At 39.4% G+C, this 144,179-nt stretch overlaps 2 protein-coding genes across 4 annotated transcripts; both read left to right on the top strand.

The window, feature by feature from the left end:
- The first annotated feature begins 32,190 nt into the window (after positions 1-32,190).
- LOC129777342 (developmental protein eyes absent) lies at positions 32,191-129,687 on the top strand. 3 transcript variants are annotated; one of them, XM_055783568.1, is made up of 8 exons: positions 32,191-32,923; positions 53,945-55,517; positions 72,338-72,384; positions 117,427-118,702; positions 118,764-118,959; positions 128,254-128,368; positions 128,434-128,678; positions 128,756-129,687. In XM_055783568.1, exons 2-8 carry the CDS (start codon positions 55,437-55,439, stop codon positions 128,935-128,937), a joined length of 2,142 nt encoding a protein of 713 aa, XP_055639543.1. In that variant the 5' UTR covers positions 32,191-32,923; positions 53,945-55,436; the 3' UTR covers positions 128,938-129,687. The 3 variants fall into 3 exon arrangements, with proteins under 3 accessions (XP_055639543.1, XP_055639542.1, XP_055639544.1); XM_055783567.1 differs by having other exon boundaries at positions 32,191-33,335; XM_055783569.1 differs by lacking the exon at positions 53,945-55,517 and having other exon boundaries at positions 32,191-33,335.
- An 11,021-nt stretch (positions 129,688-140,708) lies between these two features.
- LOC129776897 (cytochrome c oxidase subunit 4 isoform 1, mitochondrial-like) lies at positions 140,709-142,144 on the top strand. Its single transcript, XM_055782829.1, has 3 exons — positions 140,709-140,819; positions 141,270-141,493; positions 141,684-142,144. Exons 2-3 carry the CDS (start codon positions 141,287-141,289, stop codon positions 142,008-142,010), a joined length of 534 nt encoding a protein of 177 aa, XP_055638804.1. The 5' UTR covers positions 140,709-140,819; positions 141,270-141,286; the 3' UTR covers positions 142,011-142,144.
- Positions 142,145-144,179: the final 2,035 nt, after the last annotated feature.

Raw genomic sequence — 144,179 nt, 5'->3', positions numbered from 1 at the left:
TATTTTGCGATGAACAACAAAAATACCGCTTTTCATGGAAATTTGAAAAAACATTTGTAATTTATTGTGTTTTTCATTTTTTTTAAATTTATATATGTATTTTTAATTTTTTTTGGCAGACTTATCTCACTTCTTAACTAGGCGAACCTAGCCAGAATTTTCACCTGCCCCCGGGCTTCTGAATGCCAAAGGGGGACTAGGCTCTGCGGAATGCACGTATCTGCATGCTCGTGCTGTTTCAGTCCTGGCCGAGAAATTGTCGGACAATCGCGCAGGTGCTAAGGATGACCGACTTTTGGATGCCGGCCAATTCCTTCTCCATGTTCAACACCTTTAGCGCTTCCAGAAGTGTCTTCGGGACGATTCCAGTTCCAGAGAGAACGACTGGAACAATTCTTGGGACCTCCCTTAGCCCCCACAGTTCTTTGAGCTCCACGGCCAATGGTCGGTACTTGCAGATTTTGCGACCGTGGGTCTCCTCCAGATTCTGGTTCAGTGGAATAGCGACATCGATGATGGTGACTTTGCGGTCGCTCTTGTCGTAAACCATTATATCTGGGCGGTTGTGGTGGGTCGAGAGGTCGGTCAGAACAGTGCGATCCCAGTACAGCTTGAAACGGTCATTTTCCAGGACAGGTGCAGGCAGGTACCGGTAGTTTGGTACGTTGTCTTCCAGTAGAGCACATTGGAGCGCCAGTTGTCGATGAACAATACGGGCCACGTTGTGGCGCTCGGTGTAGGCTGCGTTGGCCAAAACGGGACAGCCTCCCATAATGTGCTCTATGTTTTCACCCGGTTGATGGCACATCCGGCAAATGTCATCAACGTCTTGATGCCAGACGTACCGCCTGCAGTTTCTCGTCGGCATTATCCTGTCCTGGATGGCTATCATGTCGGCTTCTACTACTGAAGAGAGTTCACCACGCGTTAGCCACAGATTAGATGCGGCCTTGTCGACGTGTGGCCGGTCCAGTTGATGGGGGTGGACACCATGCACTGCCTTCTGCTTCCAAGCTGCAATCTTCTCCTCCACTGTCTGCAGATTGCAGTTGAGTTGGTACTCCGCTTGCGCCAAGTGCAGAGCGCTGTATCCTCTGTCGGCGGCGCAGACAGCCCGGTATAGCGCGTTTTGGTTGGCGCGTTCTGCGAAGTACTCGCGCAGTTGTCGTACCTGGGCAACACACAGTGCAGATATGTCGACTATTCCAAGTCCCCCTTCTTTGCGTGGCAGTGAAACTCTCTCCAGTGCCGATTGAGGATGGTGCATTCCGGCCTCTTTAAATGCTTTCCTCATCCTCCTCTCAAGGTCCTCTAGGTCAATTTTGCTCCATTTGACTACACCAAAACTGAAGGTCAGCAGGGGAACCGCGAATGTGTTGATCGCGCGTACCTTGTTCCCCGCGTTGAGGAAAGTCCTCAGGACACAGTTCACTCGACTCAAGAACTTGTCTCGCAGCTCCGTCTTGATGTCGGAGTGGCGAATCCCGGTGAGCTGTCGGAATCCAAGATATTTATAGGATTCGCCACGAACCATGTCTCTTATGAACTCGCCGTCATAGACCTCGTAACCTCCGGATTCGGTAAGCTGCCCTTTCAGCAGATGGACACAGCGGCACTTGTCAAGGCCGAACTCCATGCAGATGTCCCTGCTTATGTCTTCGACAACCCGGATAGCTACACCTAGACGCTGACGTGAATCAGCGTAGACCTTGAGATCATCCATGTAGAAGATAAGGGTCACTTCTTCGTGGGCGCCGTCGCCATACCTTATTTTATAGCCATGACCGTTTCTATTGAGCGTCCTACTGAGGGGGTTCAGTGCCAGACAAAACCAAAGCGGGCTGAAAGAGTCGCCTTGGAATATCCCCCTCTTTATCTGCAGCGTTCTAGACTGCAACACATTTTCCCCATCACTGAGGTGCAGAGACGTACTCCACTGCCTCATCGCATGCTGCAGGAACCTAACGACGGCGGGATCAATTTTGTAGAGCTCCAATACCCGGACGAGAAACGAGTGAGGTATGGAGTCATAAGCCTTCCTGTAATCGATGTAGGCCATACTTAGGTTCCGCTGGTTATATACCGCCTGGCCGACTATGGCTGCGTCGATGATGGCCTGGTCTTTGCAGCCATGCGTATTTTTCCTGCATCCTTTCTGCTCTTCTGCGATGATGTGATGCTGTTCGCAGTGAGCAGAAACTTTGGCGGTAATTATGCTGCTCAGTATTTTGTACAGACTCGATAGGCACGTTATCGGTCTGTACTTTGATGGGTTCAATGTGTTGCTGTCTTTCGGGAGGAGGAAGGTGACGCCACGGGTGGCGAATTCAGGAAGGTTGTGTGGGTCACGTAGCACCTTGTTGAAGCACTCAGCTATCTTTGGATGTGCGACGATCAGCTTCTTGTGCCAAAAGTTCTGGACACCATCGGGGCCCGGTGCTGCCCAGTTCCTCAGGTACCGCGAGGCTTCGCGGACATCGTTCTCTCCGACGATGATAGCTGGCATCTCTCCAATTTCACCACAACTCTCCTCCTCCCGTCTTAACCACATTTGCCCGTCGCGATGTTCTACTGGGGTCTCCCAAATACCAGCCCAGAAGTTCGTCACATCGCTAATATCTGGCAAACCTTCGCGGTAGTCGGGCTTCTCGTCGCTAATGTGGTCGTAGAACGCTTTCTCGTTATCTCTGAACATCCGATTTTGTTCCTGGCGCTTTGCAGAGTCAGAGTAACGTTTCAGCCGTTTTGTAAGGACGCTCAATTGCTGTACCAGTGTGTCGAGTTTTTCCGTCAGCTGGTGAGCTCCCAGCTGGCGAAGTTCAGTAGGCCGCACGATCACAGCAACTTGGCGACATAATTTCACCGATCTGCTGCCTCTTTTGTACGCCATCAGTCTTCCAATTGCGGCGCGCTTGTTTAGGATCCGTTGCTCCAATCTCCTTCGCCATGGAGGCTCACGCCTTTCACGGAGATGTTGGAGCAGTCCGCCTCTTGGCCTAATACGGTATCCTAAACTTTTGGCGGTCGCCACAGCAGCACAGTAAACTTTCAGTTGCAGCTCCTCCATGTTCTCAGCATCAACCAAGTGCGTTCATGAGCTTTACTGCACTTGTCAGCCTGCGGGAATGCTGCAACTCCGGGATCCTGGGGCGCGACAAAGGGTCCGTGTCGCGGAACTGTGAGATCGCCTCGTCGTAATGGAAGACCAGATCGCGTAGTAGTTGTTGATCTGGCTGTGGATCTTCCGGCTCAGGGGGTTGTTGTACTGTGGCCTCCACTGGTGCTGATTCGCGTGCCCCACTCGCGAATGAATTGCTCAGCCGTTTGTGAGTCGTTTTTTTTAATTAATTTTTTTTTAATTTTATTTTTTAATTATATTTTATTTTATTTTATACTATATATGTCATGTAGAAATTTTATAAAATGAGTCCAAGATGGTAAAATTATTTTTGACAAACTTTGTAGAGCAGCTTTTTTGTTTTTTTTTTTTTGATTCATAACTTGTGCTAGAAATGATTGTTAACATGCCAAAATTCCAAGTTTCGAAAATTGAAAAATTCGATGTTGTACCTATTTTTTTAAATTTTCTACATGACTTCTATTTTATATGAAAAATTAAAAAAATATGTATTTTAGATATTGCAAATTAAAGTTTTTTTTTTAAATAAAATTAAAGTACTATTTTTTTTTCTCAGTGTATATTTTATCACGTTTGGACATCAATACTCTATAACTCTTTCTAAGACACTATTTCGGTAGGATTCATAGTTTTTGAGATATAAATTATCAAAGATTTCTCTTACTAAAATCGATACGCCCTTTAAAAAAGTTACACATGGGTCAAAAAATTCCCAAATGCTGAGGAAAACTCACATTTCTTCCAACCCAAACGGAATACACATTTTTATTAGAATCAAAATTACTCAGATTTTGTTATTTGTCGATTTCATTTGGATTTGCTATAAGGTACATCGGGGCAAGTTGAAATCCGGGTAAGTTAAAACGGAATTCATAACTTTTACTAGGAATGATGGATTGATGCGATAAAAATATAAATAGTAAACATTATCTTTCAACCCACCTTATGACAGCCATTACCAGAATATTGAAATGCTTTAACGCAATCAGCGCCTTGGTTAACTTTTCCTTGTTCCGTGAAATCAAAACAAACATTTTTGCGCGCTGACTCAATCGGTCCGAAAACGCTGATTTTTTCAAAAATATCATCATAATTGCACGTCAGATAATCAAATAGGGATAATAAAGTGTATTGGTTTTGAAAACTAAACTGAAAAATCTTTTTCCGTATAGTTTTGAGCATTTAAACTCACCCCATGTTTTTTCAGCCCTGGGATAAGTTGAAATGTGCACCCGTGGCCGAGTGGTTAGCATCATAACTAACATGCCGGGTGTTCGGGTTCGATTCCCGTTCTGGTCGGGGGAATTTTTCGTCAAAGAAATTTCCTCCGACTTGCACTGTGATCACGCGTATTCTAGAGCTTGCCACTCAGAATGCATTCAAGGCGTGTTATTTGGCATAGAAATCTCAACTAAGTACTAATAAAAATTACGCAAGTAATACTACGTTGAGACGGCGAAGTTCCTCTAGGAACGTTAGTGCCATTGAAGAAGAAGAAGAAGATAAGTTGAAACCAGTGAAAACCAACTATTTTTTAAACATTGCTGCAGATTCCGGACTTTATTTGTCGGTAATTGCTGTACAAATGAATGACGATAGATTTAAAAAAATAAGAATCATTCATATTTCGCTCCTCAGTATGTTCTACATAATTTATGAATACACAGACATGGTACAAGTAAAATCTGTTAATTTTGCAACTAGGGTTCGTTCAAATATTACGTAACGCATTTTTCACTATTTTAGACTCCCTTTTCTCTACATAACATGTAACAAATGGTCATTTGCATAAAAATGTTTAGATCTAGTTGTGTTTATTTCTGAACAAGTTTCCTCAAGCCATCCCCTCCCCCCTATTTTGAATGCGTTACGTAATACAGGTCGGACTCGATTATCCGGAGTATTGATTTTTTTTCACTCCGGATAATCGAATCCTCCGGATTATCGAATCAAAAAAAAAAAGGATTTTTCTTTCGGTAAACGTAATATAATTAAGATTTGCACTTATTTATTAACTATTTTATTATTTATTACGTAATACAGGTCGGACTCGATTATCCGGAGTATTGTTTTTTTTTCACTCCGGATAATCAAATCCTCCGGATTATCGAATCATAAAAAAACGATTTTTCTTTCGGTAAACGTAATATAATTAAGATTTGCACTTATTTATCAAACGGTTTTACCTGGTTTGAACCCGTTTATATGTTTGTGACTTTGTGATGTGTGTTTGTGACACATGAGATTTTCGTATTTTCCTTCTTCGAGTGGTCGTTAGTTCGCGTTTACATAATCACATCACTTATCTCAGTGAATGCGGATTCTTACTTCTCCTCACTAACAACTATCCCTTCCATGATAATCGCAAGGGAGCCACGCCATAGAGGCGACCAACCTGGCTGCGAATACATATCATACAAACATTTCTTTCCCCTCCCCTGACTGAAAGGACGTGGACGGTGTTGGTTTTGACTATTCAAATCTCGAATCACAGATACTTGCACAATGAGACTATTTTGCTATTCCCAAGCGTCATTCCGTGTGTTCTTTGTTCAATTTAGATGGTCCAGATCAAGAAATGAAGAAAAATTAGTTCTACGAGAATACTAATGGACTTTTAAACGATGCTGGACTTCGACTTCCTGACTAATACGTAAATTAAATTGTATACATATTTTCAACGATATTTTTTCACCATAACTGAATTGTTTTGCTAAATTCTTTTTTTTTGTAAATCCTGTTGATCCAGTGATTATTTTTTTTCCTTTGGTTTCATTTACAAAACACAACAGTTATGAATACTCAAAATTTCTAATTATTCTTTTCGAACCAATACAATTGGAGCTACAAATCACGCTAATTAATATATTCTCTGTAAGAATGCTGTATCACAATCCAAAAAACAATAAGTGTGGACCAGTGGCGTAGTGTGTTATTATATTTCATCTTTCAATTGAGGTAAACACACCTTTCAATTGAGGTAAACAGTAGTTGCTTCTGTCCGTACATTAATAAAACCAATAACCTCTCTCTGATTTTCGAAAAATTGAAACACCCAGCACCACATCACATCAATACCTTTTTGATAATTCGCTACGCATACCTGGGCGCATCTCCATGCAATGCAAAACAGATGCATGGAGCCAATACAGAGAGGCGGAGGGGCGCCGAAAAAGGGTCGCGAATGGCCGTACGATGTTTTACAGTTAAAGCCTGTTTCAGTTAGAATTTGATCGCATAATGTAGGACATTTCTCAGCATAGAAATAACGTACAAAAAGGGAAGGATGCTATTTTGTAGGTTTATCAACTTTAAGGTTATAAAACATGAAAATTATTCGTCATCTGTTCGGATGAATTTTCGAATTTTTCGTTTGATACCACCCATCATATTCTGCACAGTACTGCTGGTAACTGTTTTTGCTATCTTCTTGGAAAAGTTGTGCAAATGGTTCTGCCACATTTCTTCAATTTGCCTTTGATATTGTCCAATATCTCTCGAAAATCCGAACAATTTGGTGGATTGATAGTTTTTCAATGAAGTCGATTTTGTTCTCCTTATACCACTTGATGCCATCCCGGCTGTGGTGGCAGCTTATCAAGTCAGGCCAGAACTTCACTGGACCATTGTCTGATAGAATGAATGGCAAAGTCCTGTTCTGAAGACACTCCTCCTTGTAATTGTTGCCCCATCTCTCAAACGCTTCAAAACGGATAAATAATATTCTTGGTTGACTGTCTAGCCCGGTGGAAGGTGCTCATAGTGCACTACGCGTTAACAATCGAAGAAAACAGTCAACATCACCTTCACTTTTGAGTGGATTTGACGCGATTTTTTCTCGTCTTCGAAGCGCTACTCGGACGATTCTTGCTTTGTTTCTATGTCAAATTCATAGACCCATGTCTCGTCGCCCGTAATTATCCGTTTCAAGAAGGTTGGATCACTTTGGGCTTGAGAAATCATCTCTTCAGCAACTGTCTGTTGATGGTGTTTTTGCACGAAATTCAGGTCCTTCGGAACGACCGAAAACAATATGCTGTGCCGTTCCATATGCAATGTCAAATTCACTAAACATCTCTCTTAAACTGATATGACGATTTTCAAGCACCACTTCTTTCACATTCTTCAAGATTTTGGAAATTTGAGGAATTTTGCAATCTTTCCTCTCGACCACGTCGGGTTCTCAATGTGATTGTGTGATTTTTTTTTCGCCTTTCGCGTTCCATCGTCCATAACTTTGGATGTATCCTTCAATCTTGACGAATTCTGTACTACCGAATAAACAAACCACCCGGATCAAAACGCTGTCAATAGTTTCTCGATGTGACAACTAGGGGCGTTGAAGTGAATAAAAATAAGCGACCAAATTCTAACTGAAACACACTTTATTTCTTAAGCTACATTACAAGAACTTCTAAATAATGTCTGTGTTATTGAAAGGCAATTTTCGTGCTGGAATGATTTACACTAAAGTAAAAATGGCACAGACCGCGCATCGTGCGAACACAGCTACAGCAATCGTAAATTGATTGAAAATTATCTGCGTTTTAAAATGAACCAAGACTGACCCAATGGCTTGGAAATTTTTTCGATCCAAAATGAATCGCTAGCAGATCTTGATTTGAATGCAATTGAGAATCAATTTTCTTCAGTTAAAGCACGCAAGGCAAAGATTTGACTAGAGAAGCGAAGCTTTCCGACCCTTCGAAATACGGATAAACTGCTCAAAGTGAACTTTGGTATAAGTGGGTAGCTTTCTCAAAATATCAGAAACTCAAAGTTAGTGGAAAAATCGAAAAAAGTGTTTTTTTTGGGGTGCCATTTTCATAGTTTGCCGGGGGCGCTGTCTACCCTCACTACGTCTTTGGTGTGGACTACTATTGAGACTAAAGAATAACAAGTTTCATATTTTTCTAAAATTGGCCCCCAATAAATGTTATAGATTAAAGGATGAATAACCTTTGTTATCCAAATACCGTAAAGTGTTGAAATCTACAGATCTTCTTCAATGGCACTAACGTTCCTAGAGGAACTTCGCCGTCTCAACGTAGTATTACTTGCGTCATTTTTATTAGTACTTAGTTAAGATTTCTATGCCAAATAACACGCCTTGAATGCATTCTGAGTGGCAAGCTCTAGAATACGCGTGACCACAGTGCAAGTCGGAGGCAATTTCTTTGACGAAAAATTCCCCCGACCAGAACGGGAATCGAACCCGAACACCCGGCATGTTAGTTATGACGCTAACCACTCGGCCACGGGTGCACAAATCTACAGATATATTCCCGAAATCATAAATTCCATATTAACAGAATTCAAATTCAGCTGCAGATTATATCACGGTAAGTTTCCTTTTTTTCCTTCCTCTGCCAAACATCAAGCAAAGCGATTTTTTCGAGACAAGCACTGCAAACATCGTTGTCATCCAACCGTCGCATCTAGCTTCCGGCGCCACACAGCATCACAATCTCTGCCGATGTATAGGTGCTCAAAGAATCACCAGGCAAGAGCAGATCCTCTCTCCACTTGTAGCGGGCAACACCAGCAAACAACATCATTAATCATAACACATCTTCAGCACCAACTTCACTGCTTCTCTTCCGCCGTAAAGCGCACAGTTTGTGGTAAAGTTTGGCAGAGGCAACAGACCGCCTCCCGATTGTTTCACTGTGTGTGAGAATATCACCGGCGGCGACTGCGGACTCATGGATTTACCTGTGTGTGCTGCTGCTGCTGCTTCTGCGGCAACTGTCTTCGGTTCTGTGTGAGTGTGTAATATTTTCTCTTGTCTATCCCAACTCGTTTTCGGCACCCTCCACACAGCATCGAGCGATGCGTGACGATGGGCGTGGTTTCGTGTTTTAGGTTGGTGTGTTTGTGAGCAGCTACGAACCACTAACACTCTATCCAATTTTCCACTAATTTTCCCGATTTAGGAAAAAAGAAATATAACTTCTCCTCGATATGTTCGAGGATGAGTTTATTATGCTTTTCATCAGTGCTTCTAGAGCCCGGCAGTACTGCTGGGAGTGTTGCGGCAGCCAGGAGCTGAGGTGTGAAGAAAAAATAAATTGAATTTTGTAAGTCGCTCTTCCTCCGCTGAATTTGTGTGTGGGGAATTAGGAAGAATGATGGTCCTACTATTGCTGTTTACGAATTGGGTGGTTCGAATGTGGAAGGTGTGGTGCCCAAACACATAACGTCACCCAGTATTCGATTCGATAGCTCGCTATGTAGGTGGATATACAACAGAGGTCGAAATGAATCAAATTAAATTTGCGTGATGGGAAAAAACACGTTGATGCTGGTTGGGATGTATTGGAAAATACATAGGAAGTTATTTGGTATCAGAAAGAAATTAATTTTTCTTCCCCTGCCATGAGTAGTCTTTTTTGATCAGCATACGAATTATTCTAGATTTCCATTATTCCTAAAAAGGGTTTTCAGCTTCCCGAGCTTTTGTTTTTTGCCAATGCGTTCGTTGTTTGTGATACAAAGTTAGAATAATATTTAGTGTTCACTTGGATTTTTTGAAACAATAAGGTGAAGATATTTTACACAAATGATTTTTTGTGTGTTTCACGAAAAAGCGTTAATTTTATAAAAATACACTTCGAGTATCTGACACATATTAAGCATACACTGCGTTTCACAACTATAGAACCACTTATTTTTTCTGAGTTTCCAGAGATATGTAAAAAGTCGGTTGAATTCAAGTATATAGTGTAGGATATAACAACTATCTTCATTCAAAAGACTGGCCATTTGAACTTTATTGTTGTGTTCAGGCGCGAAACATTCAAAAAACTTAAATTCCAGTGTTTCATAACTATAGAACCAAATGGAAAAACTCTCGCTCAAATAACCCATTCGGAGTGGTTTGGACTAAGTTGCGCCATGTTGTAGTGTGTATTTCATTCTACGCAGAGGATACTGCTCGTTTAAGCTCTTCAAATCACTCATACTACTTGTAAGCTGCATCTTCTATTCGTACGAAAAGTACGATAAGTTCCTCCTCGTAAGTTCTTGATAGGGTTTTGATCGATAGGGTGAACAAGCTGATCAGTCAAGAATCTGAAGACACTATTCAGTAAACCCTGCCGTGACATTCCGGATTTTATAAATTGATGCCAAATTACCGAACAGTCTTAAATTCCGAACACTTCATTTTTAAATATAAATTTACTAAACTTTTATGTTATAAATAATTGAATAATGAAAACACAGACATTCTTTGAGGTATAGGCTTCATTTTGACATCATTTACAGGTATCAATATAGCCTATAATTGCGTTAGCAAATTCCGTAAAAAACAAGCATCGTTCATTTTTCATTTTTTGTATTTGTTTCAACTATTTTGATTGCTGTTTTCATGTTAAGTGCAAGAGAATGTAAGAACCTACAAGAACTGGGAGAAAAAAAATTATAGGAGGTTGTGTCCAAGATACGACCGCATTGTTGACGTAGAACAACGCTGTTATTTTTTATAAGTCGTTTGTTTATACCATCGGATATTATTCTACAATGCTGTGAAGTTTTAGAAACAACTGCTTAGTAGAATAATCTCTGAAATGGTTTGAAATGGTTGACGATAATTGATTGCCCTCGCAAAACAATACACTAGGTGATCGCATGTCGCAATTTATTTCATGTCAATGCATTGAAAAATTACCTCGAACGCTATTCCGGTGGCCTTTTTCGCAATTGTCATAAACTCGGCTACAGTCGATTATATACATGTTGCACCAGCATCATTATTCCACATCTCATAACTACATCAATATATCTTTGGCACCGCATAGAAACAACAACAATGACAACACTTGCAAGTATCAAATATCATGTTATAGAATTAATGAAAAATGTTTATATATACTTGTAACAATACAGATAGGAGTTTTGCTCCTTTAAACTTATGTAACTGAGCCTGTAAAAATAAACGATTTATTAAAAAAAAATATCATGTTACATGTTATTTAGTATCACCTCAAAGCAATCGCACCTCTAGGCATCGTTCGTACAACGTAAACCAAGCGCCAAACAAGCGTTCGCCATAGCATGCATACAGAGCCATACATTGGTGGCTTGAAACTACTAGGAATATAAACACTTCGCATCATTTTGCGCTATTCTCAAAAGATACGCTCCTTTTAATATTACTGGCCTCGAAAAAAAGCATTACTTTCTCATGCTCGAGAGAAGCGTAGCTGTCACCCTTAGTGGAGGAAGTTTTGCTACTGGCAAGCGAAACCTAATCACATACAAAATTCCGGAACGACATTTGCTTTCTTGGTGACTAAACAAGCGAAATAAACTCTTTTTGTTAATAACAACCTCGAAAACAGTAGCAATACTTCATTATGATCAATATTAGTGCAAATGCAATCCTAGTTGAAGGCAGTTTTGCGACTGGCACGCGAACCCAAATAACTTATAACATTCCAGTAAGACATTCAAAATACTTGGTATTCCCCAAATTATTTTTTGGCGCACAATATTAACGCCTGCTTCGCCATAACGTCAGTTTAATGAATTGATGCATTCTCAAAGGCACCAACGAACCCTTATGATGACGGAAAACAGACAATGTTAACTGCTTGGAAAAAACAGAAAGTGGGTTATATCTATGGTATAACCGCAATGGTGACGTAGGATTATCGTTGATTCAGTGATCCTTTGTTTGAAGTTGAATCTGAATCCATTCTGAATGAATGAATAAATGAAAATTTGGAGGACTTCGAAAACGAGAGCGTTACGTTGGAGGTACAAGGTTTTATGCATCCAATATTGGATACGACAATATTCTACTGATGGGGAAGAATAATCTTCAGAAGCTATCCTGTTAATTGCGATTGATTGCAAAATCACAAAACCAAATGTATTTGGTCACAGTGTTACATGGATAGAAAACATTCAAATAAACTCTTTCACATGAATGTATTTTTAAATTCCCAGAGGAACTGGCAGATTATTTTCAGTAACGATTAGATATTTCCACATTTTCCTCGATACTGGAAGTCCACCAGTGGTTAATGCTAATTCGATAACCATCTGTTAATAGCACTTGATTGAAACATATTTGGTCACAGTGTTACATGGATAGAAAACATTCAAATAAACTCTTTCACATGAATGTATTTTTAAATTCCCAGAGGAACTGGCAGATTATTTTCCGGATCTTTCTCGATGCTGAATGGCATCCAAACAGAAAGAATTCCGTGCGTGTATGTGTGTGTGTGTAGCGGCTGCTTCGATGGTCACCTTCTCTTCTCCTGAAGGATCGGCTTCTCTGTGCTCCCTTACAGTTTCAGGGCAGATCTCGATCCTTCTCCGTCCAGCATCCTCAGCAACGATGTTGTCTTGTCGATGTCCTCACGAAAAATGAATGCGTCTCACCACCAGAATATCGCTTAAGTATGCTTTTTGTGCGTGATTGAATAGAGAGAAGGCGTGTTTTACGATGGCAATTTGGAAGGCAAACTAGAGGGGAATGAACTCTCTGAGCTCGGAATTTTCGGCGACTGATGGGGAAGAATAATCTTCAGAAGCTAACCTGTTAATTGCGATTGATTGAAAAATCACAAAACCAAATGTATTTGGTCACAGTGTTACATGGATAGAAAACATTCAAATAAACTCTTTCACATGAATGTATTTTTAAATTCCCAGAGGAACTGGCAGATTATTTTCCGGATCTTTCTCGATGCTGAATGGCATCCAAACGGAAAGAATTCCGCGCTTCACCACAACAGCGACAACATGCTCCAATCGCTGTTCAATTAGAACTGAGTGGATTTCCGAGCGGCGCTCGCTTATATACCAATTGGTGATTTCAATAGCCTGTTTTGAAAGCAACTTTAAGACTATTGAAACAAGTTTTTGGATCAAAAAGTAACAAGTATAGAACACGTAGAACTTTTATCTTTCGAATGAAGTGTTTATCATACCATTTCGTTCAGTTGTTTAGGAGCTATTAACACTCAAAATCTCGGTCTCCGGCGTAACGCTTTCGTTTTCGAAACATTGATTTTACACCCTGGTATAGAAAAGAAAGACGTAGTCCTACGTCAAAAGTAACAAGTATAGAACGCGTAGACATTTTATTTCATACCATTTCGTTCAGTTGCTTAGGAGCTATTAACGCTCAAAATCTCGGTCTCCGGCGTAACGCTTTCGTTTTCGAAACTTTGATTTTACACCCCGGTATAGAAATGAAAGACGTAGTCCTACGTCAAAAACTGAATTATGCCACACAGCTTGTACTCTGCTGTAGCACCCATCGATGCGAATTCGCTGATGAGTTTTTCAAGAGCGACCGCCTTCACCACCTGCGGGGGGAGCTTGATTTTGGTTGCTGTCTGGGTAACAGCGTTTACATTTTCGACCGACGCGCCGAAATCGCCTACTTCGCTGTTGTTTGATGCGGTGTCACACTCACGAAGGCTCGGTTCAGTGCGAGCGCTTTTCACTGCATCAACATCGCGTGCATCATTGAATGACGCTTGCCTCGAAATTTTATTGCCTCTGGCAATGCGTTCGTTTTTTGCAGGGCTCGAGCCTGCCTTCCTCTTCTTCTTGCTCATCACACACTACGTGAAACGTCCAATTTACGACACGGAAAGAAAATCACACGATACGAATAACGCGAAAAACGAACAGAAAAGCCAAACGATGATATCCAAGTTGGATTATCACTGGTGGGGTCCAATCTTAGATCGAAGCAAAAGCAAAGTGAAAACATTCAAATAAACTCTTTCACATGAATGTGAAAAGCAACAGTCCGATGCCGAATGAAAGTTTGCCTTTTCTTTCTTTCTTTGTTTTTAAGAGGCTTTAAACTTTGCAGTTCATTCGCCTCTATAGTTTGCCTCAGCGAGATCCACTGTTTATACTCTTGGCAAGTATTCCCCTTCATTCTTCTACTTTTCCTTTGTTCACGGAGACTTTAAATCCTACGATTTCCCCTCCGTTGGTCGTCGATAGGTTGCTCGTTATTGGCATCTCTGTTCGGGAAAGCACACAAATGAACAGAACAAATGTATGGGAAAATGGAAACGCTTAAAGTTTTCATGAATTTTAACCATTTAAAAACCAGGGGATTCTAATGTATAGCATATTAAATAAATCTTACGGAATTTCCGATTCGTTTAGTATGTAAATCGCCAAAATCCGTTCGCGGCAAAAATAGTTATTAACGTTAACTTTATTTCATAAAAACGTGACCTGTTTTCTGATTTGGCACCCTTAATGAAAGACGTAGTTCTACGTCAAAAAAGTCATTTATGCAGAAATCTTCATTGAAAGTAATATTGAAGTAGTGTTCGGAATATGAATCAAATTTCTACGCATGATTCAAATTCCGAACACTTCATTTTCAAATGTAAATTCACTGAACTTTAATGTTATAAATAATTGAATAATCAAAAGCCTGAAATTCTTTGGGTTATAGCCTTCATTTTAAAATCATTTACAGGTATCGATACAGCCTATCTCTCTATATATAAAAATGTTCTGTTCGTTTGTGTACGCGTCGAAAACTCGAAAAGTACGGAACCAATTAGGCGGAAAGTTGAACACAATATACAATCCACTTCAAGGAGGGTTGTTACGGCAAAAAAATTTAGAAATGATTTTATATATGACCAGAGTGCGTTTCTGAAATTGAGCTTCTAATGAGAATCGACTATTCAGTAATGAATATGTGTTCTATATGATGGAAACATCTTTTTTCCACGTGTTTGACAAATTCATGAACTGAAATTGAAATTAAAAATTAAAAATTAGTGTACGGAATATGAATCAAGTTTCTACGCATGATTCAAATTGGGAATACTTCATTTTTCAATGTGAATTTACTGAACTTCAATGTTATAAATAATTTAATAATCAAAACCTTGACATTATTTTGGCTATAGACTTCATTTTAACATCATTTACAGGTATTGATACCGATATAGCGCCCTTGGTCCCGAAACCATGTAAACTATGAAAAACAAATACAATTACCTTACCATACCTCGCTATACGGCCGCTCTTTATACGGCATTTCGCTATAACGGTCCTCTTCAATTAAGGCATGTTTTCGATTTACGGTCTAAATGTTTCGCTATAACGGCAAAAAAACTATTTTCAACGGCGATATACAACTGATTCTTTATACGGCTTTTCGCTTTGCGGCCAAGTTTCGTGGAACGTATCTAGGCCGTAAAGCGAGGAATGGGTGTAATCGTATACTTTATTCAACAATGTATTAGTTCACATTTTTTTATAAACGAATTTCAATGTCTAGTTAACCTGCTCACGAATCTAGACGGTGCTTCTATGAATAATAGATAACGGTACTCAGTATAAACAAAAGTTAACACCCATACTTGGGAAAAGGTTTAATGCAAAACATCATGTATTGCAGCACTATGTAGATGTATAGAGAAAGGGTTGTTTTGTTGGTTCAAGTAGAAAGATGGAAGACTTTCTACGATACATGTTGTCTAAAACCAGGACTGCATGTTGGGGACAGTTTCGGAAGATATCACACGAAGAAGAATTATAAAAAAAGTAGAAGGGTCTGAGCCTAGGGGCACGGACGGAAGTTTTACGTAGGGCTGTGATTGCTCAGAACACTTGGTTATTTTAAATGTAATTCTTTTTTTTTCACTTTTGTTCAGAAATATGTTAGTTTAACTCTTTTGAAACTCTAAATAGTAGCCCTAAATTTAAGAGATGAACCAGCCTACGGCTGAAAGTCTCCATAATAAAAAAAAAAACAAAAAAGTAGCCCTGAAAAGGGCCGTTTGTTGTATGTACTCTTAACCTTCGAACTGTTTGTATCGAACAAAGAAAGACAATAAGCTTCTGGCAGGTAGTTCAACTGTCTAAATGAAAATGATTAATGAATATCAGTGGGACACATAACAGGATGAAATGGTAGATGAAGTATATGTGAAGACTGCAAAAAAAAATATATCGTCATTGATTACATTGAATATGAAATTTATCGAGAAGAAACGAAAAAACAAGTTGAAAATGATCACGATTTCATGATGTTTTGAGGAAAAAAAATCACAGGAAGGTTGTGTCCGAGACACGACCGCATAGTTGACGTAGGATTCCGTTAGGCTATCTGTTGATTTCGAATATGTTTGAAGAATTACATCGTTGAACTCTTTGATAATGCCGCTTTGTTTGGTTGTTGGGTATTGTTTGTTCACTCCACCAGTGTATACCGAGTGATGATGACAGAAGGATGGTAAACAGTCATTGGATGGTGCGTTTCAGATAAATACAGAAGTGGAACGAGATATGATGAAAACCACCCTCTGTGATCTTAGACGAGATGCCTCCTTTGTTATGTATGGATGAAATAAAGAAAAAAAAAACTCACCAATGTGTTGTAAGATAATCACCAATACCGAACACAATTATCAATTTTTCTCATCAGTAAAAATATGTTACTTTAATAAAAGGAAAACATATTTGAAATAAAAAAGATAATTTTCTTTAATAACTTTTGGACTAACAGCACCTAATAATTTATGTAGAGCATATGGGAAATCACTTTTTCTAATATTTCTTCACTTTTCCACTTCCATTTACACTTGTGCTAATTTTTTCATAATACACGATCGGTCATTGATATGAAATTTCACAAAGCAACCAACGTTAAAGTTCCAAATTTAAAATTTATTTGCTCGAATTAATCGTATCACTCACCTTACTTGCAATATAAAAATGCCCCCGACTTGTATATATTCGATTTCCCCTGAGCACCTTGGTTTTGATGTCTCTGTTAGGGAACACATCTCGGTGGAAACAAAAACTCCCCCAACTTTCATGTATTTGCAATGCCGATTTCCCCCAGGCAGCTTGGTTTTGATGTCTCTGTTAGGGACCCGCCGCATGTGTCGTCAATTTCGACCAAATAGAAGTGGGTATTTCCGTCAGGATAGGGGTTGAGATTTTTCAATTGTTTGATAGTTAGTTTCATGACATATATTATTTTCTTCAATATAAAAAATTGTTATGGAGTGCCGAAATCGATTGACGCAAAAATTTCATCAATCCACCATGAAATGACTGAGCAATAAGCGTTTGAAATTGGACAATGTTCACGATGTGCTCGATTTTCGATTTTCAATTTGTACCCTAATATGTTCCCGAAAGACGTAATCCTACGTCAATACACATGAAATCATGAAGTTGCATTTTTTTTAATGGATAGCTTTGTTATTGTGATTTCTTTCCATTGTCTTATTCTTGTTATTAGGCATCGGGAACAGTAGCTTTTTCGGTGAAATAATGTTTGTTTGCAAACTATCACAATCAAGTCGTATTGGTTCTACTACTCAATCTATCATAGAAGGAATTAAGTCATTGAGAATTATGAATATAAGTCATGAAGAATATTAACATTTCATTTCGTTTCATTTTTGTGATGCGATGTAATGCCGATCTCAATAAGTCTTCGCATGATAATCGCTGCTTCTTCCTAATTAATGAACGATCACTGTATGGGTGACACTTTCCTCGTTACTTTGATGAAATCCTGCATGAAGTTTGAGTGATGCATGAAATCTTGCATCTGATTACTTTAACATCTTGCTAATTTGTTAGATAGAACGCATGAATTGTACGCAATTTTGTGTTGCATACAACATTCATGGGAACGAAGTTGGAAGAAAGAATGCATAATACATGATTTACCTTCGCATCCGATCGCAAAACATACCTCTTTTGTTTGTTAAATTACTCACTTGTTTTATTACTTCCACTGTTGATGTCTCAGGCAAAAAAATGCTGGATAAATTTATCGTTTAATGGTATATATTATAACATATATCGTAAGAACGATTCTGCGTAATATGAATTTGAAAACTCTTAATAAACGTTACATTTTTTGTAGAGTGACCCCTCTATATAGAAATCAAAGACGCAGTCCTACGTCAAAAATTTCGATGCATTCTAAAATAATATTCAAAGTGGTAAACAAGCAGATTGCATAATATAATTGCGTAGTTCTACGTTGAAAACTACGCAATTATATTAGGCTGTCAAAAAAGTCCTGCGGTATTTCCGCGAGGTGTCGTTGTAAGCGCGTAGTTCTAGTTGTATTCATTGTATCGAGTCATACTATAGCTTGTTGGAAAGGTATTTTTGCTATAATATAGTCCTTGACAGTGTTTTGTTTGGTTAAGTCGTTCGTGAGTTATAGTGTCGCAAATATGGAGCAAAATAAAGAGAAAATCCGACATATTTTACAGTACTACTATGACAAAGGCAAAAATGCATCTCAAGCTGCCAATAAAATTTGTGCAGTTTATGGACCCGATACAGTTTCCATTTCCACCGCACAACGATGGTTTCAAAGTTTTCGTTCTGGTGTAGAGGTCGTCGAAGATGCGCCACGCTCCGGAAGGCCTGTCGTCGAAAATTGCGACAAAATCGCTGAATTAGCCGAGAAAGACCGGCATAGCAGCAGCCGTAGCATCGGCCAAGAGCTGGGGATAAGTCATCAAACCGTTATTAACCATTTGAAGAAGCTTGGATTCACAAAGAAGCTCGATGTATGGGTGCCACACACGTTGACGCAAAAAACATCTTTGACCGTATCGACGCATGTGAATCGCTGCTGAATCGCAACAAAATCGACCCGTTTCTAAGCGGATGGTGACTGGCGATGAAAAGTGGGTCACTTACGACAACGTGAAGCGCAAACGGTCGTGGTCGAAACCCACTGAAGTGGCTCAGACGGTGGCCAAGCCTTCATTAACGGCCAGGAAGGTTCTGCTGTGTGTTTGGTGGGATTGTCAAGAAATAATCTATTATGAGCTGCTTCCCTATGGCCAAACGCTCAATTCGGACCTGTACTGCCAACAAATGGACCGCTTGAAGGTAGCATTCATGAAGAAGAGGCCATCTTTGATAAACAGAGGCCGCATTGTCTTCCATCAGGACAACGCCAGGCCACACACTTCTTTGGTGACGCGCCAGAAGCTCCGGGAGCTCGGATGGGAGGTTCTTTTGCATCCACCGTATAGTCCGGACCTTGCACCAAGTTACTACCACCTGTTTTTGTCCATGGCGAACGAGCTAGGTAGTCAGAAGTTAGCCACAAAAGAGGCCTGTGAAAATTGGCTATCCGAGTTTTTTGCCAATAAGGAAGCGAGCTTCTATAACAGGGGTATTATGAAGTTGGCATCTCGTTGGGAACAAGTCATCGAACAAAACGGCGCATATTTGACTTGAAACAGATGATTGTAACTAATTTTATGAACAAATGAAAATTCAAGAAAAAATACCGCAGGACTTTTTTGACAGCCTAATATTATGCAATGTTGACGGTTGTGTCCCAGATACAACCCCTTACAATTTTTTTTGCCCATCAGTGTACTGTGTTCCGATGACTGGATTGTTCATTGGAAAAAGTGTATGGTTTCAGAAAGGGCTTATTACGAAGGTATAAATTTAAATGATAAATAAAACGTTTTGATTAAAATCACAATTCCCGGTATATTTTTGAAAGAATATGTGGAAAAATAGGAATGCTTCCAATTTTCGCCATTTTCGCCAAACAATTTACGAATAGGGAAATCGTAATTGTTGGAGATCTTACATTACATTTTAAGAAAAATTGAGCAACAAATTTGAATTGTATATAAACTTGAATCCCACTACAATGGCTTTCATTATAATGAGCCAAAACATTTAGAGCTAGATTGAAATTTAAAAATCAGTGCTCCCAACCGATCGTTGCGCGGGAAGCCGACGGCGATCGAGATTGAGTAGAGGCCCATAGTTCAGTTCTGATCCAAACGTGATCGAATGAACTTATATATTTTCGAAAGTGAGGTTTTATTGAAAAGATTTTTGGACTCTGACGTTCCGGAGCACATACCAATTCTAATTCAATTGGCATACAAATCATTATAATCTGTTCTCAGCAAAAATGGTTAATGATGGTAAGCTTGTTTCATAAGAACGTGACATGTTTTCTGATTTGGCACCCTTGAAGATAGACTTAGTCTTATGTCAAAAAGTACCAATGTTCTATTAAAATAGGAATTTAAGTTTTTAATCGTTCCATTCTAACGACGATATTCCTAACGATGATACACTCCATCCGATATGAGACTAGCGGCTTATGCCTTCATGTTTCAAGTTGCATACAATTAAAATACGTCAACTAACATTTTCCAGAGAAAATCAAGGCTCTACTAGTTATTTAATATTGTAGATAACGTGAATGTTAACTCAGTTTCTTCATTTTAATATGTACACGCAAACTAGCGTTGGCAGAAAACATTTCATCTTCGGCAGAGAAAAATGCTTTTCCGTGTGCTGGCGGGTGAAATGAAAAAATCAAAGCACCTTTTTCAAAAGCTTTAAAATGTTTGTATGTATGGGAGCAAACATCTCTTTCTCTCAGACTGAACGTCAGCTTGGGATTGTACCCAAAAAAAAAGTCCAAACGCTGTCATCGGGGATCGAACCAAGGGCGGCTGGAATGCAATGCCGTTTTTTCAGGACCACGCTATTCACATAGCCACTGGTGCTGTTGAATAAAAGCGTGATAATATTATATCTTACTAGCTGACCCGGCAAACTTCATCCCGCCCAAAATTTGTTTTTTGTTATCAATACCTTCAAACATCCACAATTTCTCACTAAGCTCAAGTTAAGGACTCCAATAGCATAATTGTTCATTGATTGATCTTCAAATCGACCCCGTTGAATTTGCCTTTTACTAAAAAATTCCTAGTACTTCTACCAAAACTCATCATTATAATATCAGATTATTTTCAGACATAATTCTCGTTCAAGATTTTTCAACCACTTGCAAATAACATGTTTCTCCGTTACGTGGAATAAATGTTTGATACAGAAAATATGATAGAATAAAGACAGACCATTCCTCTCTTCTCCCCTTAGAGAGGGGGGAGGAGTGTCTATTCACCATAGAAACGTTTCGTGGCCCCTAAAATCTTCACATGCCAAATTTGGTTCCATTTCTTGATTAGTTTTCGAGTTATGCAGAAATTTGTTTTTCATTTGTATGACAGCCCACCTTAAGAGAGGGGGGAGGAGTATCTAACCACCCTAAAAACAATTATTGCATCCTAAACCCTTCACATGCCAAATTTGGTTTTGTTTGCTTGATTAATTCCCGAGTAATGCAGAAATTTGTGTTTCATTTGTATGACAGCCCCCCATTAGAGAGGGGGGTGAAGTTTCTAACCACAAAAGAAACATTTATTGCATCCTAAAACCTCCACATGCCAAATTTAGTTTCATTTGCTTGATTAATTCCCGAGTAATGCAGAACATTGTGTTCCATTTGTATGGCAGCATCCGCATACCCCCCCCCCCCCGCTTAGAGAGAAGGAGGGGTCTCAAACTATTATGAAAACCTTCCCCGGCCCCAGAAACCCCTACATACCATACCATACGATCGGTCCAATAGTTTTGGAGTCCATAAGAATCAGACAGACAGACAGACAGAAATTCATTATTATATATTATATATAGAAGATTATAAAATAAAATTGGAAGGTTTTTTCTAAGACTATAAAGGAAAGCATAAACGTGAATCTATATCCTTTTCGGTCTGAGCCATGTATGAGGCAAAGTATGCGAAAAGCTATAATGCGTGCTTATTTGCAAAGTGTGTTGTTTATCTCGTTCAAATTGCTCTTTATATATTTTATTGAAATGCTATACCAGTATGGGAGAGTAGCACATTTTCTGATATAAATTTTGGGTGTAGGTAGTATGAGAAATATCTTTCCGAGGACAGAGATATCTCGCCTTCTTCATAACGTTCAAATATACCCTCACATTTCGAGTTTCAAACAGTTAATAATATTATTAATCTGAATAAGACGAGTTATGGAATAATTAATCCTGGTTTCATATTTTCAAACAGAGTGCAAAACAAAACGCAGCTCCAGTGCAAACCAGCCGTATCATCAAATATCGTTTAACCAATAAACCAAACACTGCAAGCTACTGATAAAAAGCATATAAATCTTGTCCACATCATTACCCACGTATTTCTCCGCATCGATCGTGAATCATCAAATTCGACTAACAACGCACAATTCGATGTCTGTTGAGTCTCCCATGGGGCTGATAGAGTTGTCCCTTAGGTTCAGCTTGACAGCAACCGCCGATGGTCGTTTCATTCATGCTCCATCAATCAATAGCGTATTTTCAGCAAAACATCCTTCCATTGTTTACCAAACATTGATCACAAAAAGAAGCAATTCGCTTTTATTAGTTCATTCACGTTCGGCACTGCTTCTGCCATCGCATCGCCGCAGCAACTGCTTCTGTTCAATCGCGATGTTCGATCACTTCCAATCATCTGTAGAGTGGTTTGTTTTTGTTTCAGAAAAAAAAAGCGTAAACCACATTATGTTTTGCAATCGCTGTGAAAAATCCGACGGAGCTTCCACCGCCTGGTAGAATGGATCTTCACTCGGCATTAAACAACTTAATTTTAAACAGCCATTATTGTGCAAATTGGTTCGCATAAGTAACTGCCCTGCAATACTTGTTGAGGGTCGCCGTCCGCCGCAGTAGATTGTGATTTCCAATGGTCGATACTTTGGTGTGAAGCTGACGATGATGATGATGATGTTCGGGATACGGTTTCACAGCCGCGCAAAATGTGTGGGTGTTGTTATTGATAGTCCTCGGGTCCAGGAATTGCCCGCCGCCTTCTGCAGGTTCTGCACTATCAATGGTTAGCTGCAATTTTTTCCAATGAGATTTCAATTATCCGTAATGTAAACAAGCTGAAATCAACAGAGTTTGAATGAAGTAAGGGAGCACACGAAAAAAAATATCTGCCAACTGGCAAGCAAATTCAAAACAGCAAAACAAGTCTCGTGATGATATTTGCCACGTTCGTGAAGGAAACGAGACGTGCTAATCAGTTCGGTTCGGTTGATGGCAAATGGTGCTGTGAGCATATTGTTGTTATGAGTTTACGCTTCAATTTTTATGATCGCGTTTAATGCAGCACTTCTTAACGGACTGTTTATGCTTTACTCAGCCGCTAAGCCTTCCCGTTTTTCTTTCCTGTGGTGCTACTTCTTTATTTTTCGCTTATCCCCGGAGAGGAGCAATCTTTTACGATGCCTCCGATTTTTTAACAGCTCACTTTGTTTTTTTCTCGATATCATCATTTGTTTAGTGTTTTGGTTTCCCTGGAACTAAGTGCGCAGGAATGCCGCCGCGCTGAGAATACTTTTAAATCCAGTCCCAGATCATCACACCCAGGATGCATACGGATGGCGTTGTTTTGGTTTGTTGTTAGGCTTCTGCCGAAATGATTTTTGGTCCGCTGGGTGTGAACGAATGCCGCGTGATGTTAATGTTTCGTTTTATCACGGTCACAGTAGCGCCTAATGAACGATAATTCCTGGAAAGTTGGAAATCGTCAGTTGTGCTGAAAAGTTATGAACATTATTAACCCTCTACCGCCCGAGTTTTTTTATTTATCTAAAAAACCTACTCCACTTTTATCTCGAATTTCCGACTTTCAAAATAAAAATCTCCTAAATAGAAGAAAGCAGCCAGCATAAAAACAATGTGTATGTGTGATGGATGAAAATATTCTAAAGACGTTCTAGTGGGGGTGAACATTGAAAATAATGTCTGAATAATTTGAAAAGAGAACACGCGAAGCCGCGGGCTTGGGCTGTATAGGGTTAATGTTCACTCCCTTCAAACTCCCTTGCGCTTGATGATTTGTTTTTTTGTTGTTGCATGTAGCATTAAATTGAGCATGGTCTTGAGAATACTAGATAATTCGCCTTTTCATACTGTGTGCTATGTCCTTACAAGCATGATATATAATCGATTATTAGATCGGTTATATACAATATAATAATTAATTTATAAAGACAGAAATATACAGTTAATGAAGAGTTAATTACCTTAAGTATTTGCTATGGTGAGTGATGAGATTACGTGAACATAGTCATTTGGTTTTAACGAGAGCGATGAAAGCAATACACACAAGATATTTGAATAATCGACTACCGAAAAAAAGGTATTATAATTTTCAGCACTGCTAGTGTGCCAGAGGTTGAGTTTGAGCTTGGGTACACTGTCACTCCGTAGTTGCTCTCCAATCAGATGCGATATTCCGTTATTCATCGCACGTACTCTTTATCGACCTTCAATCACGACGGAGAAGAGATATTCTCTCGAAACCAGAGAAGGTTACTGAGAGAACTCCCCCAAATTTAATCGATCAGGCTACAAATTCCGTTATTCATCGCGTACGCTTTATAAAACTCCAAACGTGACGGCGGAGAGTTATCCATGGTGAACCTGAGAGAGTAATCAAAAGAACTCGTCAAAACCAACCGTCCCGGTGATATGTTCCGTTATTCATCGCAAGAACTCTGTGTCTAACTTCAATTACGACGGCGGAGAGTTATCTTTCTTTACGTGATTCGGGGCCCTTAGGGGTTTGGACCCTGTACCTCTCAATAGTTTCAAGTTCTTTATCGGACATGCTACTATAGAGATTCGTCATTCGCTGGCGGAGTTCAATTTTCGGGACTGGTATTGGTAGTTCCACTTTCAATTTATTTTTTACATCGATTCAGGCGATTTCATTGCATGTTTTAACTTATTTTGAGAAATGGCGTTCAAAGTTTCGATTGAAGCCATTGAATGCTTCTTATAATCAAAAATGTTCTTCTAATTTTTCTTTAACTGATGGCGAAAGGGAACAGCCACGGAATGTCAATTCAGGTGAATACAGCGATTGGCCCAGGATACCGTCAAAAATAGACACATGATCAGTGGCTTGTAAATCGGCATATTCTTGTTTGGAAGAGCTCAACTTTCGGGTCGAATTTGATGTATTCGGGCCATGCTCCAAAATTCTGAGACGATAATCTTCCGTTACCGTTTTACTTAGAGGAAAAAACACGGTACAGATAAATTTTTGCCGTAGTTTGAGTCCCGGGACATAACTTACTTCAATAAATATTCAAGTGAACTGTCCAACTGTGGATGTAGTTCCTGTCATATAAAAAATTTTGCGTCGTGAGCTTATTTTAACATCTTGCGAAGATATTTAACTTACAAAGAAACAGGTTCACATAGTAGCATAGTTTTAAAAGACCGTAGAACATGTCGATATCTGTACGTTGAATGTGCGATGTAAGATATTGAATTTCTGCTTCTATTTGAAGAAAACTGTGTGCAGTAGATGCGCATCGATTGCTTATCGACGCTTTTTCAACTAGAATACTCTACTGCCCATGTTTATATAGGAGACGTAAGCGACAAAATGAACAAAATCGACTTTTTCGCCGTTTTGCATTCTACGCAATGCAAACAAACATTTTTTGTTCGAAAACATTTGAGCAATTTTGAAAAAAACGTTTCCGAAAAATCAATGTTTGTCCGCATAACAGATGTGGTTCCATACTGCTTTCATACATCGTTGGAAAACGAACAATCTGAAGTATTATGTGCTATAAGCTATATCTACATTTGAATCACATTCTTTGTAGAGTCCAAACATGCCTGTCACGAAAGTGTCTTGCTACTTAGTGTTTCCTAATAGATGAATATAAGAAACCATTGCACAATGGTCCATGAGATGCATTTAAGTGTAAATTAGCATTTAAAGCTTGACAGTTGTTCTCTAGACAAAAACTGTCTTAGACAAAGTTGTTACGCACGATAGAGCGCTCGTTTTTTATGTTGTCAAAAATAGGGTGACAAAAATTGTCGATGAAATAGAAAATATAACTTTCTTATCTTTATAGATAGAGGTAAACAGTTCGACAATCTTGTAGCTCCAATTATTTGAGACATCTTTGTAGAACAAAGTTTTTCTCTATCTCTTGAAATAACCGATATAGCGCCTTTTTTCTAAATTACGTTAGGGTCACCATATAAAAAACTGACTTTTAGAGCTTACTAGTACAGACATTTTTCGATGCAGAACTTGTCAATATCTCAACTTTACTCAAAGTTATTGATATTTCTTTCCAAAAACATGCTCTTTTCATTTGTTTGTCATTATTTTTGGGGCAAACATAAAACATGTTTGTTGATGGAATTTGAAAGAACAGATTTCAGTCTATTTAATATGTGATTTTCAAAAGTATATAATTTTTTGTGTTTGGGTAAATTAAAATTGAAATCATGAGTTCTTGGATGAAAACCCATCAATTACTTTAAGCAGGATTAAGATATTGACATGTTCTGCATCGCAAAATGTTGGTATTGATAAGCTCTAAAAGTCGTACGAAGACCATTTTGATGTAGAATTTTAAATATAAAAGTTAAATCAGGAAAAACACGTTTTTCCATGGTCACCCTAATGCAATTTAGAAAAAAGCGTTAAATCGATTATTTTAAAAGATAGAGAAAAGCTTTGTTCTACAAAATTGTTCAGAATAACTGGGGCTACAATATTGTTGAACTATGTTTGGATAAGAAAGTTAGATTTTTCATTTCATCGACAATTTTGGTCACCCTATTTTTGATAACATAAAAATAAGCGCTCTATCATACGTATCAACTTTGTCTAATACAGTTTTTGTCTAATCAATGAATATCTTCCACGAAGTTGTTTTTAGCGCCTTCTATCTGAGTTGCATTAGGGTAACTATGGGTGTTTTTACTCTAATTTTGATATTTAAAATTCTACATCAAAATGGTCTTCGAACGACTTTTAGAGCTTATCAATACCAACATTTTGCGATGCAGAACATGTCAATATCTTAATCCTGCTCAAAGTTATTGATGGGTTTTCATCCAATAACTCATGATTTCAATTTTAATTTACTCAAACACAAAAAATAACATAGTTTTGAAAATCACATATTATATAGAGTGAAATCTGTTCTTTCAAATTCCGTCAACAAACTTTTTTTTCTGTTTGCCACAGAAAGAATGACAAACAAATGAAAAGAGTATGTTTTTTGGGAAGAAATATCAATAACTTTGAGTAAAGTTGAGATATTGACAAGTTCTGCATCGAAAAAAATATTCCAAATATAAAAGTTAGAACAAAAAAACAGTTTTTTTTCATGGTGACCCTAACGTAACTTAGAAAAAAGGCGCTATATTGGTTATTTCAAGAGATAGAGAAAAACTTTGTTCTACAAAGATGTATCAAATAATTGGAGCTACAACATTGTCGAACTATGTTTACCTCTATCTATAAAGATAAGAAAGTTAGATTTTTTATCTTATCGACAATTTTGGTCACCCTATTTTTGACAACATAAAAACGAGCGCTCTATCATGAGTAACAACTTTGTCTAAGACAGTTTTTGTGTAGAGAATAACTGTCGAGCTCCAAATACTAATTTCCACTTAAATGCATCTCCTGGACCATTGGCAATGTGGCTACGAAGACCCCCCAAGTTGTTGTTAGGGTAAATGATCTTGGTTTGTCCGATTTGGGGTGTTTTTACGCTACTAGTAAATGCAAATCGATTTTTCATCATGAAAATCACACATAATCGATACGAGTTTGGGTTTGTTGAAAAGCTCCAAGTCTCTACTTGCTAATACTATCATAAGGTGTTGAAATTATTCAAATTTTTATGTCTTTTAACGATTTTCCTTAAAGATGAATTATGATCATGGTTTGACGACCTCTGATCATGGTTTGCCCAAGAAATGATCATGGTTTGTCCGGTTTTAGAAATCACCATCCGAATTCACAAGTAGATTTTGCATTTATCATTGCTTGTTTGTGGAGGCGATCTGGCGTAGAGGTAACATCCATGCCTCTCACGCTGAAGGTCACGAGTTCAATTCTCACTCCTGACATTCTTCCAAAAAATGGAAGTAAAAGTAACGAACCAGCCAAATGAGTTGAAAATCACTATAATACAGATAAAAAAAAATCATTGCTTGAGTTTGCTGTCATCATATTGATTCATTCATAATTCATGCTTTTTGACGTAGGACTACGTTTTTCATTTCTATACCGGGGTGTAAAATCAAAGCTTCGAAAACGAAAGCGTTACGCCAGAGACCGAGATTTTGAGCGTTAATAGCTCCTAAGCAATCGAACTAAATGGTATTATAAACACTTCATTCGGAAGATAAAATGTCTACGCGTTATATACTTGGAACTTTTTCATCGAAAAAGTTGTTTCAATAGCCTTCAAATTGTTTTCAAAACAGGCGAGTGTCGCTCGGAAATCGACTCAGTTATAATTGAACAGCGATTGGAGCACGTTGTCGCTGTTGTGGTGAAGCTAACTTCGTTTATCTTGAAAGCGCTGATGAACGGTGTCACCAAGAGCCTGTTTGTGCACCTTAAGCCAGAAGGGAATCCATAAGGAGGAGAGTGGTTCCCCTCCCAAACGGTTCCCCTTGGAATTGAAAAATACATTCATACGAAAGAGTTCATTCTAATGTTTTCTATCCATATAACACTGCAACCAAATACATTTGGTTTTGTGATTTTTCTGTCAAGTGCAATGAACAGGCGGTTATCGAGTTAGCATTAACCACAGGTGGGCTTCGAGTATCGAGGAGAATCTGGAAAGATGTTATCGTTATCGTCAAGTGCAATTAGCAGGAAAGCTTCTGAAGATTATTCTTCCCCATAAGTAGGATATTTACGTATCCAATATTGTATGCGCGCGCGACGGAAAATGTTTCGCATCGCGAAAGTCATATAATTTTCAATCGATGATTGCTCAGTCGCTGAAGGTTTCAGTCTCAGAGAGTTAATTCGCCTCAAGTTTGCCTTCCAAATTGCCGTCGTAAACCACACCTTCTCTCGATTCAATCACGGACAAAAAGCATACTTGAGCGATACTCTGGTGGTGAAACGCATTAATTTTTCGTGAGGACATCGACAAGACAACATCGTTACTGAATGTGCTGAACGAACTGAACAAACTGGACGAGCTGGACAGTGAGGGATCGAGGGTTTCATTACCTGACCTGACCTGAAACACATTCAGTTTGTTTGGAACTGTGAGGAAGCGCAGAAAAGCCGATCCATCAGGAGGTGACCAAGAGAGTATCAGCATCGAAAAACATCGGAGACATTGGAGCAGCCGCCACACATACACATACACGCGCGGAACTATTTTCGTTTGGTTGCCATCCAGCGTCGAGAAGATTCCGGAAAGATGTTATCGTTGCTGAAAAATAATCTGCCAGTTCCCCTTGGAATTGAACAATAAAACATTCAAGCGATAGAGCTTGTTTTTATGTTTTCTATCCATATAATACTGCAACCAAATACATTTGGTTTTGAGATTTTTCAATCAAGTACAATTAACAGGTAGTTATCGAGTTACCATCAACCATTTGTGGGCTTCGAGTATCGAGGAGAATCTGGAAAGATGTTATCGTTGCTGAAAAATAATCTGCAGTTCCCTTGGAATTGAAAATAAAATTCAAGCGAAAGAGTTTATTATGTTTTCTAGCCATATATACATAACTTCCAGGACCCATACACAATCATGCTTTTATATATCACATACGTAAGGCCCATTCTGGAATACTGTAACATCGTTTGGAACCCGTATATGGTCGTACATGAAGAACGCATTGAGTCAGTCCAGAAACAGTTTCTCCTATTTGCACTCCGTAAGTTGAACTGGACATCATTTCCACTTCCTTCACATGAAGCACGCTGCATGCTCATAAACATCCAATCACCGAAGGAACGCCGTAAATTTGCAATGCTTTCTTTTGTTAATGATTTAATTTCGCAAGAGTACAATCAGCTGAATTACTAGAAAAAATAAATTTCTATGTACCTGGGCGTCAACTAAGAACACATAATTTGTTTCTAACCAAAACATCCAGAACAAATTATGCAAACAACGCTCGTATCCATCGCATGATGCGTATATACAACCAGTACTGCGAATTAATTGACACAACAATGAATAAAAAACAGCTAAAAAGAAACATGTACCGTAGAAATAATATTTAACTTAAGAAAACATTGTAACATTAATATATAAGTATGTAGTCTACATTTGTTTGACGAAAAATAATAAATAAATAAATAATACTGCGACCAAATACATTTGGTTTTGTGATTTTTCAATCAAGTGCGATCAACGTAAGACTACGTCTTTCGGCAATTTATTAGAGGTGCAATGAATCTTAAGAAGGAATTCCCGCTCTACGCAAATTGTTGAGTAAACGATGTTTGCTCAACAATATCTCAAACGAGAAATGGGTGTTGTGAGAAAGGATGAGCGAACGCAAAAATTATGTAGACTGATTTGATGCTTTATCGATTGGAAATGGAATACAATCACAGTACAAGCAATGTGTTATGAATTATACAACTTTCGTGTGATTGCTTCTTTTGTTGAATATTATGCCTTCAACGTAACACTCTCGTTCTCGAAGACCCCCAAATATTGATTTATTCATTCATTCAGAATTGATCCAGATGCAACTAAAAACAAATGATCACTAAATCAACGATAGTCCTACGTCACCCTTGCGGTTATACCACAGATATAACCCACCTCCTGTTTTTCAGAATATTACCTTTTCTTGGGCATTTTTAAAGTGTTACCCCCAACACACTCAACACAGAGAAACTTTATTTCACAATAAACAAACTGCGCCGCGCCAAGCCATAGAAATCATGCGGACAATATAACATCATTGATTTGGACAACTCATGATCAAAATTGAGTTCATCAAAATGCGTTAATTTAATGGTTTAGCTATGTAAAACTGATACAAATGGTGTGCAAACATTATGTTTACAATATTTGTAAGTGTTATAATCCAGAAAAGGTCTAAATACGTGCTAAATAATCATCTGGTGATCTATTAAAAGTTAGCTCGAATGAGAGGCGCATTGACACAAATAGAAGGTGTTTTTTTATATTCCTTTAAAACATGTGATTCCGTAAAAATATATTATAAAACTACTGTAAATCATGAAAAAGACAATTTTATTTATATGTTTTGAAACATTCAAATACCTTATTTGACACAAAAGCGCTGAATTAGAGTTTTCCAAAAAGTGGGCAAACCATGATCATATTTTTGACTGGACAAACCAAAATCATTTACCTTATACAGCAATAGAAACCAAAATTCGCAATACTTACGAATTGGTTGGTGTTCAGCTCAAGTATGTTCAAGAATTGAAACCGTTATCCCAACTTGTTAAATACATGTGAAAACTGTTTGCTTCATTACAAAATTGATATCATGTTTCAGTGGCATCAAGTCGATTAGCATACATTAAATCCCGTTCAGACGAAATTTGAAAAGGCATTGGAACTATTCGAAGCTATTCATATTACCTACTATGCGCTCCCCAGCATACGCAACGAACATTTGCCCACCCTTCGACGGGCGTCTTGGCGTAGGTTGGCAAGAAGCGCAGCATAAAAATGGAGTAGAATGCGAACACACATAACATCAACTTGCTCGACAACAACAACAATCAGTGCTGCCCTTTAAACCGGCTATTCTATTGTGTTGGCCCAAAATGTACCGCCAATAAATACGGAATGGAAACGAAATGCGCAACACCTTTCAGTTCCGAAGCCGTTGCAAAAGGAGCAAATAAAAAAAACGAACATCGAGCATCGAAAAGACCAACTCCTCTCTCTCTCACTCTTGCTCGCATCCATTTTCGTTGTGCGCGAATGCTGCTGCTACGCTATGTTGTTCTGCCAGCAAGAAGGCTTCTAGGGGCGGCCGAGGAAAGCCTCCCCTTTCATATGAACGACGACGACGACGATGTCTATTTTGCGCAGAACCACCTCGTCGTCTCGTCGTCATCGCCATGGTAGCGCTTGGTGTTAGTGATACAATACCACTAACACACACACACACAGTGCAAGAACTCGGAACGCGAGACATAACGAAACAGCATAGAATGAGCAATCCGGCCAGCAGCCAGCAGCCAATGCTAAATGTGGGAAGGAGGAAATGTTGCGCCTCTCCTCCTCTGCACACACGGTTGGGTTTCTAAGCGCGCACACACATCTGCATCAGCGAGGAGCACCGGAGCGGGAATTAGAGGGTACGGAGGAAAAAAATCTTCGACAATATTTTAGTTGTTATTTAACTCTCTCAAGGAGAGGACAGTCTTTTTGTTCGAGGGTTTTTTTTTGTTGTGTCATCCCGGGAAGACGAAAAGAAGGATCTGTATGGTGATCTTAAATGTGCGCGGAATAGAAAAAAAAGGATCTCGAGAAAAAAAAGTGAGAAAGAATTCCGGATAGATTTGTGTCAGGGGTTGGAAGAAGAAGGATAAGGCAAACTTTTCCCTTTTCGCGTGAAATATTCTTTGAATGGAACTGTGGGACACAAGGAGTGGAGTGTGCGACCAAGGGAAGAGGACCAGGACATTGGAATAATCCCAGCGCTTTTGGAAGTGAACAAAGGAGGAACGATTTCAATTCAGCAAAATCGAGGAAAAGATTCAAATTACAAGATATTTTCACCGTCGTGGAATTTTCGTCAGAGATTGCACCGATAGGGGAATGAAATAAGGAAAGCGAAATAGTTCAATAAATCTGAGCAAATTCCGTGAAAACAGTGCGAGGAAAGCCGGAAGAAAGCCGATCAAATAACAAGGTGTAAAAAGTGTTACTAAACTCGCGGATTAAGGTGAAAAGTCAGTGGTTCTACAAGCACCTCCAGGCGGAAGCAAGTTAAGCAATAGCTGAACTTTTTCCCAGAACAGTGTAAATAGTTGTTGTCCATCGGGAGGAAAGAAGCCTTACGAGGGGAAAACGTCGCGTGTGGAAAATAAGTACCAATTCTACGGAGGAGGTGAGAAAACTCGATTACTTATCAGAGCGAAACTACCGCTATAAATGTAAACAGTGATAAAACTATGCACTTCAACTACGGTAACCAGCCGAAGGAAAGGTTAAAGTCATAAGCGACACTAATTGATGCTCCTTCCAACCCATTTGAAAAGTGCTCGGGCTTTGGAGGAAAATCCCGACTAAGCCGCGGGAGCAATTACCACGGCTCGATTGTTTGCTCGAGCCAGGGTCTTCAAGAGGCAATGTGTGTGTGATTTAGCGGTTGCAACTTTGTTCAAGTAATCAGTGCTAAGTGGTTTTAGCCGACGGTGCACAAGGATTGAGGGCTTTGTTTACCAGTGCGTCGTCTCGTCCAATGGATTGCATTCATGTTGAACCTTGGCGTGGATAGCTGGGACGACTACAAGCAGACGGTATGTCTCCGATTTAAATCTTATTGGTGCTTCTTGAGTTAAGCTAGATAAAATTTGTTTTCAAATCGCTTGTTTGGCAATAGTGAATAGGACTCCATCCTGCCTCGAAGTTCATGCGGATGTTCTGTTTTCAGAACCCGATTTGTTCCAAACTTCTGACAGATTATTGGAATTATGAAAACCTACAAAATTATAAAAACACTGATTATTGTTCATTTATTTAAACCAAAATCATGGTTTTATGCAATATACTCTTCAATGAAATGTTACGTATCTAAACTTCAGACATGACCTTAATGTATCAAGGAGTAATAATGTTTAAGAAGTTTTTCGAGAAAAAAAAAAGCTGTAAACATATTTTTCATCTTAAAACCCATTTTAATTGATCTATCAAACAAGGAAACCGTTCGGCAATGTTTCGTGAACTTACAGTGTTTGAAGCCAAAGAAGTAAAAATTGATTATTGGAAATATGTTCTGACCTTCGACTTAAGGTCTTCATTGGGTTTTGTACAATGAATCGATCGGTTCTCTTGGACGCAGCATTCCAGTCTTGAAATTCGCCACCATCCTTTTTGAAGATTCGCTTGACGATAGCCCACAATCTCTCGATCGGACGAAGCTAGGGGCAGTTTGGCGGATTGAGGTCTTTCTCAACAAAATCAACATCAATATTCTCGATCCACTTTAGAGTGGTTTTGGCATAGTGGGCCGATGCCAAATCCGGCCAGAATGGTGGTGGGGTGCTATGCTTCTAGTAACCTTTCCTGCAAACACTCAGATTGGCACATATCGACATTTATTGTTTCTTTTGTGTAGAAGTTTAACGACTTCAATACACGTGAGCATATTGCCTGTCACATAAGCACTTTCTGCCATTTTTTCCCCCTGAATTCACTTCTCATGGTCGCTTACACCCTCGCCAATGACTGGGTGTAAAATTGTGTTCTGGGTCCTCTTTAACGTAAGTCTCATCATCCATCAGAATGCACGCATTGGATTTCTGCACAGTGTTCAGCACTTTGTTTTGACATTTTTTTGCTTTTTGTATGTCTTCAGGTTGTTCCACTTTTTGATCCACAGCACCATTTCAACCGTTGTCCTAGCTTTTTTTTCGCCGAATCACGTATCGACATCAATTTATTCCGATTGATGAGGTTGATTACTTTCCGGTCCAGATCGGGGTTGGAAGGTTCTGGTTTTCTTCCTCTTCCCGGTAAATCATCGAATGAATAGTGTTACCCGAACTTCTGGATGATAGGTCTCACACTTGCCGGATGAATTCCGAAACATTTTACCACTTTATTCATTGTAATACCCTTCTCTCGCATCCATTTGTCCAATACTTGAATTTTAGTCTCCTTTTTGATACGCGACATTTCGGAAGGAATGAAAAATTAACATGTAAACAAATCCTTGGTGAACTCTTGATGGATCAAGATACTAAATAGAGGTGAGCACAACTGCATTCGTTTGCAAATCAATTGATAGGGGCACTAAAAATGTGTATAGCTTATTGTAGATACACCCACTACTACTAATGTAGAGAAAGATTTTCGAATAAGTTCGTTTTTATTGTGAACTAAAACACACAAAAATGGCTGAAAATATATTAAAATTTAAAACCTATAAATTGGTGTCTGCATTTTACCTTTCAAGATAAGTTCATTGTGCGAAAGCCTAATCCTCGATTTTGCATCGATTTTTTGTGCATTGTGGCTGGGGTTTAATGACCCGTATAATATTGCTTTCCATCAACTCAACAGTTGCCGGTTTATTCGGATAGATGAGAGGCAATACATAATACCCCAAAACTAATATATTTGTCAAATCACTTAATTTAATAGGCAATTTACAGGTCCAAAACGAGAGGTTGAATGATCATCAAACTCACCTCTCAATTGGTCCATTATTTTGTGTGTTGTATGACAAGTAGCTTCGTCTTGTTGAAGTTACATATCTGTTAGATTCAATAGTAGTAATACAGACTAATAAGGCCATAATCATCAATCAAAAACGGGCTTGACAGTAACGTGGCGGTGGTTTTCAAATTTGAAAAAAAAACTAAAGGGTAGTATCGGGGACATAAGCGGAGAGACGAAGGACTGCATCAAGAGCTGACAATTTGAATAACTTTTTGAATATTCAAGTAGTTTTTCAATACCTTCTAGTAAAATTACATCTTCTTCGCTTCCAACAACTGCATTCCCAAAGTTATGATCCCAAATTATACTCTGCAGCACCTTTCGCAGAACGGCAACAGAAAATCTGAACCGAAACGGTTGTGCGGCGACGGCGACTTCAATCGCAGCATAACAGATTTTCATCTTCAGTTTTCGACCGAAGAAAACAGCTCTCACCGTAGTGAAAAAATCTTTTTCAAATCCGGTTAAAAATGTGATGCGCTTTGAAGCATCTTTTAACCCGGAAAAATGCTCTAGTTCGTGAAAATTGAATGATCGATCAGAAACAGTGAACCATGAACTCCTAAATTCATTAATGCTCTCTCCTGACAGTTTTCTTCTTCATGAAAATCAATAAATGATAAATTTTAAACTAGCTTTAATCAGCATTAACACATGGTGTTGGGTGCTAAAGTGAAACTAAAAACTGAAGAGGGGAGGTGTTGAATTATAGTGGTTTTAAAATTTAGCAGTTCATTTGTCTGTAGTCTTGAAAAAGTCAATTTTAAGCTTATCGAGATATGTTTATAGCTCATCGACATATTCGCATGTTTCAAATTTGCAGAAAAACCTAGTTGGGTGTTCATTTAGAAACTTTTATAAGTACAGATCTTGTAAGACGCTGTTTTAGATTAAAAACCAAGATCCGAATTACCTTTTTGAAAAGCTTGTACCATTACGAGGCACTCGCGCAAAAAGCTATAAAATTCCTTAGCACAGTTCCTGCACAGTTCAATTTTCGACAGGTGTATTGTGAATTGAAATAATCTGCCAACTTCTAGAACAACTACTTAATTCAGAAGCGTTCCTCAAGAGAGATTTCCTACTGAAATTCCAGTTAGTTTTAGTAGTACATGAAATCAAATTACCTTACTATATCCACATTGTAACATCAAAAAATTCAATGTTTTACATTACAAGACTGAAATGAATAAATAAATAAAGCTAGAAAACTTAACCTAAAGTATCTGTTTTGAGAGAGAGACTATTTTTGATGCTCTCTCCGCCGCCAACTGGTTGCCAGCTGCATGATTGCCGAATTGGTAGTGCTGAAACTATGGAACAAAATAAATTATATCTCTCATTCGATGTAACAGGATATGTGCGAAATCGACTCTTAAATCAGCGAACAGACATAGCAAACATATGCCATAGAACAGTCCCTTATTCTGTACAACAAACGCATATTTCATGACACATAATGCATCCAATGAGCGACGCGAGCAATCGGCACAGCATAAGTATTTCCAAATAAACACTTAGCTTTAACACATGGTGCTGGCTGATCACTGTCTAGAGTGGAACTAGTAATCGAAACCACAGAGCAAAACAATTTGTGCTTCTTGTTCGATGCAACGTGACTTGGACGAAATCAACTATACCAAGTAAGCTAACGCTCGAATTGAAGAATGTTATTTGTTGCATTGTGACCAAGCAAACCATTTGTCATGACAATGTCATGCGAAAATGCGAAAACAGAATAGAAACATACGGTATGAGGCATGATGTCGACGCCAACCTCTCTCAGTTTCTATTCTGTTTTCGCATTTTCGCATGACATTGTTCTGACAAATGGTTCGCTTGATTGTGACACAACGTGAGCGGCGAGAAAATTGGTAAAAACCTACCCATTTTATTCATTACATGTCTACTTGTTTTATTATTTCCACTATTTAGTACAGCGCGGACTCGATTATATAAAGTTTTTGATTTCTTTTCAATGTATATAATCGAATCTTAAATATAATCGAGTCAAAAAAAAATTGTTTTTCATTTGTTTTTTTTTGTATGTTCTTCTTCTTGGATGGCTCTAACGTTCCAGTGGAACTTTTGCCTTCTCAACGTAGCATTACTTGCGTCATTTTTATTAATAATACTTGAGATTTCTATGCCGAATAACACGCCTTAAATGTACTCTGGAGTGGCAAGCTCTAGAATATGCGTGACCACAGTGCAAGCCGGAAAAATTTTCTTTGACGAAAAATCCCCCGGCCAGAACGGGAATCGAACCCCCGGCATGATAGTGTGAGACGCTAACCACTCGGCCACGGGAGCACCTTTTTTGCATGTATTTTTCTTTTTTTAAAAATAAAAGAGAAATTTGATTTTTGATTCATCCCCTCAAAGTCAGAAAACACCTTTCTGATAGGAAAAAATAAATTTATCCAGATTCTCTCAGGAGGTGATTTTTCATCATATTTGATGAAAAAAATCCTCCTACGCATATGTTCGAATTTCAACAATGACAGAGTTATAGAACTTTTTTTTGTTTCGGATACTGTTACCTCAAACATGCTCTACATTGAAAAGTACGCTACTGAAGGCGATTCTGATTCTCTCATTTGAAAGATGAGAAAATTTAGTATAGGATATAGTAGTGTAACAACTAAATTAGTGGATTTTAATAACATTTTGGAAGTGGAAAACTCAAAAGTTAATAACTTTTGATGCGTTATCATTAATTTTATCCTAAAAAATTATGTTGAACTAGATTGTTTCTATAAATTAAATTGAAGTTCTTTAACCGCTCTACAATTTGTTCTTTGACGCCCAACTTCTATCTTTCTTAATTTGGCTGCAATATCGATATAAACAATTCCTGTGGAAAATACAAGCAAAATCATCAAAAATCACGATTTTTACCCCACTGTACATGTAATAGCCACTTAAACTTCACCTTAACGTTTCGTTTATTTTTACAGGATCAGTTACATAGGTTTAAAGAAGCCAAACTCCTCACTATATTTTCACTATTAACATGTTTTCTTAATTCTACGGTTAATGGAATAGGAAACCGATTACTCGCGGTCGACTCGAGTTTAGAAGGGTGACACATTCTCATTAGGAAAAGGATGGGATGTAAGGAGATTGTAACAATGTTCACACTCACACTCACACTCACATTCACATTCATACTCACACATCACACTGAATTCTTAAAACTATCTCAAATCTAATATATATTAACAATTTAACTTATTCTAATGTTAGTAAGAAGGGAACCGATAGCTCGCGAAGTACGAAAAGGAGGGGAAAATGGAGGGAAAAGGATGTAAGAACAATCACACTCGAAGATCGATATCTTTAAGGAAAACATATATTTGGGACATGTAGTCAAGGTCTAACCGAGCCAACACATCTCTCACCGGCACAGTGATTGGACATGAGTCGGGAGAAGGTCCCGACTCATTTCAGGAAATTTTGAAGCTCAAACCATTGAGATTGCTGAGTTTGCCCGCAACAAAATGACTCTCATTGGAATCCGTCGTTAAACATAACCTAGAGAGATTCAACCACGACCGAAACCGAAAATTGAAATCTTCATCGAATGGTTGAATAACGAAAATAAAGAATAGAAATTTAAATAAAAACATACCCGATTAATTAATTTGAAAAGAAAAAATCTTGTCCTATCCGTATTCTAAGCATTAGCTTCATAGCAACTTTATGTTCCCTCTTCAAGCGTTGACAGTTCTCCAGTTTTTGAATTGTTTCCTTTTTATGGTACCTTTTAATTCGTCACAATCATCACATCTTTTTATGTACCATGTCCTGGTAACTGGGTAAATCTCCATTACACCTCTATGAAGCATTTTTTTTACACTGTATATGCTTCCTGACTTTACTTGGAAATCATCAACATCGTCTAATTAATAATAACAATGCAATCAATCTTGAGATTTTTTCAGATTTTTGGAGAAAAAAACTACGATAAAATGACTTTATCAAACCAAAAACACAGATTTTCTTATGGCAACTTTAGCCCTCATATTGAAAGTTCAGACTTAGTCTTACGTCAAAAATACGGACAAGGATTAAACCAACTGTGCTTATTTCTGAATGAATTCGCAGTTCTTGTACTACCTGTGGCTACTCATCACAGCAAAGGCAACAATTTTGTTTGCCTAAGTCTGTGTTCAAAACACAGTTTTCACAGAGCATGAATTCTGGTAATGAAATAACTAACATTGACATGCATGATTCGTGAGAAACAAACCTCAAAAATCATCCTGTTTAATGTATAACTGGAAGGATATAAAACAGTGTCATCATTCAATCAGTGTAACATACCTACTGAAATTCATTTTTCGGTTCACATTTGAGCATATTTGAACGATTATTTGAAGAAGTGTAGTTGAAGATATTTGCACCTAAAATTATAAAGTATGATTAAAAGAAAGCCATGGTTAATAATTTTTTTCTCGCGTATCAAAAGTGTAATGGGGTTACGCTCGGTACTTTAGAACGATAATAATTTGTACTCAGCACTGCTCTTAGACTGGTTGTGATCACTTGATATGGTTTTGTTTCATATATTTTCTTCGATCAAGGAAAACGCGCAAGCCAGGCGGCTGAAAATGTGAACAGTGTTTATGGTTCTGATGCAGTAAGAGCCAATCTCGTGCAAAATCGTCTCATTTCTGAAACGGATGGTAACAGGTATTAACAACAACGGCAAGCAAAAACATTGAACTAGTCAGGATTAACGGATCCCAGCCTCTTCTCGAGTTCACTGGACAGTTCCTTACTGTTATCCAATCTAGCCGCAGCAATTTGATCTGTCACTAAGTGCCTCTTTTTTTGAACAGATGCTGATGCATTCAAATCATATATTACAACACGCTAAGTTACGAATACTTTTTATTTTCATGGATTAGGTCAAGTGTTCTCATAGTTCGTTTCCCTTAACTTCCAGATTTTATCGGGTCAAGTGTAAGTTCAATTGACGTCTTAATTTGAAATACAGTAAATCTTGAACACTGTATAAGTGTTCAAGTTTTATTGTTATTCTTTGCAACAAATTTAAATGTTATAATCTGTTTGTAAACAAATACAAATACAAATTTGTTTCAAAAATAAGTTGAACGGTTTCAGTGATGTGCTTCTATAATTAGAGGTCTCAAATAACAGTATTTTCAAAAAAAAAAACGGGATCGACAAAGATCATTCTTCCGAGATTCCTCAAATCCGTCCCATATTAATTCGCCAAACAACGATGTCATTACCGGACATTAATAATCCCAACCCGACGACATTCCACCAACATAACAAGTAAACCGCCTGATGGATCTGATGGCCGGCCGATGACGGATGATCTCTCCCCACGCTGACTGACCGCGGGAGGCTGTGACTAATCATTGTGTTGCGTATCTTCGCGTTTATATCTTGACGCCCAAACTAACTTCCTCTCCCTCACTTGAAACATTGTCCCCATCGAGGCCGAGTTTTAAATATTAATAATCATCGTCGTAGCCGCGCACTAGAGTGGCCGGCGGTTACGTTTTCCAGAGTCGCATATGCGATTCGGAGTTTTGATGATAATCAGCTGGAAATCAATTATTTGATGGTAATATCCTGCAACAGGTTCCAAGCTGTTCGTTAACGAAGACGTGAGAGACGGGATTATAACCTGTCCTCTTTCCGAGAGGGTCTTTGAGACGAACGCTCCAGAGAAGGAAATCAAAGGCAAACGCAAATCAAAGTTCCGGCGAAGTTGCGCATCGTTGAAACTCGCTGTCCGTGTCGCGCCTTTCGGAGAGCCGAGATGCTCTCCGCTGTATTTGGGAGACGAAGAAAAACAAAGATCACATACAGCGGTGGAAAAACATCCGCCGGTGACGGGATCGCCTCCAAGACAAAGTCGGATTGATGGCAAGGCTCATTCCAAGGATAAGCGGCAAACGAATTAGATTTTGACTGATTGGAATTTTGTCTGATTTGGAATTTCGTCGAAAAATAAGAATTTTTAATTCATGGATAAAAACATAAAATGGTTTAACTCAACAATGTTTTGAAGGTTATTTTTTCAACCTTACATCTAGTAGCTGTGCTATCTCCCAGTTAATTGAACGGAATATTCTGATTACAAATATTATTTATGGATGAACATCTCAATGACGTTTGCATTCTCGCTATTCGCTAAATTTTGTCATTATAATTTAAAATTATTATCATACAAAATGTACTCTACCACATAGATGACATATTTGATACGAAAAAGTGTATTTTCGTTCATAATTTTTATTTTGAATGCATTTTTATTCTATTAGAAAATCCCTTGCCATTTTTGTTTCACAGAAATGAAACACGAAGCTCAATGTGAATAACTTTCATAGGGGAACATCGTCTTCACAACATAATAATACTTCGTGTAATTCAATTAGTTTTAGGATTGAGGATGTCCAATCTTTATAATTTGAAACGAATCCTCAGCCCTCACGGAAGAAACACGAAACCATTTAATTATTGAAAAGATTTTAAGTTATGACGATTTTCAATTTTCAAATATTTTGATCGTTAATTGGAAATTTTACGTTTTCAGACAAATTGAATTTTCACCAGACCCTACCATACCATGATTCAGTAGAGCAGTTTAGTGAAATTCAACTCTTTCATCCAACTTTTGATTTGGGTACTTTTCGATTTGATATGTTACAAAATTGACCCTGCAACAAATGACGTGTTATTTTTTCCGCGAAGTTCTGTAACTACTTTTCAATTTTTTCCTTCAGGTCATGGCCGAAATGCAAATCGAAAAGGGCTGAAGAGTAATCGAAAATCACAGCAAAATAATTGAGTTGTACAGGTGACGTGGCGGACATTTGAAAGATATATTTATTTATATTAATATAATATTTATCTTAAATATGCTAATATTATATAATATATATATATATATATATATATATATATATATATATATATATATATATATATATATATATATATATATATATAATATTCAATAACACATAACCAAATAAATAAATGAATAAAAAAGAGTACCAAGGGGCGCAAACTGAAGCTTGACGTAGGACTGTGATTGTTCGGAAAAAATGTACAATGTACAATATCTATCCTCGTCTAGAAAACTAGATTTATAACCGTCATTGGACAGGCATGTAATATTCACAGAAAACCAAAATACAGGTGTTTCATAACTTCAGAATCTCTACAAAATTAATATTTTTTTTTTACTACAACAATTTCATTAATTTTTTTATTGTTAATTTTTGAACTTCAACTAGTTTATAATACATAGCTCCTCTTTCTTCTCAATCAGTAGATTATTTTTCTGTATCTTCTGGTGTACCTCAAGGTAGTCAGCTCAGAGCTTTCATATTTCTGATTTATTTGAAAGACATTCACTTCTCAATCAAATGCCAGAAGCTGCCTTACGCGGACGATTTTAAATTGTATTTTACCATAAACGATCGTACTGACGCAGTTTTCATACAACAACAGTTAGGCATATTTGCTGCTTGGTGTCACAACAATATGAAGATTTTGAACGCCTCTAGATGTTTTGTCATCAGTGTCTGTAAGAAGAAATCATTCACCTACTTTACATACTCTCTTCATGGCCAGACACTGAATCGGGAGGCTATTGTCAAGGATCTGGGAGTCATGCTTTCATGCATTCTCATCTTACCTTTAAACAGCATGTGTCATATACAGGGCCCGAAAACTTCGAAGGTGAAAAATGAGGACCGACTCTACTCTTAGCAGCTTTGCTTCGAACAGAACTGCTTCGGCAGTCGCCGCCAACAAAAAGTGATTTGACTAGAAAATGAATTGACTAGCGTTGACTAGCGAGGATGACTGGTGAACTAGTCCAGTCAGTGGTTATTTTAACTGACTCGACTAATGAATACAAATCTGCCTCTTCATTCAACTGACTTCAATCCACACTTCCATTCCCCCCTGACACTAATTCATACCCGCGTACGCAATATTATTTTTACGTCCATATAAAGAGGAACGAAAACATGATTTCTGATGCAAAAAAGAAGTTACCCCATCAATGGACGGTTTATTGTCTACCCATCGTGAAATCAAACCAAAGAACATCTATCAAGTATGCTATAAAGGTCCTCGCGTTATTATTATTTAGTATTAGGCGTGCAAAATAGCGCACACACAGCACGTTATTTTATACGTGTAAGTAATTTTCGTGTACGATACAAAAGAATCTAGCTCACCTGTAGCGTATGTCAAACCACATTGAATTCAAACATCGATGCATGCACATGTACATGGGAGCGAGAAAGAGAGGAACGAATTCGTTTTGGGAGAAGTCACTTCAAAATGCAATGAGAACAGATTGACTAGGAAGAATGAAATGATATATTCGAGTCGGTAGAGGGAGATAGCGACTAAACAACCGACTGACTGTTCAGTCGTTTTGGCGGAGAGACTGCGTGAAGAAGCCAAAAGTCATTACCAACTAAGGCTATAATCAGTCAGATAATCAGCTGACTATCCTCAGTTGACTATGACTATGCAGAGCCCTGGTCATATGTCGCCAGCGAAGTATCTTCTGTGATTGGATTCATATTTCGCTTTGCGAAAGATTTCAGAGACATTACATGTTTGAAAACCCTGTATTGTTCTCTAGTGCGCTCAATATTAGAATACTGCTCAGTAGTTTGGACGCCGTTTCACAATGATGCAGTCAATCGCATTGAGTCCATTCAGAGGAGATTCGTTCGCTTTGCGCTTCGAGGACTACCCTGGAGGGATCCTGTTAACCTTCCAAGTTTTGTCGGTTTGTTGAGCCTGCAACTCCTACGTTCGCGTCGTGACCTTTCCAAGGCAATGTTCATTAATGATCTCTTACGATCAGATCTAGATTGCGTTGCCATACTGCGACAGATGAACATAAACATAAGGCGATTACATTTACGTTCTCACCCATTTTTAAATATTCCGGCATCTCGGACGAACTATGGTGCGAACGAGCCAATGATCAGCATGTGCAAAATTTTTAACAAATGCTATCACAGGTTTGACTTCAACCTTCCTCGTGCTAGCCTTAAATATATGTTTTATGTTATTTTATCATCCTGGCCATTGAATGTGTTCCTTTAGTAATTGTATAAATGTTAGCATTATGAATAAGTTAGTTTAAGGAAATCCAACAGATACATGGTTTTATATGTTAGCTGTTGATACAAGAAATAAATGTAAATGTAAATGTAAAGAAGAATATTTTGTCGAATGTAGGGAAACTTTTCATTTGAAATGTCATTGTTTGATACAGAATAATTTACCTATGCTATTTTTGATCAAATAGCGGCCAACCGGAGATGTTGTAAATTCAGGTCGTTTATAAGTTATACAAGTTAGTCCCCCAATATCACTAGTGTTCCAACTTTAATCCAACGATCATGTGTTCACCGTGCACTGGAATGTTCTTTTCCGTTCCATCCCACACCTATGAATTAAACATAAATCATTATCGAGAACACATACGAATAAATACGTGCTCTGGTCGAGATGACATTCCTACTGACATCATCAACATGCATGCACGTTCGTTTGTGGGTGGTTAGATGCACGCGAATCGTTGCGCAATCATTCCGTCTAACAATACCAACAGTGCATCGACAAGTCTTGCGTTGATTGTTATGCTCCTTTGTTCTGCGCGGCGGCTATCGTGAAATGGCTCAAGTGACTTTTGTTATTTGTTCACGGCCCAGAATATGGGAAAATTTCTGTTTCCTCTAACTGTTCATTCATGTTGATAGTAAGCTATCTGAACCAGGCCTTTTTGAGAAAATTCCCCCAAATTATAAAAATCCCACTTTCAAAGCTGCGAGTCCTAAAACTAATGTGGAAGCTAATCCTATGGGTTTCACTATTTCAGGAGCACTTCTCTGATAAAAAAAAATTCAACTTAAATAGAATTTGGTTTAGATAGATTACCATAGATTACTATCAACACGAATGGACAGTTAGAAGGGCAACAAGGTACTTCAGAATAATTGACTGTTGTTTTTGTATCAAAAACAATTTGATAATTGGGTGATTTGGCATCAATTTATAGAATCTAGAAGGTCATGGCATGGTTCAATGAATAGGGGCTTCAGATTCTGGACTGGTCAACTTGTGTACCACATCAAAACCCTATCAGGGACTTATGAGGAGTGATCGAGCGAATAGTTGATGCAGCTTACAAGCAGTATGAGTAATTTGAAGAACTTAAACGAGCAGTATCCTCTGCGTAGAACGAGATACACACTACGACATGGCACAGCTTGGTTGTAAGTATCCCGAATGAGAACTAAAGATGACCTACGAATTAGAAACTTATCGTAATTCATGTTAAATTGACATTAAATTTGGAAAGAAGTGAAAGTTTTTCCATCTGGTTCTATAGTTATGAAACACTGGAATTTTAGTTTTTTGATTGTTTCGCGCCTGAACACAACAATAAAGTTGAAGTGGCCAGTCTTATAAATGAAGATAGTTATTGTATTCTACACTATATACTTCAATTCAACCGCCCTCTTACATATCTCAGGAAACTCAGAGAAAATTGAGTGGTTCTATAGTTGGGAAACGCAGCGCATAAATGACATGTAATGTCCCAAGCCTCACCTAGAGATACATATGTGTTCTAACAATTAACTTAATTGAACTTAATCCGTTTCGTTTCCACAGGATGGCTCAAGGTGCCATGAATAGTCGAGGGCGACAGCTCATTTTTTCTAAATCGTGAATTATCGACATTTTTGCACAACAAGTTCATTTTTTACTGCGTTGAAAAAGTCGATTTTCGTTGCAAATAAGTACCCTTTGCGGAAAGTTTAGATTTTTTGTTACCATTGGAATAAAAGTGCAGCTGAAGCTCATCGAATGCCTGTGGAAGTTTATGGTGAGTTTGCAACATCGGATAGATTTGGTTTGGTTTGGACGATTTAAAAGTGGTGATTTCAGTGTTAAAGACAATAAGCCGGATCAACCGAAAAAGTTTGAAGACTTAAGGCTGTCATAGAAAGTTCAGGTGGCAGCCTTTGGAATACTGTCCTGAGGCAGTACATTCGGCACGCCTGGCTTAAGCAATCTGTTTCGGTGGAATGAGGCGGATGAGAATTTTATTTGAATAACTATAAGTGTTCTTTCGCATCTATATATATTAGGCTGTCAAAAAAGTCCTGCGGTATTTCCGCGAGGTGTCGTTGTAAGCGTGTAGTTCTAGTTGTATTCATTGTATCGAGTCATACTATAGCATGTTGGAAAGGTGCGCTATAATATAGTCCTTGAAAGGCGCGCTATAATATAGTCCTTGACAGTGTTTTGTTTGGTTAAGTCGTTCGTGAGTTATAGTGTCGCAAATATGGAGCAAAATAAAGAGAAAATCCGACATATTTTACAGTACTACTATGACAAAGGCAAAAATGCATCTCAAGCTGCCAATAAAATTTGTGCAGTTCATGGACCCGATACAGTTTCCATTTCCACCGCACAACGATGGTTTCAACGTTTTCGTTCTGGTGTAGAGGTCGTCGAAGATGCGCCACGCTCCGGAATGCCTGTCGTCGAAAATTTCGACAAAATCGCTGAATTAGCCGAAAAAGACCGGGATAGTAGCAGCCGTAGCATCGGCCAAGATCTGGGGATAAGTCATCAAACCGTTATTAACCATTTGAAGAAGCTTGGATTCACAAAGAAGCTTGATGTATGGGTGTCACACACGTTGACGTAAAAAACATCTTTGACCGTATCGACGCATGTGAATCGCTGCTGAATCGTAACAAAATCGACCCGTTTCTGAAGCGGATGGTGACTGGCGATGAAAAGTGGGTCACTTACGACAACGTGGAGCGCAAACGGTCGTGGTCGAAACCCGCTGAAGCGGCTCAGACGGTGGCCAAGCCCTCATTAACGGCCAGGAAGGTTCTGCTGTGTGTTTGGTGGGATTGTCAAGGAATAATCTATTATGAGCTGCTTCCCTATGGCCAAACGCTCAATTCGGACCTGTACTGCCAACAACTGGACCGCTTGAAGGTAGCATTCATGAAGAAGAGGCCATCTTTGATAAACAGAGGCCGCATTATCTTCCATCAGGACAACGCCAGGCCACACACTTCTTTGGTGACGCGCCAGAAGCTCCGGGAGCTCGGATGGGAGGTTCTTTTGCATCCGCCGTATAGTCCGGACCTTGCACCAAGTGACTACCACCTGTTTTTGTCCATGGCAAACGAGCTAGGTAGTCAGAAGTTAGCCACAAAAGAGGCCTGTGAAAATTGGCTATTCGAGTTTTTTTTGCCAATAAGGAAGCGATAGCAGGGGTATTATGAAGTTGGCATCTCGTTGGGAACAAGTCATCGAACAAAACGGCGCATATTTGACTTAAAACAGATGATTGTAACTAATTTTATGAACAAATGAAAATTCAAAAAAAATACCGCAGGACTTTTTTGACAGCCTAATATAAAAATGAATTTCTGGTTGTCTGTCTGTCTGTCTGTCTGTCTGTCTGTCTGATTCTTATGGACTCGGAAACTACTGAACCGATCGACATGCAAATTGGTATGTATGGGTTTTTGGGGTCGGGGAAGGTTCTTATGATAGTTCGAGACCCCTCCTCCCTCTCTAACATACAAATACAATTAAAACACAAATTTTTACATTACTCGAGAATTAATCAAGCAAACGAAATAAAATTTGGCATGTGGAGGTATAATAATGCAATGGATGTTTCTATGGTGGTTAGATACTCCTCCCCTCTCTCTTAGGGGGGCTGCCATACAAATGAAACACAAATTTTTGCATTACTCGAGAATTAACGTAGCATATGAAACCAAATTTGGCATGTGGAGGTTTTAGGGTGCAATAAATGTTTTTAGGGTGGTTAGACACTCCACTCCCCTATTTAAGGAGGAGCTGCCATACGAACGAAACACAAATTTCTGCATAACTTGAGAACTAATCAAGCAAACGGAACCAAATTTGGCATATGGAGGTTTTAGGGAGCAATAAATGTTTTTATGGTGGTGTGACACTCCTTTCTCCTCTCTAAAGAGGTGGAGGGGAGGATACTGAACAACTCGAGTACTAATCAAACAAATGGAATTAAACTTAGCATATAGTGGTTTTAGAGATCGATAGACGTTTCTATGGTGGTTCGACACTCCTCTCTCCTCTCTAAGGGGAGGTAGTACAATGGTAGTACAAATGAAACACAAATTTTTGCATAACTCGAAAACTAATCAATCAAATGGAGCCAAATTTGGCATGTGAAGGTTTTTGAATATGAGGAATGTTTCTATGATGGTGTGACACCCTCCCTGAAATGGAGATGGAGACCCGTAAAAATAATACACATATTCCAACCAAACATGGCAATTGATTTTTTTTTAATGTAATAAAACGCACTCCTATATCGTCTTCTATCTATATAGATAAAAATGGATCACCGAATGTGTTGATAAGAGCGAAACTCGAGAAAGGAATTGTCCGATTTAGGGTTGTCTTTATTCTATCATATTTTCTGTATCATACATATATTCCATGTAACGGAGGAACATGTTAGTTGCAGGTGGTTGAAAAAATCTTGAACGAGAATTGTGTCTGAAAATAATCTGATATTATAATGACGAGTTTATAGTAAAAGGTAATTTTAAAGGGGTTACATTTGAACGATACGATGAACGCTATCTTGAGATGAAAAGCCTGCTTGTAGAAGTCGTACTAATTAAGCTTCCGGCCTGGTATGTGAAAGTACTGGATACATGATAATCATACACGTAGGATTTTGATTGTTAATATTGGTACTTCAGTTTATTTTTCACCCACTCATGCTGTTTGTTGCACACACGTTTGTAGAAGATGGACAAAAACGTAATACACAAGAAATTTTTTATCCTATGATCCAATTCAGTTAGATACGTATCTTGGAACTTTTCACTTCTGTTGCAGAATTCAAAACTTGATTGTTGTAATTCGTAGAAAAGTCGCACGTTAAACTTTTTTTTAAGAATTGCAATAACATCGTTGTCAACAAGAGTTAAATCATTTTTATCTTCCAACTTTAACTGTTCTTAGTTGTGTTTTCCATTCTCAGTAAACATTGGGCGCTGTGCGGTGATAAAGCTGCTTTCAATTGCTCCAAACGCCCCTTTTTTCAGTCACGACCGAGTTGTGTTGATTGTGACCAACACTCATTATCGTTGAAGCAAATTCGAAAAACTGGAATCGACGGATGTATAATTTATTAGTTCTGTCACCATTGAAATTGTCTGGCATAAATAAATTATCTTGAGCAGATTTGACATGAGAACACAGAAACACACCCCGTCGAGTGCGTAGGGGTCACCGATGATATGTTATTTGCCACCTAGTTTCGGGCCCACGAAGCCAATGTACAAATCAAAAACCGACCAGTGATCCCCTCAACAGCGTCGATTCGTTCAATCATTTGGATGTAAATGTGCAATTTACGCCCAATATTCTAATCTCAGGCTTCGTGCACTCGTTCACAGACCGAAAGAAATGTCTCGTCTAGACTGGCGCCTGTTATGCAAATTCGAATGGCCAAAAGCTCGACCGATCGTGAGATTTTGCATAAGCCGGTCGGTTCCATCAGCACATATTTACAAATATTGTTTCTTCGCAAATCTACTTAAAAACTCTTTTCCATTTCTCTTCGCTGCCAGCTTTCCGCCCTTGCGAACGGAAATCGCTTTCCATGAATCAATTCATTTGTGTACCGACAACAACTACCTGCGCTTTATTCATCCCTAGGGCATTCACTCGATGCTGATTCGCGATAACTGCTGCTAATCCTCACTTCTAGGGATCACACGGAATCCTTCGAACTGTCCCAGCTCCGATCTCGGGATCTGATAGTAAATATCCGGCCTCGGGGATATGACCCCTAAATAGTGAAACCTGCTGTCTTTTATTGGTTTAATTTTTCGTCTCTACATTGCTCTCTTGCTCGTTTTTTTTATGTCACACCATCGATTCGTCTGGTCAGACATTGCTACTCCTGTTGCTCGTTTCGCTTCGGTCGTTGTCAAACTAGATCAATCTCCTCTATCGGCGGATGAATATCCCAATGCCGACCGGCTGGCTGTGCAGCTCGCTCTCGCTGTCGAAAAAGCTGAATTCGAAACCATTCGAAGTGAAATTTTTCCGGTCATATTTCAAAGGCACACACACCCAGGGTTGTAATTGGAAACTGTGCGAACTAAGTGCAGGCTTATGGAGAGAATCCGTGAACCGTTGCTGTTGCTGCTGCTTTCTGACAAGCGCAAATGATGATAATGATGATTTTCTGCCGAATAACGTGAGAATTGATTGAGCTGATCCGGAGGTGATGATTTGTTTGATTTATCTGTGGCTCGACCTAACGGTCTGTTCAACGAGGTCGTGGTGATCTTTTCCTTTAAACTGTATTACTTGGCTAAGTTTCAGTCTTAGTTAAGGAAATGAATGAACTTGGAAATATTTTCAAATGAACTTTTTAACTTGCAGCATTAATTAAGTTATATTTCACTGCAATTTTGACGTAGGACTACGTCCAACCGGGAGATATGAGGGGTAAAATGAAATTCTGAGCACTAAACATGTAGGAAATAATGTATGATTTGGATGGCTTATAACATGACCATTCCTTACTAGATCGCAATGATTTTTGCATAGATTTTTTGGGAATATTTCTACGCACCTATCTAAATAAATAAAGTAATATGTTTTTTTAGATAAACAATTGCAGATTCTTTAGCAATTTTTTCAGCATTTAAGTGAGTCAAACAGCACCGTTTCCAATCGGTGCTTCCAAATATGTCGGATTTTCTCTTTATTTTGCTCCATATTTGCGACACTATAACTCACGAACGACTTAACCAAACAAAAAAAATACCTTTCCAACAAGCTATAGTATGACTCGATACAATGAATACAACTAGAACTACGCGCTTACAACGACACCTCGCGGAAATACCGCAGGACTTTTTTGACAGCCTAATATTTGCATATGCCAAAAAAACTGAAGGCGTACGAACTTTGAATTTTCAAGCCCCTTTAATAGAAAGAATTACTCAATCAACCATAATCAGATGCATGCTGCGGCCACCCTTTACTCGCACTCATTTGTGCAGACTGGAGGATTTTTCTAGGCGGTGACAGTGTTTGCGGCTGTGTAGAGAATCTTTCTGGTTTTTCGAGATACTTTTGGCACGTTCCCTAGTATCTTGGCGAACACTCAATTTTGCCTGTCGTAATAACCTTCATGAGAAAAATTATCTTGTCCGCCCTTGAATAAAATTTAATCTTTCTTTTGTTTATTTTCTATCTTTTCCGAAGCAATTTGCGTCATCGTCGACATTTATTCAAACTTGAATTTAGCGTGAAAGAAAGATACTCTATCAGATTATCACGCCCGAAGTTAGTTTCGAATCGTTATATTTGAAATGAAAATAACCCTGCAAATCCAATGAGATTTTCATCTCACAATATTAAAAATAAATTCATAAATTTTCCTGAATTGAGTGAATGAACAATGAGGATAATGCTAATTTTTTTTATTTCCCTTCAATGATGACAGATTTATATTTGGCATGTTTTTCATGCATTATTTATAATATTCTTACACGGTTCAAAATTAATTCAAATTGCAGGCATTTGACAAAAAACGGGTGGCTAATGTTGGGGACATAACCGAAGAGACATAAGACTTATTTCGGCTAAAACCATTTGAGGAGCACAAATTGGACCAATCAAAACGAGGCAATAATCACTGCTATTCTATGAAAATTTTAGTGCAAATTTGATTGTTTAATTGAATTGCGAACTATGTTTTTAAATATTTGACTCAAGTTAAATAAATCACAACGATAACATTTTTTAAACTTATTTCATATTCTATTCATAGTTTGCTAATCCAATGCAACTATTTATTAAAATTCCTATCCATTCAAGTCTCTGACAATTTAATTCAATAGTCATGCTACCGACAGAGGCGTTTTGACTGTTCTGATAAATCAATCAGGAGTTTACGTAAAGCTATGCGAACAAATCTTCATTGGAGCGATTGATTGTCCGCATAAACTGACGTAAGCCACTTTTTCCCATCTTTATGACAATTCACGGATCCCTTTGCGGAAATAATCGGCCGGTTTGTTGGCTAAACACGAATCAATCCAATTTTTGACTTCATCAAAATTGGAGAACTGCGGGTCAACCTGGCCATGTTGCATCGATCGAAAAAGGTAGTAATTGGACGGCTTTTCCAAGTATGTTTGACCGGTTTCGCGACATGCGGCCGAGCATTGTCGTGCTGCATAATAAATTTAACGTGTCTTTGCTCGTATTGTGGCCGTTTTTCCTTCAGTGCACGACTCAAACGCATCAATTGTCGTTGGTAGAGGTCCCCCGTAATGGTTTCAATCGGTTTTAACAGTTCATAGTACACCACATCCAGCTTGTCCCACCAAATAGACAGCATAACCTTTTGGCCGTGAATATTCCGCGCGGCCGTCGATGCTGATGCATGGCCGGGGTATCCATACGTTGCCCGACGTTTAGGATTGTCGTAATGGACCCACTTTTCAGCGCTAGTAACGATGCAAAAAAACTCTTTCTTTTATGCCGTTGGAGCAGTTGTTCGCACGTGAAAATATGGCGTTCGACGTCTCGTGGCTTCAATTCATACGGCACTCAATATCTTTCGGATTATTCCTTTTGCCTTTAAACGATCGGAGCAAACCAGCAAATCATGAGCTACTTCAAGTGTATCTGCAAGTTCTTGTTGCGTTTGTGATGGCTCTTGATCGAGTAAATCCTCCAGTTCTTCATTTTCAAACTTTTTTGGTGGTCTTCCAAATCAAAATTACCACGTTTAAACCGTGCAAACCACGTCTGACACGTTCACTCAGTTGGAGAATGGTCGCCATACACTTCTACCAAATCCGATGACTTTCCGCAGCTTTTTTCTTCATATTGAAGTAATGAAGTAACACTCCCCGCAAAAACACTTTCGTTGGCACGAAATTCGACATATTCGAAGTGGCAAAAAACTATGTTGTTTACGCTTCAACTTTTTGACATAGACTGAAAAAGACGTGCAATGACAGTAGCTTTCCAACGAATGTCTGGAAATTTGATTCATTGGAATAATAATCAAGTTACGCCATCTGTTGTAAAACCGAAAAAACTTACCGGTACACCTAATTATTCTCAAAATCTCCTATGCTCTCTTTTTACCGATAATATTCATTAACTGGACAGATTATGTATATGGTTATGCTTCTAGGCCGAAAACCAACAACAAACACTTCCCAACACTAATGGTGTTGATGACTACGTCACCTATGCAAACATGGGCAGTATGAGTGTTATTATATCCATTGGATTATTCATTTACATCAAATGCAGAGATAAGTGCTTCAATATTGGTTGCAAATCGTAAGACTAAGCACGAAAATAACGAATAATATAACGAAACTTACAAATTACCATTTTAAATCATATCCATCCGTACGCCATGGATCCCACCCCTTCATCTTTTGGTCATCCTTCATCAACATCAGCAAAATCATTACGCAAATCACCGAAAGCAAAGCCACCCTGCTGTTTCAGCCACGCCAATCTTATATGTTTTCTTTTCTTGCTTTTCTCCTTCTTTTCCCAACAGTGTTGTCACTCAACAAGATAAAAAGTGTCGCTGATGAGAAATAAACAAAGACGAAATTCATAAAAAACACCGCTCAAACGTGATACTGTCGAAAGCGCAAAAAAATCAACGAAAGCAGTTTTAGAGAGACGTTTAATGATAACGCGCAAATTTAGCACTTACTGGAAATTGGGAGAGGAAGTGAGATACTTAGGACGACCCTAGGTGAAAGAAAGAAGAACGAATTAAACGTCACAATAAAAAACTAATAACTACATAGCATACGTGCAATTAATTTTCCACCACCCCACGGGGAGCCAGCAACGGTGGGTCGCCAAGCAGAGACACATGGTCTGGGGCAACAAAAAAAAAACAAGCGCAAAACGAAAGGAGAGAAAACTAATTAAAAAAGCTGGAAAAATGCACTAGCGTCAAAATTAATTCGCTTGCAGCGCAGAGTGGCGGCGGAAAGTGATACACGCCCGGAACGCAGGATATGTCCAATTGTAGTAAAAATTTCAGGCAGAAAATAAATAGCACAATTTAGCAGTAATTAGGCGCTGGGGGTGACCTATTTCCACATGCTGGAAAAAAGCACGACTCGTCTGGAACAAAAAAAAAAAATTAAAAAAAAAAGCAGCACCACGGCTTACATCATATGGGGATATAACGAGAGAGCGACCGAGCCAATTGGTAATAAGCTGAAACGAATATAAAAATGATCAACGCCTGTGAACAGCTCGCGTGAAAACGAATGTAATTAATTACAATGTAAATTTCTCCCGATTAATAAATTGACGAGTGCCGACGGCGGCGGCAGCGGCAGCGGCGGACGGAATTCCACGCACGCTGCGCAAACGCGCGACTCAGCAGCGACGTATCATTTGTGCAGGCTCTGTGGAGGCTGAGTTATAGTGTTCTGTCAGTGCGCTCCACCAACCAACCGGTCTACAGTCAGCGAAGTCACCGCGCGAAAGCTTCGATCGATACTCGTGCTCCTCCGGGTGGGTGAGAATAGCCCCTTCGGGTCGATGTGTGGTGAGAATTCTGCAACGTGATCATAAATCTCCGATGATATATCATCCGCGTGAGGGAGCATTTATTCGTCTTTCGGGAATCAAAAAACCAGATACAAAATCTGTGAGACGACGGCGACGAGAAGTGAGTAATTGTGGGACATAAAATTTGGATGTTTTCGCAGTTAAGTTCGCGGAGCAAGAAGAAGAAAGAAAACAAAAAAGAGTCGCGGATCAGGGTGGCGGAGACCTTGGATAGTGACGTGAAACAGTTGATCCGAAAGTTGGTCAGCTGATGGTTATCCAAATTCAAGCGAAACAGCAAAAAAGTGATCTACAAAAAAAACAACGACTTGTGGAGCAAAGTGCGTGTGTGGGTTAGGGAGACATTCCGGAATCTACGTTTGGGTGGAATTCTCCTGCAAAATTTGCTGCGACAGCAGGGGTAGCAGCGTTCGAGAGTGCGTTCCTGCCTTTAATGTGAAAAATCATATGAAATGGTGACATTAATGCCTTGTAGTTATATATCTGCCCCCCGGATCTCCATCATTGATAAAATGATAGAGATAGAACCAAAGGTACACAAAGCTTTGTTTGTTTGCTATAGAAAACGCACCCTCACCTAGCTGATAGCACTTCTTTCCTCTTTATCTTTCTCTTGGTTTTGTTTTGGTTGTTGCTTCTTTCATAAACACATTGCCGCACGGCATTTAGTAAAACTATCCCAAACAATAAATTTATTTGATTTTATGTGTGTTTTAGAGGGATACAAGTTATTTTACAATTTCTTTCCTTGGTTCGCTTCGTGCGGTGGTGGTAGGGTTGTTCAAGAATAATTTTTGAAGTGAGTTGCATAGTTTTCGGTTGCTTGGTAAATTAGGTTTTGGAACAGGCAATGTACATTTATTACACTGAAGCTTTCCTGATGGATGAAATAAACAAGTATATAATTAGAAACTGTCCATTGATCCTATATTCCAATTTGTCAATTCAGACACCAATACACATTATGTCTCTTGGTACCGCTGGAACTTGGAGCTTTTTAAATACTATCATCTTTTACTCTAAAAAATCGTACTTCACGCTTCAATTTATTCACGTATCTACAGAAAAAAGATTTTATTTTCACGGTGGTCGACATACAGTATTGTTAACATTAATAGCATTGACTTGAATTTATGAAAAAATATAACTACTGTTCTTCAGAACCATTCCATTTATGTTCATTCACACTTTGTTTATAAGTGGAATAAAAAAAAATTCTTGATAAAAAAAAATGCCCGTTCGTATCATTTTATTGTTCGTTCGAGGTAAAAGCAGCAAAAACCGGTAAATTTATAAAATAAATGGATCAATTTAAGACTATTTTTGGTGGAAAGTTTATTGATATTTTTTTGATAATTTCAGTACTCTGTGTTCGCTATTTTGGTTAACTTTGGCAAAAACTTGGACGATTAAGTACAAGTCGCGATTTCAGTTGTGCATTTTCCTTAGATTTATTGTACATAGCTCAGCTTCAATCAAACTTTTCCTCATTGTTGACGTACGAATGGGAATGTTTTTGTTCACCCTTTGATTCAATTTTGGGTATACTTGCGCTAATATTTCATTTATTTTTATTTATTCATTCATCCATTATACTTGTAGAGTAAGGGCTAACCCTTATAAATATTCTACAATCGGATATATTGTTGTTCACACCACATTCTTTTGAAAACAATCTATCTCTAAACAAAATATTCTAACGAAAACTCTATCAAAATAAACAAAATGTATGTTGACCATTTTCAACACTCCAAAATCATTTTAACTTCTTGCTAATTCCTTTCATTCAGCCAGACGACACACTCACGACGGAATCTTGAGAGCAAATCAATAGATTTAATGTCAGTTGGAAGCAGATTTCACCAAATAATTGCACGCTTCGTGGTTATGTGGTTATATGTGGTATATATGGTTACTTTCTGATCACTCGGACAATTTGACGATCGGTTTTTGTGGATGTTGTTCGCTTTTGGCCGCGAGTTTTAATCTTTCTCATTCGACGAAGGAGACGTGAAGTTTCCTGCATTTCACGGTATGTTTTTGCACGGTAATTTTGCATTTTGGGCGCCCCCAGGAAATGAGTCCAAGTTTGTGACGGATCATAACTTTTTTTTTCATGAGCTATCTGGAACAACCTGAAATAGTAAGGTTGTGGAAAAAGTAATCGTATTCTGTAGACCAACAAAGGTAAATTTGCATATTTGTGTACCAGAAGCTTCAAGCTTTTCAATTTAGCAATACACCGGGTTTTTTTTATAAACAGTGAACTATTGTTGGATGAAATGTGAAAAGTTGCCCCCACTGAATCAATCGAGCTTGATTGCGGGTTTAGAAATTTAATGGTGGAACAGTTATGCCTAGAATATCAACATGGGACAATTGAACTTGATGTTGTTTTTTGAAATACTGGGAACAATCAATAAGTTTTGTTTGTGTTTTTCCGAAAGATTATGCATAAAACAACGTTTTACTAAGAAGGGAGTGATCTGCAATACTTTGCAGAATATAAATCTCGTTGTTATAAGCATTCGCTAACAAGGTGTACACGTGTTCTGTTAAACTTTTTTTTATTTGTTTGAGAATTAGTTCGTTCTTCGAAACCAGAAATGAGAGCTTTGTTTTTTTGAAATCTAGGAACAAACAATAAGTTTTGTTTTGCGTTTTCCATAAGTTTATGCATAAAAACATCGTTTTATGAAGAAAAATGGAAATCGTCAAAAAGTAACATGGGACAACTATACGTAGAACGGCTCTACACGAGTCTCAAACAATCCCGACAGATCGTCTAACATCCGTAAATGTTCCTGATCGTTGTCCGCATGAAACTTCTTTTTCGAAGAAGTCGTGTTCCTTCGTAGCTATTCTGTTTCTTTAAAGTCGACAAATAGGTAAAAAATATGAAGCATTGTTTAAACGAGAATTCCGCGTTCCGATTGGTTGATTGATACAAACAATCTGTGCCGCGTGGAGGCGATCTGGCGTAGTGGTAACATCCATGCCTCTCACGCTAAAGGTCACGAGTTCAATTCTCACTCCCGACATTCTTCCAAAAATGGAAGTAAAAGTGACGAACCAGCCAAATGAGTTGAAAGTCACTATAATACAGTTAAAAAAAAAAAAAAAAAATCTGTGCCGTCTCAGTTGCTCATTCAATACGAACGCAAGACGCAATGCAATGAAACTTGCAGTTGGTTTGATTGTCTGCTGCGCAAAATCCCATGTTTTGATTAGTCCAATTTGTGCTTCCGTAGTTTCGCTGTCTAAAAGGTGCAACCGGCGGTGAATAGTGCCGTGCATCTACTGTAAAAGTCGGCTTCGGCGATTTTAGTGTTTAGTGTTATTCTAGATAGCAGACAGGGTATGTTAATGCAGAGCGTTGATTTGAAAACGGTCCCCACAAGTGCTAGGTTGCAATGGGAACGAATATTACTTGAACTTATGGCGACGATGTTGATTGCTACGAGATATTTTCGGGCGCGAACAATATTGGGTCGGTTTCGTGTGCTGTTGTTATTTCCATACACCACAACCATTGCAAAGCCTGCTGTCGACCGTAAATCGCGAGCAGGGGAAGACAAATATTGCAACGTAGGCTCCGCTTTGGCTTATCGATAGAATGTTAAGAAAGAGCTTCGTTTGTTCCATCTTGGAGGGAACACGATTATAGATTCTCCAGTAGAATAAACAAATTTTTGAAAAAATGATGAATAAAATAAGCTTTTCTTATCAAATATGTACTCTAAGTAATGAAGCTACACATTTTTTGGTAAGTGGTGAAAAAAATTCTGAACGAAAATAGTGTCTGATAATGATTTCATATTATGATGATGTGTCTGAGTGGAAATATCTATCAAATTATCAGGACTGCTCATCTGATAGAGATTAAATTATAAAATTCAATTGAATGCTTCCAAAAAATCACGCGAATCGGATCGCTTTTCAGGAGCGGAATGGAATGGCAGAATAATGAAGAATATGTCACAAAATTTGGCCACGTCTACGTCAACTACGAAATCGTGTTTCGGACACAACCCTTTTTGATTTTTTTAAATTTTCGAGAGTTCGAGGAATTTGTGATTTACAATATTTACAGCATTGTATTCTATAGAAAAAGTATAACTCTGTTAATATTGGTTCACCTCAAATCTTGACATATTTTATTACCTGTTTTAAAATTGGTTAAATAGAAATAAGCGATAGATTTTCACTCGTTTTACCGTCGGGAATAAGTCACATTTCTACATATAAACGTATGTTCTAAGTACTCGATTTCCCGAATCTTAAAGTGATAGCAAAGGCTGTGTCGACGTTGCTCATGATAGCGTCTCGTAAGAGAATGAATACTCCGTAGGAATCGCAGGCGTTCGCTCTCTACCTTCGAGTAAACGTCGATAATGAATTGTTGCGACAGCCCACAACATCGTAGAATGACGCTGTCCTGACCACGTCGTGTCGTCATACAATACACATAAAAACCCATCGAGCTCTCGCCACTCTCTTGTTTGTTTCGTCTCCTCTAACCGCATGATCATAAGTATTGATTCGAAATAAGAATTGACGTTCATAATGAATGAAGTAATTGTGGCGAGATCTCGTTATGTAATGATTTTGCAATATCCGTCTTGTCTGTTTATAACGGTCGGGGAATTTTTCGTCAAAAAATTTCTTTCTGCGGATTATTGTTTCTCCTTTCGAAACACAATTTCTCGCGTCGTTCTGCAGTCGCCTACCATGATTCCAGTAACGTCTTCAACAGCATGCGCATTCGATCAATAGCGTGATCATCATTTGCAATCCTAGCATGTGTGATTTGAAGAATTTTCAATAATTCGTTGAACTCATTCAAAAAGGCTTTCAGCACGCTAGCGATGCACCTGGCTTTAGGTGAATTGAAGATGAAATGTGTGGATGAAAGTTCGATAAAGCGGTCATTTAACAACGTATATAAATTCGTTCAGTTTGAAAGACAAACCACGATTCAATTATTTGTATATTTTTCATAGATTAATACTAAAATAGCGATTGAAAATAGGGGATCGTGATAAAAATTTCGGGTTATTTGTATTTTTGAAGCCAAATTTAAGCAAACAAATCAAAACTAAAAAAAATGATTCAGATTTTTTGTTCTGCATAGAATCACCCCAATCGGAATTAAATGCAAAGTAATCGGTACCCCCGCTGAATTATATATGGTTTAAGGCCTATTCTCATGTCTACCAACTTTTTTGTGCATAATTCCAAAGAAATCGGTCGAGCCACTTCGAAGGAGTTCGACCACGAACATCGTAAATTTTGTATCATGTATCAATTTAATATGAAATATTTTAGCTGAAACCAATTCTGCAGATATTGTAATAACAAAAAAAAAAGATATAACGGTTGGACATGTGATTCGATTCGTATCCCTCTCCAGCACGTTTCACGCAATAATTTTCTATAGTTTAAAAACACACTAATTGAAACAAATTCTAGCTTCAGTAAGGCTGTGATTGTTGTATCAATGCAAGAAGAATTATTGCAGCAAGAAGTGATGAAATAAACGCAGCGGCAATAGTTTAAAATGGCGATAATTGACTAAAATCTTCATTTTACATGACAGTACGCAATTATTTAAATGGAAAATTAAGCGTGTGTGAGATCAGGACAGGAAACGTAGTAATCTGTACGGGATTTATACTGCGAAATAGATGTTTTTTAGCATAGAACTTTCAGTCGTTGATTTTGTATGAATTGAATATTCTATATGTTCACATTGATTGAAGTTTTAGATGTAAACGCTTTTAGTTTAATCAGAATGGGTTCATTGTTGTTTTGTAAATTGATAATGAAACAAAGAGTACATCCATAAGCTGTAGGGGAAGGGAGGGTAAGCCCGCCACTGAGGATAAGACCGGCACCCCCTGAGTTTTACTAGAAAACTCTGATTAACTACGTTTTTGAATACTCTACATGTTAGTATTTATTATTTTAGACGTTTTCAATCACATCGAACCTACCGTGATCCGTCAATTGTCAAAATATAAATCAAAACAAACGCGAGTGTCGATGACATGTAGCCGGATGTAATTTTCCGTCAGTGAAGTTTAAGCTTTTATTGTTAAACGCGGTTTCAAATTCTTTTCCGTTGCTCTACAGTTTGTCCCCTGGATTGTTAGCAATCACTGGGATTCGAGTTGAGGTAAGTTAAAGCAATAAGTTAATAGAAATAGTCTTCTTGAAAAATGTGTGCTGTCGGGGTAAGTTCGTCACCCTTTCAGTGGGGGATCCCGGCATGGTTCGCGTTTAGTTGAAGGTTTCTAAGTCATATTTTCCGTCAATTTCAGATGCCTCGCAGCTACCAAAGGAAAACGAATCGAGAGAGTTGGTCTCAGGAGAACCTCACCCTTGTAAAAGAGGCTATTGTTAGTGGAGTTTCTATCAAACGTGCTTCCACGACTTTTGAACTACTGATGTAAATTTAATGTTGGATTTAAGCTGTTCGATAAAATTAAATGAACTTCATCCTTGAACGAAAAATAATGGCTGTATGGTCTTAACGAAAATAATAAACTAATTACAACTAAACATAATTTAATTAATTTTATTGCCATCATAATCACAAAAACCTGAAAAAAGTTCACCTACAGTCATGAACTCATTCTTCTCTGTGATTTCAAGTCGAATCCTAGTGTGATTAAAAGCGTCGTATGGCGGATATTGATTCAAGTAAGAAGAACAACTGAGCACCGGTAAGTGTTCAATGTGGTCCTAGATTCCATTAAACTTGTAATTGAATTGTGGTGTGGTTTGGTGATTTCTTCTCCATATTCCATGTTCATCGGAACTTGTTCCGACCATATCTCCGGAATCGGTTGAGCGATTCGAACCATACTCGACAGAGACATTTAGAATACCTTCTATTTACCGACTGTCACATTCAAACTGGTTCATCTGTTGCCAAGTATCTATATTGAGAAATTGAGATGAAGATCTTACCCCATAGGGTACCGGTGTTACCCCCATGGGGTGCCGGTTTCACCCGCACTGGTTGATGAGCTTTTTTAAATTGACTATTACTTGAGAAAATTACCGTTTAAATGTACTGATATTCCTTATATCTCATGGCAAATAAACTAGACAACGATTCTGTGGAGGAAACATATCAATATGTGCCCGCAGATCTCACAAAACAATACTTTTCCTTAGGGGGTCGGGCATACCCCCCATTCCCCTAATCAAAAACTGTTCAATGCGATTTTATATAATGATATTCGATTAACCGAATAATTGTTCAATCGCAAATTCGTCAAAGTAGCTCATGTTATCAGATTACAAAACATGTGTTAAAATAATTCTTTTTATATTTCTGAATGTTTGTTTCGCCGATGATTGACTCAAGTGCTCTTCAAGAAAGGAATACAATTTTGTCGTGAGGAATTCTCCATCGACGTGCGACCATCATAAGGTTGAACATCCCTACCGGAAGGTTAGGTTCCCGATCGGGGTTCGCTGCCTGGCCTGGTGGCGAGAAGTCTCCTCAGATTCTCATCGCGCTTTAGTTTACGATTTTGGGTGCTGGCTCACCGTCGCCCGGTGCCAGCGGTTCCCTCGGTTGGTTCCTCAATCTGTCTACCCAATCACCTCCAATATTTATGGCTATTTTTCAAATTTTATTTGCTCGATCATTTCTCATCCCACCCTCTCTCACTTTCCTTCCCAAAGCATCAGCCTAACGTGTGAGGACGTACGTTAAAGACGATCGTTTTTTTTCTTATTCTTTACGTTGCTCATTCGTACACTTGCATCTCGTTTCATCTTTCGAGCTCTAAAATATGCCGTGTTAATATACTGTCCTTTTGTTTATTAATTTAATTCTCCCTGATTATGTGCAACTCTGGTGGTGCGCCAGCTCGGTCGATCGTAATTCTGGGTCGCTGGTTGCCTCGGGAATTGATGGCCGAGTTTATGTGCATCATTGGGGATGATTGTTAAACTTCTGGTCGGGATTTCTGTTACTGCTTGGGAACGATTGGTAAGCAATCAAATAATTATCGCTCCAGTGCCCGTTTTGTTTGTATTCTGGACTCTGCGATCTGGATGCGATCACACACCAGGATCGTAGCGCGGCAGTGAATACGAATTAGGAAATCGCCCGCTCTACCATTTAATTCGCAATAAATTGATGCCTCAAGTGTCGATTACACCGTCCACCATAAAAGTGTTCTGATCGCTCAGGGAAATAAGCCAACAAAAGAAATACGCGAAAAACAACCATAAAATCATCATCACCCTAACAGTAGGAAGCACTGCGGCGGAGAGAGCCTCACGAAGTTTGCTCAACGCTCAACGGACCCCTGAATGGGTGTATCATGTTAAACACACAACCTATCGGACCCGAGGGGGCAAAACCGAGCCGACGAAACGGAGATAACTACACCATCACACGCTGTCCTCCGGAGTTAATAAAAAATTAAAAGACAACATAATTTTTCATCCATTAATTCCGTTTTTATAGATATTATTTATGGGTGTAATTTATAGCACTCTTCACTCTTTTGTCTGCCATAAAACCAAGAAAGAAGACGAAAGCTGCTGCAGCAGCAGCAACGGCATCAGCGACGAAAAGCGAAAATTGATAAATCTCCCAGGTGGAAAACGAACCGCTGCTGCTGCTGCGGAAGGCACGAGCGAAGTGAAGGATTCCCATTCTGTTGACCGATACCCCAAATAAAAACAGTATCTTCATCGCTTCGTTGAAACAAGCCAATGATGGGGAGGATTTGTACGCGCATTCTGAAGCATTGAACAGAAGTAACAACAATTTTCGGGCGATCTGACGGTTCTGATAATACACGAGCGAGTGTTGATGATACTGTGGTTGATGTGTGATGGAGACGCTGCATCACTACGAGGATAATGATGCCCGAATTGATTCGATTAGTAGTCTTTCGAAGACGAGCAGTAAACTCATGCTGAATGGACATTAAACGACGAATTCCCGGGTACCGAATAGTAACAGATGACACAAAATGGATTCGCTTTGATAATCCCAATAAAAAAAAATCGCGAATTTATCTAGTCCCACAGAGGAATGACAAAAACAAATTGCTCCAGAATTGTATCACTCTATGTATCGTGAAATCATCTGTTGGGGTAAATTTATATAATCTGCTCAAGCCAAACGAAATCATTAAAATAGATCGTTAAAGATTGCATTTGATAGAACAGGTTAGAGTGGACTGACCATTGGGCATAAATGTCGTAAGGAAAACCTTTCAGAATCGAAATCTGAGTACTAGCACGAACCTGAAATAGGGTGGACTCTGAACTGTCTAGAAGAGTAAAAAACGTGTCTTGGTCATCCTGGTGGTGTTTTTTTTATCCCTTTTGTTTATTTTAGGCTCATTAGCATTTTAGCTGTAACAGAGCCGAATTTTAATCGTGTACATGTCACATGTTTATCATATCTATAATTAGCACATTACACAGTTGCCATTTTTCGACGTTAGACTATTCCCTACTATACCATTGCATATGGTACACATTTACACAGTAGTCATTTAGGCGTAAGAGTTTTCTATCTGTTCTTCCATTATCCAGTTAGACCGAACAGCGGAGACAGTTGTTGATCATTGTTGAGTTATTTATAGAACAGCAGCCCGATGTTTCTTGCAGAGCAGAGCAGTTGTATGGACGAATCGATCTTTATTCGACCGTGGATCGATCTCCATCGCTGATGATTGTTGCGTGGACGTTGCTATTCTGTAACAACACAAAGATGAGTGTCAATGAGGGCCCTGAGTTTTGAACTCACGATCGATCGCTTACTAAACGAACGCGCAACCAATGTGGCTACGGAGACCCCCCTGGTGGTGTTTGAAGCAAATAGTTTTGACTAACATGGGAAGAACGATATTTATACAATAGTAAAAAATGACGTGGAGTGCTGGATCATCAAAGTTTAAGTAGGAGAATGAAAGTTATGCCTGATAGAATTATGTTTAAAAACGTATTTAATACTTAAACAAGAAATTCCGAATAGCTCAATAAATGTTCAAGATTGGAGTTTTCTGTCTAAAATAAAGATTTTTTCTTATAAAGTTTTCCCACCTTTTCATGGTTTTTGACCAACTTGATCTTTAGCACAGAACCTTTATCATTACACCACATTTAGTAACAATTTGTCGATACGTTGTCTGAACAACTGCTTGCTGTTTAATATTATACCACGATTTGTTACACCCTTAAATCAGTCGATGGCATTATTTATAGTATCATTTCAAATTATGGAAAAATGATGTTCTGTGTCCAGGATTTTTGTTGTCGGAGTATGTGTTCATCTTCGGCGAACAGTCCAGTTCATCCGAACAAACATTTTTTCATCAAAACCTTAAATATTCTGTCTGCAGCTTAAGAAGGGTATTCTAGTGTAGGGACACGAATTTCGGACGTATTTTTTGGAGATCCGAAAAAATAATACAAAGAATATTTTTACTATCCATTATTCCATTATATGTTAATCTATCTTTTAACCAGGGTCCAACATTTTCAAAAATGAAAAATGAAAATCGACTCTCCTCTCAGTCGCTTCGCTTCGACTAGGGCTACTCTGACATTCACCGTCAACATAACTTGAAATGATTAGAAATGAATTCACGAGCGTTAAGGGCGAGGATTACTGATGAACTATTTTAGCAAATGGTTATTCTGATTGACGTGACAAATTAATACAAATCTGCCTCTTAATTCAACCTGAATTCAATCAATCACTACTAACGGGTGTCAAATAAAAAATGAGAATTTTTTCAATAACATATAAATTTTTTTTTTTAATTTTTTTTCATCGATTTCAGTATTTTTTATTAATAACATAATGTATTTTCTTCAAAAAAATGTCAGTGAATGTTTGAGTAAGGGCCGTGGTCTGCTGTTCGACGCAACTTTGTCGCGATGCTCTCACTAGAACGTTATACGGCACTCACGTCCATTTTCCGGATACAATTCCGGATTCATGTAGTCAGTTGCTTCGTGTCCTTGGCCCTCCAATTGTTTTTATACACTAGGGCACTGAGTGAGGCAAAGAAATTCTCTATTGGGCGGCACTGGGGCAAGTTTGTTGGGTTACGATCTTTCGGCACGAACGGTATCTTTTTCTCCTCAAGATACGCCAGCGTCTTCTTGGCGTAATAGGAAGACGCCTTGTCCGGCTAGAAGACGTACTTCCCATCCGCGTGATGCTCGTTCAGGAACGGCAGCAGGATTTTATCGATAGATTTGTTGGTTGATTGCCAGACCGCTCGGCTTAAACCAAGGCTTTGAAATGCCTCGGTCGGAAATGGCGATGTACTACATAACCGTTTTTTTTTCAAACTTGTGCTTGAACTTGTATTTCACTTCAGGCGGTGTAGATGACTTGTCGCTGGAGTAGTAATTATCATTTCCTGGAATATGCGTTTTGGACAGCGAAAAATAGCTTTCGTCGTCCAGAACGGAAGACGTCCCGCGGTATTTTGTGGTCATCCACCGACACTGTGATTTAACCGCCTCAATCTGCACCTCCGTATACTCCGGTGACCTCGTCTTCTTCCTGCAGACGATTCCTTCCATCTTGAGGGTCCGATGGATCAATACGTGGGAGCAGCCATATTCCCGACCGGCGTCACGCAGGCTGGTTGCGTCCTTGTTGTCAAACAGCTTTTTAACGATGTCTTCCTCTGCTTCGTCATTATCGTCACCGGACGACCATTTCCGACCTTCCGCTCTACGTTCAGGGAACTCAGGATACGATATACCGTACTGACAGGTACATTTTCTTCCTTAAAACGTGCCACCGTGAAGTTTTTTCCTTGCTGGAAATGCGTTTCGTAGAACCGTACAACGTTCTTGTGAGAGCATCGCGACAAAGTTGCGTCGAACAGCAGGCCACGGCCCTTACTCAAACATTCACTGACATTTTTTTGAAGAAAATAAATTATGTTATTAATAAAAAATACTGAAATCGATGAAACAAAAAAAAAATTTTTTTTATGTGTGATTGAAAAAATTCTCATTTTTTATTTCACACCCGTTACTCCCCCTGACATGACATGACATGAAAGTAAAACGATACACACAAGCGATGTAATATACCTGGTATTCTATTTACTTGATACATGCATACATGATACGTGAGAGAGAGAAGCGAATTCAGTCTGTCACTCCAATACGCAATGAAGTCCATTTGATGGGGAAGAATTAAATGAGATAGTCGAGTCGTAGAGGGTGATAGCAACTAAACGCCCGAATGACTCATATTGTCATGTTGTCATGTTGATGGAGAAACTGCTGGAAGAAGCAAAAACTCATTTCCAATTGAATGCAAGGGTAGATTTCTTCATAGTCCCTTGACTTTCCTCAGTTGAATATGACTTTGCTGAGCCCTACTTTTAACAAGAAAACAAAAATTGAACGGCAAATAATATTCTTTCAGTATTCTAATAGTTAAAAGCTGAAGCTGAAGTGTGGGGGTTAAAAAAAGTTGTGCTATTGTGTACACGATTCCAGCCCTTCTGGTTATCTGAAACGAACAAATCGAACAGATTCTGAATCAGTGAAGATGCCGCTATCACATGAACCTCGGACAAGTCAAACACATGTTTTTCGAAAAAATGGCGGCCTTTTGAAGGAAAAAAAATGCTGCTTCAAACTTTTTTTTACGTTTCCCGATTTTTTAAGAATTGTAAAATAAAAAAATATGATTTTTTCATTGGTTTATGTGATAGAGAAATGCATACAAATTGTATTTATATAAATTTGATGTTTATTGTTATGACATTCCGCATCACTAAAATGGCTATAACTCTGTTAATAATGAGACTATCGAACAGTCCTTTTTAGGGTATATTTTTCAATGCTTCTTCTTCTTCTTGAATGGCGTTAACGTGGAACTTTTGCCGTCTCAACGTATGCATTCACTAGCGTCATTTATTAATACTTGGTTGAGATTTTTTAAGCCAAATAACACGCCTTGAATGTATTCCGAGGGGCAAGCTCTTGAATACGCGTGACCACAGTGCAAGGAAATTTCTTTGACGAAAACTCCCCCGGCCAGAACGGGAATCGAACCCGAACACCCGGCATGATAATGTGAGACGCTAATCACTCGGCCACGGATTTTCAATGCCCAAACTTCAGAAATACGGAGATTTGTTTTTCACATTTCTAGACTAGAATACAGCACTGAACGCTAAGCCATCGTTCCAGGCATTATTCAATGCATTTTCACATCCAATAATGCCGTGAATTTGTAGTTTTAAATCTTCCCGCTGAACATTTTTAAATTTTTTTCTAAGTTGGTAGGTCTTTTTGTCAATTTTGAACGCGATCTGTCATTTAGTTTGTTTACAACGTCATTAAGAAAAGGTTATTTTTTTTTGCTCGGTGATTTTTCTATGGATGATTCTATTGGTCAAAGATATTGTGTGAGCCAACCATTCACCTCTTCAACCGATGAAAACATCGATAAAATAAAAGGAATTGTGCTCGGATATCATCATTTAAGTTTTATGGACTTAATCCGTGAATTGAACATCTCTCACCAGACCGTTCGTCATATTTTGATTGATGTTTTGGGCATGAGAAAAAAAATCACAGCACGACTAGTGCCAAAAAAGCTCAATTTCCTTAAAAAATTTCATCGCAATCAAGTGGCCGAAGATGCTAACGCCACATGTGCCTTAATAAAACATATATTTTGGAAAAAAAAAAAAAGTGGCCGAAGACATGCTTGAACGATCATATTCTGACCCAACGTTCATCCATCGCGTAAAAATTGACGACGAGACATATAAGTCACACATATTTACCTATTTTCGAAATTCAAATTATCGTTTATTGGGCCCGTTTTGACAGCATTGAAGACATAGCGTTACGTAATTTTTGTACGGCGTCTAAGAAAAACAAGCCTTTGGAGGAAGAGCGCTTGCCATTCTGGTTTTGAATAATCTGAAAAATAAGATGTTGCGGATTATAGAATGTTTTTGATGGTCGAACGGTTGAATGTATATAATTTTCTATAATGATCAGAAAACAATAAATCTAATCGAATGTCACTGACTAGAATATTAATATCAGATGGATGAATGAATATTGTTTCGATTTTAATAGACGAAGATGTTCTGCTTTTAGTCTGCTTGAACGCAATTTTTGGCAAAAGAATTTTTAAATACTGGGGCTCATGTTGTGAATAAAGGGTGTTTTTATTTTTATTGTGTTACCATGTTAATTCAGCGTGTGTATCGTCAAAAAGGTAGTGGAAATCTCTGGAGTCGTCATCGAACACAATTATCGCTATAGGGAATCATTAATTATCACATCACCTTCAACCTCGTTTGAGTAAAGGGCTCTAGTTTTCAACTCACGGTCAGATTTCCACAGCTGTCTGGACTCGAAAAGGATTACATTACCAGACCGTTGTCAGATATCTGGTGAAGCGGAGATTTCTAACGAGCTGAAGACTATAGAAGAACTCAAAGACAATGTTTGATTCGTAATTATCCGATAATTAGCGATATCCAAAAAAAAAAATGCCAAAAACTTGCTTGCTTTTATGTTGGCAATAATGTAGTTTCAGAAAAACAACATAAAACAATAATAAAACACCAAACTTTTCAAAATGTGTTGATTCGTTCAATGTTTAAAATTTTTTCAATAATTCCATCATACAGATTGAAAAGGTGTACTCTATGACGCTAAGCTATGTAAGTAGTTTAAACTACTTGTTAACTAAATGTTGGTTTATCATGGAATTTCGACAAATACACACCATATTACACTTTATATGTAATCCAACTTAGTTTGAATTATATATTGATACGTTATATTCTTGGAATCAGTCTTGTGAATTCAAGAAATGGATTTAAATATTTTAATGCAATTAAAAAAACTAATATTCGTTGATTTTGTTACGTAGTTAACATATTGCAGACCGCTCACGAGTTTTCTCGTGTTTCAGGTTCCGTATGTTGCGGATGGATCACGAAATAACCCGTATTTTCTACACTTGATGGTTAAATTCTTGGTTTGCCAAGAATCTAACAAGACCTACCGATAGCTCGCCTTCGTCTCATCCACACCGAAGGAAACGATCTCATTCGTGGAATCCGAACAAATGGAGCGTTCAAGTGTGCCCCAAAACGGACGATCCTGTAGTTTTTCCTAGCGATACACTTTGTACAACGATTTATTGCGCGCTCTAGCCGATTTTGAGAGAAGCTTCGACTGAAGCCGTTCGAATGGCATTAGTGTCATCAAAATCATCATTTTAACTTCGTCTTCATTTTCGGAAGAAAATCGGGAAATGTCGGGGCATATTGCAGAATCCCAATTCAGCTGAATTTCGATTTCTAGTCTCGGAACCCGGAACCTAATTCACACTGTGCAGTTGCTCGTCTCGATTTAAACCGCAATCATTATCCGCTCTACAATTGATCATCCAATTTGTAGCTTAAAACATAAATCTGTCAAGTGGGCTCCGATAACCCAGGAAGAATCACCAGAAAAAGACAGGGGAAAACCCACGAAAGATGCACCGAGAAGTTTTTCTTCGGTTGTCTTCCCACCGCCGCCGTCGGCTCAATTCTCCGGGGAGTGATTCTTATCGCACATTTGGAAGCGTTTAAATAATTTGTTTCCGTTTAGCAATTTTTATGGGTCTTCCCGAGGAGGAGGATTTCTCCCGACGCACAGCAAGTGAGGGTGGATTCGATTGCACGCCGTAACAAAAGACCGTAATGTGGGCAAAGAATTTACGGTGTGAGGAAGTGGGCTGCGTAGAGAGGTTGTGCAGTTGATAAATCTCACTCTCGCTACAAGTAGGCAATAAATTAGGTGCTCTTTATTGTGACACTCGGTGATGAGAGGAAGACTGATCTTCTCGAGGGTAGCTTTTTCTCACGGTTCATCGCAAGGTCCAAAATAGGACCCGCTGAAAAGTGAAACAAATAGAATACGCATGTCGGACGCTTCGTCGTTGGCTTCCGCGGCCGGATTGCTTTATGATGTACATGTGAGCGCAACAGCGCAACAAATTATGTTTCCGATAGGATCGATAAATGTGATAATTTATTAGTTGACACCAACGTCGATTATGGTTCGTTTTGACTGCGTGTCTTATTAGCATATCTCCGCTGCGGCGAAGGCATGCCAGAACCAGAGAGAGATGCAGAGAAGGAGCCAACCAAAATTTTGGTTCGAGATGTTTTGATAAGATCAACACGTTTGCTCTTGTTGCTGTTGTTAGGGCTTCATATGCATACAGCACGAGAGGCACGAATGCGCCCGGGTTGAAAGACAAAAGCGAGAACCATAATGTAAAATAAATTAAAAAATAATATTAAATTAATTATGTTTGTAAATTATGCTGCCGCTCTCGTGCTGGAGGATTTATCTTCCCTTGCGGTGGACGCGATGGAATGGAAAACATCTCGGCATATGTGAGAATGCCAAAAGTATGAGTTGGGATTTTGTCAGCCAGTCGGATTCCTGGAAAATCATTTAGCTAATATTTTAGCCGACTGAGGCCACTTCTCAAGCAGATTTATTAGATCCCCGAGTAGATCAGGTCAAGAAACAGCCCGCGGCCCGTGCATTCTGTGCCGCTTGGTCTGCACAGACGCCTAGCCAGACAGTGAGGAGGCACATGTGCGGGACTGGTCACTTGACTCAATGGACATTTGGATGGAAATAAAACAACCCAAAAATGTGCATTACCATAATGTTAACAAAAAAAAAACGCAGCGTGGAAAAGAAGCATGTAAGGAAGTGTGATAAATGTTTGTCCTTTTGCTTCCCTCTCCGATGGTTGGTCATGGTCTTGTATCCACGAACATGAGGCTTTCGTGTGTGCGCTACCACGGTGGTATCCGAGTTTGAATCTTCGAAACACGGCGAATTTTCTGTTTCGGGATGGAAATCGTTTTGTACATGTTTGTTGGTTTGTTCAATATAAATGATTATGTTGGTAATTTTTCATTTGCTACGTGGGAATTCGATGTAAAGACACTACATAGAGGTATTTGTTTTTGTTTTCTGTCGTTTTCCACATGCACGTGTAATTTTCTGCGTGAGATGTAGCATGTTATAAACATTCAATCGTTTTATGACGCAATACAAAATCAGAATTGAATCTCGTGTCTATAATTCATATTGAGAGATAAAATTATATGGAAACAAACATGCGATGTGTCATTAGGCAATCGCATCCATTCCCATTTTTTATTTTTCATATGAATGACTCAAATGAATTATGTCAGACTGAGCTTTCCTTATTTTATTTTTTTTGAACATCAATTTGCATCGATCTAATGAGTTTTACATACTTAATTTTTGCTTTCAGGGTAAAAGATCTCGAACAGAAGCGCCGGAATCTACCGACAGAAGTAGGTGAGTTACGCATTATAATCTGCGATTTGAATTATTGTTTTTCTGGGTCTGAATTACATCATTGAAAATATGGAAATACGTTCACAATGATTTCTTTCTAATATACAAGTGGCGTTCTTAAGCAAAACAAATAATTTGGACTAATTCTAGTGCTGTAAATAGATAGAGGTGTCTTTTTCATTCAAAATAACTTCAAAATTTATAATCGAAAAAAAACGATTAAAAGTCGAAATATTACTTTCTGGGTGACTTTTGTTTCATTCAAAATCTGTACGCAAGAAATCTATTCCGGGATAGCTTTGGTAGGATAAAAATGACGAACACTCAAAATAAAGACTTTTTATTGCATTTTTTTAGGTAAAAATGTTTCCAGGACACAAACGCATTAGTGCATTATTTTATTCTATTCGCTTGTTATATTGCATATTACCAACAAGCTCTACTGACTAACTATTACTATACCATTTATCTATAACTGTTGTAAATGTTACCAACAAAACCGCATGCAGGTTTCTAATTTTATCAATTTCCGTTTTTATTCACAGAATAATTATAAAATTCCTAGAATAATTTCATCGAAGTTATTCATGAATATAAATATATGAGTTCATCCTTACATTTAGTGTATTAAGATTCTGTTCTGTTACAGTAGTAATACAAGGCTTTTTATTAAAAATAGCGGTAATTCCAATTCTTACTCCGAGAAATATTATGATGATAAAAAATAATTTAATTTGGTTGAAATAACAATTCACTAGTATCCAATTCACTTGCTCACAATGGTTATCAATATATATGATGAATTCAACAATGGTTCGAATCTCTTGTATTCTTTATCATTGCCAAGGGTTCTGCGACGATTTGCAGTGCATTTCGGTAACAATAACTAAGCAGTTCATGTTAAGCTAACCGATAATTCTGATCTTTAGAAGAAGCGCTTTCGGATTTGTCGGAGTTGCCGGAGTGTTACCAACGATTAGATCAGCGCTTGATACTAATACGATCAATCAAGAATGTATTAGGCATTTAGAATTAACTCTTCAGCAGAAAATGTTGGTGGCCTTGAAATGGGTCGATTACCCGTGTATTTTTGTAGAATCAGCACACAATCATATGTTACAATTTGTTTCCTTATGCCAATGCAGCCACTGTAGTGAAAATGCATCTCAAACGTTTTTGGTTAGCTCGATGTTACATTGTATGACCCGATTGGATCGAATTTTGCATTGTGCGTTTCAAACGAGAAACATAATTGTATCTGATAAATTTCTGGCGGAAAAGCTAGGACAATAAAAAAAAAGAAGTTAAGTAAGGGTGAGAACTCAGCTATTCCATGCCAAACCGATATAGCGGTCCTCAGATTTTCGAGAAAAATGGAAGTTTTGTTTCCTTATCGCAAAATATTAGACCCGTATTTTTTCAATTTTGGTTTTGTTACGGTGTCCATTTTCATTTTATGGTGGTTCAAAAAAAATGTTTTTTTCCACTTTTTCCCAAAATTTCTCGTTTTCAAAAATTCATTGGGTTAGTATTCTTTTAAAATCAGAGAGACGTTCTTTTCGGCTTCTTAGTTATGATTTTTCAAAGTTAACCGTTGGTTTAAAAAATCAAGATTTACTCGTTTTTCCAAGAATGATTTTCTTAAAATTCATATCTTTTGAATTACTGAACTGATTGAGGTGATCAACATATCAAATTTAAGCTAATGAGATAGTTTTCTTTAAAAATATATAGATTCTTATCAAAATAGCAATATCAGTATGATATTTTTAATTTTTTTTTATTTGATATGTCGATCATCTAAATCTTTCCAGAAGCTATGCATTTTTGGAAAAATGAAAAAATATTATTTGAACCATCCTAAAATGGAAATGGGACCTCAATAAGAAAACACGAGCCTAATATTTTAAGAAAATACCACTTTTCACGATAATCTGAGGAGCACTATATCGGTTTGGCATGGAATAGCTGAAGTACGAGTTCAAAGTATTTAAATAACATCAAGTAATAATTCAAAAATCACCAAATTTAGAACTACATTCGGGCCTGCTAATACGACAGGGAGTAAATAGCTTGACATGTACGGAAGAATTATTTTGACGTTTCGCGTCAAGACAATGTTGCCACTTTTGCAATTGTCGATTGAGTTTTAATCTCGGACGAATTGTAAAATGCAGAAGTCGATCACGTTCGGATTGCAGAATACAAAAGTCGTAGGATGGTTGAAACATGGAAACATTGAGTTTATTCGTAAAGGTACCTCCATTTTAGCTCGCTCTTCAATCCTTCACAATAATGTGCGATTTTTTGCGTATTTCCGCCAAAAACCAAAACGAAATGCGGGATTAATTGCGACAAAACGAAAAAACCAACATTCGTATTCCGGAACCCGATCGGATTTGAAATGAACACGATGTAACATTCTGTAACCTGATCGAGATCGACTTTTGTGTTCTGCACTCCGAACGAGATGTAGACTATCTACAATCCGTCCTAGATTCAAATCTAAGCGAAATATGCAAAAGAGGTAACATTGCCTTGACGCGAAATAAATGTCAAAATAATTCATATGTATTAGTGAAGCTATTTACTCTCTACCACATTAGCAGGCCCGAATGCTGTTTCAAATTGTTGAAATATAAATAAAAATTATTTTTTATTTTTTTATTTTTATTTAAATCGTTTATTTTTACAGGCTCAGTTACATAGGTTTAAAGGAGTCGAACTCCTTACTGTATTGTTACTAGTATATATACATTTTTCCTTAATTCTAATGTTAATAATATAGGAAACCGATTACTCGCGGTCAACTCGAGTTTAGAAGGGTGACATATTTTCTTCAGGAAAAGGAGGGGATATGAGGATATGTTGACAATGATCACACTCACACTCTCAATCACACTCATCCCACTCAACTCTTAAATCTATCTTATATCTAATATGTATTTACATTTCATCTTATTCTTAAGAAGGGATCCGATCTCTCACAAAGGCAAAGGAAAAGGAAAAACTAAGGGTATAAGGACAATCACACACGAAGATCGATAGCTTTAAGGAATACATATATTTGGGATATGTAATCAAGGTCTAACCGAGCCAACACGTCTCTCACCGGCACATTGGGCTGCCTTCCTCGGGCCCGAAGGGTGACTACTAAATTCGATCTGGCGACAAGATACAGCTCGCACGACCAAACAACGTGCTCGATGTCGTGGTAACCTTGGCCACAAACACAAAGATTGTTGTCGGCAAGATTAATACGAAAGAGTAGCGCATCTAACGAACAGTGATTGGACATGAGTCGGGAGAAGGTGCGAATAAAGTCCCGACTCAAGTCCAGACTTTTGAACCATGGTTTGAAGCTAACCTTAGGGATAATCGAGTGGAGCCACCGGCCCAATTCACCTTCGTTCCATTTGCGTTGCCAGTTAGCGATGGTATTTTTACGGACTAAAGAGTAAAATTCATTGAAGGCGATTTGACGCTGATAAATATCGCCTTCAATTGCACCTACCTTTGCTAATGAGTCAGCCATCTCATTACCCGGAATTGAGCAATGTGAAGGGACCCAGACAAAGGTAATGACATAACAGCGTCTGGATAAAGCACTCAAAATTTCTCGTATTCTCTCAAGGAAGTACGGCGAGTGCTTTTCCGGCCTCACTGAACGGATAGCTTCGACAGAGCTAAGACTATCCGTTACAATGTAATAGTGTTCAACAGGTCGTGAGGCGACGCTGTCCAGCGCCCAGTGTATCGCTGCCAATTCAGCAATATACACTGAGCAAGGATTCTGAAGACTGTGTGAGGTGCTAAAAAATTCGTTGAACACTCCAAATCCTGTGGACTCATTCATAGAGGACCCATCAGTAAAGTACATATTATCACAATTGATATCCCCATACTTTGCATCGAAGATCGTTGGAACGATCCTCGATCGAAGATAATCTGATGTTCCATGGATATCCTGCTTCATGGACAGATCAAAATGCACAGAGGAATTGATGTAGTCAGGAAAACAAACACGGTTGGGAATATACGAAGAAGGATCAACCTGCAACGAATTCATGATATGAGCTCATGAATCCAGAATGAAAATTTAGCTCGATCAGCTGCTCAAAATTTCCGATCACCAATGGGTTCATAACCTTACACCGGATGAGGAACCGAAGAGATAATAAATTGAAGCGATCTTTTAGTGGGAGTAGGCCTGCCAAAACCTCGAGACTCATGGTATGCGTTGAGGGCATACATCCCAACGCGATACGGAGACAAAGATACTGAATTCGCTCGAGTTTAATGAGGTGTGTTTTGGCAGCTGATTGAAAACAGAAACTGCCATACTCCATCACTGAGAGAATAGTTGTTCGATACAACATTATAAGATCTTCGGGATGGGCTCCCCACCAGGTGCCGGTAATTGTACGGAGAAAGTTTATTCTTTGTTGACATTTTTTACTCAGATACCTAATATGGGCCCCCCAAGTACATTTAGAGTCGAACCAGACCCCAAGATACTTGAATGACATAGCATGAGTGATCGGTTTACCCAAAAGTTGAAGCTTTGGTTTTGCTGGTTTATGCTTCCTAGAAAAAACCACCATCTCTGTTTTCTCCGTGGAGAATTCGATCCCTAGCCCAATGGCCCAGGTTGAAAAATTGTTCAAAGCATCTTGTAAGGATTCTTGCAGGTCGGATTCGTTTGATCCTACGACAGACACCACTCCATCATCTGCAAGTTGTCTTAGGCTGCAATTTTGTGTAAGGCAATTGTCAATGTCGCTTACGTAGAAGTTGTACAAAAGGGGGCTTAAACATGAGCCCTGGGGGAGTCCCATGTAAGAGACCCGACTTACTGCCGAATCTCCGTGAGAAAAGTTCAAATGTTTCTCACAAAGCAAGTTATATAACATATTATTCAATAGAGGCGGCAGACCCCGAGATTGTAATTTGTCTGACAAAACCTCTATTGAAACAGAATCAAAGGCCCCCTTTATGTCCAAGAATACTGAAGCCATTTGTTTTTTTTCGGCGTAAGCCATTTGAATTTCTGAAGAAAGCAACGCAAGACAATCATTCGTCCCCTTGCCCCTGCGGAACCCATATTGTGTATCTGAGAGTAGGCCATTCGTTTCAACCCATCGATCAAGGCGAAACAAGATAATTTTCTCCAACAATTTCCGTATACAAGACAGCATTGCTATTGGGCGGTACGAATTGAAGTCGGACGCGGGTTTTCCGGGTTTTTGAATAGCTATAACTCGTACTTGTCTCCAATCATCTGGAACAATATTATGCTCCAGAAACCGATTGAATAAGTTAAACAAGCGATGTTTCGCCACATCAGGGAGATTTTTCAGCAAGTTGAACTTAATTCTATCCGATCCCGGAGCAGAATTGTTACATGAAAGGAGAGCAAGAGAGAATTCTACCATCGAAAACTCGGAATCAAGATCGCACCTATCTTGTGGTATATCTCGAACAATTTTTTGCTCCCACGAAATTTCGCCAATAAGCACGTTTTTTCCCTTTGATCAAGTTTTTAAATTGATTTTCAAGGTCCAAATACTTCTGAAAATTTTCAGGGGTTCCACGTTTCCGAAAAGCTTTAAATGCATTCGATTTATCTCCATAAAGCTTGGAACACTGGCCATCACACCATGGATTGGGAGGCCTTCGACGAATAGTGGAACCTGGGATGGGTTTCGTTTGAGCGCGAACCGCGCTGTCATATATCAAACGAGAAATGAAGTTATACTCCTCCAATGGAGGCAAACCATCTCTGGAATTGATGGCTAGAGCAATCGCGTCCGCATATTTTTTCCAGTCAATGTGTCTTGTGAGGTCGTATGCCATGTTTATTGATTCAGAAGAATTCAACCCATTGGTGATAGAAATTTTGATTGGCAAGTGGTCACTACCGTTGGGATCCTGGATTACATTCCACTTGCAATCTAACGATAGTGAATTCGAGCAAAGCGAGAGGTCAAGAGCACTTGGTTTAGCAGGAGGTTTAGGTACACGTGTTGTTTCCCCAGTGTTCAAAACGGTCATATTGAAGCTGTTACAAAGGTCATATATCAACGATGAACGATTGTCGTCGTACTGTTCCCCCCAGGCAGTTCCGTGAGAGTTGAAGTCTCCCAAGATTAATCGTGGCTCAGGAAGGAGTGAGCACATGTCAACAAGTTGTTTGCGGCTAACCGCAGCTGTCGGAGGCCAATACAAGCTGACTATACAGAGGTGTTTGCCTCTGATGTTTGCATGACAAGCAACAACTTCGATCCCTCCAATAGGTGGAAGGTCAATTCTAAAAAATGAGTGACACTTATTGATCCCCAATAGTACCCCTCCGTATCTGTCATCACGGTCCAAGCGTATTATATTAAAATCGTGGAAAGAGAGATCATTTTGAGAAGAGAGCCAGGTTTTGGATAGAGCAAAAACATCACAATTGAGTTGATGAATTATAAATTTGAATGTATCCAATTTAGGGATAAGACTACGACAATTCCACTGTAAAACAGTGATATCTCCGACCTCTCTATTTAAATTAGACATCAAGAGAGATAATCATTGCAAGGAGGGGCCATGTTTGCATCAATTGCTGCAAAATTGTCTTTAGTACTGGAAGCATTGCGGTGACAATGGTTCTGATGGAGTCGGAAACATTAAAACACGTGAAGATTTGATCCACAAGGTCAGACAACTTTATAAATCCCGATTGGGAAGTTGAACTTGACGGAAAAACAGGGACAGTTGGGGTTTTTGATGTCCCCTCGAGTGCTGGGTCGTTCGAAGGTGAACTATTACCACGGAGGCCAGGAGGGACCTGATTTTGCTTATCCGCTGCACTCGATTTTTTGGGCAAGCTAACAGGGGGTATCACCGGAGGGACTTGTCCTTGAACTTTGGGAGTGGTCACATTTTTGCGCCGGGGATTCCCTTGAGAAATAAACGGCGTGCCCCCGTTAGCTGTATCCGCTTCCATTTCGTCAACTGGCAACGTAGCGAAGACATTGTGTGTATTGATTGGTTGTTGTTCTTGAGCCAGTGGAGAAGCGCCCTTCAAAATTTCTGCGAAAGTGCGTTTAGAGCGTTCCCTCAAAGAGCGCTTCTGTTTCTCCCAGCGAGCCTTGTATGTTTCACAAGCTGAGAGCACGTGTGGGGATCCCCCGCAATATGGACACTTATGCTCAGTCGCACTGCAGGATTTCCCCTCATGTTGTTCTCCGCAAGTGGCACATCGTTCTTTATTGGCACAATAAGCAGCCGTGTGACCAACTGACTTGCACTTTAGACAAGTCATTGGCTTTGGAACAAAAAGTCGCACGGCTAACCTCAATTTTTCTACCATCACGTAGTCAGGGAGAGCTGAACCAGCGAAGGTGACTCGAAACGAGTTGGACGGCGTAAATTTCTTTTCTTCTCCTTCATGGGAGACTGTTCCCAGCTGGCGGCAACTCAAGATCTTAACAGTCGTCGAGGGCAGTTTTTTAAAACGGCCGGTACCTTCACTCGTAATGTATTCGCACGTCAAGCCCGTTTCGGTTATCACACCCTCAATTTCGACTATGTGAGAGGGAATGTAGACCCGATACTCAATTGTAAAATGCTGATCGACAACAATCTTGTTTTCGTCTTTTCGATCATTCACGACAACTCGCAATTTGTTTGGTCTAACCTTCGAAATTTCCGAAACGGAGGTATACCTTGCCAGATCTTTCGCGATCTGCATGACTCTCAACGCCTTTCCATTTGGCTTAGGCCTGAAGAAAACAACCCAGGGACCAGTTCCGGGCGCATCTTCTGGATAGACCTTTACACGGGGAGTGGGAATAACAGGGGGGGAAGGCGAGGACGGGGATTGAGAGTGGGAAGGCGAAGGTTGAGAAGGAGCGGGAAGAACAGAGGGAGAAGACGAGGTTGAAGGTAGAGTGGGATCGTTAAGGGCAGATGGGAGATTTGCTAGTTTTTTGGAGGGAGGCTTGGTAGGGTTAGCTGACTCGTCCCCAGAAGAAGTATCTTCCGTATTTGGAACACGTTTGAGTGACTTTTTTTTTATCCGTTAGGAGGAAACTAGAGTCAGAGACCTCCATATCCGAAGGTCCCCCACTCTCTGCCATTTTAAATTTTCACTTATATTCTAAGTATTTTTTTAAACAATATTTCACAATAAAATAATTCACAAAAACATAAAAAAAAAACTTATAATTATTAAATATTTTCTCTCAGTATATTTAATGTTATTCACCTATGAACGCACTCCAGTGCAGATGAACGGGAGCGTGCTGAAAGCTCGTTGGTGGTGGGAATGTGCCTACGACACCACTACACACAGTCGTCGGTGAAAGCTTACCCGCACTGTCACTGTTGGCACGATGACTCGGCGAAATCTCCAATGTCGGCGAAGCAGCGACAAAACAAAAACCAATGCTTGGCTTTCCGAGGATGAAAGCCTTTATCCACTTGCAGGCAGGGCACTTCACTCACTATCCAGATAGTGAAATGAACTCTTCAGCGGCAAAAAAACAACAATCACGCGGTAACCGATAACGGAACTTGGACGCGACTTTCCTTCGTCTGGTTACTTCGGGCAATCGGCGAAGAATGAAATAAAAATTATTATTTGATGTTATTTAAATACTTTGAACTCGTAGGTCTCACCCTTACTTAACTATTTTTTTAAATTTTCCTAGCATTTCCGCTCAAGCTTTATCAATAATATAAAATCGTTATCAGACACATTTTTATTTCGGGTCAAGGCAATGTTGCCACTTTTGCATATGTCGAGTGGATTTGAATCTCGTTCGAATTCCCCACGACTTGTTTGATATTTTATACATAACGATCCCATAATTTAAAGACGGTGTAAATGACCGATAATTGGAAGCATTTCCATTTTCTCATACATTTAATTTACCCATTTGAGAGCTTACCTATCCATACCGTAAATTAGGAGCAAATGATACGTCGGTGTCATGATAGCGAGCTTGTGTGAATCTAGGAGAATGTTCGGACTTCTTGATTACTTTTTCCGATCGATCATTTAAATTTTCTGACTTCGAGCATTTTTTCAGGGCTGGAAGTTTTAGGCGTCGTGCTCAAATTACGTAACGCTAAAAATGCGATTTTAGGGCTTATCCTCTATATAACAAAAAGTAACGCGAGACAAACCCCCCCCCCCTTCCCCTTATGTTACGTAACGATAATCTTTATACAAAGTCAAAGTCTTTCGTTCAACATAAAAACAAATTAATGCTAACATCACATTGATGCTTCAACCCATCTGGCGTTAAGCTGAGAGGAACATGGACTGATATAAATTGATGTTGATTTACACTACTCATTGGTACAATGCAGCAGTTCCTGTCGTTACGTTTCACTACTTGCAAAAGGCCCTGGGATGTCTCTACGTGACAAGCAAACCACTCGCCTTAATATCGTACTAATTCCGCTTTATCGATTTTGGAGTTTGCGAACTCACTATGGGCCTGATCACGAACGTCACTTCACGGTAAGAACGAAATTAAGTGCCTATAACTATGCATACAAATCATTTCGTTTTCACCGTGAAGTGGCGTTCGTGATCGGACCCAAGATCTGTATTTTTGGTCTGAAAAAATCTTTTTATCTTAGCTTTTTCTCGAAAAATTCGTATTGAAATCTGTATCAGGTTTACAAGGCCAATTTTTAAGTATAATTGTAGCTTTAGTATCATTGATTTGCATATAAATTATTGATAAGACGATGTTGATAGTATATTACGTGGAAACATATACACTGTAGTAAAAATACATTGCTCTATTGAGGTACAATGGAAATTTATTCAGTTACCAGGGGATGCTTGTTCACATTGGGTAACGTAAAAAACTTCATTGTAATATATTTCGGGTGCACACTAAAATGTAATAGCAGTAAAGGTAGCATAATAAGTCTAAACTGGGCAACTGTCAACGCTTGAGAAGGGCACATAAAGTTATTATATAGCTATTGCTTAGGATATGGGCTGGTTGAATTCAGCATTTTCAATGGTCCCTTTGCCTCCCTTTTTCTGGCTTTGAGCCGTGCATTTTCAATTCATTTGAAAAAAAAATACAAAGGAAATGAATGTCCACGACAGTATGAGTGCACTTTTGGAATTTACATTCTCTGTGATGTAGTAAGAAAAAAATAAACGATGTTGTTTATTCATTATAACACTATATGAATAAAATAGATGAGATGACAGAAAATATTATTAACCTGAAGCCGTTACTGCAACGTTATTTAAAAAAACTGTAAATTCTGTATAAAACACAAAAAAATGTATGTATCTACAGATTCTTGGTTTGAAAAGTCACAGGACGGTTGTGTCCGAGACACGACCGCATAGTTGACGTAGGATTCCGTTAGGCTATCTGTTGATTTTGGATATGTTTGAAGAATTACATCGTTAAACTCTTTGATAATGATTTGGTGGCCCTGTAAAGGGCCGTTTTGTTTGGTTGTTGGGTAATGTATGTTCACTTCACCAGTGTTTACCGAGTGATGATGACAGATGAATGGTAAATAGTCGTTGGATGACGCGTATCAGATAAAAGATACCGAAGTGGAACGAGATATGATAAAAACCGCCCTCTGTGATCCTAGACGAGATGCCTCGTGTGTTATGTATGGAAGAAATAAAGAAAAAAAAACTCACTATGTAATATAAGATAACCACCAATACCGAACATAACACTTACACTTACACTTGTACTAAATTTTTCACAATACACGATCGGTCATTGATATAAAATTTAACGAAGCAGCCAACATTAAAGTTCCAAATTTAAATTTTATTTGCTAGAATTAATCGTATCACTCACCTTACTTGCAATATAAAAATGCCCCCGACTTGCAAATATTGCAATGCCGATTTCCCCCGGGCATCTTGGTTTTGATGTCTCTGTTAGGAAACACTTTTCGGCAAAAGCAAAAGCTCCCCCTACTTTTATGTATTTGCAATGCCGATTTCCCCCAGGCAGCTTGGTTTTGATGTCTCTGTTAGGGAACCGCCGCATGTGTCGTCAATTTCGACCAATCATAAGTGGATATTTCCGTTAGGACAGGGGTTGACATTTTTCAATTGTTCGATAGTTAGTTTCATGACATATATTATTTTCTTCAATATAAACAATTTTTATGGAGTGCCGAAATCAATTGACGTAAAAATTTCATCAGTCAATCATGAAATGATTGGGCAATAAGCGTTTAAAATTAAACAGTTTCCAGGATGTGCTCGATTTTCGATTTTCAATTTGTACCCCAATATGTTCCCGAAAGATGTAATCCTACGTTAAAAAGTCTAAAAAATCTGTAAAAATATAGATTGTCATGTAGATATGATAACCCTGTTCAAGATGCATCTTTCGGTGCTTGCTTACTGGCTGTTGTTAAATCCATTAAAATACACGCTTTATCATCTTGGCAAAAAATGGGATTTTGTTACGTAACGATCACGGCTGCCCCCTCGGCCCTATGTCATATTGAGTAACGCAACCACGACCCTCTCCCACCCCTACTCGCGTTACGTAGTTTGTGCACGACGCCTTTTGAATGTGCAGACCATTTCAAGTCGGATATAAAGAAGGTATTCTTCAGCGGTGAGTGCTGTGTCCTTCGAAAGAAAACCGAAGGCGGAATGATTTACGCAGCACCATACAAAAGATTCAGTTCGAATTTTCTGTTGCTGTTCTGCGAAAGGTGCTGCATAAAATATTTGGGAATTATTTGTTGGGGAAATCATGGTTTTGGGAGTGTTGGAGATGTAATTTTACTGAGAGTCCCTGTAAAACTATCGCGATATTGAATAAGTTCAATGTTTCAGTGTCGTTCTAGACAGCGACCAATCAACAGGACATGTTTATGCTGAGAGTGAATTTGACAATTAGCTCAAATTGACTGTTTATTGCTTAGCAAATCATTCAAAACTACCAAATATGTGTACTAATGAGTTCATTCTTTCGTAGTTCTAAATTAATAATGCAGTTTTGTCTTGGACCATATCCTTCTTTTTTTTAATTCTTCGATTGACAACTGTTACTTGTTTTAATGTTAAACTGAAGAGTATTGTATTTCTTCATACTGAATAAATGAAATATTATTAGGTTACCAATAAAAGCTTTTAAAAATGTTATGAACTAGATTAGTTTTGGCGATGTTTTGACTCTGGTGCAGTCGTTTCGTGGACAGCTTTTGGTAACGCATTAAAAGTGATCCATTTCAATGGTAATCGCAATTCTCCACACGTCAGCGTTTGCGATTATGGTTCTGTTTGTCGGTCACAATCGCATGGAAAAGACACCACTCTAAGGTTCCGATCATCCAAAACCATTTTGTTTTAGATCCTACCCTACTGACGTAATTTGTCCACAATTAGCCAGCCAGTGCGGAAGCAGATATTATGAGTTAATTATGATGTAATTCAAGTATTATTACCGCATCGCTGTTCGGAAACAATGTGATAAAAATAGCGACGATCGCGTAAAATTTTCCCTTCACTCCAAACACAGTTGCTGTCATCGTCGGCATAAATTAACGATTTTCAAGAGCAAGAACAAACGCATTCCTGCGACAAGTTTCCTCTCGCCCCTTTCCCCGGCTGGAGGGAATAAAAAAGTGCTTCCGATTGCCGCGTATAAAATTTGATACTTTCTACGCAACGACGATCTCGGGGAAAAATCAGATCGTTTGTGGACGAAAAAAAAACTTGTTACATAACCAGAAGAGATACATTGCGCCATCCCATACTCGACGACTCCTCAGCGCGATTGCTGCTAATTATGATATGTTCATCGCGATATGACGACTACTCCCTTCTTGTGCTGAGTTGTGATGAGCGGCAAATAATAATTATGTAGCCGCAAAAAACACTTCACTCGAATAACCATCTGAGCGTGGAATATATGTCACATCACAAAACTGCTGTCAGACGACTATTTATAGTGTCTCCCTCTCTTTGTGATACCAGTGTAACCAGTCTCGAATTTTTTGGGCCGCCGTCGGCTCCCCTGGCTGGCTGGCTGACTCAATGACTGACTGGCTCTGGATCCTCAATCATAAGCGAGAAGATCAAAAGAATCAACGAGATGCGTGTCCCGTAATGACGATGGGAGCGATGAGAATCTATTTATGAGTGAGTCCGGGTCGTACTTAGAAGCAGCGAAACGTTGAATCCGGTTCCTAGTACCTACTGCACGGTCGTCGTTACGGAGAGCGGTCCAATTGCATGATGATAATATGTGCGCTCAGGTACAGACAGAGAGCAGGTGCGGATCGCTGCGATGGCTCCTATTTTCCCTTTGTCTATTTCGTGCTAGCACAATCCGAGGGCAATATGGCCGCTCTAGATGGCACAGAATAGATTCGCTGGCACCGAAATTAACGTGGTTCAATGCCAGCCTGGGGAACTGTTATGCTGAATAGAGGGGTAATTGGAGATTTTATTTATTCCGCAGTGCATTCTCTCATTGTTATCATTCGGTGGGATCGTCACATTGTGCAACCTAAGCATGGCGGTATTTACAGAGAACCATGACACGCCACTGGCATTGATGGTCTGTTTGCGTTCGACGCGAGAAGGGACGAGTTTCAATACTAGACTCAAGTTCCATGCATGAGATTGGACCAAAATTATCTTGAATATTCACAAAATACTAAACACGATGGTTTTGGCAGCAGATTGGACATTTGTTTTCACCAGTAGCCAAACGCGTTGAGCATTTACGGTAGCCGGTAAAGTAGAGATCTAAACAGCTAAAAATGTGTAAAATTGAACGGAAAAGGTCGTCTCGTTTCACCAAGCACATAAATCAGACAGGAAGATCGTTTCCACCGACACGTTAGTGTGCTTGTCGGACGAACTTCTCGCCTCTAACCCACCGATTACAATGCTAACCGACTATTAGTTTGCTGCGGCCACGGATCTCCCAAACGCTCGTCAAAACTTCCCGTGTTCAGAGAGCAAATTTATGGTCGATTTGAAAGAGTCGTTTCGGATTCTCTAGCTTGCTGAAAATTTGTCATCTCCTCGCGTCTGCGATGATTTTACACGCCAGTTGAGGATGTGGGTAATTTACGATCGTGCGTCTTTGGAACGACACTTTACAAACATGAATTCAATAGTGATCACGGCTCATCTTCCAGCAGAGTGAACGATGACAATTAATTTCCACCCACCCAACGGATGAGCGGAGGGGAGTCGGAAGGGGAGGAGGGGACCATTAACATACGGATCTTTTTTTCGCGCAGCTCCAAAACTTTCCTCCGCATACCTTCGCTCGGTCATTCTGGCTAACTTTGGTCCAACTAATTTATGGGCCCAAACAAGCCATCATTCAGTTCCTGTACTATTGGAATGGAAAGACACTTTTGTTCTCACCACTGGGTAGCCATACAAGGCCCTAGCTGAGTTCGCTCCCCCCGAGCAACACCACCAAAATCGTTCTATGAATAAAACATAACGCTATAACTCGAAACCCCCCTCGTGGGGACCACAGCGGGAAGAAATTAGGTGGATATGAAAAAATTAAACGAATAAATACCGGAGTAAAACAAACAAGACACAAGCGCTGCAAGCGGGCTGAGATGCGGGGATGATCCGAGCGAGGTGTGATGGGAAAATGGCTATCAGTATGCAGATGAGGCAGGGTGACGATTGAACAGCGTCTCTACCTTTTCTCTCTCGTCCAGCGGGACTCTGACGACGACGTTCAGTTTTGTCACCTTTATCAAATCAACAAATTTCAAATTACCCGGAATATTTAGATAAACGCCAATCTGGCCATTAGAGTGATAATCAATGCTAAACGGCAGCTGGTTAACGATACACCCGGGATGCCCGCGGTCAGCGATAGGATAAGATACGATCGAACCGGGTCTGGTCGGTAAGGAAGCTCGAGATTTTGACACGTTAGTCATCGCTTCGGTTCACGAGCATAACGATATGAGATATGATAATTTGTCCCAGCTATGATGGTTTATTGTTACGAGCAAGCATATTTTGAACGGTCGCTCGAATAATAATGGAACCATTTGTTTTTGGGGAATTTTATTCGGAAAACTATTAAATAAATTGCAATAAAACAGTATTCGATAAATCGAAGTCATAGTTTTCGTGGCCATTGTATCATTTTTATTCATGCGATTGAACGCATGGAGAAGCGAATTTCATGCAATTTGTATTCAAAATGGTTTCATTGCAAATGAGGCTCAATTTTCGAACTTGGCTCCAAAATATTTGTTCGGTTCAACAATTTTTTTAACCTTTGCCTACAAACAATGCGTTAGAAACACATGTAATTTTTTGAGAAAGGAGTTTTTCTGGTTTCGAGACCTCCATCCGAGCGTTGTTATTTTACAAAATCACTTTGTCGTGGCTCTGCTTGTATAACTGTAATTTTTTTCGGGTTGAAGGGATCTCTTCTCAGATTGAGCAACTCGAAGTGAACTACGCACAGCTGATCTAAACAAACAGAGCACATTTCTCTTTTTTGGAGCGATTCTTATAATCGCTGTTGAAGTTTTTCCTGTTTCGATATTTTTTCAAAATACATCCATTTTATAGCAGACTAGCTGACCCGGCAAACTTCGCCCCTCCCAAAATTTGTTTTTCGTCATCAATACCTTCAAACATCTACGTTTTCTTACTAAGCGCAAGTTTATGAGTCCACTGTTCATTGATTGATCTTCCAATCGACCCCGTTGAATTTATCTTTTACTAAAAAAATCCTAGTATTTCTATCAAAACTCATCATTATAATAACAAATTATTTTCAGACACAATTCTCGTTCAAGATTTTTCAACCACTTGCAAATAACATGTTTCTCCGTTACATGGAATAAATGTATGATACAGAACATATGATAGAATAAAGACAGACCCCTCCCCTCTTCTCACCTTAGTTTGGTTTCGTTTGCTTGATTAGTTCTCGAGTTATGCAGAAATTTGTGTTTCATTTGTATGGGAAAGGAGAGGGGGAGGAGTGCCGAACCACCTTAGAAATGTTTTTTCTCCATAAAACCTCTACATGCCAAATTTAGTTCCGTTTGCTTGATAAGTTTTGAATTATGCGAAAATGTATGCTTAATTTGTATGGCAGCCCCTCTCCACCCTCAGAGAGAACGGAGGAGTGTCTATTCGCCATAGAAACGTTTTGTGTCCCTTGAATCCTTGGCATGCCAAATTTGGTATTTTCTTGATTAGTTTTCGAGTCATGCAGAAATTTGTCTTTCATTTGTATGGCAGCCCCTCCTTAGAGAGGGGGGGTGGAATGTCTAACCACCATAGAAACATTTATTGCACCCTAAAACCTCCACATACCAAATTTGGTTTAATTTTCTTGATTAATTCTCGAGTAATGCAGAAATTTGTGTTTCATTTGTATGACAGCCCCCCTTAGAGAGGGGGGTGGAGTGTCTAACCATCATAGAAACATTAATTGCACCCTAAAACCTCCACATGCCAAATTTGGTTTCATTTTCTTGATTAATTCTCGAGTAATGCAAAAAATTGTATTTCGCTTGTATGGCAGCCCCCCATTAGAGAGGGGGGGTGGAATGTCTAACCACCATAGAAACATTTATTGCACCCTAAAACCTCCATATGCCTAATTTAGTTTCATTTGCTTGATTAATTCCCGAGTAATGCAGAAATTTGTGTTTCATTTGTATGGCGGCCACCCCTTAGAAAAGGGGGGAGGGGTGTCTAACCACCATAGAAACATTTATTGCACCCTGAAACCTCCACATGCCAAATTTGGTTTCATTTTCTTGATTAATTCTCGAGTAATGCAGAAATTTCTGTTTCATTTGTATGACAGCCCCCCCTTAGAGAGGGGGGTGGAGTGTCTAACCATCATAGAAACATTTAATGCGCCCTAAAACCTCCATGGTGGAATGTCTAACCACCATAGAAACATTTATTGCACCCTAAAACCTCCATATGCCTAATTTAGTTTCATTTGCTCGATTAATTCCCGAGTAATGCAGAAATTTGTGTTTCATTTGTATGGCGGCCACCCCTTCGAAAAGGGGGGAGGGGTGTCCAACCACCATAGAAACATTTATTGCACCCTGAAACCTCCACATGCCAAATTTGGTTTCATTTTCTTGATTAATTCTCGAGTAATGCAGAAATTTCTGTTTCATTTATATGAAAAAGAAAACATCAAATTCAAGTTTTTTTTTTTTATTATTAATTCGTTTATTTTTACAGGCTCAGTTACTTAAGTTTAAAGGAGCCGAATTCTTAAATATAATTTTAAAACTATATATATATATAAACAATTTTCTTACATCTATGGTTAGTAAGGTGGAAAACCGATTACTCGCGGTGTATAAGGAAATTGTAACAATGTTGATGAGCACTCAATTCTTAAATCTATTCGTATATCTATAGTTTATTTACATTTCAACTTATTCTACTATTTATAGCAAGGGGACGAATTACCCGCAATAGAAGGAAAGGAGGGTATAAGGATGTAGGGACAATCACACACGAAGATCTATAGCTTTAAGGAAAACATATATATGGGACATGTAATCAAGGTCTAACCGAGCCAACACATCTCTCACCGGCACATTGGGCTGTCTTCCTCGGGCCCGAAGGGAGTTTTCTAAATTCGATCTGGCGACCAGATACACCTCGCACGACCAAACAACGTGCTCGATGTCGTGATAACCTTGGCCACAAACGCAGAGATTGCTGCTGGCAAGATTGAAACGGAAGAGTAGTGCATCTAACGAACAGTGATTGGACATGAGTCGGGAGAAGGTGCGAATAAAGTCCCGACTCAAGTCCAGACTTTTGAACCACGGTTTGAGGCTAACCTTAGGGATAATCGAGTGAAACCACCGGCCCAATTCATCATCATTCCACTTGCGTTGCCTGTTTTGCGAACTAAAGAATAAAATTCATTGAAGGCGACTTGACGCTGATATATATCGCCTTCAATTGCACCTACCTTTGCCAATGAGTCAGCCCTCTCATTACCCGGAATTGAGCAATGTGAAGGGACCCAGACAAAGGTAATTACATAACAGCGTCTGGATAAAGCACTCAAAATTTCTCGTATTCTCTCAAGGAAGTACGGCGAGTGCTTTTCCGGCCTCACTGAACGGATAGCTTCGACAGAGCTAAGACTATCCGTTACAATGTAACAGTGTTCAACAGGTCGTAAGGCGACGCTGTCCAGCGCCCAGTATATCGCTGCCAATTCAGCAATATATACCGAGCAAGGATTCTGAAGACTGGTGCTAAAAAATACGTTGAACACTCCAAATCATGTGGACTCATTCATAGAGGACCCATCAGTAAAGTATATATTATCACAATTGATACGCCCATACTTTGCATTGAAGATTGTAGGAACGAACCCCAATCTAAGATAATCTGGATTTTCATGGATTTTCTCCTTCATGAACAGATCGAAATGTACAGAGGAATTGATGTAGTCAGGAAAACAAACACGGTTGGGAATATACGAAGAAGGAACAACCTGCATAGAGGTGAATTCATGATATGAACTCATGAATCCAGAATGAAAATTTAGCTCGATCAATTGCTCAAAATTTCCGATCATCAATGGATTCATAACCTTACACCGGATGAGGAACCGAAGAGATAATAAATTGAAGCGATCTTTTAGTGGGATTACGCCTGCCAAAACCTCGAGACTCATGGTATGCGTTGAGGGCATACATCCCAACGCAATACGGAGACAAAGATACTGAATTCGCTCGAGTTTAATGAGGTGTGTTTTGGCAGCTGATTGAAAACAGAAACTGCCATACTCCATCACTGAGAGAATAGTTGTTCGATACAACATTATAAGATCTTCGGAATGGGCTTCCCACCCGGTGCCGGTAATTGTACGGAGAAAGTTTATTCTTTGTTGACATTTTTTACTCAGATACCTAATATGGGCCCCCAAGTACATTTGGAGTCGAACCAGACCCCAAGATACTTGAATGACATAGCATGAGTGATCGGTTTACCCAAAAGTTGAAGCTTTGGTTTTGCTGGTCTATGCTTCCTATAAAAAACCACCATCTCTGTTTTCTCCGTGGAGAATTCGATCCCTAGCCCAATGGCCCAGGTTGAAAAATTGTTCAAAGTATCTTGTAAGGGTCCTTGCAGGTCGGATTCGTTTGGTCCTACGACAGACACCACTCCATCATCTGCAAGTTGTCTTAGGCTGCAATTTTGTGTAAGGCAATTGTCGATGTCGCTTACATAGAAGTTGTACAAAAGGGGGCTTAAACATGAGCCCTGGGGGAGGCCCATGTAAGAGACCCGACTTACTGCCGAAGCTCCGTTAGAAAAGTTCAAATGTTTCTCACAAAGCAAGTTATATAACATATTATTCAATAGAGGCGGCAGACCCCGAGAGTGTAATTTGTCTGACAAAACCTCTATTGAAACAGAATCAAAGGCCCCCTTTATGTCCAATAATACTGAAGCCATTTTTTTTTTCGGCGTAAGCCATTTGAATTTCTGAAGAAAGCAACGCGAGACAATCATTCGTCCCCTTTCCCCTGCGGAACCCATATTGTGTATCTGAGAGTAGGCCATTCGTTTCAACCCATCGATCAAGGCGAAACAAGATCATTTTCTCCAACAATTTCCGTATACAAGACAGCATTGCTATTGGGCGGTACGAATTGAAGTCGGACGCAGGTTTTCCGGGTTTTTGAATAGCTATAACTCGTACTTGTCTCCAATCATCTGGAACAATATTATGCTCCAGAAACCGATTGAATAAGTTCAGCAAGCGATGTTTCGCCACATCAGGGAGATTTTTCAGCAAGTTGAACTTAATTCTATCCGATCCCGGAGCAGAATTGTTACATGAAAGGAGAGCAAGAGAGAATTCTACCATCGAAAACTCGGAATCAAGATCGCACCTATCTTGTGGTATATCTCGAACAATTTTTTGCACAGGAGCGGAATCAGAACACACCTTCCGTGCAAAATTCAAAATCCATCGATGTGAATATTCTTCGCTTTCATTCGTTGAAGAGCGATTTCTCATGTTTCGAGCCACTTTTCATAATTGTTTCATTGACGTTTCTTGTGACAAACCTCCCACGAAATTTCGCCAATAAGCACGTTTTTTCCCTTTGATCAAGTTTTTAAATTGATTTTCAAGGTCCAAATACGTCTGAAAATTTTCAGGGGTTCCACGTTTCCGAAAAGCTTTAAATGCATTCGATTTTTCTACATAAAGCTTGGAACATATGCTATCCCACCATAGATTGGGAGGCCTTCGACGAATAGTGGAACCTGGGATGGGTTTCGTTTGAGCGCGAACCGCGCTGTCATAGATCAAACGAGAAAGGAAGTTATACTCCTCCAATGGAGGTACACCATCTCTGGAATTGATGGCTAGAGCAATCGCGTCCGTTTTTTTTTTTTCCAGTCAATGTGTCTTGTGAGGTCATATGCCATGTTTATAGATTCAGAAGAATTCGACCCAATGGTGATGGAAATTTTGATTGGCAAGTGATCACTACCGTTGGGGTCCTGGATTACATTCCACTTGCAATCTAACGATAGTGAATTCGAGCAAAGCGAGAGGTCAAGAGCACTTGGGTTAGCAGGAGGTTTAGGTACACGTGTTGTTTCCCCAGTGTTCAAAACGGTCATATTGAAGCTGTTACAAAGGTCATATATCAACAATGAACGATTGTCGTCGTACTGTTCCCCCCAGGTAGTTCCGTGAGAGTTGAAGTCTCCCAAGATCAATCGTGGCTCAGGAAGGAGTGAGCACATGTCATCAAGTTGTTTGCGGCTAACCGCAGCTCTCGGAGGCCAATACAAGCTGACAATACAGAGGTCTTTGCCTCTGATGTTTGCATGACAAGCAACAGCTTCGATCCCTCCAATTGGTGGAAGGTCAATTCGAAAAAATGAGTGGCACTTATTGATCCCCAATAGTACCCCTCCGTATCTGTCATCGCGGTCCAAGCGTATAATATTAAAATCGTGGAAAGAGGTATCATCTCGCGAAGAAAGCCAAGTTTCGGACAGAGCAAAAACATCACAATTGAAGTTATGAATTAAAAATTTGAATGTATCCAATTTAGGGATAAGACTACGACAATTCCACTGAAAAACAGTGATATCTCCGACCTCTCTATCTAAATTAGACATCAAGAGAGATAATCATTGCAAGGAGGGGCCATGTTTGCATCAATTGCTGTAAAATTGTCTTTAATACTGGAAGCATTGAGATGACAAGGGTTCTGATGGAGTCGGAAACATTAAAACACTTGAAGATTTGATCCAAAAGGTCAGACAACTTTATAAATCGTGGAGGCGATCTGGCGTAGTGGTAACATCCATACCTCTCACGCTAAAGGTCACGAGTTCAATTCTCACTCCCGACATTCTTCCAAAAAATGGAAGTAAAAGTGACGAACCAGCCAAATGAGTTGAAAGTCACTATAATACAGATAAAAAAAAAAAAAAAAAACTTTATAAATCCCGATTGGGAAGTTGAGCTGGACGGAAAAACAGGGACAGTTGGGGTTTTTGATGTCCCCTCGAGTGCTGGGTCGTTCGAAGGTGAACTATTCCCACGGAAGCCAGGAGGAACCTGATTTTGCTTGTCCGCTGCACTCGATTTTTTAGGCAAGCTAACTGGGGGTATCACCGGGGGGACTTGTTCTTGAACTTTGGGAGTGGTCACATTTTTGCGCCGGGGATTCCCTTTGAAAATGAACGGTGTGCCCCCGCTAGCTGTTTCCGCTTCCATTTCATCAACTGGCAACGTGGAAAAGGTATTGTGTGTTGAGATTGGTTGTTGTTGTTGTTGGGCCAGTGGAGAAGCGCCCTTTAAAATTTCTGCAAAAGTGCGCTTCGAGCGTTCCTTTAAAGAGCGCTTCTGTTTCTCCCAGCGAATCTTGTAATTTTCACAAGCTGAGAGCGCGTGTGGGGATCCTCCGCATTATGGACACCTTTGCTCAGTCGCACTGCATGTTGCTCTCCGCAAGTGGCACAGCGCTCCTTGTTGGCACAATAATCTGAAGTATGACCAACTGACTTGCATTTGTTGCAAGTCATGGGCTTTGGCACGAAGAGTCGCACAGGTAGTCTCAGTTTGTCCACCATATAACGTAGTCAGGGAGGGCGGCACCAGCAAAGGTGACTCGAAACGAGTCTGACGGCGTAAATTTAGTTTGGTCCCCATCATGGGAGAGTTTCCCGAGTTGGCGACAGTCCAAGATCTTTACTTCCATTGAGGGAAGCTTCTTGAACTTGCCTTTTCCTTCGCTGTGAATATTCTTCGCTTTCATTCGTTGAAGAGCGATTTCTCATGTTTCGAGCCACTTTTCATAATTGTTTCATTGACGTTTCTTGTGACAAACCTCCCACGAAATTTCGCCAATAAGCACGTTTTTTCCCTTTGATCAAGTTTTTAAATTGATTTTCAAGGTCCAAATACGTCTGAAAATTTTCAGGGGTTCCACGTTTCCGAAAAGCTTTAAATGCATTCGATTTTTCTACATAAAGCTTGGAACATATGCTATCCCACCATAGATTGGGAGGCCTTCGACGAATAGTGGAACCTGGGATGGGTTTCGTTTGAGCGCGAACCGCGCTGTCATAGATCAAACGAGAAAGGAAGTTATACTCCTCCAATGGAGGTACACCATCTCTGGAATTGATGGCTAGAGCAATCGCGTCCGTTTTTTTTTTTTCCAGTCAATGTGTCTTGTGAGGTCATATGCCATGTTTATAGATTCAGAAGAATTCGACCCAATGGTGATGGAAATTTTGATTGGCAAGTGATCACTACCGTTGGGGTCCTGGATTACATTCCACTTGCAATCTAACGATAGTGAATTCGAGCAAAGCGAGAGGTCAAGAGCACTTGGGTTAGCAGGAGGTTTAGGTACACGTGTTGTTTCCCCAGTGTTCAAAACGGTCATATTGAAGCTGTTACAAAGGTCATATATCAACAATGAACGATTGTCGTCGTACTGTTCCCCCCAGGTAGTTCCGTGAGAGTTGAAGTCTCCCAAGATCAATCGTGGCTCAGGAAGGAGTGAGCACATGTCATCAAGTTGTTTGCGGCTAACCGCAGCTCTCGGAGGCCAATACAAGCTGACAATACAGAGGTCTTTGCCTCTGATGTTTGCATGACAAGCAACAGCTTCGATCCCTCCAATTGGTGGAAGGTCAATTCGAAAAAATGAGTGGCACTTATTGATCCCCAATAGTACCCCTCCGTATCTGTCATCGCGGTCCAAGCGTATAATATTAAAATCGTGGAAAGAGGTATCATCTCGCGAAGAAAGCCAAGTTTCGGACAGAGCAAAAACATCACAATTGAAGTTATGAATTAAAAATTTGAATGTATCCAATTTAGGGATAAGACTACGACAATTCCACTGAAAAACAGTGATATCTCCGACCTCTCTATCTAAATTAGACATCAAGAGAGATAATCATTGCAAGGAGGGGCCATGTTTGCATCAATTGCTGTAAAATTGTCTTTAATACTGGAAGCATTGAGATGACAAGGGTTCTGATGGAGTCGGAAACATTAAAACACTTGAAGATTTGATCCAAAAGGTCAGACAACTTTATAAATCGTGGAGGCGATCTGGCGTAGTGGTAACATCCATACCTCTCACGCTAAAGGTCACGAGTTCAATTCTCACTCCCGACATTCTTCCAAAAAATGGAAGTAAAAGTGACGAACCAGCCAAATGAGTTGAAAGTCACTATAATACAGATAAAAAAAAAAAAAAAAAAACTTTATAAATCCCGATTGGGAAGTTGAGCTGGACGGAAAAACAGGGACAGTTGGGGTTTTTGATGTCCCCTCGAGTGCTGGGTCGTTCGAAGGTGAACTATTCCCACGGAAGCCAGGAGGAACCTGATTTTGCTTGTCCGCTGCACTCGATTTTTTAGGCAAGCTAACTGGGGGTATCACCGGGGGGACTTGTTCTTGAACTTTGGGAGTGGTCACATTTTTGCGCCGGGGATTCCCTTTGAAAATGAACGGTGTGCCCCCGCTAGCTGTTTCCGCTTCCATTTCATCAACTGGCAACGTGGAAAAGGTATTGTGTGTTGAGATTGGTTGTTGTTGTTGTTGGGCCAGTGGAGAAGCGCCCTTTAAAATTTCTGCAAAAGTGCGCTTCGAGCGTTCCTTTAAAGAGCGCTTCTGTTTCTCCCAGCGAATCTTGTAATTTTCACAAGCTGAGAGCGCGTGTGGGGATCCTCCGCATTATGGACACCTTTGCTCAGTCGCACTGCATGTTGCTCTCCGCAAGTGGCACAGCGCTCCTTGTTGGCACAATAATCTGAAGTATGACCAACTGACTTGCATTTGTTGCAAGTCATGGGCTTTGGCACGAAGAGTCGCACAGGTAGTCTCAGTTTGTCCACCATATAACGTAGTCAGGGAGGGCGGCACCAGCAAAGGTGACTCGAAACGAGTCTGACGGCGTAAATTTAGTTTGGTCCCCATCATGGGAGAGTTTCCCGAGTTGGCGACAGTCCAAGATCTTTACTTCCATTGAGGGAAGCTTCTTGAACTTGCCTTTTCCTTCTTTTTTATTTGTTCGCTCGTCAGACCCGTTTCAGTTAACACCCCCTCAATTTCTACGTTATGGGAAGGTATAAATGTTCTATATTCGAGAGTGAAGTGTTGGTCAGCAACAATCTCGTTTGCGTGTTTCCGTTCATCCACGACAACCCGCAATTTGTTCGGTCTAACCCTGCGAATTTCAGATACAGAAGAGTATTTGGCCAGATCTTTCATGATCTGAATCACGTTAAGGCTTTTTCCTTTTGGTTTTGGCCGGAGGAAAACAACACACGGGCCAGTTCCAGGTAAATCTTCTGGATAAACTCTGACACGTGGAGCGGAGACAACAGAGGGAGAAGACGAGGACGAGGACGAGTACGAGGATTGGGTTGGATCGGAAACATCAGAAGGGGGAAGCGAAATCGATGATGGGAGAGGGGGAGTGGAAGTAACAGTGGGTTCAGAAGGGAGGCTTGCTATTTTCTTAGAGGGGGGTTTGGAAGGATGAGCAGATTCGTCCCCAGAAGAATTATCTTCTTTTTGAGGGACTCGTTTATGTTTTTTTCCCAGATCTTGAATGGGATTCATTATCGGAGATCTCCATCTCTGGAGATCCTCCACTATTCTCCATTTTACAAAAATTTGTGTCTTATTTCTAATCTATTATTGATTTTAACAATAATCTCAAAAAAAAAATAACAAAACAAACAAACAAAAAATTATGATGATAATATTAAGCAATGAACATATGAGTAGAATAATAATATTAATATTAAATATGTGTACCTTAATATAAAAGTTGTTCCGATACTGCGCTCTACTGCCCTAACCAGGGAGAGACAGAGGCTACGCGCAATAGCGCAAGAATAGCTCACACGGTCACGTGATGATAATTCCCGTTAACGACAGCCACACGATGGCGATCCCGTTATGCCGATGTTCAACAGCCGCCAAGGGCTGCAAGCTGCAAGAGCGCTGCTTCCTTTGTTCCACTTCACAAAAGGTCAATTCGAAAGCGGACAGCAATGACCTTCACTCGTACACTATACCAATCGCACAATAGTAAAAGTGGCAACGCACAATAACGACACTGAACTTTACTCGTCAAGAGGTGGATAGCGAATGGCATCAAATTCAAGTTGACCAAATTTGAATCGTTCCACCATTTATACTAAAACGAGAGTATTCTCGTTTTAACCACATTTGCTGCTTCCAATGCTGTACTGGAGTTTTACATGTTCCAACTGAGTTGGTTACCAGTTGCGACCACAAGTAAGTGGGGAAAGAGTACACACTCAGTTATATACTTACCAAATCTTTCCAGTTTTCATATTGTTCATTGAGAAAAATATAAATTTTTCAATGACTACTGAAGTGAACTGTTACTATTATTATTTTAAATGACTGCTGAAGTGAACTATTACCCCAGAGTGGGCATAGAAAATCTCATTGTTTTACTTTCTATCTGGATGTTAGGAAGGTCTAGAATAAAAATCAACGGTTTTCATCCATAACAAAACCTTCATTTCATTCAAAAAATTGAAACAAAACATTCATTTTTACATTTTAAGGGTTAAAACCAAGTGAATCATTCGGATTACTCAAGAAATTCAAGAAAGTGAAAACAAAATAATTGTTTGTCGGAGGTCAACAATAATTTCATGAAAGCTTCTTCTTCTGTATCCTCTTTGTTACACTTGGAGCCGCAAAGACTTTTGAAGGCTTGTTCTTCGTGATTTCCTCAATTTCGTTTGGAGTCTCAGCCTTAATCGCAAGCTGGCGTTTGGCCGAAAGTTTTGTTTTCTTCTGCTGAAGATTGTTTTTCAATTTCATCCTAACGGATGTGGTCGTGATTATTTGTGACTCTTGACCTCTCTTCGGCCTATTTCGAGGGTTTTTGCTCTTGGGAAGTGCTCGAAGCTCTGCAGGAGTCACATTCGATCACTTTTAAAGATCCACTAATGTCCATTCTTCCTGATGTTAATGGCAGTAGATATGGAGCTACATAACGCTTCGGTTCATGATGTTGCTCAGACAAAACGCCCGCAGGAACAGAAAATTGTGCAATATTTGTCACTGCACTTGGTTCAGAGTTTAAATTTGAATTTGAATTCATGTTTTTTTTAAAGAAAATGCTTTATCCTCTAAATTTATAGTATTGTCTTCAAAATAGGCCCCTTCTGAAGCAATACACTTTCCCAGCGAACAACCATCGAAACATTTTTTATAGCTGTATTTAGGAATTGCCTTTAGTCCACGCAGCGATTTCGTTTTTATGTCTTCAATCCTGGGTCCTACGAAATGGTACTTTGATGTTCTAAATAGGAAAAAGTCATACGGGGCCATATCTGGAGAGTAATTATGTGTTGGATGAACGTGGGATCAAAATTTGATGATTCAAGTATGTCTTCAGCCACTTGATTGCGAATAAATTTTGAGTTCTTTTGGCACTAGTCGTGCTGCTACTTTTCTCATGCCCTAAACACCAACCATGATGAACGGTCTCGTGAGGGGAATCTTATATGATGATTCCCAAACATCATTCTTTTTATTTTGTCGATCTATTCATTAGTTGAAGTCGTTCCTGACGTGGCAAACCGTTTGTTTGCAACATATAATTTCAACAATATCTTTGACCAGTAGAATTATCCATTTCAAAAATCGCCGAGCAAAAAATGTTAACTTGTTCATGATTACGCTGTAATCTTACTTAATGACAGATCGCGCTCAAAATTGACTTTAATACCATTGACAGTAGTGCCAACATAAAAAAAAATTGACAAACGTTCAACATGATCCCGAAGGTTCAGGATTTAAAATTTCCGGTATATACAGGGTGGGCCATTTAAAGTGGAAGCATCTGGCAACCCCATAACTTTTGACAGAGATGTCAGATTAACAAATGTCATACCGCGTTGGAAGCGTCATTTCAGTACAATTTTAACCATGGAACAATACACACCTAAACAACGCGCTGAAATTGTTCAGCTGTATATTCAAAATAACTTCTCAATTGTGTTAACTAAACGTGCGTGGAAAAATAAAAATAAAGTTAAAACATCGCCTGGAGACAACACTATACGTCGATTATATTCCAAATTTATATCGTCTGGTAGTGTTGGTAATGCCAGTCATCTGTCCAGACAACGACCAAGACGTTTCGACGAGAATATTGATGCCGTTCGAGCCAGTGTTGCAGAGACTCCATCGACATCAGGTCGCCATCGTTCGCAAGAGTTAGGCATCGCTCGAACCACTCTCCGACGCATAATTCGTGTTGATTTGAAAATGTTTCCGTATAAAATTCAAATGGCTCAACAACTTAACCCATCTGACTTACCACGTCGACTTGATTTTGCGAAATGGACCATCGAAATGGCCAAAAATTAACGTGGCTTTTGGCAAAAAATCATAATGTCTGATGAGGCGCATTTCAACTTGAATGGAGGAGTGAATAAACAAAATTGTCGGTTTTATGCTACTGAAAACCCTCAATTCATCGAAACGCAACCTCTTTACGACCAAAAAGTTACTGTGTGGTGTGGCATTTATGCCGATAAAGTCATCGGCCCATACTTCTTTGAAAACGAAAATGGAGCAACGGTAACCGTGAATGGGGAGCGTTATCGGACAATGATAACCGATTTTTTATTGCCATTTGTTCGTGAAAATGAATTGGACAATTACTGGTTCCAACAGGACGGCGCTACATGCCATACAGCGGCTGCCACGACCAAATTATTGCGCGAAATGTTCCCCGGAAGATTAATATCGAAAAACGGCGATTATGACTGGCCACCGAGATCACCTGATTTGACGCCTCCTGACTTTTTTTTATGGGGATATTTCAAATCCAAGGTATACACTGGTAAACCAAGGACCCTGGCTGCGCTGAAAGACAATATCCGACGATAAATTGCTGCCATATCGGCCGAAACATTGGGCAAAGTGAAGGAAAATGCCGAAAAAGGGCACATTTTGCGATCAAGGCCAGAGGCGGTCATTTACGAGATATCATAATCAAAAAGTAGTTAGAACAAATCTCCTTGGACCAAAATAAATGAATTTCAAAAAAAAAATTTAAAATTCCACTTCTTTACTTTGCTATTGCAAAAACAAATACTTCCACTTTAAATGGCCCACCCTGTATTTGACAGAATGTATATTACCCTAGATTTGAGCACATCGTGTCCCCGTATAGCAAATTTTTGCTGTGATTTGTACACAAACCGAAAACGAAGAAGTTTTCCAATCTAGATTCAATCTAGCGATGCTTTGTTTAACTCAGAGTAACCAAGATAGCATATTTTTTTTTAGTAAGGGAGATAATTCTTCGTTAGTCACAATTTGTAACATCCTTACTTTTGTATAGTTTCTGCACGCAAAAGAGTGCGAGTATAAGATCAATAATTTTAACCGGTACTCCCTTGCGTCTCAAGGCCCCAGCGGTTGTTGTGGTTCAAGCGACAAAGTGTTCTCTACTCGACGATGAAGCGCTTTGTAGCAATATGAGCACTATGGGTTCTACAAGCTCCAAATCTTACCTGTTGTCGTCGGAGTAACGCATAAATCTTTTGACTTAGGACTATGTCTTTGATTTCTATATAGGGGGGTCACTCTACGAAAAATGTAACGATTTATTAAGAGTTTTCAAACGCATATTACTCAAAATGGTTATTGCGACATATGTTGTGTTATACATCATTCGACAGGAAATTTGTCTACAATTTTTTTTGCTTGAAACATGAACAGTGAAAGTTTGCAATTTGACGATTTAATTGGGTATGTCTTCTTTCGATTGCACTATCCACTCGCTTTCTCCCCGACGCAACGAGCAATCTTTTTGCCTAAATTCGGGCGTTAGCTCATAATGTGAGTTGATGCGTAAATTGAATTATTCTCCATTTACCGATAATAGGCATTAATTATATATTATACTAGCTGACCCACCGAACTTCGTCTCGCCCAAAACAGATTTTTTGATTTGAAAACTTTCAAACATCCACGTTTCCTTACTAAGTGAACGTTAGTGAGTCCAATCACTGAACTCTTCATTGATTGATTACCCTTTGACCCTTTACAATTTCATTTTACTATAAATTGTCTAGTACTTCTACAAAAATTCGTCCTTATAATAGAAAATTATTTTCAGACACAATTCTCGTTGAAGATTATTCAAGCATTTGTAAATAACATGTTTCTCCGTTGCATGGAATACATGTTTGATACAGAGAATATTACAAAATAAAGACAGCTCAAATCGGAACATTCCATCCTTGGGTTTAGGGTACACCAACATATTTGGCCATCCATTTTTTGTTTATATAGATAGAAGATATAGGAATGCGCTATTCCGTCTGAAAATCCTATTCCACTTTCGAACAAAAATCAATTTCGTTCACGCCAACATCAAATGGACTAACAACCCTTAGCTAATTGTAGAACATATGGTAATTCAATTTTCCGAATTTTCGAAAAGAGAAACCAACACATTTGGCCTTCCATTTTTATTTATAGATATAAGATATGGAAATGCCTTATTTCGCCTGAAAATCCATTTCCCCTTACGAACAAAGATCAATTTCGATAGCGCAAATATCAAAACTAACAACGCTTATTATGATGTAATTTTCGAACATGTGGGAATTCAATTTTCCGAAAGTTTTCCGATTTTTCTCTCCACTATATTAATCTACGGGAAGAGACGAATACAACAAAATACAGGAGGCTAAAATCGGACCATCCCTTCTTCGGGTTTTCCGCTTACCAACAGGTTTTGCCTGACATTTTTATTTATATAGATAGACAGATATAAGATATGGTATTGCGTTATTTCGCCTGAAAACCCATTTCCACTTACGAACAAAGATCAATTTCGATAGCGCAAACATCGAATGGATTAACAACGCTTATTATGATGTAATTTTCGAACATGTGGAATTCAATTTTCCGAATTTTCCGACCTTCCTTCAGAGTTTTCCGAAAATTTCCCGGTTTTTCTCTCCACTATATTGATCTACGGGAAAAGACGAATACAACAAATTAAAGAAGGCTAGAATCGGATAATTTGTGTAATTGTGGTTGAGGATGTCATAATATCGAGTATGTTGTTTGGTTATGTAAAAATGCAATAAATGAATTTAAATGACTGCTGATTTAGAAGATCGAAAGGGTATACCCACGTAAATCAGATTATTATAGCTTGAGTAGTCGCGATCTTACAGGGCTATAAAGTTATCACAAACAATGTTTCGGACAACGTGGTAACGAAGGAGATAATGCTATTTTTATCTATAATATATTTTTGTAGTCATAGATTGATTTGACTCAGTCTAATACTTATGTAGGTCTTAACTATTTATACTTGTGTTTAAAAATGATACATGATGACTCTTTGTCTTCTTCTGCATGATTGAATGGCTTTAATGGTATTGGTAAATGTACAATTTTTGAACAGAATGCGGTACCGAATTCTACCAAGTTATGTCATCTAACCCATTAAAAGGATACAAGCACATACAGGAAACGGGTTTTCCAGGGCATCCATTTGATGTATCAGACGAGAAAAATATACAGATTTTGAACAATGAAAAACTCAATTTAAATGCAATTACTACACACAATCACAGTCATATGTCAAGATCCCGTCCGTGCCCCTAGGCTCAGACCCATCAACTTTTTCATCCGGTTGAGGATTGCCTTGTACAGTATTTTTAGAACTATACATAACATCAGCTTCATAGGGATGCCCGAACAGTGCTGGATCGACTTTTACCAGCTCAGCTCTAATGCGATGCGATAATGCAGAATCATGTTGAATTACGTACTCTTCATGATAGTTTCTATCTCCTATCAAGGCACTTGAATTAGCTGCTCGAAGTGCTCGGAACAGCAACCAACCGTCCCTCCCTTCATAGGCATTTTCGTACCCATTCAAGTTCTACTCCGGTGTCGTGAGACATAGTAGATGAAGTGGACCAAGCCATCGGTTTCAGCGGCCTTCTCTCCTTCATCGGTAGCGAGTCCATCTTCGTGGATGCCGCTGGCATGTATGCGTTATGTCCATTTCGATTTTGATTTCGATTTCGAAACTATGATTGAAGAATTCTTGAGTTGTTTCTACTGCTACTGCTACTTAAAAACAATGGCAAACACTGTACATCTAAATACTGGGCACACTCTTCCAGTCTATGCTCCATTTATTTAAAAGACCGTAAATTTGATAACAATAACAGTAGACCCAAATCATAATTTCGTAGCCTCATCATAATGGTCTCAGTAATCATCCATTGCGTAAGACCGCCTGGAATGCCACGTCACATAATGTGCTCTTCAATTTTTGGAATGACGAGCAAGCAGACAATAACCGAAAAGGTCGAGTTTCATTCGCGGAGGAAAAATCCATCCAAACAATAACTGTCAGAACACGCTCACCAGAAGAAGCGACCACCGAAACCACCCGGTCCTGTCTAACTGTCTCGTTAGACAGCGGCGATTGGTTCATCATCCAGACGGAACATATGCGTGCGGCACTAGGGGTACTACGGGTACACGGCTCCCACCTACCGAATTCCCACCAATCATCGAACTCGTGGCGCATCTCAACGAGCGCGCACACGGACGTCTCTTTCGGAAATATATAAAAGCATCGGCAGCGGCCTCCAAAACAGCGGAGGGAGGGATGGGAAAATCTTCACGCGTGTCATATGCGCCAACCCTCCCGAAGTTCCAAATGGCTTCGACGAGAGAAAAAAATACAGAGCGAAAAGCGAGAAATGACAGGACTTTACATTGTTGTACGCACTCGGAGGCGCGACGTGGCGCGGGGGAATGGCCATTGGCAACGAGGCAGCAGCGATTGGATCAAATTTCTCAACCAAAAACCCAAATAGTCCGGGGAAGAGCAGTTTGTACGTGAAATTTTGGATAATAAATAAAATTGTTCCTCTGTGTGTCTTTGTTGGCCCGTTTGCTGCGTCTCCGTCTACATATCTATGTTTTAACTAGTGTTTAATCTGCGAGGAGGATAATTAAAATAATCTGTTTATAGGGGCATCCTTTCCAATTTGTGCCGTGCCCGAGCGGGGTCTGAAATCGGAGCAATAAATCAAAAGCAGCGACGATGACGACGACGACGACGACTTTGGTGGGCATCGTCTGGGAGCAGCAGCAGCGGCTCCCGACCCGTGATGGTCAACTGGATTAAAGCTCTGCTCGGGACGCGACGTTGGCAATAAAGTTTTAGGCATCCCAGACGCGTGCTATATAAATGATTGAGATAAGATTCAGCGTCAAACAGCAATTAAGTGAAATCGTGTTTTGCATGCCTGGCTGAAACATCGTATCATCGACGGCGGAGACCACACTGCTCGATGGGCAATTTGTAGTAGCAATGGTTTCGCACCTTCGGATTAGTGGATCATGTCCCGCTTGTTATTCTGGGTGACGTCGGAGTGCAATGCGAAATTGATTCATCGAACTTTGTCGGTCGCGAAATAATCCTAAGCTGAAAGCGAGAAAAGCCCACATCCATTACTCATCCGAAGCTGTGAACATCTAAATTAAGCATAATTTATATTGTCCTTTTCCACATCCTCTTCGATGCGTTCGATTCGTCGAATCGTCGGACGAAGTCCATACCACCATTGTTCGTCCATGAATCGACGACAATTTGTTAGCAACGAATATTGATGTCAGGCTGAATCAACGTGACAGAGATATGAAGTCGCGATACGGGCTCCGATTGGAATGGGACGGGAACGTTTCGATCGTGATGGAGATAAAGATTATGATTTAAGACATTCGATAGCGGGGGAAATATAATGGGGTGGATAACTGATGAGCAATCGCACCGAGTCGAGAATAATACAGACTGTGCAAATTAATGGCGGTGGGTGGTCCTGACAGCCTTCTGATTGGAATCGCATTGTCTTCGAACAAACTTTCGAGGAATTCATCTCCTCCATGTTTTGCACATGTTCCCCACTTGAGATCGAAGCTGAACAAATAAATGCGTACGGAAGAGCAAACCAAGAATGCGGAATTCACGCGAGCATGCGCAGCATGTCAAAGGGCCACTTGAAGTCTACCGAAGGAGTTCTTTCCGTCCTTTTCATTTCCCTCTTCGAGGAAAGAGGAAACCCTTCGTTCTCATTGACTTCTCCCGCAGTCAATTTGGGTCGGCTCCGATATTTTTGACCGATTCACTCTTGAATGAACCGATCAGTGTTTGTTTATCTTACGAGGGAATACCATAAACTTTATGAACCAACTGAGCAACTATTGATTTTTTTTCTTGTATTTTCGGCTCTCTACTGAAAAAAACAACAACCCGCTCGAACATTGTCCGATTCCTTCGCCAGCGCTAGTCTGGTAACGATGCCGTTTTCGCCAAGTGTCAACCTACATAATGATCAACATCTTTTGTCGGAGCGACAGGCGGCCAATTCTATCCCAAACCTATTTGGTTGAAGTTTTTTTGCTTGATCTTTTACGCCGGAGCCACTTGTTCCGAACTAGCGTGCCGAATGGCATTTGTTGAACACATGTGTGTAATTATGGACCCGAAAATAAGCGTCTAATATATATGTTTTGTTCGTACACTACGAAGAATAGAACCAGCAAACAAAAGTAAGCGATGGATGCATCTTGCGCACCACAGCATCCTAACTATGCGTCGAGCAGCACTCGGCGTAAAATCTGTTATCGAGGGCGACAAAATTTCAAGTGAAATGACCCATGCTTGCGTGCGATGAATTATGACCTGCTGGGAGATTTTCCGCTAAACTACAAGCTGTTTTTTACGGCTTTTGAGTGGATGAAATTAGTGAGGGAAACAAACTATTACCGGGATCTCGAGGAATCGCAAGATGTGTGTATGCACTTGTACGTTGGACAGGCAAATTTGTACATGTCATCACTCACTCTTCGGCTGCCGGCGATGCTGCGAATTAATAGAGTGGCGCTGATTAGTGAAATTTCATTCACACTGGTACCCGATATCTTTCATTGTAAATGTAATTCGGGAATGGTTTTGGTCTATTTATATTGTAATCATATTTACGGTCTTCAAAAAAAAAAGAAGGTAGACTGGAGGATTGTTTTCGTTAGTGAGACGTCCAGAGTAACTTATTTTCACCGGATTTTGAATTCCAATAAATTGAAAACAAACATCTATTCTGCCGAGTAAAATTGTAAAACAATGAAGTGCAGAACAAATATATTTTTGATACTGGTGTAGCGTTTTCTAGGATACCGTGTAACAAGAAACAATAGAAAAATAATTATGAAGTAGGATATGTGTCGTTGGACTAGCCCAGGAATGGAAAGCACATTAACTATTGGGATTGAAATATGCTTAAAACAGTTAAACGAAGTAGAAAATATTATTAACATTTTTTTTCGATTTTGAAGTCATTCACGAAATATCACAGAGTACTTTTATCATCAGATGTGTGAATATTACTCTTCCCTTTTGACGTAGGATTACATCTTCCGGGAACTCATTGAGTCATTGAGTCATTTTTAGCAAAATTTACGAGATTTTGGCTCCAATCGATTCGGACACTCTCTAGCAATCTATTATTTTGACGGCGTATTTTGTTCAAAGATATCAAATATCAACATGCAACAAATGTTGAAACGTAATCCTACGTCAACTATTAAGATAAGTCTCGGACACAACCATCTATATATATGTATAAATGGATTTCTGTCTGTCTGTCTGTCTGATGGATGAAACCAAATTTGGCGTGTGGAGGTTTTAGGGTGCAATAAATGTTTTTACGGTGGTTAGATACTCCTCCCCCCTCTCTTAGGTGGGGCTGCCATGAAACACAAATTTCTGCATAACTCGAGAATTAATCAAGCAAATGGGGGGGGGGGTGGTAATGTTTCTATGATGGTACGACACTCCTCCCTCCTCTGGAAGGGAGTAGGGTCCCATAAAAATATTACAAATATTTCAACCAAAAATATTCCAACCAAACATGACAATTGAAAATTTTCAAAAAACTCTGAAAGAAAAAGGAAAAATCGGAAAAATTAATTCCCATATGTTCTACAATTACATAGTGACAAGTGCTGTTAGTCCATTGATCTTCGCTCGAAAGTGGAAATGGATTGTAATGCGATAAAACGCACTCCTATATCATCTTCTATCTATTTAATAAAAACGGATCACATTTGGGTTGATAAGAGCAAAACTCGAGAAAGGAACTGTCCGATTTAAAGCTGTCTTTATTCTACCGTATTTTCTGTATAAAACATTTATTCCATGTAACAGAGAAACATGTTATTTGCAAGTGGTTGAAAAATCTTGAACAAGAATTGTTTCTGAAAATAATCTGATATTATAATGATGAGTTTTGGTAGAAATACTAGGAATTTTATAGTAAAAGGTAAATTCAACCGGGTCGATTAGAAGATCAATCAATGAACAGTTCTGCGATTGGACCCATGAACTTGCTCATAGTAAGAAAACGTGAATGTTTGAAGGTATTGATAACAAAAAACAAATTTTGGGCGGGACGAAGTTTGCCGGGTCAGCTAGTAATAAAATAAAAACTATATGGCTTTGTTTTCGGATGTTTCACAAAGTGGTAGTCACTTTCTAGTCGAATTCCTGACTATTTCCTTTTTCACAACAAATATCTTTGGGAGCTGGGATCGACACAAACATTGTGCGAGCGCTGTAGATTCGGCTTAATGCTGAATGGCAAGGGCAGTAAGAACGCGAAGTCTGCGCGTGAACCCCTCTTTATACTGGAATGCATCGCGCATCCCTGTAGTCCAAACAGATTGCGTTTCGGGTAGGATTACATACCAAAACAACTATGAGCTTCCCAAGCTTCAAGTTCGCAACGCTTGCAGCGGCCATCCCATACCGTACCCGTGGCCTCAGTCTAGCGTCCTGCTGGCCGAGTGGTCCCATATTTGCTTATGTGGTGACATTCCGAATCGCCCGCGTTTACGATGCAGAACGGCAGTGATTAAGTTACAATCGGTTGACCGCTGTCTCCTGGCTGGCCACGATTTGTGAAACTCACACGGTAGTCGTTTGGCTAGCCTATAAAAAAATAAATAAAGCTCTCTCAAATGTGTATGTTTAGATTACTCGAATGTAAACCAAACACCCGTAAGTCTAAACCGTTGGCGAGTTGCGCTTGCAGACGACATTCGTGCCCGTGCATGATCGATGTTTTGTCAGCATCTCTCTGGCAAATCACCCGGGCGGGGGATGGGACATCATCAACGCCATAAACCCTCATCAGCAGCACATTAAAACGACATTAATTATCGTACGGTGGCATCACGCTATTTTACAATTTTCGTGTGTGCGCGCGTCTGTTCTTGCTTACATCAGTAAGCGGTTGGATTGGTTTCGAGTGTCCAACATCGCCAAGTCAAAACAACACACAGGAAATGGCCATCGCGCGATGGCCGGAGTAGGTGACAGTTGTGTGGTATGACGATCCACTTATCGCATGTGTGTAATCACGCAATTAAAATAGTCCCCGAGAGCGATTGTTGCCGCCAGCGGTCACGTTGGTGCGCCTCGGTACTACGGACTACTATTTCGGTTTTCACCTCTAATAAAAAGTGCACTGAGTGGCATGCGACTCCGCTGTTTTGCTGAATGGCAAAAAAAGAGGCCGGCCAAGTTGAAAATTTTCTCACACTCGCCGAACTCGCCGAGCTAGTCAATATTTTGCACCAAAATATATATATGAATAAGGCGGACATTTGTTTTGGACACAAATTTGTAGGGTGCTGCAATTCGATGCAATAGAATGTGGAACAATTGTGTGGTTGTGGAACTACTTTTGGATTCAGTGAGAAAGTTATGGTATTCTTGTTTTCTGTAAAAATAGTACCATTTTGAATGCGAACATTGGAGTGAAGTTAGGTGAATTCATGCTCAACACGTTGAGCCCAACGTCGGTCCCTAGGGTCCCGAATCAAACCATTCTCATAACTTGAAACGTTCTGCAACAGTTGAGTTGATCAAAATCCACATCTTGAATTGCTACTGGTTCTGATTGTCCAGCCACGGTCATATTTTTTTTAAATTAAGCGTCTTTTTTTGGGTATTATTCTATACTTTTTGTCCTTAATGTGAAAAATATCATTTAGGAACCGCCAAAACCATTCTTTGTTGGTAGGATTTGATGAAGCATGCTCACTGGAATATCCACAAGCAAACGATAAGCTTTCGCTGCACTTTTTTTTGTCTTTGTCTTTTTTTTAATTTGTAATGCCGTTTTCAGCTGTCAAAGCGTCGTTTATGCCTCCATCGAATGTAACACACTGCGTTCGACGGCTGTCGTAGAATGGCATCGACAACAAGTTTTGACATTTTAATTGTCACCCGTTGTCTGTTTTAATGTGCGCTAATGTTTTCTCATGTTTTCTCTCTCGTAAAATGTAAAAATAAAAATTTCGATTTCTTCGTTTTTAAAGGTCGGGGTTCCCCCTAAATCGCAAATGTATCCCTTCTTCTTATCTTTCCTCCTTATTTATGCTTGATTAATAGGATTGATTGATTTTTTTATATAGGAGGGCTCAAACTACAAAGTTCATTCGTTTCTAGCCTTGAAAAAGACCAATCAATCTATGGAGAGTTCTGGACTCGAACCCACGATCGTTGACATTTTCTAATTTACGCAAACATGTGTGTACGATAAACGTAATATTACGTCAAAACCCTATGAATCCAATCAGAAAGTTGAAAAATTAATACTGTTCAGATATCAATACGTTCGCAATAGCTGAACAGCTGAAGCATCTCACCAATGTAGAGCAGAACAATCATTTCGATATTTCGTAATTTATGCGCATCCCGTGGTTCGTTCAAATTTGTCGGATAGAATAAAAATTGTGATTCACGAGAAAAAAACACATTGCGGACGATTACGAAATACATATTAACGAGCCTATTTGAATGGGCGTAGTCAAATTCACACATCCTGTGGTCAAATAATCTCAGTTTGACTCTTCAATAGGGAATGTTCTGCATAACATTTCTGTAAGACTCCATACATGTAGACGTATAATTTTGCCATTTTGGCCAGGTTGTTGATGTGGTTCATTTCCTTCTCAATTACGTCTACTCCGTCACCGTTATATCACTACTAGCTGACCCGGAAAACTACGTCCCGCCCAAAATTTGTTTTTTGTTATCAATACCTTCAAACATTCACGTTTTCTTACTAAGCGCAAGTTCATGAGTCCAATCGCAGAACTGTTCATTGATTGATGTTCTTGAATACTATTTTTACCGTTGAATTTACCTTTTACTAAACAAATCTTAGTACTTCAATCTTCTACCAAAACTCATCATTATAATATCAGATTAATTTCAGACACAATTCTCGTTCAAGATTTTTCAACAACTTGCAAATAACATATTTCTCCGTTACATGGAATAAATGTTTGATACAGAAAATATGAAAGAATAAAGACAGACCCTTCCCCTCTTCTCCCCTTAGAGAGGAGGAGGAGTGTATATTCGCCATAGAAACGTTTCGTGCCACCTAATATCTTCACATGCCAAATTTGGCTCCATTTGCTTGATTAGTTTTCGAGTTATGCAGAAACTTGTTTTTCATTTGTATGACAGCCTACCCTAAGAGAGGGGGGAGGAGTTTCGAAGCACCATAGAAACATTTATTGCATCCTAAAACCTCCACAACTAAATTTTGTTTCGTTTGCTTGATTAGTTCTCGAATTATGCAGAAATTTGTGTTTCATTTGTATGGCAAAAAAATTATATTTCTTGAGAACATCTCCGCGACACTTGGTTACATAATACTTCCATGTTAATCTGTACCAGAGGGGTTAAAAATCTTACTCATCTGTAATTTTTCTTCCAAAAATCTGTACCAAAGATCTGTACCATCGAAAATATTCGTTATAGAAAAAAATTCATTTTATAGCATAAAAAATACTCATTTATTTACTACAAATATCACATTTACATTTCATTCGTCATTCGTGCGTTTGGTTTGGTGGCTCATACATAGTTTTTCAGAATCTAGATTGCATACTACCATTTATTAAAAAATTAGAGCTGCCGCACCTCGCGATACTGCGGCGTAAAAGTAATCATGTACCTTAATGTAACTTTGTTCAAATGTAAAAAAATACACCCGCCGGAAAAATCTGTACCAATCTGTACTTTTTGACGAAAATTTGTACGTTTACAAGTAAAAATAACACGGGTAAAATGCGATAATACGAGAAAATAGAATGTGATTCATTGAACATCTGCGGTGCTTTTCCAACCTCGAATTCTCTGTAAAGCTATACAAGAAGGAAGGTGTTTGTGCCTTTGTACTTTGTTTTTTGACATAGGATTATGTCCTTGATTTCTATATAGGGGGGTAACTCTACGAAACATGTAACGATTCATTAAGAGTTTTCGAACACATATTACTCAACATTGTTATTGCGGGTTCCCGGAATAAATCGCCACAGAAAACGACTGCAACAGAAACCACCGCTTATAAAATGTGTAGTAGGCTATAAATATTGTGGCGCGGTATTGTATTTCAAAACAAGAATTAACCGGGCAAACGTATCGCCCCAGGCAAACGTAACGCCCCGGGCAGACGTATACCGTCCGACGCTCGCTAGAGCTCGGTCGGACATTGCTAAAGGATCGTATCCTATGTTTCAAACTAACCGGGCAATCAGTGGATCCCAGGTTTGCGTGCGAGACACCGCCGCTTCCGACGGCGGGTCGGCGGTGGACTCGGATTGCGTCATCTTGGCGGCATGGGCCGCCTCGATTCCTTATCCTCGCCAAATGGGGACTTCGTCCCCATTACATTGTCCTCAGAATAAATTTCGAAAAACGAGAACAAGAGAATAAATTTATAATAGAAATGTGAGGCACATGATGTTTTTCCCGCGCCAAATATTTCTAGCCTACTACACTTTTTCTAAGCGGTTGTTTCTGTTGCAGTTGTTTACTGTGGCGATTTATTCCGGTCACCGTTATTGCGACATATGTTGTGTTGTATACCATTAGACAGGAAATCCAGCTTTTTTTACTTGAACACTAATAGAAAACATATTTAAAAAAAACTAAACAATTTGACGATTAAAGTGGGTATGTTTTTTCGATTGCACTATCCACTCGCTTTCCTCCTTGACGCAACAAACAAACTTTTTGCCAACATTCGGGCGTTAGTTCACAATGTTAATCGATGCATATTATTAACTATTCTCCATTTGCCGATAATAGGTATTTGTCAGTTGTTGCATTGTATGTTGTCCAATCAATTCATGCTCAATTCACGTTATTATCGTGTAGGTCCTGCTACTAACAATTTATGCAATGTTGGTCTAGGATATCATGATATAGAGCATGTTGTTTGGTAATGTAAAAATGCAAATAAAGAATGTAACTGGCTGCTGATTGAGAGGTTCGAAAGGGTATACTCACGCATATAAGATTGATTGCTTGAGTAGTCGCGATCTTAAAATATGTAAATCTTCCTCAGAACTTTGTGTAAAAAAATGATAAATGATGACTCCTTGTCTTTTTCTGCATAATAGAATAAACAAAAAAGTGGTATTTTTGTGTACATTTTTGAACAGAATTTGGTTCCGAATTCTACCACGTTATCTCATCTAACCCGTTTAAAGGATACAAGTGCATACAGGAAACAGTTTTTAGGACTTTCATTTGATGTAATATGGGCTCATACCCATCAACTTTTTTTTGTAATAGTATTGATTTGTCCGGAGAAATCTATATATATAAATGGATTTCTGTCTGTCTGTCTGATCGACATGAAAATTTATATGTAGGGGTTTTAGGGGCTGGGGAAGGTTTTCATGATAGTTCTAGACCCCTCCCCCTCTCTAAGGAGGGGCTGCCATACAAATGAAACACAAATTTCTACATTACTCGAGAATTATTCAAGCAAACGCAACCAAATTTGGCATGTGGAGGTTTTAGGGTGCAATAAGTGTTTTTACGGTAGTTAGATACTCCTCCCCCTTTCTTCGGGTGTGGCTGCCATACGAATGAAATAGAAATTTCTGTATTACTCGAGAATTAATCAAGTAAATGAAACCAAATTAGGCATTAGAGGTTTTAGGGTTCAATAAATGTTTCTATGGTGGTTAGACACTCCACCCCACCTCTCTAAGGGGGGGCTGCCATACAAATGAAACACAAATTTCTGCATTACTCGAGAATTAATCAAACAAACAAAATTAATTTTGGCATGTGGAGGTTTCAGGATGCAATAAATGTTTCTAGGATTTCAGGATGCAATAAATGTTTCTATGGTGGTTTGACACTCCTCCCCCTCTCTTAGGGTGGGCTGTCATACAAATGAAAAACAAATTTCTGCATAACTCGAAAACTAATCAAGCAAATGGAGCCAAATTTGGCATGTGAAGATTTTAGGGGTCACGAAACGTTTCTATGGTGAATGGACATTTCTCCCCCTTTCTAAGAGGAGAAGAGGGGAGGGGTCTGTCTTTATTCTTTCATATTTTCTGTATCAAACAATTATTCCATGTAACGGAGAAATCTGTTATTTGCAAGTGGTTGAAAAATCTTGAACGAGAATTGTGTCTGAAAATAATCTTATATTAGAATGATGAGTTTTGGTAGAAGTAGTAGGATTTTTTTTAGTAAAAGGTGAATTCAACGGGGTCGATTAGAAGATCAATCAATGAACAGTTCTGCGATTGGACTCATGAACTTGCGCTTAGTAAGAAAACGTGAATGTTTGAAGATATTGATAACAAAAACAAATTTTGGGCGGGACGAAGTTTGCCGGGTCAGCTAGTTGTTACAATAAATTTTATTCAAAATAAAATTTATTCAAAATTATCTCCATGATAATTTATATCAATGGTAAGAGCGTGTTATTTCTCATTCAAGGATTATGTTACCTGAAGTTAAAGTCGAATCGTTACCTAGTTTCCACGGCCTTATGAAGGGTTAATATTCGGCTCAATTGTAGCAGTGGTTGTAGGTAAAGCTCTAGAGTGATTGACCCTTTGCGGTCGGAATTAATGTCCCTTGAAAGAGATTCTCTTAGCTGTCCACGTTATCTATTATTCCCAGTATACATTCGTGAGAAAGTTCATTGAAATTCGTTTAGAAGAAATGTAAACCATTGCATCGTTGAATAAAGTATATAGTATGATTCCTTGCTGTGGTGGCTGAGAGCAGACAAACGACCGCAAAGAGTTAAGTTAGACTGAAGTAACTCATAGTAAACTTTTCCGTACTGAAACCATCAGTTCAATAACATAACTTCTTGTCAAGAAGTTCGCCCATTACGATTCGTTGCCAGATAAACCCTTCCAATTTTGCCATTGGAACATGAACATAGTTACAAGATGGTCCAATGTGATATAACGGATCCCTCTAACCTTTTTTGCACTCAGAATATGTTATAAATTGTAACGAATATCGAGGGTCTTGATCTGTTATCTTATTTACTCTGAATACAATTAACGGAATTTTTCCCAAAATAATCACAGCATATTATTTTTTATAATACAGGGTCTTTCAGATTGAACACTCATGCAAAAAAAACGAATAGCTCCTTATAATTTTTTTTTCGCTTCGTCGATGATAACCCTGCATTCCTCACTTCGGGACGATAATTTTCAGCTCGGTCAGTCTGATCGGATGGTTTTCAGTGTCAAGATGAACATTTTACAAGAACGTGTATTTTTTGTGAAATCGTATTACTCGAGCAACCGAAGCCTTAATGAAACTTTGTCCTCTTATGGTAAGAATTTCAACATTTTTCGTCGTCGACTACTTCCTCTGGAGGTACGTGAAGGACCGTTGCTATGTTAAAAAGCCACAATTAGGAATAACTTAAAAAAGAAATAACTCTGATTTTCAACAGCATCGAAGTCGTAATGTTTGAGTTGTGCATGAAGAATTTTGTTCACCGTTTATAACGCGTTATAAAAAAATGGGTTGTTACATCGAAAATATCCTGAAATAAGTTTTATTTTCGTTTCATTACGATTACGAAATGTATGCTCTAATAATTAAAATTACGTAGTAAACTTAACGGCCGAGTATTAAAAGCACGCCCAGTATATGTTATTAGCTAGCAGCCTGAAAGCTGTTGGTCCTTGAACGTGGATGAATCAGCGAGAATGCTTTTAGTATACTTTTTAACAATGCGCAGTTATCAATAAAGTTTGACATATTTCAGCAAGTCATTACAATGCCATCAATGTCTACACAGTGAATAGTTCATCCTTTTTTCTCTAGCCGTATGTCCCAGTCCCTTCGAATCATGGCTGCCTCCAAATGTCCCCATTTACTTTTTGTCGTAGTTTGCATTTTGGATCGGCATGGGAAAGTATATTTTTTGTGCCAACAAAATAATTAAACGATGGCAAATTTGATGGCAACAAAAATATGCTGATTTGAAGCAGAACGCAAAAAGGGACAAACAGACTGGGAAAAAAATAATGTCCCGTTAGGGAAGTCACGTGGCAACTCCTTTCGACGAAATTCTCGAAAGGGATCAAGTTCAACGATTATCATGCTCCAGTTAATACATTCGGAGCAGTTGTGCAATTCGGATCATTTTCTTGGGTTATTTTTCCCTTCGCTTTTCAAAGGTGTCTAATTTAAATAAGTGATTGGTGAGGTGTACATAAAATTGTTGCCATTCTCAAGTTGATTCAGTATTTTGTTTCTCAATTCTAGGTTTGTACAGTGTCAAACGCTTATTTGGCCCACTTCTACTCTTTTCCCCCCTTCAAGTGTGACAAATATTGAGTTCTAAATGTCACGGTCGCTTGGATAAGATCTCCCGGTATCGACTGACCAAACGCGGGGTTCAATTTTCAATCAATTCACGAAACTTGCTTTGCACTTTGTTCTCCGCTGCCAGTCTGTCTGGTTTCGAATTGCCACCATCACGGGTTTATATTTTTCTGTCCCCGTTGAAAGGGAAAGTAAAACAAGCCATAAACGTAATTGGGCTACATTTTTCAAACCGTTCGAAGCCGAAAACATGACAAACGCTCGAGCGCCGACCTTCGAGTAATTAGGAAGAAAGTGTGAAATTTCAATAAAATTAATGGGGTTTGTTTTTTCGAGCGACCTTCAGCCCTGAGAGTACTCCGTTCACTTGTGGATGGCCACAAGTGGTACCGAGAACTTTTGGCTTTATCATATTTTCCCCGTTGGCTGGTAATAAATCATGCACCAGTTCTGACGCCACCGTGTGTCATTATTCATATACAATAATTTAGTTCAACCTTGGTTGTTCGTGAGCTGGTTTTGACTTATTCCTTATAAGAATGAGTAATGACGAAATTTGACTCCAGTATTGCGCACCGGTAACGAACAATATATATATATATATATATATATATATATTTCGATGAAATTTCCTCGCCATTTAATATGTGCTCTGTGTATTTCTTTTAACTAAAACCTTTGTCTTCTGTTCTACTCTTCCAGGAATTATAACTCCGCGTCAGTATCAAGCCTAAGCTCGGGAACATCGGCTGATAGCTGTCTGCCACCGAGTGGTTCAACGCTGCACTATCCCACGGCTTCGCATTCCGCAACTTCGTACCCACTTTTGAACAATAATTATCGTTCGTTCGGTGGTTCCACAGCCCATAACGGATTGAGTTTGCCATATCACGCAGGCTCGGGTCACAGTTCCTCCTCGGGAACTGGTGGAGCTTCACGGCTGAACGGAGGCGCTACTTCAACGATTACATCGGGCGGTAGCAGTAGTGCCGGTACCACAGGCAGTTCACTAGATGAAATTTGTTCGTCCAGTGCAATCAACAGCGGAGGTATCGGTCTGAGTGGTAGTAGTGGAGGCGCATTGACAGCTGGACTGGGTCCGTCAGAGCTTGGAATGTCTCACTGGCTGACCGACGGTACAGTCAAGTCGGAAATTCGCAGTCCCGGACTGGACGCAGCCATCTCCGCCGGTAATCTGCCGGTAGGTTCAACCCATCTCGATACCTCACTGTTTTGTGCCAATCCCAACAACCTGGATGCACTACAGAGCACTGCTAATTCGTACGAGAAGTCCGAATACTACCCTTACGCGTACAACATGCAACAGTACGCTCCCTTCACATACTCATCGTACGGCTCGCCGTATCAGACGAGAACTTCGTCGAAAATTCCGTCTCCAAATACATATCTTCCGTCCAGCTATGCGGCAGCGGCTGCCAACAACAACTCAGCACAAATCTACTCATCCTATGGCTACAACAACTTCGCACAGTTCGGCACCAGTCAGCAGGACTACTACAACTACAACGATCCAACATACTCTCCGTACTACCAAACCACAACCTACCCACCGTACGTCAGTTCGCCAGGATCGAGCGGGAGTCAGAGTTTCCACGTACCGGCTGGTCTGACGGCGGAAAGCCCTTCCGAGGCGCATTCTGCGGCAACGCCTACGATGCTAGCGCACTCCCACTCGCCCCAATCCCCGCTATCCATTTCACCCACAATTCAGGCAGGTTCCGCAGCTGCTGTGGCAGCGGCGGCAGCGGCAGCAGCCGCAGCAAAAACAACACCCACCGGGAAGCCAGGACGAGCACGAGGGCGTCGACACGCACATCCCAGTCCCACAAGGAGTTCAACATGCGAATCTGGTGTCACGGAGAAAGCTCCCGAACGGATTTTTGTGTGGGATCTAGACGAAACCATAATAATTTTCCACTCGCTACTGACGGGGACCTATGCCGCAAAATATAACAAGGTAAGCGACTCGCATCCCATCTTGCGTTCATCGACCTTGACCGAATTTGGCCATATTTCAGAGTCGAGACCACCACATGCAGCTAGGGTACCGGATGGAGGAGCTTATTTTCAACATGGCGGATTCGTACTTCTTTTTCAATGACCTGGAGGAGTGCGACCAAGTGCATATCGACGATGTGTCCTCGGACGACAACGGGCAGGATCTGAGTAATTACAATTTCCCTGCAGATGGCTTCCACACCGGAACTGGACAAGGTAAATATAAATACACGAGACCCTCTTTATTTTCCATTTTACCAACAAAAAAAAACTAGAGGCGGGTATATCTGTGATATAACTGCAAAGTTGACGTAGGGCTACCGTTGGTTTAGTAATCATTTGTTTTTTGAAGTTGCATCTGAATGAACTCTCAGTGAATGAGTATTTTGAAAGATTTCTGAAAAAGTCCACGTAAGTGCAACCAAGTAAAGAACTTCTTTCGTGCATACAGTGATGGAGGCAAGAAAATCCTTCCCCATTTGGAATCAAAGTGTTCCAATATAATTTTTTTACGTAGGACTACGTCTTATATTAAGGGTGCCACATCAGAAAACAGGTCACGTTTTTGGGAAATAAAGTTAACGTTAAAAACTATTTTTGCTGCGAACGGATTTTAGCGATTTGCATACCAATCAAATCCGAAATTTTCTAAGGTATGTTTGATATGCTTTACATTACAATCCCATAGTCTGGTTTAAAATTAATGAAAATTGGAAGCATTCCCATTTCCCCATACATTTGTTCTGTCCATTTGTGTGTTTTCCCGAACAAAGCTGTCTATAACGGGCAACTTATGCAGCCGCTAGAATAGAAATAGGACAGCGAAAAGAGAATATTTGCGAAGTAAACTCCACCCTTGCACAGTGAGTAAGCTGTCGCTAGCGTATAAGTATTGCATCTCCTCTGAGGAAAATTCTCATTATCTTGTCATCTTCTCATTATTTGCGAATACGTCGAAATTTCATAAATAATTCTTTAGTAAAAAGTTCCGGGGACTCTAAAAAGGTTTAATGGCTTGCGTGGTTTTGTAGAATCATTTAATACACAATACACTAATTGGTCATATGTCGTATGCACGCATTGCACTAAGTATTTAACGAGAGGCATCTTCCGTGCATTGCAATCCAACAAGCATCTAACATGCGTCTAACAGATGCACGCTTGGATGGTTGTGTTAATTGCAATGCCAGATGCACTTCAAGTGAAATATTCGCTAGCGTTCACAGCTCGAGGGGAAACATAAAACACAAAACGAGCTGACTAAGCGACCTTTGTTGTTTCGGGCATAGAAAGATTCTGAGAATCCTCCCCTTCGTTGTTGCTATTCTAGCGGCTGCATAAGTTGCCCGTTATTGACAGCTCTGTTCGTGAAAGCACACAAATGGACAGAACAAGTGTATGGGAAAATGGGAATGCCTCCAATTTTCATCAATTTAAACCATATACAGACTATATGATTGTAATGTATAGCATATGAAACAAATCTTAGAAAATTTCCGATTCGATCGGTATGCAAATCGTTTAAATCCGTTCGCAGTAAAAATAGTTAACGTTAACTTTATTTCATAACAACGTGACCTGTTTTCTGATTTGACACTCTTAATGTAAGATGTAATCCTACGTCAAAAAAAAGATTGCGTAGTCCTATGTCCTAAGCGGTCGTGTCTTGGATACAATCCGACGAATTTTTTAAACTTTTCGGTATTCCAGTTAATTCTACGTAAAAGTAGGTTGTTAGTAGACCATTTTGGCATTCCAGGATCGTTGATTTATTTTTCAGAAAACCAAAAATGTCTTTTGTTCCTAAATGGGTACTTTTATGGTATGATATTTAAAAAAATCTCATTAATGTTCTTTTTTGAATAATAAAACAATAAACTAATAGTCAATATGACCTCCTTTGGTCTCGATGACCAACTGACAACGCTTTGGCATACTCTCCACGGGGTTCCGGAGGTGTTGGGGGTCCAGGACCATCTCTTCCGTTTTATATGTACGAGCTTTAACTGCTCTTGAATTATATTACCGTGCCGTGCGAGATAACTGAAGCTCGATAATCCAAACAACCAAAGATCGAATCCCTTCGGAGCAGTTTTCTTCATTTCTTTATAGAATGAATTCTATTTCTAGAAACACAAATGTTCTCATATATACGAAAGGCGATTCGTGAAGTTGTAAAAATAATAATAATCTCACGAATATTTTCCGCCATTCGTCTTTTTTGAATTGTTTGTGATAACTTGTATATACGTATGATAATAGTCGTACTAGATACATTCATAAGTTGTATATTCATCCAAACTATTTTGTATAACAGCTCCACTTTTGTATGTATATGCCAGTTAGGTGCATCATATGCCACCCAAAATTGTGTATAAGCGAAATAATGCGGTCTCTTCGACGTGGTGAAACTTTTGACTCATCGCTTTTGGCACAATTCGCTCGTAAACTATCACGAATTCTTATCCAAACATCGTTTTTCACTAGAAGGTGCATTCAGATCGGAAGCGAAAGAGAAACGGGAATGGTCAGAGGGAGCGCAGCGAGAATATGCTCCATGCACATCGCAATCATAACTAAGTAGATTTCCGAGCTGCCTGCTGCTTAAATACAGATTTTTGTGGTTTGAATAGCATTTTATTTTTATTTATTTATTTATTTTTTATTTTGAGTTTCAAGAAAAAAAATTATCTCTTTGCAATTTTTTTTAAATGATCTTATGATTTGAACTTGGAGTCAAACTTGTTCGCGGCTAGTAAAAAATAAGGCTAGTGTCCAAGAAACTACCGCATTATTAATCGAGGAATTATAAACGGTGAAAAACAAACATTATAGTAATTGAAGAATGAAACTCTAACATTGTTCAAACATTTGGTAGCATTGACAAGAACCGATAAATAAATGCTTACTCTGTGAATGCATTTATTTATCGATTCTTGTCAGTGCGCGAGAGTTTCGCGAAGCAGTAAAAAATGGAGGCGATCTGGCGTAGTGTTAACATCCATACTTCTCACGCTAAAGATCACGAGTTCAATTCTCACTCCCGACATTCTTCTAAAATGGAAGGTAAAAGTGACGAACCAGACAAAAGTGTTGAAAGTCACTGTGATACTAATTTGAGTAGATTTTCAAATTAACACAGTGTGGGATAGCGGCATCGACGGCAACTGCTGCGGAACAAATTTTTACCTGCAGTTTTCCACAAAAAAACGCAGCTAACGCTGCTGAAAAATAGCTTCTTTACAAATCCGTCCTCAAAAGCGCTGCACTTTGATGCCACCTTCAACCCGGAAACAAACGAATTTACGAAAATTGACTGATCGATCGGAAAGTCGTCAATAATTCATTCACGATTAATCAGTCATCTTGCTAGCGGCCAGATGGCAGCTCCAGCGATGCATTCCAAATTGCCTTTGTCAAGGCCGAGTGTTTAGTTTAGTTTTCCGACTCGGCCAAATTGGCTTGAGGCGAATTAACAGAAGAAGTTTGAGAGTCTGAGAAATTTTCTATAATTCAGAACATCATCATCATTACACCAATGAATCCGAACTCGCTCCTAAATTTGAAGACGCTCTCTTCCAGCATAAAATCAACAATTCGTACGTGCGATTCAATCATATACAACCAATCTTGTCATAATGGTATGAAAACCCGTTCCGTGTTGGTTTTCATACTGTTTTGTGGATATTAGTCATATTTTTAATATTACACTTCTGCATTTCTTGTGCAAGCTCTGAACTATGCTTACTTCGGGCATATTCTGAGAATGTTTTTTGAGGCGAAAATTTTTGCACGTTCGTTCAACACGGTTTTAAAATAGAAACTTAGGTCGACGAAAATGAGCACAATATTTATACAGCTTTCACGGGCATCCAACGACATGCATAACCCGCTGACAGGGTTTTTTTTTGTGATATAAATAGTTTGCTTTCAAAGCAGTTTTTGAGCTATGGAAAAATCGGGTCAATAAGTAACAAACATCGCTCATACACCTTTTATCTTCCGAAAGTTATTGTCATACCACATCTTTTGGCTGACAAAGAGGTACCAATGCCCAAATCCTTGCACCGCAAATGTTACGCTCTCATCTTCGAAGTTTTAAACTTGCACTCCAGCACAGTTGCAAAAATAATGTGATGCAAAAATACAGAAACACTCTCCATCACACTGCATGAAGATCGACGTGGTATCTCCACCAAACATGCATCACTATGTGCGATACCTGTCTTCCATTCTTCCTCTCTATCCAGCAAAACAGCTGTGTCTGACATCAACGTTGAGAAAGACTGCTGTCTGGTAGCTGGAGTAAGTGTGATTTTGTTGAAAACCTTGGTAGGCTATGATTTCCACTTAGTTTCCTAGGTTTGTTTCATATAAGTTTCATAGCAACAACGGTTACTATGCATGATGTAAATAACAACTGCATAACAACCACTAGGGTATAAAAGAACCGTTGTCAATAGGTTAAGCATCAGTATTGTTAAATAAAGCCACCAGTGTATAACGCTGTTATCAACAGGTTATGGGCCCAGTCACACCATACCTGAAAGTAAAGTGAAAAGTGCAACAGTCGTTCCAGAATGCCCAGTGCGAGGAAAGCAGGAATCGTGCAGTTTGCCGGTGAAGGCTACGATATGTGGAAGTTCCGAGTGGAGACTCAACTTTCAGCGCACGATGTAAAAGAAGCCATCACGAATGATCCCCCTGAGGAGCAGGAAGCGGAAGTGGCATTTCTGGAGAAGGACGAAAAAGCAAAAGCACTTCTGGTAGCGTATATTGCGGACAGCCATTTGGAGTATATTCGCGACAAGAAGACAGCAAGAGAGATGTGGACGTCATTGGAAAATACTTTTGCGAAGAAAGGTTTTGCTGCCCAGACGTACATCCGGCGGTCGATGGTTTTGTTGCGAATGGAGGAGGGAACGTCTCTGGCTGATCATTTCCGACGATTCGACGAGCTGGGAAGACAGCTGAAAGACGCAGGCGCTACGGTAACGGAACTCGACATGGTGAGCCAGTTGTTTATTTCGTTACCACCTAGTTACGATGCGGTTACCACGGCGATGGAAAATTTGGACGATCAACAACTCAAGCTTGAGACCGTCAAAGCACGCCTTCTAGCGGAGGAACAAAAGCGTTCTGGAAGAGAATCTGGTTCGAGTGCTGCAAATGGCTCTGATGGAATAGTGTTGGCGGCCAAATCCCGAAACAAGCGTGGTGAAAAATCAGTGAAATTCCCCGGTAAATGCTACTTTTGTGGAGAGGTTGGGCATAAAAAGTTTGCCTGTCTCAAGATGAAAAATCGTTCCGATAAAGCTCAAGTAGCGAAGACTCCAGTTGACAAGGAAGTGGCTCTTGTTTCCGGTGCAAAGGTGTCAAATGACAAGCACGAAATCGAGTGGGTGCTGGATTCGGGTGCAAGCTGTCATATGGTCAGCAACGAAGAATATTTCCAAGATATTCACGAACTACACGTGCCGATTCACATCGACAGTGCGAAGGATGGTGAGGTGCTGGTAGCCAATAAGGAAGGCACTGTGAAGGGCAAGTTGAATGTCGGAGGAAATCGATATACTTTGTCCTTCGGAAACGTATTGTTCGTAAGGAATCTGAAGTACAATCTGCTATCGCTGGTGAGACTTATGAAAGCGGGAGTGCACGTCGAATTCAAGCCTGATCGTGCAATATTGACAAAAGATGACGAAACCATCGGTGTTGCGACGTTGAAGGATAATCTCTTTTACTTGCGGATGAATAGTTTACCCAATGGATCGGCTTTAGCGGCCGATAGCAACGCGGAGCTGCAGCTTTGGCATAAGCGTTATGGTCATCTTAGTTACAAGAATTTGCTCAAGCTGAAGAATTCCAAAATGGTGAATGGACTGGACGATGTCCAAGGCGATTCCGAATTTTGTAATGCATGCGTTGAAGCCAATATGGTAAGGCAACCGTTCAACGGCACGGGACCCCAGACACGAAGACCACTGGAGCGTGTACACACGGATGTGTGTGGGCAAATCACCCCACCAACAACGGATGGTTTACGTTCGTGGACGATTACACGCATTTCGGAGTTGTTTACCTGCTAAAGAGAAAGGATCAAGTTCACGATTATTTCAAGGTTTACGAAGCGATGGTGACGGCTAAATTCGGAACGAAAATAGCAAACCTGCGGTGTGATCTTGGACGCGAGTATTTCTCAAAGGAGCAGCTGGCCTACTACGAGAAGAAGGGAATTCAAGTAGAGTCAACGGTGGGATACTCACCTCAACAAAATGGTGTGGCGGAACGTTTCAACCGCACCATTGTCGAAAAGATGAGAGCAATGCTGTTGGAGTCGAATGCACCAAAATATCTCTTGGGAGAAGCGGTCCTGAATGCAGTGTATATTACCAATCGAAGCCCAACTGAAGCGATTAGAGGTAACCAAACGCCTGCGGAACGGTGGCATGGAGAGAAGCCAGATGTCACTAAGCAGAGAGTGTTCGGATGTCAAGCGTTTTCCTAGATACCCAAGCAGAAAAGAGGTAAACTGGATCCAACCGGACGAAAGTGCGTTATGGTAGGATACGCACCAACAGGATATCGTCTCTGGGATCAGTAATCGCGAAAAATGTTTGTGGCTCGCGATGTCCGATGCAACGAAGCAGCATTTCCATTCAAAGGCGATGGCGTCGATTCTGGATTGATTATTCCGGAGGAGGTATCACCAATTCCCGAACAAGAGAGAGAAATCGAAAGACAACAGAAAATTGTGAACACGACTGTGGACGCTCATGATGATGTTCGAGAAGGCGGCTCCAATGCTGAAAAGGAAGAAGTCGACAAGGAAGGCGCAACAGCACTCTCGCCACAATCAGGAAGGAACGAACCTAGTGCTGATGTTCCGAGGTCTAGTGGTCGAGAGTGCAAGAGACCAGGTTGGTTTTCCGATTATATTCCATTTAGAGCCCTTTCTGCTGGTGTAAATTCCCTACAGGTTCCGGAATGTTACTCTGATGTTGAAGATCATCCGAACGAGCGTGAATGGAGGCAAGCAATCCAAGACGAACTGATGGCGCTACGCAAAAACCAAACTTGGACCGTGGTTAAACGCCCTGCTGACGTTCAACCCGTACCGTGCAAATGGGTGTTCAACGTGAAGACGGATGCTGATGGTCGGCCTATACGCTACAAGGCTAGGTTGGTAGCGAAGGGGTACGCACAAAAGAGACACGTTGATTTCGAGGAAACATTTGCACCTGTGGCGCGGTTGACTACAATTCGGACTTTGCTGGCATTAGCAACGACGAACAAAATGATGATTCACCAGCTAGATGTCAAGACGGCTTTTCTGAATGGTATTCTCACAGAGAAGGTATACATGCGGTGTCCAGAGGGGGTAGAGCAGCGTTCTGATGAAGTTTGCTTGCTGCATCGATCGCTTTACGGTCTGAAGCAATCATCTAGGTGTTGGAACAGCCGTTTCAACGAGTTCCTGATCACCTTTGGATTCACGCGATCAAAGCACGATTATTGCTTGTATGTTCGAGCTCGTGGGGACAGTAAGATATACATCGTGGTATATGTAGACGACCTTCTGATTGCTGCTGGGAATGAAGACGATATAGAACGTGTGAAGAACAAGCTAATGCGAGAATTCGAGATGACAGATATGAAGCAGCTACACCACTTTCTTGGAATCAATATCAACAGGGATCTGGGTCGTGGAACGACGAGGCTGTCTCAGACAGGACAGATCGATAAAATACTTTCGCGTTTCGCCATGGAAAACTGCAATCCTGTTGATACGCCTGCCGAATCAAGACTGCAGTTGAAGCGGGAAGATACAAAATGTGCACACCCTTACCGTGAGCTCATCGGTAGCTTAATGTATATCATGATGGGTTCACGACCGGACATATGTTTCATCGTTGGATATTTGGCAAGGTTCCAGGACGCTGCTGGAGATGAGCATGGGAAACATGCAAAACGAGTCCTACGATATCTACAAGCAACGAAGCAATTGGGATTAGTTTACCGAAGGAAGCGACAGAATCTGCCTACGTTGATGCAGACTTTGCAAGTGATGAATCAGACCGCAAGTGAGTTTCCGGATTTTTGCTGAAGGTTCACGGGAACATTGTTGCCTGGTCATCAAAGAAACAGCCTACAGTAGCGATGTCTTCTACTGAAGCAGAGTACATTGCCATGAGTTCCTGCGTAAGTGAGACGATCTGGTTGACTGGTTTGATTTCCGACCTCCAACAAGATGGACTACTGTTTCCGGTACCGATTTATGAAGACAACCAAGGAGCGATTGCGATGGCTGAACGAGAAGAAACAAGGCGAGTCAAACACATTGACGTTAAATATCATTTTATCCGGAATACAGTTGCTGATAATAAGATTAAGATAATATACATCCCAACCCAGAAGCAACTAGCAGACATTCTCACGAAGTCGCTACCCAACCTAACTTTCAATGCTTTAAGAAGTAAGCTAGGCTTAGAAGGAAACAACTGAGAGGGGGTGTTGAAAACCTTGGTAGGCTATGATTTCCAGTTAGTTTCCTAGGTTTGGTTCATATAAGTTTTATAGCAACAACGGTTACTATGCATGATGTAAATAACAACTGCATAACAACCACTAGGGTATAAAAGAACCGTTGTCAATAGGTTAAGCATCAGTATTGTTAAATAAAGCCACCAGTGTATAACGCTGTTATCAACAGATTTGAATGATGATGATCATGGTTTGAACTATGAAGACTTTACAATTTCTCAGTTCACTCGCCTCTAGCCATGAAAAAAGCCAATTTGAAAAACTATTGCGAATAGCTTTTTAATACTCGATAAATTTAAATTGTATTCTTGTTCTATTTCTGTTTCATAAAAACGTGTCCTGTTTTCTGATTTGGCACAATTAGAATTAAAGTCCAATCCAAAGTCAGATTTAAAGTAGCATTAGTGAAACATTTCATGTTCAGATATGTTGAAAGATTTTGTTTGATGAGTGGACAAGAATTAAAGTTATTTTAATGAATGAGATAAATAAGAACGACTGAATATTAAAACCATGGAAGGCATGATAATTGTTCAAGAGAACTTTCATCTGGAATGTGTCAAATTGTATGATAAAATATCCAAAAATTTTAATCTTCATCTAAATATTTCTTCGTTGCGAAGAAAAAAGCCGGAACATCTAAGAATGTTTGATTGTTTGGTTTTATTTTTGGTTTTATTCACTCATTAACATCTTTAAAAAATATCCTATAATTTTTGTTGGCTTACGTGTATTCCGAATGAAGTGATTATTGTATCACTCTGTTCAGCCGTCCAAGAGGTATAAACGCTAAAAATCTTGTTATTGTTTCCATATCCGAAACTTTGAACTTACATTCCGGTAGAGAAATGAGAGACGTGTTCCTACGTCAATAAAGATAGCCGTCCAAAGCAAATATTTGCGGACTGTCTCTTCGTGGTAGAATTCCTTATTCATTTCTATTTTCTCTCAACTTTCACATTGCAGGAGCTCCACCTAATATTTGTCTTCCGAATGGTGTCCGCGGAGGCGTCGATTGGATGCGAAAGCTAGCTTTCCGCTATCGGAAAATCAAGGACACGTACAACACCTACCGAAATAAGTATGATTCATGGGTTGTTTGTGTTTTCATGTTACTAAATTTTCATTTTCTTAATTTTTTTCCAGCGTCGGAGGTCTTTTGGGGCCCCAAAAGCGTGAACACTGGCTGCAGGTTCGATCGGACATCGATTTCGAAACTGACAGCTGGCACAGTCTCACACTCAAATGTTTGAACATGATTGCGCAAAGGGAAAACTGTGTGAACGTGTTGGTGACAACGACCCAGCTAGTTCCGGCCCTAGCCAAAGTGCTGCTTTATGGGTTAGGACAAATATTTCCAATAGAAAACATCTACAGTGCAAACAAAATAGGTATGTACATAAGTTTTCATCCAAGAAGATAATTTCAAACATTAACCGTTTCATTCCCCGCTCGAAAAAAAAAACAGGCAAAGAATCATGCTTCGAACGAATTGTGACCCGATTCGGCCGCAAGAGCACGTACGTGGTTGTGGGCGATGGCCAGGACGAGGAAAGCGCTGCCAAAAATCTGAACTTCCCCTTCTGGCGGATATCGAGTCACAGCGACATCCGGTCGCTGCATACCGCCCTGGAGATGGGATTCTTATGAAGCTGCTCACCAAACCTCGTTAAGCTCGTCATCGTCGTTGTTGTTGTAGATGCAAACGAAACTCTAGTGAAATTAGGCAGCGTAAGCTCTATCTTTAAACACACCGTAAAAAAAGACAGTTTTTCTTTTAAGTGGTAGATTGTAAGTGAAATAGTGTGTAAAGCATATTTAAATTCAGTACAGTAAACGTGTAAAAATATTGCAAGTGAGACTCTTAAAGCCAAAATGATGAATCTTCCGTAAAGGTTTGCAACGCTCGCGTCTCGCAACAGGTCGATTTGCATAGCATTTAGTTATATTTTTATATTGAAATTCACTTTTGCGATCTGTGGGTATAAACGCTCAAAAAACGACAAACAACTAATGCTAGGACTAACTGAGTTTAGTTCGCATGTTAATCCCAGTGCAAATATCAATCTTTCTCGCGGATTCTCAACAAACTAGGCTAATTCCGACTTTAGCTGAATTGTAAATAACGAGTACTCGATCCTGTCGGGGTGTATTTTATGAACTAACTTCTTCACAATTCAAATATCAAATAGTCAATGATTGATTATCTTTGCATAAAACAGGTATTATCATTTGTATGAAAGTAATGTTTATTTTTATATTATTGTGTTATAGAACCGTAAGCCATCTGTATATAAAACCAATCGAATTAAATCAAAATATCATTATTATTACATCTACGGCAATGTTTACAATACTTAACCATGCAAAAGAATAAAACCAATTATTTATAAGCCTCAATGGTCAATGAAAAAGACATGTTGTGTCCCACTTAGATGACATTCCAACGAATTACATCCCTGAAAACATATATTTTCCAGAACTTAACATACTGTATTTCGAAATTATCGGTCAAATGTTTCACAAGTGATTTGCGATTTGATTTCCGCTTTTGAACGCAAGTCATTTCCGCTTATAGACGCGAGGCATACACAAAATAAATGGACTTTTCACTGCCCGTCATACTACCACTGGCAACTGTACGTATCACCCCACCATTTATTTTAAATTTCTCACTAACTAATGATTTTGTTAAAGTACATTTCTAACATTTCTTTGATGTTTAATTACATAGTGGAGTATAACCAATGTACACCGCTCTACTATTATTTACTTTACTTCGTCTTAGACAGATCTCACAGACTGACCAATCTTATAAACTACCTAATATTCTTAATTCTACGTTTGAAAACACATTTGGACATATTAAAATCGAAGTGACATCCAACTTCGTTGAATGCACGGAAGCAGCTGGTCAAGGGACAATTCTACCCGTACGAGGTTCTATGTTGCCGTATCGCCAATAGTTGTCTTCCGCGGAGCTGTCTGGTGGAAGCATAGAAACGTATCTCGTTTATTAACTGCGCACAGTCGATGTTTCCGGACAACAAATCGAAGACAAACAAACGATGAATTTTCGTCCTTCTTGCCGACAGAGTTTCCAAGTCGATGAGCATACAGCGAGTCTCGTAATCAGGAAGATGAGTGGGATCATTCCATGGCAGTTGCCTTAAGGCGTAGCGGATAAAACAGCGTTGCACTTTTTCAATCCTGACGATATGCATTGTATGGTAGGGAGCCCACACGCATGCTGCGTATTCAGAGACACTTCGTACCATTGAGCTGTACAAAGCCTTCAGCGTGTACGGGTCCCGGAAGGACTGCGAGTTCCGCCGGATAAACCCTAAGACAGCGTATCCTTTTCCGATGACGGTGTTGATGTGTTCAATAAACTTCAGTTTAGTGTCGAAAATAACGCCGAGATCTCTAATGACGAAGACAATGAAAATCAACGGCCCAAGAACGCTGCCTTGTGGGACGCCAGATGTAATACGGAATGTACGGGAACGAGCACTTCCAACTTTAACGAAAGCTTTTCTGTCGGTTAGGTACGATCTGAGCCACTCAGTTATCCATTCAGGAAGTCCAATGTGTTTGAGTTTCTCGATAGCCGGTTCGTGAGGAACTTTATCAAAAGCTTTAGAGAAATCAAAGTAAATAGCATATACCTGACTTGACTAGTGCGGCTTTCTACGGTTTCTGACAAAACGCTCATATAGTTCATCAGATTAGAAACGGTTGACCTTTTTTTTACGACACATTCTTTGTGTGGACACCGACTGGACAACATCGTTGCTGGACGGGCTGGACGGCGAGGGATCGAGTGCCTTTCTCAAGGCAAGAGGGCGGAGGTGGTAGCGCTGGAGTAAAGTAGAGTAGAGTTTTCAAAGGGCCTTTCTCAAGGCTAGAGACGAATGAACTGCAAAAGTTTAAAGTCTCTATAATACAATACCTTCCTACCTTTTTTACGAAACCGTGTTGAGCATCAGTTATGAGTGGACGAACAGCATTGAAGAGATTCCCGTGGACGAGTTCTTCAAAAACTTTGGCGATGCAGTATAGTATCCCTAGTATTCCTCGGTAGTTGCAAATGGCGTGAACACTACCAGATTTGTGGATTGGAGTGATCGATGCTTTCTTCCACACCTCTGGAAACCTTTGCCGCGCAGGGAGCGGTTGAAGATTAGGTTGATCGGAGTTTTTAACGTATCAGCACATTCCTTGAGAAATACTGGAGATAGACAATCTGTACCGGCACCTTTGGAAGCGTCAAGTTTTTTCAAAACGGCAGCTACGTCATTTGGAGTGAAAGTTAATTGCGGAAGGCTTATGTCAAACGATGGAATATTTCGACCAGCCGCTGAAAAACAGGGAGAGTCACTGTTGTGCACGCTGCTGAAAAAGTCCGCGAAATAGTCAGGGATTTTCTCTGGCGAGTCTGTATCCCAGATCCTGACTATCAACCGGTGCATACACTCTACAAGTTTACCGGACCTCCCTTGAAGAGTTCCGCTACGAGGCCATCTTTACCAGCTGCTTTGTGGTTCTTGAGCTGATTAATGGCCACCTTAACTTCACCCATCGTCGGGGGTGGTTCGTCTTCGTTGTTCACTGCACCGGTCCTCAACGCCGTCATGGTCTCCTGTCTGCACGCTGTTCAGGTGTTCATCGTAGTGCTGCCTCCACCTTTCGATCACCTCGCATTCGTTCCTCAAGATGCCTCCTTTCTTGTCCCTGCACATTTCGGCCTGCGGCACAAAGCCTTTGTGCGAGGCGTTTAGTTTCTTGAAGAACTTCCACGATTCTCGAGAACGATAAAGTAGCTCCATCAAGTCAAGTCGCTCGTTGCAGCATGGCTGCACGTGCTGAATTCTCGTACAGGAGCGCTCGGCACTCGTCGTCAAACCATTCGTTCTTGTTCTCGTTATTCATACTCGACGACGGTCTCTGCTGTGCTGCTAATTGCTGCTTTCAAGGTGTTTCAGCATTCATCGTCCATCATCCAGTTCGTCCACCCCCGGTAACGCAGCTTCAGGTATGTTGCAGCAACGTTCGGCTCCTGCAGTCGTCGTAGGTGGTACCGTGGTGAGCGCGGGTGTCTTATGTTATTGACGGGCAATCCACCCAATCTTCACTATGGTTACTCGAACCCTAACCGGCACCACGGGCAGATAAGGATAGGGGTTACTGGACCACGAATGGGATCTATGTCATGCCGGCAGGTACGCGAATTACCAATGGTACGCTTAGTCTTATCGTTTACCAACCTTCTTGGATGGCACTAACGTTCCCAGTGGATCTTTTACCTTCTCAACGTAGGTATTACTTGCGTCATTTTAATAATAGTACCTAATTCAGATTTCTATGCCGAATAACACACCTTGACCTTGTATCTTCACCTTGTATTCTGGAGTGGCAAGCTCTAGAATACGCGTGATCACATTGCAAATCGGCAGAAATTTGTATGATGAAAATCCCCCCGGTCATAGTGGGAACCAACCTTTACCAACCTAGAGTTATATCTGTGATATCAACGCAAGGTAGACGTAGGACTACCGTTGGCTTAGTAATCAGTTTGAAGTTGCATCTGAATCAATTCTTAATGAATGAATGAATGAATGGATATTTTGAAAGTTTGCTGAACGTTCTTTTAGTATGTGTGTGAGTGGCTGAGTGAATTATATTGAAGTATTGAATTATAATTGATACACTTTACTTTTCTTTTATAATTAAAAAGAAATATATCTCCATTTTAGAAAATCTGACACCGCACCATTACATGGTCGGGGTTCTGCCAAAACGAACCAATTCCCTTTTTTTTTCAAAATTCAGTTACTTACACCATTGGATGCAGAAAATTATAATCTATCGACTATAAACTGACTATAAATGTCATTCGGACAATTGACAACAGCTCCAAAAGGAAAATTATTTGTAGCAGACTGTAAAAAAAAGGAAATTACATTCAATCAAAGCGAACCATAAACCCACAATATAGCATCGAACGACAGTGATCGTTTTCTCCAAGAAGGCAGATCCGAATCTTTAACAGATTTTTCTGTTTCGGACAGCTCCTGGAATCAGATCTCGTCGAGATCTTGCGAACAAGACAGCCTAAGGGTTGCAATGAAGTGTGTGAGAGCTGATCTCATTTTTCAAAATTTCGTTCAACCACAGCGAAGAACCAAGTGTAATGTATTCTTAAATCAATTTATTATCATTTATCAATATATTATTTTGTCATAAACAACAAAAGTGGGTATATATATATATATATATATATATATATATATATATATATATATATATATATATATATATATATATATATATATATATATATATATATATATATATATATATATATATATATATATATATATACTAGCTAACCCGGCAAACTTCGTCCGGCCCCTTTACTTGATTAATTCTCGAGTAATGCAGAAATTTGTGTTTTATTTGTATGGCAGCCACCCCTAAGAGAGGGGGGAGGGGTATCTAACCACCATAGAAACATTCATTGCACCCTAAAGTTTCCATCTAAGTGGTGCGGACTCAATCCACTTCATTTTCAAACAAATTTATGGATTTTTTCAAGCGATTTCTTGCAATAAATTCTCAGACCACCAGAGATGCCAGATTAACGGATATGTTAGTAAATTTACAGACATATCTGTAAAATACTTTTTATTTTTGTTGCAGACTTTTTGGATACAACAATATTTCACAGGTTTTTGAAAAATGAGAGACTCTATTTATCACATCTAAGATATTTGACTCATCGTATTACATTTTTCCATAGTTTTAATACATAAAAAGTTTTTATATTTAGTTTATATGAATACACATGACGTTAGACCTCTATTGACCTCTATTGACCTTGAGTAATTCATAAACACTTTGTCGTCCGGCGTAACCAAAGTCGTTATGTGCGCAAACTAGAGCCTAACTGCCGGTGTCACCACAGTGATTACGTGCGCAAAATAGGTCGCATTGCAGTGATGTCGTGAGCATAGTATCGCTCAGTGGCGGATGACAGTACTTCAGTATCTTTTGCATTCTGTTGGTGTTTTGTTTGGTAACAATAAATTGTATACGTCAGTGTTTTTCATTGCATTGCAGGCGGAACAGACAATACGATTCTTCACGATGACTGAAAAATTGCATTAAATGTATCTATACTATACTTCAAAATTTCATGACAGTGAGGAAACAGAGTCGAGAACTTATGAGAACTATCGATGAGATTGGTAAAACTTAACAGATTGTAATTTACCGAGAATTTCAAGAACAGCCGACGACAAACCAAGTAAACCGATTTAGCGCTGCAGCCCTCAAGCGAATCATTTTTTAGCAAACGTACGGTGCAACATGTGCGTCGCTAATTTCCTTAAAAATGACTCTCCTAGAGGGGTATCCTTTTGAGCAAACGACAATGAGTTGATTCTCAAAGCCTTAACCCTTTCGTTACGAGCGTCGTCTATTGACGACATGAAATTCATACTGCTCTTCGATCACACCAGCGCGATGTGCATACTTTTCGGCGCAGTACTCCGTACAGGGGTAGCACTGCGGCGGAGCACACATCTTTGAGTAATATTAAGATTGACTACATATTGTTGCCCCTCTAACCTCGAGTAAACCGCGAGTAATCGGTCGAAACCTACTAAACATAGATTTAAGTTGAAATTATGTAAAAACAAATCATGAATTAGTGGCTCCGCAAAGCTCATGCGATTGAGCCTTACAAATAAATGAATTGGAAAAAAAAGATTGACTACATCCGAGCGAAAACGGAGACCGTTTTATCCCAGTCCTTGAGCATCTCTTCAACCTCGCACTGTTAGCCTATATATATCTATATAAATGAAAATGGGAGGCCAAATCTGTTCGTAAGCGAGCCTCGAAGAAGGGATGATCCGATTTTAGACCTCTTTATTTTGTTGTATTCGTCTCTCCCCGTTGATCAATATAGTGGAGAGCAAAATCGGAAAGTTTCCGGAAAACTCAGAAGGAATGTCGGAAAATTCGGAAAAATGAATTCCCATATGACCGAAAATTACCTAATGATAAGCGTGTTTAGTCCATTCAATATTTGCGCTAGCGAAGTTGATCTTTGTTCGAAAGTGGAACTGGATTTTCAGGCAATACAACGCATTCCTATATTTTGCTAAATGTGTTGCTTATCCGCAAATCCGATGAAGGAAAGGTCCCTTTTGAGCTGTCTTCATTTTATTGTATTTGTGGTATTCTGCCCACAGAAAAATGTTATGATGAGGAAAAGTTTCGAAATTCGTTCTATAGAATTCATATCAAAACAATAATGATATGACATATATTACATTTAGTAGCTGACCCGGGACGAAGTTCGCCGGGTGAGCTAGTATGTGTATATACAGTTATTCACATTTAATGCGACATGCTGAGGCACCACTCAGTGTCGCATTGGAGGCGATTTTGACTTGTAATTAGACATTGGCGATGAGGGTAATACAGTGTCGACGCCTAGTTGGGACTTTCAATTTGGGACCATAATTTAGGGCCCGAACTTGATGTTTGCAAAAACGTCCAATTAGTGGTAAAAATGTCCAATTAAACGTGTCGCATTACAGGTCTGTCAGCCATCTCATGCCAATAAAGTGGTTCTCAAGAGGAAAAATGATTTTTCGGTTAACTTTAAAAAATCATATCTCAATAACGAAAAAAGTAGCATCTCTGAAATCGAGATATGTTATGTATAACATCCGCAGCTTTCAAGAAAAGTATAAAAAATATATAGCGCCCTCTAGTTCAAAATTAAAAAAAATACAATCGATAATTACGAAAACAAAATCCTTTTCTTTCCTTACAATTTCAATATGTTACATTTTAATGAAAAGCTAGCTCATTGGCTTCAATTAGATATGTCGATAATCTAAATCGGTTCAGTGATCCAAAAGTTATGATTTTTTGAAAAAAGTCAGTTTTGGGAAAAACTGGGGAAAAATGATTTTTTGGACCACCCTAAAATGGAAATGGTCACCCTAACGAAAAAAAAAGGGTTTAATGTTTTGCGATAAAGAACAAAACTACCACTTTTCATTGAAATCTGAGAACCACTATATCGGTTTGGCATGGGGAATGGCTGTATATATAAAAGATGTACATATACAAAATATACAATAATATACAAAAGACAATCTCACGTGCATCGCGATGTACAAAGTATCAATGAATCTGGAAAAATTAACATTAAAAGAGATTTCTACAGATCCGCACACTTTTACAGACATTTCCACATTTTTAACAGAATTTCTCATATTTTTACAGCCTTTTTTTAAAAATCATCTGGCAACTCTTCGTTCCACTTTTCATCGAATGTTTTCAAATCGCAGGAGTAAACATTTACGTGACTGTCACTTCGTTTGTTTTTATTTCGTTCGGAGAAATATTATATCAGGGAAAGTGGACATTAAAAATGCGTTGCTCAGTGAAAGGCTGCCCGAATACGAGTGAAAATGTTCGCGTTAGCTCTTATAGCTTCGGAAACGTATTTACAGACGCACTGGGTCGATTTTTGCGGAGACGACAAACTAGTTCCGAATAAGGATTCGCGTATCAGTGGAGTAAGTACGATGTTTGAATTATTGGAAACCAAAAGTGTAGCAAACCTTTCATACACATTTTCAGGATTATTTTGATAACGTCTTAATGCAGTGGACTGTGAAAATTGCTACTTAATCCCGCTGCGAGATACCAAAGCAGCCTTTATGCGGATTGCCCTGCGTGAGAACCCAAAATCCCCCCGTGGGCACGATGCAGACTGCCTTCATTGCAGTGATGCAGCGGGGATTTTCCATTCGCATGGAAATTCACATCACTGTAGCAGATTGAGGGACTCGTTTCATCGGAGACAAAACACAACACACACTTAAACTACTATAACTATGTACATTGTATTTTACTTAATACTATAGAAATATACATGAAATTATACAAGCACTTAAATTTCTTCTTAAATTCTGCTTCAAATTTGCTGCTGTTGCGTACACTCTGTCTTTAATTGAACTGGTGTGCTGTCCTTGTACAGCAAAAACTATCATCCAATCCGTTGGCGGAGCATGTTGGAGTGAACTAAGCGTTATTTGTAGTTTGTTGATATTCGGTCAAGTTCTGATACCTTGCAATATGAGATTCTCTTTCAGAGATGCAATGGCCAATTAAACAATTGACGGAAAAATGAAGTTCGTTCATTTTATAAGTTTAATTATTTTTGCATTTGATAACAATACCTTTTTTATAGTGTTGATTATCATAAGAAAAATAACACTCCTGATCGTTGGATCTCTTTTGACATTTCAATTGGATCTTTTTTGACAGCCGTTTTGATTCAGTCCGCACTACCTAGGTTTCCATATGCCTAATTTGGTTTAATTTGCTTGATTAATTCTCGGGTAATGCAAAAATTTGTGTTTCATTTGTATGGAAGCCCCCCCTTTGAGTGGGGGAAGGACTGTCTAACCATCATAGAAACATTTATTGCACCCTAAAACTTTCGCATGCCAACTTTGGTTTCGTTTGATTGTTTAATTTCCGAGTAATGCAAAAAATTGTGTTTCATTTGTATGGCAGCCCCCACTAAGAGAGGGGGAAGGAGTATCTTATCACCATAGAAACATTTATTGCATCCTAAAACCTCCACATGCCAAATTTGGTTTCATTTGCTTGATTAATTCTCGAGTAATGCAGAAATTTGTGTTTCATTTGTATGGCAGCCCCCCCTTTGAGTGCGGGAAGGACTGTCTAACCATCATAGAAACATTTATTGCACCCTAAAACTTTCGCATGCCAACTTGGGTTTCGTTTGATTGTTTAATTTCCGAGTAATGCAAAAAATTGTGTTTCATTTGTATGGCAGCCCCCACTAAGAGAGGGGGAAGGAGTATCTTATCACCATAGAAACATTTATTGCATCCTAAAACCTCCACATGCCAACTTTGGTTTCGTTTGCTTGGTTAATTTCCGAGTAATTCAGAAATTTGTGTTTCATTTGTATGGCAGCCCCCCCTTAGAGAGGGGGGAGGGGTCTCAAAATATCACGAAAACCTTCCCCGGCCCCAAAAACCCCTACATACCAATTTTCATGTCGATCGGTTCAGTAGTTTCCGAGTCAGAATCAGACAGACAGACAGACATCACATATATATAAGGCTGTCAAAAAAGTCCTGCGGAATTTTTTTTAATTTTCATTTGTTCATAAAATTAGTTGCAATCATCTGTTTTAAGTCAAATTTGCGGCGTTTTGTTCGATGACTTGTTCCCAACGAGATGCCAACTTCATAATACCCCTGTTATAGAAGCTCGCTTCCTTATTGGCAAAAAAAAACTTGGATAGCCAATTTTCACAGGCCTCTTTTGTGGCTAACTTATGACTACCTTGTTCGTTCGCCATGGACAAAAACAGGTGGTAGTCACTTGGTGCAAGGTCCGGACTTTACGGCGGATGCAAAAGAACCTCCCATCCGAGCTCCCGGAGCTTCTGGCGCATCACCAAAGAAGTGTGTGGCCTGGCGTTGTCCTGATGGAAGACAATGCGGCCTCTGTTTATCAAAGATGGCCTCTTCTTCATGAGTGCTACCTTCAAGCGGTCCAGTTGTTGGCAGTACAGGTCCGAATTGAGCGTTTGGCCATAGGGAAGCAGCTCATAATAGATTATTCCTTGACAATCCCACCAAACACACAGCAGAACCTTCCTGGCCGCTAATGAGGGCTTGGCCACCATCTGAGCCGCTTCAGCGGGCGCTTCACGTTGTCGTAAGTGACCCACTTTTCATCGCCAGTCACCATCCGCTTCAGAAACGGGTCGATTTTGTTGCGATTCAGCAGCGATTCACATGCGTTGATACGGTCAAAGATGTTTTTTTGCGTCAACGTGTGTGGCACCCATACATCGAGCTTCTTTGTGAATCCAAGCTTTTTCAAATGGTTTATAACGGTTTGATGACTTATCCCCAGCTCTTGGCCGATACTACGGCTGCTACTATGCCGGTCTTTCTCGGCTAATTCAGCGATTTTGTCGCAATTTTCGACGACAGGCCTTCCGGAGCGTGGCGCATCTTCGACGACCTCTACACCAGAACGAAAACGTTGAAACCATCGTTGTGCGGTGGAAATGGAAACTGTATCGGGTCCATAAACTGCACAAATTTTATTGGCAGCTTGAGATGCATTTTTGCCTTTGTCATAGTAGTACTGTAAAATATGTCGGATTTTCTCTTTATTTTGCTCCATATTTGCGACACTATAACTCACGAACGACTTAACCAAACAAAACACTGTCAAGGACTATATTATAGCGCGCAAATACCTTTCCAACAAGCTATAGTATACACAATCAATACAATGAATACAACTAGATAGAACTACGCGCTTACAACGACACCTCGCGGAAATACCGTAGGACTTTTTTGACAGCCTAATATATATATATATATATATATATATATATATATATATATATATATATATATATATATATATATATATATATATATATATATATATATATATATATATATATATATATATATATATATATATATATATATATATATACACAATTTATGAAATTTAGTCAAGAGCCATTGCAAAATACTAATATGTTGTGTAATGATATTATGTTAATAGTGCTTGGCTCGCTCTGATTGCAAAAAGAACGAAGTTTTGCGTGTCAAGCAGAAACATAATTTTGTTTTTTTCATATTTCTAAAGGTTCTAAATCAAAAATTGACGACGGTGTGTGCTTACAGCATGAAAAGTACTATTATGTTTGACATCCTGTTTATCTTATTTGTAGCACGTGAGCAGTAAAATGATTGATTTGATCCGACACAGTCTTTCAGTAGGAGCCCAAACTTCAAATTGAATTATCTCCAAATAATGTTTTTGGCGCTCTGTTCGTTTTGGCAAAACCCCGTCCATATGTCGCTATATGTCAAAATAATTTTTAATAAATATATAATAAAAATGTCGAAGGGCAGGTCTTTTGAGGTACAAAGGTTTTTAACATTAAATCTTTTTTTTTGTAATATTTTTTTACAGTATAAGTATATATTATATTACAATAAGAATACGAATGCAACCCGATTACAAAAAAGATTGCGTCGGCACGAAATCCTGGAAGCAGGATCGTCGTTGAGCCGATATTCTGCTATATATTTTGACAGTTGTATTAACCATTTGCTCGCGTAGAATGTTCCGATAATTAGTACAGCTAAAAAAGACTAACAAATTGGTATTAATGACTAAAAAGTTTGTAATACATACCAATTACTTCTCTCAGTGTAGGTTTACGTTGCTAATCTAGCAAAGACACACTTTTCGAACCATTCGGTATTATCCATGCTGGGCCGCAGATGTCGCTCGCATGGTGATTTTTCTAACCACTGTCCTATGTGACAGCTGAAATCTTTTGCAGTTTTCTTCAGCTTGCTGCTCCGTAAAAGTGTTGGTTTTCATCCTGCATTTCAGAGTCGATCGTAAATTTTGTACAGGTAAGTCTATTTTACAGTATGCTTTATCATTATGACTAAAAGCCAAATCTCATTTTTTGCTTTTGAAATTCAGTTGAATTATCGTTTAAGTCTGTTTGGTTTTAGATTACGAATGTAATATTACACAGATAATGTAACCCAAACAAGGTGTTGCACTTAAATTTCATGGTTAGGAGTGCCTAAATTCTATATTTTTACTTTATATTATCGTCCTGAATTCCTGGAATTATAAATGAAAAATGTTTGGTTTCCAATGGTCGACATGAATGATTGGAAATATTACAAAGTGAATTTGTCTAGGGCAATAGTTTTCTTCTAGGGTTACATAACAATTTTCTACCCGAGCGCAGCAATCGCAGAACAATTTTACCTTGGCTTGTAACTTGTCATTTGAAGTATTTTCTTTGGTACGGTTTCATTGTATTGAACGATAATATTATTCCTCCACAGAACCTAAACAAATAGAGATGGCCAACGTCAATTTGGCTACCGTGGTGCTACGCAATGCTCTGCGCACCAAAATTGGTGTCCGCCATAACCACGAGATGATTCTCCAGAAGATTGGCAAGCGAGAGGTCGTTGGTCATGGCTGGAACGGAATGCCGGTGTATGCTGACCGTGTTGACTACCCGATGCCAGCAATCCGGTTCAAAGAAGCAACACCCGATGTTTTGGTGAGTGTGCTGGGTTTATGAGTCAACAAAAGGGGTTCTTCCCCTTTTAGTATCGATTGATATCGTAAACAGCGAATGCTCGATAATATTTTTTGTTTTCAAAACTGTTGATGTAGATGTTATCACGCTGCTACTCTCGGTTCAGTTTTCATTTTATAAACAAAAAATCTAACATTCATTTCATTCGCAGGCCCTTCGCGAGAAGGAGAAGGGTGATTGGAAGAAGCTGTCTATGCAGGAGAAGAAAGCCCTCTACCGGGCATCGTTCTGTCAAACTTTCTCCGAGATGAAGTATCCGACCGGAGAGTGGAAAATCTGTCTCGGGTTTGGACTGATTGCCATGTCCATGAGTCTTGGCTTGATGCTGATGATGAAGGCATTTGTGTACGATCCGTTGCCGGTTACTTTCGACGAAGAGCACCAAAAGGCTCAACTCAAGCGTATGTTGGACCTCGGCGTTAACCCCATCACCGGTCTTTCATCCAAATGGGACTACGAGAACAACAAGTGGAAGTAAACTATTTGTTGGCGACGGAATGTTAGTTGATAATTGTGTATTATAATTGTCCAAAACGGCTGGGAGGCTGTCTTACGAGACATGAAATCTATTCGAGGGAAGCTAAAGCATTAAACTTAATTCGGATAACTAGAGAGTTGGTTTGTTTTTCTCGTGTCACGATTGTTGAGAAAACCTTGGTTCAGGGAAATTTACATATTAGTATTGTTTTCTTTTCTGTGTAACGATTTACAACCCGTTCACATGAAGGTAGGTAAGTATTTATATTTTACTAGCTGACCCGGCAAACTTCGTCCCGCCCAAAAAATTATTTTTCGTTATCACATCCACATTTTCTTACTAAGTGCACGTTTATGGGTCCAATCGCAGAACAGTTATTGATCGATCTTCTAAAAATTTTTGAAATTACCTTTTACTATAAAATTTTTAGTACTATCACATTATTTTCAGACACAATTCTCGTGCAATATTTTTCAACCACTTGCAAATAACATGTTTCTCCGTTTCTCCGTTACATGGAATGAATGTTTGATACAGAAAATATGATAGAATAAAGACAGCCCTAAAACGGACAATTTCTTTCTCGAGTTTTGCTCTCATCAACACATTCGTTGATCCATTTTTATTTATATAGATAGAAGACGATATAGGAGTGCGTTTTCTCACAATAAAATCCATTTACGTTCGAAAATCAATTTCGTTAGCGCAAACATCAAATGAACTAACAACGCTTGTCAATATGAAATTGTAGAACATATGCGAATTGAATATTTCGAATTTTTCCATTTTCCTTCAGTTTTTCTAAAATTTTAAAATGAAATATGTGTATTATTTTTATGGGACCCCCTCTCCATTCCAGAGGAAGGACGTGCGTAATACCATCATAGAAACATTTCTCGTACCCAAAAACCCTCACATCCCAAATTTGGCTCCATTTGCTTGATTAGTTCTCGAGAAATGCAGAAATTTGTGTTCTATTTGTATGGCAGTTTACTTAAGTTTCAATGTTTCCGTCGCTCAAGAGAACCACTTACGCCATGTTTGAACACATGTCTTCACTTTGAACACATTTGATTTTATATTTGATGAAATATGTAAAGAAATTTCAGTATGATAGCGCACTTGGATTTTTTTTTAGGGATCTTAACTACATAAAATTCCGTAAAATTCGAAAATATCGTCATAAAAAGGAGGGCTTTCGTCTCAGTGTCATTCACTTGCTTTTCCTATCATTGTCCTTTGTTTACTTTTGTTCTAGGTAGAGGTGGGCAAAACCTATGATAAGATCAGACAATAGGGGGTCTATTACGGACCAAATTTCTGTCAGTCGTTCTGATTTGTGATTGGCTGATTTCGATAAATTTTGTAAACAAAGCCGATTTTTTCAGTGTTGCCAATAAAAATAAGTAGCGTTGGATTTGTATTCAATTTAGAAATAGTGAATTTAATGAATATTACGATATTTAGTTTAAACGAAATGTGAAGGAATTAAATGCAAGTTTATGTATGTGTTTTTTCACAATGGAGTAAAGTGAACGACAAAACACTCACTTGTCAATTTAGCTTCGTTAGGTCCCTAATGCGATTTCATATTTCGGAATATAATTTCCATTGCTAAGAAGAAATGGAAAGTCTCATCATTCACTATGCAGTTGGCAGAGTTGTTAGCTCTAGCTCGTAAATATGAAAAAAGAGATGGTTGATACCATCCAGGTTGTGTTTTGCTGACTACCAATTGTTAAACTGCTGTTCTTGTTCTTTCCCGCTGATTTATTTTGATGATGTAAAGAGCTACGACTTTTGTTCTGTACTGTCGAGGAATGTTTTCGCTTCATCGACGGTGTACTCATAGTCGAATTCATTATTCATGTCATCCACATTATCACTAAAATTAGATTAAACTGAAATTCGATATTATGTCGATGCCGCTTCACTGTCCATCAATTTCTGGGCTGAACATTCTGCTCGCCGCTTTGATAGCAAGTCCATCAATCCAACAAGATGATCTTGTGTGTCGGCTGTATGCGAAGCATTCGATACTACGGTCATGTATTGCGAAAGAGTCGTGATTTTAAAGTTGTTTCTGAATTACAATGGAGTTGAGCGCCGTTTTTTGCACGAATCAACGAGAAAAGATTCTCCAGACAATCTTGGACGAGTTGTTATGGA

The sequence above is a fragment of the Toxorhynchites rutilus genome, chromosome 3, assembly GCF_029784135.1.
Source record: "Toxorhynchites rutilus septentrionalis strain SRP chromosome 3, ASM2978413v1, whole genome shotgun sequence".
NCBI lineage: Eukaryota > Metazoa > Arthropoda > Insecta > Diptera > Culicidae > Toxorhynchites > Toxorhynchites rutilus.
Note: the sequence above shows the minus strand (reverse complement) of the source record. Positions and strands in the feature narration are given on the sequence as shown.

Excerpts from the sequence above, each read along its gene's own strand:
- LOC129777342 (XM_055783568.1), top strand. The coding sequence starts at position 55,437 with ATGGTGACATTAATGCCTTGTAGTTATATATCTGCCCCCCGGATCTCC. Across the intron at positions 118,960-128,253 it reads CCACACCGGAACTGGACAAG|GAGCTCCACCTAATATTTGT; the intron begins GTAAATATAAAT and ends TTCACATTGCAG. Across the intron at positions 128,369-128,433 it reads TACAACACCTACCGAAATAA|CGTCGGAGGTCTTTTGGGGC; the intron begins GTATGATTCATG and ends ATTTTTTTCCAG.
- LOC129776897 (XM_055782829.1), top strand. The coding sequence starts at position 141,287 with ATGGCCAACGTCAATTTGGCTACCGTGGTGCTACGCAATGCTCTGCGC. Across the intron at positions 141,494-141,683 it reads AAGCAACACCCGATGTTTTG|GCCCTTCGCGAGAAGGAGAA; the intron begins GTGAGTGTGCTG and ends TTTCATTCGCAG.